The following is a 126,860-nucleotide window of genomic DNA, read 5'->3' on the forward strand; positions in this document are numbered from 1 at the left end:
CGGAACAAGATATCAAGGTCAAAATTTACGTAAAATGGTATCACTTTTTAATACTTTTCGATACGAAAAACTATAATATTGCATTACTTGTCGTCGAAAGAGCGCTACCAACTTTATTTCAAATAGAAGGGGGTCTTGTGATAACTCGGTTGATAGGCATTTCAATTACCTATCTGTTCAACATTTTTCTGTTATTTTCAATCGAATTGGCCGTTACCAAGTAACTAGCAGTTATATATTCGTTTCAAGATATAAATCATATCAATAAATCTAGTTTAAAAAATTAAAAAACACGCTTTTGAAGAACATCAAACTAAAAAGTTTTTTAAAAAAGCATAAAACAATAACGAACGACAAATACTAGTATTATTGTGAAAAAAGCGACGGGCGTTTGATATACAAAAAATATGGCACAAAGCGCACACGCTTTTTTTCCAATAATACTAGTATTTTTGGTTCGTTATTGTTTAAAGCTTATTCAAAAAAAATATATTAGTTCGATGTTCTTTGAAAGCGTGTTTTTTAGTTTTTTAAACTATTTTTATTTCATCTAATCTTTGGGATCAATCAATCAATCAATATTGTTTAGAAAAATAACCATTGATATTTTCCGATACCGGAGAGGGAGTCTGAAAATCAGCTACCAAGCCCGAGGCAGCAGGCGGGCAGAGGAGGGTTACAAATAAGGCAGCAGGCACGCGTGTTAATAAAAAAAATACTTTTTTCAAATGAAGAAATACATGTGAAGTGAGTACGAATTATATCAAGGAGGTTACGTACAGCGCCATCTGCCCGCGAATAGACCAAGCAATAATGTCGATAATTCTGTCAAATACATATCCCGTCCTTGAGAGTAACAAACAAACAAACAAGCAAACATCCATCCATACATACAGATGAAGCTAATAAAAGCGTGTTAAAATTAATTAAAAAGTACTAAAAATGATACCTTTTTATCCGACCTTGACATCTTGTTCCGAGTAGGAGAAGGTTGAGAGGAGGGGCCAATTTACGTCCACATTCTATAAGAACACTAATTCGTGGAGAAAATAAATCTTGGTTACTTGAAGTAAATGAATCAAGATATGGGTTAGAAGAAAAGTGTTTGAAATCAAGCTTCTCCACGACGTTTTGATATATCCACAATCGCTTCGAGTGATGACCTATTCCTGATGCTCCGGGAATACGTAGAGGTCAATTTGGCACTTACCTTTTTCATGTTATTTTCAGGTTCACGCAATGCAGTCCGTTTTTAAACGGGTCTATTAAGCTTGCCCTCTTTATTTGTTCCTTTGGGTCAAATTTATTTATTTATTTGATTGGCTAAGCCAATCCACAAAAACATATTCAACAAAGTGTGAGGAACTGCAAAGTATTTGTTTGAAGGTAGTTGACAATGTTTCGTGGTGCATTTCATTAGTTCGGACTTCCATTGTCTACTATGATATAAATTGATTTGAAATACCTGAAAGAATCTGTAAAAAAATTACAAAAGATTTGCTGAAAAATACCAATTATATTAGGCAGAAAAAGTGAAATTACAATGAAATAAAAAACAACCAAAAAAAAAATTGAACTATTAACACAAGATCAAAATTTAAAAAAATTGTTAAGTAACAAGAAATGAAAATTAAAAATTAAGATATTCCAAACCAAGTTACTTTACTAATGAAGTGATTTTTAGTTTTCATTTCTTGTTAATATTTTTTTTTAATTTTCATCTCGTGTTAAGTTAATAGTTTGATTTTTTGGTTGATGTTTATTTTTTATTCCATTGTAATTTCATTTTTTCTACTTGATATAATTGTTATTTTTCAGCGAATCTTTTTTAATTTTTTACAGATTCTATCAGGTATTTTAAATCAATTTATATCATATTAGACAATGGATTTCCAAACTAATGAAATGCACTACAAAGTATTTTTGAATGTTCATGTCTGATGTCTACATTACAATTTACAATTTTACAAAACATTTAGCGAAATGTGAAATACAAAATATTAATGAATCCTTATGTCTAGTGACTATATTACTAAAAGATGAAACAATTCTGGTACTTACAAGGAAAAAGATGTAACAAATCTGGTACTTATAAAGAAAATGGTAAGGTAAAAGAAAAACTTCGAAAACGTTATAGCCCAACGGTCGGTAACAGGCGGACCGCGGTCCGTTTGCGGACCGCGAAAGGTCGAACCTCGGACCGACAAATATTGTAATGTGTTATATACCAAGTATAAATTAATACGTAGATAAGGTATATCATACCTTTATCAATTGAAGTAATATTTTTAAGCCACATAGAATTCAACTTAGTATGTACTTATTTTATTTCAAGTTGCCTAGTCAATCTGTTTTACCTATACCACTGGTATGGTTTTATTAGTTTCCAATCCATCTTGTTTGTGTTTGTGTTTGTGCGCGCTTGCGACTGTTTTGTTTTGTTGAAACAAGCGCGAGCGAGTATTGAAATCGGGGGTGCGGGCGTGTGAGCGGGAGAAAGCAGACTCATTCATTTGTTTTGTGATTTTTTTGCGTTTTCATGATATTTTCTCGTACCTATGCTAATATGGATCCTAAATAGCGTAAAGTGGACAGTGAAAAGTATCCGGACCCCACCTAAAACTACTTGCCGACCCCTACTATAGCCTTTTCAATTGATTTTTAAAGACCTGAAGTAATACATTAAACAGATCTATGTTATTATGATAATGATTTCCCAGATTTAGAATACTAGGAATCGGAGTGTTCAACGCATAATTGGTATGGAAAAAATGTATATGAAAAATGTCGGGATTTCTCGTATCTTTTTGTTTGATATGAAAAGTTATTAGTTGAAGTAGTTCTGGGCAGTTTATCTGTCTGTCTGTTTAAAATCTGTTTCAAAGCTGTTTTCCGTTAACCAGCTGTCGCACCCCTACGAACGACAACCCTCAGAAGTCGAAACTTGTGCGAGCTAAGGATTAACGAGGTCTTATCTTTCAACGTGTGATTCATAACACGGCCGTTTATCTAACTATTCATTAATTTGAACAGAAAACTCTTTGTTCATAGAAATTCTCCTATCTTCCAAAGATTTTATATTTAACTTGGTGAATAGTTGACTGTACTCATGTTCATTTCGTTGAATACCAAAGTGAACAGCACAATTCCTCAAGAATTTCTTTTGAACATTCTCAATCAAATCGATATTTACATTTTAGTTTGGGTCCCATATAACCGAACAATATTCAAGAATGGATCTTACGAAAGCACAATATAAAATATGTTTTGTTTTAATTGAAAAATCAGTAGAAATTCTCAACACAAAACCTGGCATTTCGAGACTTTTTGCCACAATTTCTGATACTTGAAGATTAAAATTAATTTCGCTATCAAATTCAACTCCCAGATCGCGAATAAATGTTCCTCTTTCAAGAGCTATATTATTCAATTTATATTCAAAGAATATTGAATTTCTAATTTCACCGCACATAATGAGTTGACACTTATCGATGTTTACCTCTAATAAATTATTTCTATACCACATAGAAAAGGCTTCGAGATCTTTTTGAACTAATTCAGCCTCTTCCCAGCAAGTAATTACTCGATAAAGTTTGAGATCATCCTCAAACAAAAGAAATTCTGAATATTTGAAAACAAACTCTATATCCGATACAAACAAGTTGAACATCAGTGGGCCCATATGGGATCCCTGCGGTACTCGTGATGGAACCTGAATGGGAGTAGACGTTGTATCTCCGAATTTTACAGACAGAGTTCTACCAGTTAAGAAGCTATTGATTACTTGCAAAACGTATTCTAAAAACATTTTATTGTGTGATTTTCACTAGCCAGTTTTACAAAAACGCAACACGTGTTTCGCCATACTATGGCTTCCTCGGGCTTGTCTTAAGACACGCTGTTTTTGTAAAACTATCTAGTGAAAATCACACAATAAAGTGTTTTTAGAATACGTTAGTTATGGATTTTCGTCAAGTATCGGCCGATTCCATCATACACTTGGAAAACATTCCCGCCTATACCAAGATATAACTAGGCCGTGGTTGACTCTATCAAAGGTTTTGGAAAAGTCAGTATAGACAGAGTCAACCTATATCCTCCTTTAGAGATTTTCAGTAAGGTAGTTTGTTTAAAGGGCAAGGTTTGTACAAGTGGATTTACCTTCTGAGAAGCCGTGTTGTTGGGAATTGAGTAAAGACCTGCAGTCCCAGGAAAGTTTCTTTGTAAACATAGAATCAAACATCTAAGCCATCTCTGACTGATTGCAAACTGCTTTATAATTCCTAATATTTTTCTGATCTCCTAGTTTATGTATTGGTTTCAGGAAGCTATGTTTCCAATTATCTGAAAAGGTGCCTAGAGAAAAAATTTGATTGAAGATGTTTCGTAATGAGATTGCTGAAGTGTAGACAAATTGACAATCTCAGAATTTAGTAATTGAAGTTTGGCTCCCTTTGGTACATACATTCAGTTTGGAGTTTTGAAACTCCAGAAACCACCAAAAGTTGGCAAATGAGACTTTGTCTCATATATATTCATTATTCATTCATCCATTCACCATTCACGAATATATAGAGCTGAAAATTTCGAAAATGCGCACACTACATTTGATAACCAATCTCTTGTGCAAGAGTATTTTCCCAATGAATTTGGAAAAGCCTAAGTAATTCCTTTTTCAGACAGAAAAACTAAAGCATTTCTCAAGTAGTTGGTTCAAACCCATTTTGGAGATCTCCGAGTTTGATTTTAAACAACCCTGACCCACGTACCCACGACACAATGCAGGGAAGGTGAATTTGAGATAATGTCTTGGGTTTGACCTTGAACGACCTCGATTCACGCCCTCTTTTTTTTTTTGGACAAGATGAAATTGATCCGAATGAAGTTGAGCAGGTCACGCGGTTTTCTTGAAGTTTTGACGATTCGACCTTAAACGACCTTCAGTGTGTGGACGATGAGGCTTTTGAAGTGCGTTTCTTGTTTGACTTTGAGTGACTTTCTGCAATATCACATGCCTTTTCTGAAGTGAATTCGAGAACGCATATGCAATCTATTTTCCTCTATGTTCCAATATCGTAAACAAGATTCTTGTTCATTTTCACTGTCACTGGATTCGTAAGTTTTCGTGAATACTTGAGTTTCTTCGTGAAACGAATATGGTATCCCTCTGAAAAATCATGGTAGAATCGGATTGATTAAATGATCAAATGGAAAACACTGTTCACAGAGCCTAAAAAATCTGGTGAAATAAGGGATGAAGCTGAACGAATTCCTAAACTACCCCTACTCACAGGCAATGTTGCTTGATTCCAAATATTGTTACATAAATGATTGTGATCAATTCTAATGTATCCCGTATCGGTTGTTTGAATTTCCAATTCACCATACGATGTTGGAGCACATCTTAGTATATCACTTGATAAAGCTACTGTGTTAGCAAAACATGTTGTGAAATATATTTTTCGAATAAAGTTTGCGGAGAACAAATCGTAAGGTGTAGTTTATGAAATTACTATGGAATTTCATCAATTAACGGCCGAATCAATCAAAAAACTTTTAGTATATAAGAACTTACATAAGTTTTGGATTCGCCAGACAATTCTTCAATAAAGAAAAATGCAACTTGACCTGGACATAGGTCATTCAGATAAGATTTTCAATTCAGGTGGATATAGTTTCTTGGTTAAAAGGTGCTCTTGAAACATTTTGGAAATAGGTTCATTCCAAAATAAAATCCTATTGAATTTTTCGAAAATAACTTCTTTTGGATCAAAAACAATATTCCCCGATGGAATTGTAGTAGCCTCGAAAATGTTCTGCTCATGTCTTCCAATGATTCTTCGTGCTTACGTCTTTTAGCGTGTGGTCCATTGGCAATCTTTCTTTTCATGTTTCATTCAACTCGATGTTCAGCTTCTGATTTCAAAATGTGCTCCGGCAATTTTTATTGTGTTATTTTCAAATTGGGAAATTCCTTAGAAAAGTCGATTGAAAATTTTTTCATATAAGTTCATGTAGGCAGAAATATTGGAAAAAACTATATACAGTAATTTTGCCATGCTCCCTTGGAACTCAAATAATTGAAATTTGAGTGGCAGTAGTATTTACGTAATTCCCAGGGCTGCGGATATACTTTCCTGATTTTTGGCTTTTTTTCTCGGATCTTGCAACCAGTGTTACCAATAAGGCGCGAAATGTGCGAATTATCATTATTTTTGTGCATTAGGTACTTGCACTTTTAAGTTTTTGCGAATTTTGCACCCCGTCATTTTGCTTGAAGTGTGTCAGACCCTGTGTAATCATTTACCACACTATGAATGCTATTTACAAGCTTTATTTACATACTTATTTGTAATGATATATAGGAACAATCTTGTATTTTACAGTTTTTTCATTTTCATGCACAACGTGTCTAGTTTCACCAAACAAAGCCAACATCTCTGTTCTTCCGTCAGTGTCAACTGTCATTTCATAATACATGTTTTGCCTTAGTTGCTGAGGCCATTGAATCGAAAAGAAGAAGAAGTACATATTTTAGCGACACCACTAACAACCGGAAAGTACTATGATAGATTAGATAGATAGATAGATGTTTTCGAGCAGTATTTCCGCTTACTGGCTTTGACGGTTTTTTTTGCACATTTCACACCCTGCTATTTCGTTTCAGCAGATCAGTTTCACCTCAGGAGTATCTCAGGCCCATTATTACTATTAGATAATTTGTTTATTTATATAATTTTTTCGTAAAATTTTAAATTCAGAAGTCTCTTTTGGGGTTATGGTATGTGTCCATATTCTACCAATTTATATTTGGCGCTTTCCGGTCAGATTTTGCGCATTTTGGCATAAACCTCGCACAAAACAACCTTATATGTGGGAACACTGATCGGATGACAGATGATTAACACTGAACTCTTAAATGTTCTAAACTGACAAATGAAAGAAATATAAAAATAGTGTAAGTAGTGATCAGTGTGACCCTGAATTTGCACTGAATAAATTTGACCGTTTTGTGGAGAATCGGTTTTGGATGTCGGATCTTTCCAAGAAAAAAATTACTTGTTGAACAAATTTTTTATGATTGATTTTGGTTGATTTTGGTTGATTATAAATAAAAGAATTGCCCCTATGAGTATTATGTGGCACGAAGCTAGGAGGCAGGAAAGGAAGATTCGTGGAATGCTCGTTGATTATAGGAGAAGAGCTGAAAGGCGACGAGATTTCTATGAAAGAATTGTAGGTTATTATGTAGTTTTTTGTTATTGGGGCAATGGAAAAATCAGAAAAACAAAATGGACATAGTGAAAGAGGTTGTGAAGATTGCTAATACTTATGTTTTAGAAAGCAGATCCCACACAGTTCCTGCAGGTACATGGAAGGAGATGTAAAATTCATCTTGATCCCAGTGTTGCTGCAGCTGCGGACAGTGCTGTGATGATGCCTTGGCAGGGTCAATCAGATATCCTTATCGATCGATTTGATGTTAGGGCTCACTTGGATTATATTTCTCCTGTCGGAAAGCAAGATGAAGAAGAACTTACCCAAGAAGATAGACAAATCAATTACGAAAGATACAGAATTATTGCTCAGAATTCATTCCTGGGTTTGACTGAGGAAAAGTTTCTCAAACAGTTACATCTTGAGGAGCAGTATGGGTATACTGAGATGAAAACAAGGAAAGAATCAAGAACAGGCGGAGCTGCCATTGGATTTAATTACGAAGACGGGACAGGTAAAATGAGGAATGGATTAATTTAGTCTAGTTGAAGGAGTATCATTTTCAAATAAATTCTATCAGTTGAATTGCTGTAAAAGTTGACTAGTGTTTTTGTTATATAATGAATATTTCATTCAAATTTGGTATATTTTCAGGAAAACTTCAAATTTCACTTATTCCTCCTGTACACATAAAAGTTATTATAGGTTGTTCGAAAATTTCAGACTAAATTGTTATAAAAGACAGTGTGCAGCCGTTTAATGGATTTCCTTAATAATTGTTTAATAATTAATAACATTCATCATGAATATATCTAGGATAAAGGAGAAACCACCATTTTTTAATTTGCCAAAAAAAATCTAAATACATTTGAGAATAGCCAAATATTTTTTGGCATTTTCTTAGATTTATCTAAAGTGTGTGACTATATCAATCGTAGATATCTACTTAAAAACTTCTAGAATTGCATTTGCATCATACCTAACACATCATACCTAACAAATTGACAACCAAAAGTAAGAATTATAATTGATGGAAAAACAGGTAAATTGGTTAATGCTTTTGCAGCCAAGATTTTCAGTGTTACGATCTTCGTTAGGGTTTGAACACCATTGTGGTTTGGAACTGTATCCTAACGTAGCGATGATAAGTCCAGTCAGCCCAGTGATAGCCAACTTCTTCATGGAGAAATTGAGAAGAAGGCAATCAACGCTTTTGATTTCAAACCAACCATTTGGCTACGATACGTGGATGACACCTTCGTTATCTGGAGACATGGGAGGGACAGACTGAACCTATTTCTAGATCACATAAATGCTCAACACCCTAGCATCAAGTTCACCATGGAGACGGAACAGAAACAACAAATAGCTTTTCTAGATGTACTCGTCGAAAGGCGTGGCACAAGACTGACACATAAAGTGTGCCAAAAACCGACACACACCGACAGATATCTGCATGCACGTTCGAACCATGACCCAAGGGAGGAAAGTGAAATGGTTGCACATGTGTTTCTACCGTACATCCCTAAGGTTACAGATAGAATCGGAAAAATTCTAAGGAAGCATTAACATAAAACCAGTGTTCAAGCCCACCAGGACAATACAGCAAAGCCTAAGATATGCAAAAGACAAAAGAGATCCACTATCAGCTGCGGGGGTATACCGTATACCATGCACCTGCGGAAAAGTTTATATCGGTACCACCAAAAGATCCATGGGTACAAGGCTGACTGAACATTGGAGAAACTGTAAGATTAGGTCAAATAGAAAAATCGGCAGTAGCGGAACAGGCGTTTAGTGAAGGAGATCATTAAATACTGTTTCAAGATGTGAAACTACTTGCACCCGATCAAGGATATCACAGTCGGCTTGTACGGGAAGTCTTAGAAATCCATAAACATACAGAAAACTACAATAGAAAAGAGGAGGCGATAACGCTTAACCGGATTTGGAATCCCATACTAAAAGATGCTAAGGTGGCAGCAGTGCATCGCAATATAACAGGTAATAACACTTCGGGCAAAGATGCTAAAGTGGCAGCAGTGCAACGCAATGTAACAGGTAATAACACTTCGGCCAAAAACAACGCACCAACTAGAAAGGTGGGCTACCTGTGTCAACAGCTTATGAACTAGAAATCACTAGTCATCGGTGAACCATCAGGATGAATAGACCTCTGAAGAAGCCAGCCACTCGTGCTGGCGAAACGTTAGGATACAGTTCCAAACCACGACGGCCTTCATACCCGAACGAAGATCGTAACACTGTTGGAAAAACAGTTGAATCAGATGAAAAAAAAAATTGGTGTTCACTAAGGTAATATACTGGTTCTAATCTATTAGATTTAGCTCAATTAGCAAGTTATTTCTCAAGTGAAGTAAATAACTGGTTCACAAAAAGTAATCTCAAACTTACTCAGCAAATAAATGAAAATAAAAAAACACTAAAATTTCTGTACCTAAGTGTTTGTAGATGAACATATGCAGTAAAACAGATTGAAAACTTAGCAAAAATGAAATAGTATATATTATAGTTCAAGAATAGCAAGTAAATAGCTGAATGAGAAGTCAATAAAATAAAAATTAAATACTTTGAGAATTGAGAATCATCACTAAGATTTGTGATAGTTCTATACTCCAAACAGTAAAATGATTCACTAGAAATGAAAGCAATGTTGTCAAAGAGTAAAACGGTAAAAACTGACCCCAAATATCACAACTGGGGGTACACAATCTATTATTGCCCATGATCGAAAAAGACTTGTTTAAATTGAAACAGGGCATTTTTTTATGAAGATGTAGACAAAAAGACTTGTTTACCCCCTAAATGGTTTTTCTTATATATTTACCTTTCAAAATTGTATCACAGACATTTTGCAACAGATTCGAAATTTTCAAAAACCAAAAGATGACAATGTAATCGTCACTCGAATTTTGGAGAAAACTTACTATTTCACTTCCAACTTATTATCTAACTGATGGTGAAGTGACTTATATTTCTGGCCACTAACATCATGCATGGCAAACCACGGTTACTTCCCAAGAGGTATTTGATTTGGCTGCAGTTGGTTGACTTCTTTCACCTTCAATGCTTGCCATGAGAACTGTGAAGTTATCCTAGTTCCAAATTATTGACATTACGAAAACCTCGATCTAGGATGAATACATCACCATCTTTCCATCTTGTTCCAAATCCGATTTTAGGATTTGAGCATCATTGAGATTAGCAATGGTAATGAAGTAATTTTCTGTGATGCCATCCTTTGGACTGCGGTAAGGGCTGTCCCAGATCAAGGATTTGGAGGAACCTACCCTTCTTGATTCAATTTTTTATTTATATTATTTCAAATGTTGTTCTGATAGGGGGAAATTCTGGCTACGTTTGGGCATTCTGCTGAACGAGGATTGCCTGTGATACACCAAGATACCTAGAATAAAAAAATAACAAAAATTCACAGAAATAACTGATTGATTGGTTCAATTTTCTCAATCAACTGCTCATTTTGGATTTTGAAGCATTCAAGGGATGAAAAATGATGTTCTCAATTTTTTTCACCGTTTTTCACCGCGGTGTATTGAACAAAAAATCTGAAAAATCTATAAAAATAGTCGATAAGAAATATGTTTTCTGAATTTTCTCAAGATTGTTTTCATCTTGAATTTTTCGATATTCCAGCGAAGAAAATTGATGAAAACACTAAAAAATTTAGTTTTCTTTTTCTTATGAAGATGCCTCTACTTTGAAAAATCTGAAAAAACTCACAGTAATGAATGATAAAAAAGTTTATTTTTTCAATTTTTTTTTTCGCCAAGTGTTCATATCCGATTTTGACTTGATTGAAAAATGTCTGAGATATGATTTTTTCCAAAAATAAGGTGAAAATATAGGGAAAAAAAAGTATTTCAGCCCCATGACTTCCTGGACGTCTAGAAATTTACACAGAGGCGTCTTTGTGTGATATTGTTGTTACCGTGTTACACAGCTATACACTTCATATGGCTATCAAAAAGACAAGGAACGCCAGCTTTTTTCCTTTGAAATGTGACTTCCACAATTAATTCTATGTTTGTAGCTTATGTGGTAGTACATGTAATTTACTGGAACCGATATGTTCTGACAAATGGCTTAGAAAAATATACAGGGTTCATTTAAAATTCTTGACCTGAGTTCACTTTTCGTTAAACAGAAAAAGATGTTCAAGTTGTTTTATTGGTGAAGATTGCCAGATTCAGCGAACTATATCTTTATTTCAAATAAAAAATTGTGTAATGTATAATTTTTCATCACCTGTACAAGTTGAAATATCAATAAAAGGTTGAAATATTAATATGGTGAAAGAGGAATATATTTGGAATGTATATTAAAATATGTTTCAGGAACCACTGTCCCTGCAAACCCTGATGAAGAAGAATCTGACGAAAACAATTCTGATAGTGACCTTGATGTGGATCTTGCAATTAATGTTTCAAAAATGGAGCCTGCACAAGCTCATGAAATGAATAAGCATGGTCGCAACTACGGGATGAGTTCTAATGATTTTTATTCTTTCTTAACTAATGATTTAGAGGAGGCAGAAGCTGTGCGATTAGCTAGGGAAGAAGAACAGGAGAAGGCTTTATTTTCTGGAAGAAAATCTAGGAGAGAAAGACGGTATAATTTATTGCATAATATACAAATTCATTTCATTTCAATTTTTGATAGGAATATTGTTTGCTGAACAATTGCATTTGAACAATATTTTCGATTGTTAATGATGATTTTCTTTTATATATTTCATATTTGTAGGTATCACAGGGAAAAAAGACTTGCAAATAGGGTTATCAGTCCTCCAAGTTATGCTGCTAAAGCTTCCCCAACTCTACCTAACTTTCGTGACAGCAAATCAAAATCACATTCCAGATCTCCATCCCCTGAGAATTCTGGAAAAATCACATACATCACTTCTTTTGGAGGTATTATTTTTCTCTCAGATATGCATTTGGTACAATGTGATCTTCATTGGAATGTTATTTTATTATCTTGCAAATCGATTAAATGAACATATTCAAGTTTCCAATTCTATAAGATATACTGAGACACGAAATTATTGATATAAATGTTATGACAAACATCAATTGAAATATTTCAGATGACGAAGATGTTCCTTCGAGTAGTAAAGAAACATATGCAGACAAAGTTAAGTACGGTAAGCCAAAAACCAAAATCCAGATGAATGAGAGATCATCTCACTTAGAAAACAAGAATAAATCCAGAAGCAGAGAACGATCATATGGTTCAAAAAGGAAGAGATCTAGATCAGTTAGTAGAAGTAAATCAAAATCTTTGAACAGTAGATCCACTACTAGAAAAAGTAGAAGTAGGTCAAAATCTAGAAGGAGTTCAAGCAAAAGAAGGAGTAGAAGCAGGTCCAGAGCTCGTAGGAGTTTGTCAAGGTCTAAGAGAAGCAGAAGCTGGTCTAGAAATAGGAAAAGTAGAAGTAGATCTAGGACCAGAAGAAGCAGAAGTAGATCAAAAATTAGGCGAAACAGAAGTAGAACTAGGTCGAATAGAAGCCGAAGCAAATCAAGTTCAAGAAGTAGATCCAGAAAAAGCAGAAGTAGATCTAGAGACAGGTGAATCTGCATTTCAATGAAAAATTTGAATTGCACTTAATACATTTCGGAATTTTTGATGGAATTAATTAAAAAGTGATGCTCATTTGAAGTATCCACTTACTGTACCTGAATATAATCTTGGAAACAACAGAGTAAGAGAAATCGATGTAGATAATGATTTGATTTTGTTTTCTTATTATTTCATCCTACAAATTCATAAATATATGAGTTTTTCTTCTAAAAGAAAATTGAAAATTTGCACAAAGTATTCATCCAAAGGCCTGCTTTTATTCGTTGTCTGGACTGTTTCAGACAGTCAGAAAACATTCACCCAACTGAATACAGAAAATGATGTTGCTAAAATATTTTCAGTAATGATAATAATATAATTTATTCATCAATCAAAGATTATACAAGACATCATGCATACACACATGAATAAAACTTTTCAGATTTTTCAAAGAAATGGTAATCTTCAAATAAATTGTTAAGATAGTGCATAGTCGCGAAACAAAACAAAAAAAATCATACATATATTAGTCAGTTTCATGATACTAAGGTATCAAGAAATATAAAATTCTTCAACATTATAAAATACTTCTTCAAGAAGAAAATTCCCCAATTTATTATTGAATCAAATGTTTAGATTCACATCTATTATATCTCTAACAATGTCCTCTCTCTTATAAAACAAAATGTAGGGTGTCTCCAGAGGCTCCAATAAATTCAATGCATCGCCAGATGCATTGAAGATCAAGATCCTCAACAAATGCGCCTCTGGAATCAATGAAGTCGCCCCAGAGCGCCAATTAATTTCCATTGTTGTTTTTATTTTATTTTTATTGTTGTTTCATTAATAAAAACTAACTACAATATATATATATATATATATATATATATATATATATATATATATATATATATATATATATATATATATATATATATATACATATATATATATATATATATGATGTGATGTTTTCCCGGGTGTTCATCCGTTGTGTACTATGACTCACTAAACATCCCAAGGATTTGGAAAACAATAATTAAAAACAACCACCAAAGACAACCACAAATTGATAATGAACCATCGCAGGTAGGAGAACCGCCAGAAGCCATTAACAACCCTCAGGTAGAAAAACAGGTAGGAGAACTACCAAAAGCCATCAACAACCCTCAGGTAGAAAAACAGGTAACAAATCCATACAACTTACGCAAGCGAAACCATATAAAAACACCACAAGAAGAACCTGACATCAGTTACACCTCTCGAAGCGAAGCAGTAACTCGTCTTGATAATGCCATCTGAGATGATGGCGAAACGTCGACTATTGAATAGTACACAACGGATGAACACCCGGAAAAACAACACATCATATTCTACCATCCGTGAAAACCTACATTGTAATATATATATATATATATATATATATATATATATATATATATATATATATATATATATATATATATGTTTATGTCTCTTATTTTATTGAAACAGATAACACCCTATAGTTTTTCAAAGAACAACTGGCATGATGCTGTTGCAATTATTAATGAAGATGTTGACAGTTTTTCGAGTTTTTAAATCTCGCACAACTTAAAACTGAACTCTGAAAAAAATCCCAGCTGTTACTGATACGAGGGTTGCCTTTTATGTTTCGGGATTTGTCAACCCTAGTGTTGCAATCTGGCAACTGACAGCTCTATCGTAAAGTTGGACATTTTTGAGCTTATACATACTCAGAAGGTTTTGACATACGCGCGCTATTTGTGTTTTTTACAGTAACTTAAAAGATTTATCTCTGCCCAAAAATGGAATTAAATCATGAACATTTTCATGCGATTATTTTTTACAACTTTCGACGTAGATTAACTCAGCAACAGTGCATGAATGAACTTAATTTTTGGCGATGAAGGACCAGTGTTTATCGATGGTATGGTGAATTCAATCATGGTCGTAGTTCACTCCAAGACGAATTTCGTGAAGGTCGTCCAAAATAAGTTGTTCCGAAAACCATTGATGCCGTGCGCAAACTGATATTGAAAGATCGTCATGTGACCTATCGTGAGATTGAGACAACCTTAGGCATTAGTGGGACCAGCATACACTCAATATTGCATAAACATTTGACTGCAAATTTGTTCGCTTTGGATCCCACAAAATTTGTGGGTGTTTCAAGATGAACCAAAAATCCAACAAAAGTTGTTAGCGCACGAAGCACTTCCACGCAAATGGTCGCCTGTTTTTTCGGAAAAACTGGAACCACTACCACTAGAACAACGCAGAACAGTCAATTCTGAGTGGTACACAACCATTATTTTGTCAGTTGTCTTCCAAGACATAAGGAAAACCAACCGTCAAAGATGGATCACTCTTCACCACGACAATGCAAGCTCTCATACATCGACTCAAACAACTGCATTTTTGAGCACCCAAACATCGATTTGATGAGTCATCCGCCGTATAGTCCTGACTTGGCACCGAATGACTTCTTTTATTCCCGCACGTAAAAAACAAACTGAAAGGTCAACGTTTTTTGACACCTGAAGAAGCATCCTGCATTCAGAATATATGTTTTGGAGATACCTCAGAGTGGCAAAAGTGCTTCGACAATTGATTCAAACGCATGCAAAAGTGTATAGATCTTCATGGGGAATATTTTGAAAAACAATAAAGTGATTTTTGATTATTAATATTTGTTTTTGTTGTCTAATCCCGAAATATAAAAGGCAACCCTCGTAGATACTAAATGTAAAAGGGCTGAATTAATAAACAAAATTGATGTCTGAATTGGATGTGATAAAATTCATGTAATTAACGAATGTAAAAATCTTGGTCTGTGGTTAGACTCGGACCTTAGATTTAATAAACATGTTAGTACTCTATGTCAAGGCTCCAACTACTTTTTACGACATCTGTACCAGAACTGATATTTTGACTCCCCAACTAAAACTGTGAAGCTCTCATTCTATCCAGAGTCTTTCACTGTGACATCATTAATGGACCTGCATTGATTCTTTCTGATTCTATCCTCTTAGCAACTTCATCCGTGGACACACTGTATTTTTTTTATATGATTAATATAATTCAATTATTATTTGTGAATATAGTTTTTGATTACTAGCAATACACTTGAAATTAATTTTTTCTCATCCATTTAGTATAATTTCCGTACTCCACTGCAAGAGACAGATTAAGGCAAAAATGTCAGTCATTTCTGAAAATTTAATGCCTACTATTTTGGAATTATATTATAGAGTTGAAATTTAGAAAATTAATTTATCGAAGTTAATACCTTATTTCTAATTTATTAGGACTGGAAGATCTCTACCAAGAAACATAGGAAAGTCTTTTAGGAGACGTCACTCAACATCTTCCTCTTCTTCAGCTTCAAGTAGAAGTCGATCAAGGTCACATTCTGAACAACAAAACAAAGATACTGTCCTGCCGATACCAAAAGAATCTCCTGAAAAAGATTTGCCAAACGTATCAGAATCAGTGAAAGTTATACCGAGATATTACGGTAGAAAGAAGAGTGATCAAAGTTCTTCAGAAATCAGTGATTCGGATGATAAAAGTGACGTTGAGATGAAACCGGCCTCTAATCCGTAAGTATGACTTTGGAGGTTATTAAAAACTGAAAAATTCTCTCAAGAATTTATTCAGTACATACTTTCACTTAAACTTATCCAGTAGATATTTTTACTTGAAACTTATCAATTTCAAATGAAGGACAAAACCTTTCAAGAAAGGAAAACATTTGATAATATAATCAATAAACAAACATTGTTAAAATATGAAGATAGAAAAATAATTTTCATCATTATATAAATGATAATCTATTGGAACAGATCACACTTTCAATCCCTTATGAAGAAATGTTTGTGGATGTAGTATTCTTGAAATAAGTAACAGCTTTGTAAAGAAATGCTAACTGACTAGGCAAATGTTGTTTTGTAACATTCGATAAATTATTATATATTTTCACCTCAGAACTTGCAATTAAAAATGCTGGCTTCGACGTTTTTCTTTAATTTTTTTAATGACTAATCGCGTGCTGTTGCACAGCCATGGTGGATTCAAATTACAGGGCGATCCAACCTTCAGTTGTAAATTATGCGGCGGCGTGCCTGGAAAATCCAATTCAATGAGTTCAAAAACTCTGTACCCTGTTGGATAAATCACAGCTTCGATGGCATCGCAGACTGTATCTATGCTCGATAGATAAACAATAATAGTGGCCAAAAACTGTGTAGGGAGTGAGAGAAGACTTATTGTGTGAGGGAGACAAAAGACTGACTTCGTTCTCATTCCTACTCCGTTCTGTTTATTGAGTGAGAAGTGACACCGGTAGGCACCTGGCGGGAGTTACTAATCTAAGATCAGCATTAAAAACGATTGAATTTCTAAAATGACTATTGAAAATAGGGGTTACTGATGGAAGAGTAAAAATTGAGATCAGTTTGTATTTTTTAATGCCACATCATAAAATAATAAAGACAAAACATTAAAAAAATTTTTTTAATGTTTTATAGTGAAACACTCTTATAACTTAGGGGTATGAAAAATAGATTGAAACCTATTCTCAGACCTACCGAATATACATATAAAATTTCATGAAAATCGGTCAGGCTGTTTCCAAGGACTATGGCAACTAACACTGTGACAGGAGAATTCACCTTTTTTGTTTACTTTTGAATGCTCATAACACACTTTATCTACAATATTGTATTGAATCTGTTGTTGAGTCGACCTTCATCAATATAAGGTCTCTTTCAGCCAATTTGGCTATGGTTATATTGACTATATTTATTTGCTTGCATTTTAATATTTGCAGATCCGCACCTAAATGCCAAAGATCGTAACTTAAATAGTTTCCAAAATATTATGATCATTTTTTTCATGAATTTCCCAAAAGAATTTTTGTTCATGAAAGTTGTACCATTTTCTAAGTGCAATAATCAAATTGCATATTTTTTCATCGTTTACCAGTAAGGTTAAAAACTATAAATTCTATCCAGGAGTTGAAGTACCCTTATTTTTTCATATATCGAAAATTTTCACTGACTTTTTTTGTAGATACAAGCTATACTCATATTTGCAACTGGTGCTATCTACACTAGGAACAATGTTTTTTTTTTGTAGATAGGTACTCCATTACTCAAAATTGTGGAACTTTTTGAAATGAGTACCATTATCTTAAATTATGTGAAATTAAATCGTTAACGTATGACCTCTATTTATTGTTTATAAACAACTGTACAGAACTGTAAAATCAAAGCTGTCATAATGTTAGGTTATCACCACTATCCAGGATGAATTCATGTTTAGAATTTACTTTTTCCATCCTCGTTGATCATCTATAATACCGGGAGAAATTCTTGAAGCGTTATTCATTTCTGTGAATTGATCTAGAGAAATTCTTTCTGCCAGGACTGTTATCACAACAATAAGTTACCAGCACACAAGTCATATCAGCTCATATGATTCTTGGCTTACTTATTTATAAATTTTGTACATTTTATTTATTGTACCATATCATTTTCGTTGGGCCATGCCCAAATCATTGCTAATTGATATAGCATTTGGTGTGCTGCTGTTGAAAACGATTCAATTGATCCTTATTTATTTTGGGACAATATGAATTGACAAATGAAATATTTTTACATTTTATGTTTGTCATTTGAGTTAGAATAATATTATATCAATTCAATTTTTCAAGTAACGAAAAAGATCTTCTCAGGTTTCAGCTGGATGAAGTCTCATGTCATGGCACCCAGAAGTTTTAAAACGATATGTTTATGAAAATGAATTGAGAGATCCCTAGCAAACCAAATCGCCAGATCTTACTTCTTCAGATTTTTTGAAAACATTGAAACTAGAGTTTATCGAAATATATTATGAGCATTTCTAATTCACATGACTCATACATACTGTTACTTCATTTCAAAGTTTTGTTTCCTTCACAAAAACCAATGGTTTTTCTTGGGTGTCAACAGCATTGATTGCTTGGTCATTAGTCCTATGTTCTGGGTAGGCAATGTTATTAACTCCTCGAGCCACTCAGAGATCATCATGGCTCTTTGCAGTCTGTCGGCCATGTGACATAGCAGAATCATCCCAACTTCAACAAAAAAATTTCTTGTCTAGGTTGGGATTGAACTCACAGCCTTTGGAAGGTGAGTCGAATGCATTACTACGGCGCCAATTCACCGCTCAAACCAACAATTATTCAATAAATGTAACAAATTCTTAAACTTTGAATAAACAGGCGTAGAAAAAATATTTTACAGTTACTATCAGTATTAGAGATAGTATCTTCTGCAAAAAAATGTTTCTCAATGGAGATGACTCCAGTTTTAAATTGATGTTTCAGAAAATAAGGGTACTTTATTTTTGGATGAAATATACATTTTTGGTCGTTCCTTATTTATTTTTATGAAGAATACATTCTTAGAAACAAATTATGAGAAAGTTTTCCATATGGTAAATTCTATTCTATCCACATTCTAAATTAAATATCGATTTCTTAAAAACAATTATTTCTACCAAAATGATTATCAGTCTTATGATTATCAGTCTTTTCTTTAGAAAATTTTAAAATGAACAATAAATATAATAACTCATTCCGCAATTTCAACTGTAGGTTAGGCTCTATAGCACCTGATACTCAAAGGAAGCGGAAATACTTTTTTTCAACTTTGAGGGTTGCTTCTCGTAGCGGAATACCATCTTAATAGGAAAACGCTTTAAATATGATCATTTTTATAAACCCAACGTGGGAAAATATTATAAGTACTATATGATGAAATTGGCCGATACTTGATGAAAATCCATAACTGTAAAGACACGCCCAAAGAAGCCATTGTATGGCGAAACACATGTTGTGTTTTTGTAAAACTGTTGAGAGAAAATCTCATAGTAAAGTGTTGTTTGAATACATCATGAGCAGTAGGCAATTGTTTGTATAACAATATTTTTGATGCAGACACGGACTTCTTCAAAAAACACTTCATTGTGAGATTTTTACTCAACAGTTTTACAAAAATGCTATACGAAAGCTTCTTCAGACTTGTCTATACTCTATACTTTCAGTATAGACACGCTTTAAGAAACTATTGTATAGCGAAATACATGTTGTATTTTTGTAAAACTGTTTAGTGGAAATCTCACAATGATATGTTTCTTGAATACGTTATAGATTTTCATCAAGTATCGACCAATTCCATCACATATGCTAAACTTCATTCATAAAATACATCTGCTGTTTTTTTCTAGGGTTAGCAGTGAATCAAAGAGTGGGCATGGTAATAGTTCAGGCTCCGCAATCAAAGTCAGTAAGAACCAAATAAAATTGTTTTCCATATTATTTTTTTAGTTAATCCTAATTTGTTTTGAATGGTATTTGAGGTAAAGGGTTGTATTTTTCGAAGTATGAATATCAAATTGTTGTTTGAGTCGAAAACATTTTAAATTCATGATTTTCAGAAAAATTCACGTTTGACAGTCATAGAACGCCTTAAAAGGAAACGACAAGCTTTATTGAATAAACAGTGTAAGTTTCATGCATCATTTTTCAAGAAATCGCTCCTCAATTTTGTGATATTTGACAATTGCTACTTTTTTTAGTCAAGGCAGATAAAATTGCTGAACAGCTCAAAACAGAGAGAGAAAAACAGGAACAACAAACAAGAGAGGATGAATTGCGTGAAATGGCAATAAAGTTACGTCGAAGGTAAGAATGATATTATTTATAATGTGAAACATAATATATATATATATATATATATATATATATATATATATATATATATATAGTTATATCAAAGCATTTCATTGATAAATAATCTGAATTCAGATGTTATAAAGATAATTCTTCAAACTTCCTCAGGAGGGTGGAGCACTTGAACGTGATATTGAAATTTACTTTTATACTTTGATGAGATATGATATCACCTGCAATCATTGTATATATTATCGTAATACTGTTAAGCTTTCATTGGTCATCAATAAAACCCTATCCCAATCAGTAACCAGATACCAAGATTCCATTGTGAAAATCACAGGTTCGGATTTCTCTTTTCTGAAAATATTTCAAATCTATGAAAAACATAAAATTAAAATATGATTGAAAAATAAGAAAGATTAAAAAATTGGAATGATTAATAATAATAACCTAATCAAAATATTTGTATGAGTTACTTGAAACAAAAAAATAAAAAGAATTTGAATTGTGTATTTAAGTTAAAAAAATTGTATAGTGCGGAATTGGAGGTGTTCAATGCTGACCAGTGAAATGGTATTGAAAACTTTTTCTTAATCACAATGAAAACTTTCCAGTATATGAACAATGTCCATCAACAATTAGTACTTGACACGCTGAGGTAACATTCAGGAAATGATAAATTAAATATTTCGCTCTGCTGCAAATTACCCGGGAATTATTAAAGCCATTTTTGTCTTACTACAGAGTTTTGAATTGTCTCTTAACGAAGACAATGTTACTATCAAAAAGCTGACGCTACAAGATATTCAAAATATTGTGTAAGTAATTGAAGAAAAGTGTGGTGTTCCTTATACATTCACTGATCTTCGTAATTGCTTTAGGATTAGAAAAAATAACAGAAAACCAAAAGACTCGTTCAGTTCTGGTTATTTAATCAAAACTGTATTACTGTGACTGTATTTACGGTCCTGCAATCACACAAATCAATTCAGTTCGACTGCAGACGATTCAAAATTCGTGTCGTCGCTTTTCTTATGGCATAAGAAAATATGATGACATTAGCTCAAAAATTGAAGAATCGGAATGACTAAGATTAGAATTAAAACAGAAAATCATTTACTGAAAATCACTTGTGTAATATTGAAATTCAAAAAAACATAATATTCAGCTGACAAACTTCAAAACATTTTGAGCATATAATAATGTCAATACTCGCAAAAAGCATTCGCTTCTCATGGTTGTCAATATCAATTACTACTCTTTATTTATATAATGCATTCTGCTGATGGGATCATTATTTGTATTTGTTTCTAATACCCTGATTTATTTTCAAACTATTGAATTTGCGATATTGCGTAAGTGATACTATTGTTAGGATCGTGTTGTAGTTAAGTTGAAAAATAGCTTTGCTGACACTCCACTCCTTCTTTGGAAAATAGTCGATTCATTATCAATATTATAAAATTATTTTTTTATTGTTGTTTTTATTTTATTTTTATCGTTGTATTAATAAAATGTTCAATTTTTATAAAATATAAAATATAAAACGCTAATTTATGAAGATAATTTATAAAATATGTTTTAGAGTACGTGTCACCAGCCTGGTCTCCTCATCATAAAGAACATATAAATAATATTGAAACTGTGCAAAATAGATTACTCAGAGTCTGAGTAATCAATCCAACGGGTCTCGCACATTGCTGTAAGGTTTTTCCATTGTGTTTCGGGGAAGTTTTTTCAACATTCTCTTTCAAGCACTTGTTTCGTTTTGCCGAGGACTTGATGAAATTTCCAACGGATTTTATAATTCCAAAAGTATTTCGAATAGGCTGAACTTGGCAAGAATGAGCCAGAGCTAAATTCAATGAATGTGAGCTGTAATGGACGTATAGGGCTTCTGGATGTGACTCACTCCATTTAGTGAGTGGCTTAGTAACTAAGGATTTCAATTGCTGATGAGAGCCTTTTCCTGCACAATATCTGGCAAATAATACACAGTATTTGCATAAAGCACCTTGTTGCCCTGTACTCGTGTAAACCAACCACGAGAAGCGTTCAATCCATTGAATTTGAAATTTTAGCTTTCTTTTATCGTCACTTACGGGAAACTTGAATGTCTTTTCTGGCATCTAAGGATATTTCAACAATCTGTACTTCAAATCTTCATCAATTTTTATGTTTGATCCCATATAGTATCCCACATCTAAAAAATGATGAGAAACATTATCCACAGTCCTAGAAACGGCACCAGAAGTACTAGAACTACTTGTAGCAATATCGCTGTCGAAATCACTTGAACACTGATTTTCAGTAAAACCTTCACTGGCTTCACTATCAGCATCAAGTTTTGACCCAAGCACCTGAAGCATACATGATGACAGGCTTGAACATCATGTTGTATAGTAAAATCTTACTATTAAGATTGAGTTTTGAATTTCTATTGACCAGCGGATAGAGTTTAGCTATCCTCATCTGCACATTGTTCTTGATTTAATCAGTGTGATTTGTCCAGGTGAGTCGGCGGTCTACCCAAAAACCTAGGTACTTGATTCGGGTTTGCCATTCGATCTCCCTGCCTGAAATCGTGATCATTGTATCTGGAGAAACTTAACGTCTCCCCAAGTCTATCGCCTGAGTTTTTTCTGGATTCACTCGAATCTTCCAGTCAAGGTACCAGCGTTCGAGATCGTCCAATGCGCGTTGCATGTAGACGACCCCCCAACGCCCGACCCATGGAAGAAGCGAGGAGAGCCGTATCATCGGCGTAAAGGAAAACCTTCACGTGATCTAACCTCGGAAGGTCGCTCATGTAAAGGCTGTACAGTAGTGGAGACAGCACCGCTCCCTGAGGCACTCCAGAGCTGAGGCACTCGCCAGAGCTCGCCATCCCCAGGTTCGAGCGATTTCAAACACTCGCTCCACCTCTCGTTTCTATAGTCAGTGATGGCCTGTTTAACTTGGTTGGCCATCCTGCTGGCCGCAGCCTTGTCTCCAGGGTAGAGAGTCCGCTGATAAACTCGTCTGAGTCGATTTCTCTCCCGGATAAGGTTCTTTATCCAGGGAGGAAACTCATTGTAGCTCCGCAGAGGACACTCTGTCCTGGTTGTGGCTGCGCGGAAAGCGTTGTTCACAGACAATTCGAAATCTGCCACTGCCGCGTCGAGACCGTTGCGAGTTTGAAGCGCCTCACGGTCTGTACGTGTCTCCACTAGGTGAGCTTGAAGGCTTCCCAATCCGTGCATCAGGATGACTGGATTATGATCTGAGTCAAGTTCCGACAAAGTGTACACTTCGCAGGACATGGAAACGTTCCTGAGCCGTGCGATATCAAGCACGTCAGGCCTTAAATCCCCACGGTAGAACGTGGGCTCATCTGGACCCATCACTCGATACTCATGCCTGTCAGCATGCGCATGGAGCGCTCGGCCGTTCGCTTTGGCGAGTCTGCTCCACAGATTGTGCTTGGCGTTGAAGTCACCAGCAGCAATTGTCGGGTTATTTGTCGTGTAACTGATCCGAGTCAATGCCGAATTGTACGTGAGGAAGATTACGTTTGACAAAAATGCCAACTCCTCCTCCAACACGTCCAACGCGTTCTCTGTGGTAAAAACGGTAGTTTGGAATACCAAAAGGTTCATTTTGCAGGTGGGTGCACCAGTGCAACATCGATGTTTTGTTAAATTAGAAAATTCTCAAAATCTAATTTCTTGTTTGAAATACTGTTGGTATTCCAAAATACAACTTTAAGAGATCTAGGCAATTTTGGTTGTCTAGCCATTAACAGGTTCCAGTTAGCACGTTGGTGTTCACCGTAAACATCTTTTCGAGTACGGTGAACTGAATGAAGAGTTTCTTAATCTGCTCCAGAGCGGAACAGATGTCACTAACCTTCGACGGACGGGTTCACTTGAACCAAAACCAGGGGGAGCGGTCGATTTCCTCGCATCATCCTGGTGACGGATGATGGTTGGAAACCTTTTTCAACCAAGGCGTCCTCGATGTCAGCGGTCTCCAAATGTTCCGGGACTCCTCGGAAGACGGCTCTGATTTGCCTGTCTTCAGGTAAGGTATACGTGTGGTGGGGAATGTTTTCCCTCACCAATAGTTTGGACATACTCCTGTAGTCCTCGGCCATGTTTACTGCCTTGGTAAAGTTCACCCTATGGAAGGCAGCCAGCTTTGTGAATTGAACCCACTTGTCCTTCTGGCGAACGACAATTGGGGGAACGCGTGTTTTTCTGGTGCTTTGGGGCACCTCAGGACGCGGAAGGAGAGGGAAGCTAGTTCCCTGATCGTTGGGGTTTTCAACCTGATTCAAATTTTGGGATGGCTGTTTTGGGCCACCCTGTATGGTCGAAATCGATTTTTCAGACCTATTGTCGTCAACCAACATTTCATGGTCACCTTCGACGAAAGACTCTGTTGTTGAGAGTTCTGACTCTGAAGTGTTGTTCTTGGCTTCGTCCCGGAGCTTTGACATCTTTTTAGCCACTTTTTTGGGCTTGTTGCCGGTATTTTTGTTTACTGGAGCGACTGGTTTGGATGGAAGAGGAGGAAACTCTTCTGGAAGGCGATGCTTTTTGTTGGCCGGTTCTTGAGGCTTGATCGTATTGTCGTCGTTGTTGGTCTCAGACTGAGCAGAGAGGGTGGTGCCGACGGGAGTATCTCTGGAGGATACATTCCATGACTGACGCTCGAGAAGCTCCTTGGCCCCTGGTAGAGGGCTCCCGAACTGCCACCACGGAGCTGCCCCTTAGCAGTTTTGATGGACTCAGGCCCTGGCGATCAAGCAATAAGCCCATGAAGGTAATTACTTCACCACCCCTGTCTCTGGCCATCAGGCTGTCAAGCAGTTCCTCCATACTGCTGTCTAAAAACTCACACCCTTTGATATCCCAAGGGTAGGCGATGAACAGTTCCAGAAAGTGATAGTTTGAACACACTCACCAGAAGTCTGGAGGGTCCTTGCGCACTACAACCAACGCACTCACTAATAGGAGATATGTAACTACTGGTGAATGGCTGATCATCCACCAGAAATAGTCGTATTTGTGGAAAAAACTTCGAAATTATCGCAGCGAAAAATATTATGTATGTCAGTTTGACAGCTAACGTCAGAATTAGACAGAACTGCGCCTGCGTGCTCGACAGGGCTCTTATATATTCCGCAGAAACGGCATAAGCAGTGTTACCAATGTAAGATGTCAAAATTACTTACGTTGAGCTACCGTAATACTCACATTTTCGCGCCCTTATTTAGTATTCCTCACAAAATCCTCACATCCTCAATCTCCCTTGATCCCCCCCTGGCTACGGCCTTGACTCAGACTGTTGCCTTTAAATCTGATCTCACAGTTGGAGAATATGATTTTTCGGATATTCTTGATATTGGGAATCTTAGCACCCTTTCTTTTCATAGAACCAAAAAAATATTACTTCATTCAAAATTATATTAGCTGACATTAATTGTAATGATCTGTTACATGAAGGCTCATTCTTGACTTGACTTGACATGAAAATGGATAAGTGGGTTAAACAATAAGTGAAATGTCAAATATATGCAAAAAATAAAAAATGAAATCAACAATTGAAATAATATGATAAAAAAGGACATGACATTTCGATTTTTCCAATGTATTTCTCATTTTCAACAATATCCGAATATTTTGGTGTGGTTATTTTTAGTATTTTTGATATTACATTCCTTTCAACTTTATTTTTTCTTTCAAACATTTTAAATCTGCTAAGACGTTTTAGACAACAAAAGTCTGTACTGGTGACCGACATTCGTCAAGAAACATGGTCAAAATATTGATATTCTATTTACTGAAAACACTTTCCCTTCATCAGAACAAAAATTACGGTCTCTCGACGCGAGTTTCTCTAACCAAGTTAGAGTCCTCAGGAAATCAATGTGACTGTCATAATGATCTTTTGAGGACGCTAACTTGGTTAGTGAAACGCGCGTCGAAAGACCGTAATTTTGTTCTGGTGTTGGGAAAATGTTTTAGATAGATGATTAAAGTTATTTTTCCTAAAACCATACCAACCCAGAGTTAGTTTAATGCCTTCATTCAGGTTATCCTTGAATACATTCAAAAAGGGTTTGGTTTTTTTTTCATAGCCTTCAATAAATAAAATAGTCAATATAAACTCTTACAATACAATAATGTTTAATTTTTATTAAAATGAGAAACAAAAGAGGGCTCCGGTTAATTTCGAGATTTCTAATATTTATTGGCTACTAATCATTAACAATTATTGATATCGATTCTGGTCTGTATTTTTCATTAATATAACCAGCAATATTGCTAATATCCCCATTTCAATCAAATTTTCATAAGCGTCTGTAAAAAGAACTACTAAGATTCATGATTGAAGCTTTAAGGTTTCAATATGATGCTTTTGAAATTAATTTTGATTTTCACTAAACGGTCGACAAAACTGCAACACGTGTTTTACTAACAGTAGCTTCCTCAAACAAGATTTAATTAAATACTTTCAAACTGAAACAAATTTCTAAAAACATTACTATGATCTTTGGTCTGATAAGGAAATCAATTCTAATCTAGATTTAACTACCTGAAAAGAGCAGATACAATCATTCCCTAACTAGTTAAGCAGGTAAATACAAGTAGAACATTTTAAGGGGGAGCTATTCAACTCAACTTGATCATTCATTAGATATCGCGAATTCTTGTGCTTATTGTTTACACTCCCTACTTTCCAGGTAGGTACCTACTTCTGGGAAGTATGAACTAGCAAATCGAGTTGAATAGCTCCGTTACTTGATATGTTTCTGCCAGACAATCAAAAGTTTTCGCCTTAGAATAACCTTCTGAAAAATATGGAAACCAATAAGTACAAAAATTCCCGATATTTAATGAATGATCAAGTTGAATGTTTCTACTTATTAATCAAGCATTATCGCCCTAGACTAATTAATATGTTATATTCATTAACTTATTTACCTGACTTTACGGACTTTTACTAGTTGAGAAAGATTTCTGTCTCTCTTTTTAGGTAGGTGAATCTTAGATTAGAATTTTCTGATCAGACCTTAGATCATAGTAATTAATGTTTTTAGAATATAAAATGTTTCAATCTAAAAGTAGTTGATCAAATTTTGCTTGAGGAAACTATCTTATAGTGAGTATCGTGTGGAGGTTTCACCTTCTATAGTGAAAATCAGAATAAATTTCATTAAGTTTTGATATGGATTTCCAGTTCCATTCAATCAATGCTTTTGGAAATTATCTCTACCCTAAACTGTCTGACGAATTTAACCAAGACTTTCAATTTTCAAGGCAAAGGGAAATAAGGCATGCTAATGATAGCAGAAGTTCTAGTTCAGATTCTGATTCAAGCAACAAAAGCAAAAATTCTGAAAAAGAAAAAACAAAGTCTCGTAGTACAAGCCAAGACAAAGACGATTCAAGAAAACACAATTCATTTCGAGACAACAGAGACAAGAAAGAGTACCCAGATGGAAAAGACAGTAGAAGTAACAAAGATCGCAGGGATAGTAAAGAACAGAGGAGCAGAGAATATAGAGATTCAGAAAAAGATAATTTCAGAAATCGACGAAATTCCAGGGAAACTAGGAGAGATAGAAAAGATTGTCATTCATCTTCTCCAAGAAGAGGCTATAGAGAAAATTGGCGAAGCGAGAGAGAGAAGGAAAGTGATAGAGGTAGTAGGCTAGTTGACTATTAAAAATGGAATTGTATCAGATGTTGATGTATTTAATGTAATACTTTTACAGCATTAAAAAATTATTTATATCGACTTTCTTTCAAAAAATAATCTAAAAATTAATTTTCCACAACAAAAGTACAAGCAATTTCCTACTAACATCAGTGTTCAAGTTTATGTATATATATTTCAATAGTTTTCCTGCACTAAAAATTAAATCACTTTGCATTTACAATATTGACAAATTCAGGTTTTAGAGAAGCACCACCAACTAAGAAACCGTCAATATCCGACTGTGTTCCAAGTTCTTTACAATTTGCTCCAGTGACTGAGCCACCATATTGAATTCTGATGCTTTGTGCAACTTCAGGACTGATATTTTGGCTGATATATTCTCTAAGAGATTTGTGTACATCTTGAGCTTGTTGTGGAGTGGCAGTTTTTCCTGTTCCAATAGCCCACACTGGTTCATATGCAATCACAACATTAGACCTTAAACAAACAAAAAAATATGAAATGAAACATGTAAACAGAAAAAAGAAATTTGATTTTTCAATTGGTTTCTTGAGTTTTATAATCTCACACAAAGTCAAACATAATTGATAAAGAGAGAATGTTGCATTTGCTTTTTCCAGTAACTTGATTGTGTACCAAATCATATTGAAATTCAATTCGACAACCAAAAAATGAATTAATACAACTAGCAGAATTGTTATGCCTTGAAGTTATATTAATCTACACATGATAATGTGTATGTTCAAGTTACAAGTTACAATAATATACATTTTGATATCAAATTTTCAAAAATGAAAGCAGTACAGTGACAATTCAAAATCATTTCTCCATTTTATGTGACTTGCGGAGAGGGTCATTCCATGTCAAATCAAGGCACCTATTAACATTTCTATCTCAGATTTTGATTAAAGTGTTTTGAATATTTAGGTTGGGAAAAAATTAAAAGTTTTAATTAATTTTTAGAAGTTCTTACTAAGAACCCATTGCTTTCTCATTTTGAAACTTTGCACACTAATGTCCATATAGTAGACTACTAACTTCTATGAATTTTCATAGTTCCTTTTTAAACTCCTCCCCCCTGTGTTGATTATTATATAAAAATCTGTTTGAAAAATTTGAGTAAACTGTTGATTTGACATGAAATGACCTGGTTGTTTCATTGAAGTTTGAGGGCCTTGCAATGGTTTTGCGGTCAAATTCATTCGACGGCTTTCGAATGTACCCATCATACTATAGGATCAGCTTAGCAACTATTCCTTCTTGGATGGTGTCAAGGACTATCAGTAGCAGTTTTCAGCTGCATTAATTCCCAAGGAGTATAAATAAGACATTAATATGAAATGATGAATATCAGAAACATCTTTTCTCAAGCAAATACATTAGACTATTCATTGCTGACCTTTAGTTTGTCCTGGACATGAAAAAGCCTATGTCTGTTCTTGTGTCATATTGGTAAATTTCACTGTTAATTTCTTAAATTGACTAGGTTGAATTTCTTTGTTATTTTAAATATAAAAATCACACAAAATAAAGTTTCTTTGAGATTGAAAGCTACTGCTATATTCTCTGTTCATTTTAACTATACTTTCTATGTTTTCACCTGATTCTGTCACAATTAATTGCAAATAAAAAATTTATTGAAATTATTAGAACTTTTTATTATTGAAAAATAAATTTTAATAATCTCACCAATCTTTAATTTTATCAGCTATGGCTTTTATTTGTCTAAAAACAACTTCTTCAGTTTTACCAGCCTCACGTTCCTCTAGAGTTTCGCCAATACACGCAATCACCTTTAGTCCACTTTCTAGAGCAAAGGCTACCTTTTCTGCAATCAACTCATCTGTTTCTTTGAAAAGTTGTCTTCGCTCAGAATGTCCCAGAATAACCCAATTAACTTTGATGTCTTTCAGCATAGCTGGAGAAATTTCACCTATGGAAGAATTTTTCATTCAAAAATACGAAAAATACAATAACATTTATTCTTTAGATCATAATGTACAACATGAGAAAATATAATACACCAACAACCAAACAAGTATTTTGTTCAAATAAAAATTCGAACATAATGGAGTTCAGCTTATCTGTTGATTACAAATTAAATATATGAATTGTGTAAAAAAAAACTGTTTTTCTGTTAATCAGCAATTCAAGGATATAATTAAATATTGAACAAAATAAGAGATTTATATGGTGAAACAAAAGGAAAATTGTTCAGATTAAATCAGATATTAAAAAAAATCATATAATCCTTCACCTAAACTTGATTCATTACAAAATACATTTTTGAATTATATTTTTTATTTAATATTTTATTCATTACTTATTATCAATTTTTGTCTAAAATTGAATTTGAAATCTATTATTCAATATATCAGTTAGTATTAAACAAAATACATAAACTGAAATATATAAGACTTATATAGTAGAATATAGTGTGTAAAACGAAGCAGTAGTAAATGATGAAGAAATTGATAGAGAGAAGAATAATGAACAACTCAATGGGGAATGTCCTCAATTTGGGTTATTAAAACAAATGCAAGTTTGAACAAAATAAAGTTGAGTTTAATTCATGAGTTTTTCTATTTCACTTCCAAAAGTATTCAAATGTTGGGTTTTAATTTTTTAAGGGATTTCTTTTCTTCTAATTCACATATTGGCAACAGCGCCTATATCATGTTGAAATAATTTATACCTACCTAGATATTCTACTTTAAAAAAGGAAAATTATCTTTATAAATCAACAATTAAGGCAAAATATAAATTATAGTTCAGTACCACCTCCACAAGCCACAAAAAAAACAGTTCAGTACTACCTCCACAAGCCACATAAACAACAGTTATTTTGTTATTTATTTATATAGAGGAAGATAGGTTAGGTGCACAAAATGTCATATGTCACAGAATGTCTCGGAACATAAGTAACCAGAACAGCACGCCTCTGAAATATGTCATCTTTGTTTGTCTCACACAGGTAACAGATTCATTGTCCTTTATTAGCTATATTTCATTCCTCTTTTTTAAGTATTTAAATATCTTTTTAAGAAAAAGGTTGTAATGATAAGTTTAAAATGCATTGTTTTAGAGCTCTTTTATGAAAACTACTTGATTTTCGTCAGGAGGAACATTTTCCATTGGAATAATATTGTGCCCGTAGATATTGAGATAAGGAGGGTTTGAAGAGTTGGAGGGTGTTACTTTAATTTCATTAGGAAGCTTGTTATAGTCCAAGAGTCCTGTGAAATATAGAATTCATTGTTCTTGCAAGGTTAGTTTGTGGGACAACCAAGCCATCTCTTCCTCTTGTATCATATTTGTGTATCTGATGGTTATATGTAATGAACTCATTGAAGTAATGTGGTGCTTTTGCATTGAGTATTTTAAATATGAATATCATAGAAAAATATTGTAAACTATTTTTTATTGTTGTCCAATTAAGAATATTAATCATTGATAATATAGGAGTATATTTAATAATAACAAGCGCATTCCCCTGTTTTGTAATTTTTGTAGAGTAGAGACAGAATTACCGTCTAGTAATGATATCAGTAATCAAAGTGTGGTAGGATTATTGTTTTATAAACAGTCAAATTAGACTGGAATGTTAGTTGTCTGCTAATTCTAGTAAAGAAAAACATTTTTTTAGAAATTTTATTACACATATACTGAAAGTGGTTTTTTAAGTTCGAAGTGTTATCAACGATGAAGCCCAGGTATTTGAATTCTTCCACAATTTCAATAGTTTTGCTGAAGATCTCAATATTAATGGAGTTGATATCAACTAAGTTATATTTATATTGCGTTGTCAATATCATAGCTTTCGTTTTAGTGGTATTCAGTTTGAGTTTGTTTATGTTCAAAAACTTTGCCACATTTTCAAGAGTCAAATTAATTTTGCGTACCGCATTATGAATATCAGAGTCGCTTGCTGCAATGAGAGTATCATCTGCAAAGAGGTTGATAAATTCACATTCACTAATAAAATGTATGTCATTCAAATAAAGTATGAATAAAACAGGGCCAAGTACACTCCCCTGGGGGACCCCGGTATCAATTGCTTTTTGGTTTGATAGGACGTTGTTTATTTTAGTACATTGAAATCTGTTGAGTAAATAACTTCTGAACCATAGCAACATCATATCGGTTATTCCATAATTCTCTAATTTTGATGGCAAAATAGATATATCTATAGTTTCTCACGCACTTTTTGAAATGCAAAAATACAATAAATTTTTCGATAAAATATATGCAATAACTATTATTCAATAAAGTATTTTACTTAATGAAATTGCACGGATCAGGATTTCAGAATAAAAAAAATCCACATTTTGAATTATTTACTGGTAATGTATTAATACTCAAAACAAGAGATTTCTTAATTTTCTGCACGTATATTTGACTTATAAATAAACGTTATTTTATTGTGGATTCACTGCCTGATCGCCAAATAGAAATGAGATAACAAACACTGTTGCAAGTATATTATACTGAAATATTATTCCTGATTTTGAATAGAATACCTATAAGTAGTGATACTTTTTTTGAATGTTTCCTCAATAATAGTTGTTCATTTATATATGATTCTAGGAATTTAATTGAAATAATATGATTTATTAAATTATTATTATTAATTATAGTAGTGTTACAACTATTTGACAAACTTGAAATATTAATATAGGGAGATTCTAGTCACATTTCAGTCTTCTTCAGTTTGCACAGCATTTAATTATTGTTGAGTTCAATGAGACAGCAACTATTTTCTTTGTTCATCTTACTACTTCTGCAGTGATTCAATGATTAACTGTAGCCCATGAAATGGTTTTCTTCATATATCAAAGATATTCAAATTTAAAATGTGTGTTCACATATAAGGATGGAATTTTGGAAAATATTACTATCTCACCTAATATATTTAGTACGATTAGTATGACAATAAAGGATTACCGTCTGCATGTTGTTAAAGAAAGAACCAAACCCATAAAATATGATGAGAAAATGTCTATTTTTGATGTTTGAAAGTATATTCAAGTGAAAAGGATTATATTCAGATCTGCAGAATAGACCTTTGAAATGTCATATCTCTTAAAGTTAGTCTCAGCAAACAAAAATACTTCCAAGGGAAAAATTTTACTTTTACATGATCCCAAATTTCATAAATGGCCATAAGTAGCTTCATTTCTCAAAAAAATTATTGTGTCAAATAATCATTTACCTGTAAAGGCACCCTTGTCAGCCTTGTAGCAATTCTGGGCAGCAACTTGGACATTCGCAGGAGCATTAGATTTTACATAATCTAGGTAAATAGCTGGTACTCCAACAATTACTTCAGTTTCAGGATTGAGAGGACCGGCCTCAAGGAACTTTAAAATATCTGAGATTTGCGCTTTGTTTCCATTCATTTTCCAATTTCCTCCAACAACAAATTTACGGCCCATTTTGCACTAAAATTATATAATTATTCAAAGAGGTTGTAAATTGAGTGGAATGAATGCAACTTTTACAGACAGTTCCCGTTTTAACACATTATTAGCTAGGAGAAAAAAATTAGCACTAAGCCTGTTTTTAAACGACGAGGAGATTGTATAGATCAACATTACCCTACAAATCATTTTTTTGTCAATCATTTTGACTTTTTGGACAGGAACTTTTTAACAATTAATAGAATTTTAAAAAAAGCCTACTTCAACTGAAACTTGGTAAGTATGTTTACTATATAGTTACATCTTTAATTCAGTAATTCAATGTTAAACAGACCTGTTTCAATTGTCGTCAACACCTCAATTTGCTCAGTTTTCCAAAGGTATTTGATCAATTAATTCTTCTTATGCCGAATAACCTTCAAAAACGGAAAGGTCAAACTATAACCTCACTCTCACTTCTCACTATTCTGAATTATGTTCCAAAAATAACTACTTCCTAGCCGGTGCTAACCAAAATTTTTGACAGTGGTTTTTCCGGGTTTTCCTGCAGATGAAAAAGCAAATGCGCCACTGGAATCAATGAAGTCGCCCTGGAGCGTCAATTAATTTTTGTTGTTTCATAATTTCATATGTATTTTAGAAGTGTTATCGTTAATCAACAATGTTATTTCTGGATAAACGTTTGAGTCAATTGCTAAATGATTGCAAAGTACACAGTGATCATACATTTTCCAATCGATATTATAATTTTCAAACTGAATATTGAAGTTGGCCGTTCCTCTCCGAGAGTTACTTTTTAAGATCTGATAAATCGTCGGGGCACCGTATAGAAGTAAACAATTCTACTTCTATACGGTGGTCGGGGAAAGGTGAAAATCATAGAGGGCACAGTATAGTTGTTACAAAGGGGTTCTAACATTGGAGAATTTCATGAGCCGACAATAAAAATATCTTGATCATTTTTTACTCCAGTCTGTTAGAAAAATGAGTGAGTGATTCTGAGTTGGGTACTGTTTTGTGTTCTCTAAGAATACCTAGATGCATATTTTTACATAAAAAAGGTGCTCAATTCCTACTATATTTTTTAAATGTATTGATTAAAGGATTTGAAAAATGATACTTCAGCTGAATTCAGTGAATAGAAGACAATGTATTCTTCAATTACAAAAAATCTTGGTCAAAAAGAAAGTGTTTTCTCTCAAAGTGGCCGAGGTACTATCTGCTTAAATGCTCCAAATCCATACTGTCTGACTTTTCGTCATCAGCCAATTGTCACTTTCACCACAACAAAATCATTGGTTGGTATTTTGACGTTTGACGACAGTATTCAGTAACTGTATGGAAAACTGTGGTCTGTGGTCAAAAAACTGTATTCCATATCTGACCGGTTTTTCATTAGAACCACAATAGCAGCGATTTTAGAAACACCAAACCAGGGTTCCTATATACCTATATACGAACCCTGACATCAAACCATATTTTTAATTACTTTTGAAACGTACGCTCAGTTCACCGATGGATCCGACGGATTCAACTATTTTCTTTGCCAAACGTTAGCGAGTTTCTATTGGTTGGAGCAATCATCAAACCTCATCTGTCTATTGAAATACAACTCACAGGCAGTACTTTTGAATGATTGTACCCGATTTCAACTTGAAATGAAAGAGAGGAAAGCTCTTAATTATGTGTCTCGCGAAGTTGTAACTTAACTCCCGTTGTTTGAAAGAGGAAAATTTCAATCTCACATTTTGTAATGTAATTTGGAAATTATGATTTTAAAATTAGAATTTGAATGTTTTCCTCCTTTGTTACTAACTAACTGACCTGACCTTATTTAAAATTCACCTCATTCCTAGTTCCGAGTTGAACGTCGGAGAAACATAAATAAGCTGTGTTGAAAACCGGAAATATAAATAAAATAATTAAGACATATATTGATTTCAATATGGGAGTGATCAAAATAGTACTTATCTATTTATCTTTTGATTTTCATGGAATTATTTTCCAGCAGCTTGACTGCATTAACCTTTCTCGATTTTATATATAAATATCTCGTCAAGAAGATAAGTCAAGAAGGTTGTGAGCTGAGCATGTGCATTTGTTCACTGTCCATGAAAAAGTACCTTTAATCTTTATTCCATACTGTGGTTTCGTCAAGAAAACTGTGCCGGAATATTATCCATTTTAGTTTGAAAGGAGAATTTTGAATTTTTTTCTTCTCATTGTTTTATCAGTTATCTGAAAGTATTCTTTGTGTCAACATCCCAGTACATAATCATGGTATGAATAACATGAAACTTCAAATTTATTTCTCATATTAATTATAAATGAATTTACAGGCGAAAGTACATGAATTCAAAGTAACTATGACTTGCGAAGGTTGTTCTGGCGCTGTTGAAAGAGTATTGGGGAAACTTAAAGGTCAGTATGTTTATCTGTTGTTACCAAAATGATAATGAATTAAAAGGCTAAAGAATCAAAAGTCAAGAGATATATATCTCAAAGATCAATATGTATCTCTTTTGTTCAAATTCGTTGGAACTTTTGACTACCATCTCAGAAAGAGTCAGCTTCTTGAGCGTGAAGAGCCTCACTCTGAAATGCTTCAAATGTTTTCTGTCATTTAAAAGCATATTTTTCAAACTGGAGGAACAACTATCAGAAAGATATATGATTACTCTGGACGCTCTAATATTCTTACTTTTTTGAATGATCTCCTAGTTACATTACAAAAGGAAAACTAAAAATATTATCTGATGATAGGAAAGCTATTAGTTGTGAGGCAACTATTGAAGAACTTCAGAATAACATGAAAACTATTGATGAAATGAGAAACTGGCACCAAAAAAGAAAATTCAACAAAAACAAAACCATATACCCATGTAAATTTTTATATGAAAAAAGAGATTCCTGAACCTCTTTGCAATATTTAATTCAGTCTCAATTGAAAGGTAGCCCAGTCATCTGAGCAATATATATTGGCAAACATACTCCAGTGAGGAAAGAGAGAAGTTGCAGAGCAGTTATTTAACTTTAATTTAAGCGTAAGTTAAACCCTGTGAGACATAGTTCCCTTGACTTCTGTATTCGGATACAGTATCCGACTAGGTAACTGCTTCATGAAATACGCTGAATTATCTGCTGTCCCACCTCACCAGCTCGTCCCACTGTTTCGAGAACCCTATCTTTCATACCTGTTTTTTTCCACTATACGGACAAATCTCCGTCGAGAAACTGGTCATTTTTGCTGGGTCTTTATGAATTCCTGGGTGATTTTTTCTCCATATAGAAAACAAATATATCCCCCAGTAGGTGAAGCCTCGAGCCCAAAGCAGGGCTGTCATGATCCCTGCATGAAGTCGAAACTGTGGGGAGATGCTTTACCATTACTTCAGACTGTGTATCTCTTTCTACAGCTATCATGTAAGGTGACTCCCTCCGTTCAATCTTCTCAAAAACTGTTCATTGTCGTAAAGTCAGTGTTTCTCCCTCACTTTCATTAGCGTCTGTATACCGCGTTTTTTCACTGTCACTATCCCTGTGCCTTCCTCAAGGGCTTTGCAGCAGGTGAAACAAACATCCCTCGGCAGAAGTCCTACATTTCATACAAAACCATTCACTGTGTGTTATTTACAGTTAAATCCGGAAAGGGTTATTTCAAGGAGCAAAATGGACTGCGGAGGATCAAGGGGAAAGGTGTTAGGAAGAGGGGAAGAAAGGGCATATATGTATTATTGAGGAGCTCATATAAGAGGTGGGGGACCAGCCTCACACTATGGAAGGCATTCATTCAATTGCCTTGAGGTAAAAACCGGTTTACCCCAAAAGGTATAAGATGATACCTATCTATCCACAAGACGAGGCCCACGTAATTATTTCACAAGTTGTAAAACTAAGTACAGTGTGTCTCACTTTTTGTTTCTTCCATAAATATTGGAATAGAACTATGTAAATTAAGGAAACATTTTGTCAACCAAAACAAAAGTACCTTGCAAAAACAAAATAACCTTTATATGATGTCTGAAATCATTTGAAGAGATTAAATTACATCAATTTCAATAAATTGAAATCAATTGGTAGCCTGATATTACCATGGAAAAAAGTTGCTCATTGATTTTCACTATCAACTTAACAATATTGTTGAAATATGTAGTTGTATTAACTTCCAGATCAGTTAACATTGCTTTCGTTGTTTCTAGTACCATTGTTGTTTCTTGTATCTTTGTTATTCCTGTTGTTTCTGCTGTGCTTTTGTTCCTATTGTTTTCTTCCTCTTGTGTTTCCACAATTTATACACGTTCTAACTTTGATCTCATCAATGAACAATATAAAATTCTTATTGTATCATCATATCACTATATGATTATCCAATCCATATTCTGGCAATTACCATTACCACCAATATTGTTACTCCTGTCAACTTTAAGATTTTATATAACTAGTTTTCAAATAAGTAGATTCATTTTTAATAGGATTGTATTTAAATATTTCTATTATTTAAGGTAGTCTGTGGTGATTTTGGAGAAATTTCACAATCTTCAATTATTGATATTTTACAACCTTAAAAGGAGCTTTTTGCTGTTTGTTTGAAAGTGGAGAGGGCAGCATTCCACAATAATCGAAACAGCCATTTAAAAAGATACTTGTATTATTTTAGGTAATCTGTGGTGATCTGAGTGATGTTTCACAATATTGAATTGTTAGAATTGTACATTATGTATCCAGAGAAATCAGCCGGAAAATGTTTTATTCGATTTCTTTTAGGAGAAGCACCCAAGAAATATTTTAAGCAATTGCGCAAATAAAGGGTTGTATACATTTTCCTCACTCAAAAATCCTGAAGGGTTATATTAATTTTTACCTTCATCATCTTTATAATTTCAGCCACCAAATGTCCACTAAGTGATTGACATTTGGACATAGGCCTTCCGGAAATAATGCATCCATCGCTGTGCTTTCTGTGTTGAACCTATTTACGAATACCCTCTGAACTTGCAGCTCGGGGAATAGACCCCGGTTTCCCCCCCTCCTAATTCGAGTCTGATTTAGGAATAGAAAACGTTATTTTCTGTGAATGTTCAAGTAGTTTGTGCACCAATATTGATATTGTTGCACGGTCTCCAGAAAGCAAGCACGATTCTGCATTATCAATTTTTGTTCAGTAAGGACTAAATTTGAACGTGGAGAATCACGAGGATATTTTTAAGAGATAATGGCTATTCCTCTTTGCCCTATCTGATGAAAGTAACCCCTACTGACCCAGAAAACAGATACAACCGTTTTCAACTATTTCTTGTTGTGAGAATATAAATATTAGTTATGTTACAGTGTCCCGTTTTTTATTTAGAATTCAATTCAGAACATATTTCTAACGTTGGTGTTATCAATTCAAATGAAAATTGTTTTCAAAAAGTTAATACATACATGCAATAAAAAATTGATCATTTACGCCACTTAAAAATGAAAATCGTATATGTTGATTATTTGATTAATTTTGAGTTATTTATTTATTTTCTTGATCTTATTACCGTTGAATTGTTGTTGTTGTTGAAAATAAAGAGTTTTCATGTAAATTTCACATTGTCAACGAAAAGTGAATATTTTTTGGCACGAAAGTTTGATACAAAATAACACATGTGGAATGTAATACGAGTGTTATTGAGGAAATAGCAGGTTTAGGAGTTATATTTTCATTCATTTGTAAAAAAACACGATTTTCGACTACTTTTCCACTAGTTTTCAGGCTCTTCCAAAACTATTTCGGATGGGAATACTGAATTACAATTTGAAAACATCCGTCATTTATATTGACTCCTAATATATTTTTTTTTGTTGATAATTGACACTATTTCTCCCCGTGATTTTCGACTATTTTTCCACTAGTTTTCAGGCTCTTTCAAAACTATTTCGGATGGGAATACTGAGTTACTATTTGAAAACATCTGTCATTTATATTGACTCCTAATAATTTTATTTTGTTGATAATTATTGACACTATTTCTTCCCGTATTTAGTTTGTGTCCCATGTGTTTCATCTATATCCACTCGATTGTTATTTAAACATTGTAAATGGTATTAGAATTTTTATTTAACCATGAAAACTTATATTAATTGCTGTTTTGCTTTCATTCCATTAATTGAATGCAATCAAGCTCCATTCCTGCATGAATCTCCATCATCGTTTAGGTTGTGAACAATGTTTAATGCTAATTGAGGAGCTGCTGCACCTTACAGATTTTTACATTCTGGAAGAGCGGAAACTGCACCAGTACCCATTAGATATTTTCTTCTATGAATTCAAATTGAAGAATCATTATCTGAAAAAAGTATTTCTATGAAAGACATAATTTTTTGTAGAGGAGTTAATATTTCTTGATTTTTTTTTATCTCTAACCCTCTAGAAACTGATGAATAAATATTCCACTCAAATGTAATAAAGGGTTAACAGAAAAGTTCATCCCTAAAAGTTACTGTGTAATATAAACCTCTGAAGGGTCCAATTACAGTACATTCGGTATTGTCTAATAGTGAAAGAATTTCAAGAATGCAAACCTGCCGGTACATCAAGCAAGTGTGCCAGTTGCCTGAGACGACATCCACAAAGTCACTCAAATATTCTATTTGCTATGCTCCTTGAGGACGCCGCTAACGAGCCATTAAAATACTGACTTCCGACAACAACTTCAGAAGAGGCGGCCGACGCCGTTTATCATATTGCGTTAAAGAAAGTATTAATAGGACTGGGGGTATTGATATAAATTTTCCAATAATATATTCTGTGAGATGCGAAGATAATTGAAATATCGTAAAAACTAATTTTGTTTAAATATTTTATTTTGAAAAAAAAATCTAATTTGTCAGTAACTTGAGTTTATAAAATAAATATGTATTATCTTGTGACATTTTAAAGACCATCCATTTCCTATCCAACGTATTTAAATCAAAACAATATAATTTGTAGTTATAATTCGTCTTTTGATGTAAATCAATTTGACATTATTATTATTGACACTAATAATATCAAATTGATCATAGGTTTGATAATGAAGATGGATAAAGTCTTTAAAACGTCACCAGATAAGTTTACAAAAAGAATAGGTTTCCGGGGTTAGAAATTTGAGCATCTGAATTTCGGCTTGAAACGCGCTCAAAGTTGTTAGGCGTTTCGGCTTCGACTTTGAAGCCATTTTCAAGAAGTAGAAAAGTGGCTGTACTGATAACTGTTCGAGAACTCAGTTCAGGTTAATATTCCTGTCCACAATCGAATTAACGTAGTCCGCGAAATTTGAACATTCACCCTATTTTTTGAACAGACCTCGTACACTTGTTACCTGTATTCTTCTAGTTTTCTAGACTTTTCGTTCTCGGTCTCGGAATTCTCGGTCAACATCCTGTTTGTTTGTTGTTATAGATTATCGAATGAGACATCTTGACATTTGTCAAACAAAAATACGCATATTTTCAAAAGAGGCGTATTTGAAAGAAATTTTACAGGTTTTGAAAATGGGAAAGGACTTTCTTCCAAAATGCCGTTTTGAAAAAGTTGAGTAAGTATTATAAATTTCATTTTTTCGATCAATGGGTTTATACGCGGAATTTATAAATACAAGTTACTAATTGGACTCTTCGAAGGGTATATTACTGTTGTAAATCATGCTCGAAAGAAAATAACGCCGACTGCCACTGGTAACTATAAACCAAACGTGACCTAGCTAAGGGCGCGCGAAGGTACGATGGTTCCCCGCCACTTTAGAAGCAGCAAGAATAATGCTACCGATTTCGTCGGAATTTCGATTACGATAGAATCAGAGACGAATTGCAGGCATCTTTGAACATTAGTATAGCTAATGAGATTATTTCTTTCAGAACATCCGCTAGAAATCTGGGTTTGATAATTGACAATAAACTCAAATTCACGGAGCACGTTACGTCGAAGTTGAAAATTGGCTATGCTAATTTGAAAATGATCCACTACCAGAGTAAATTTCTAAATCAAAGCACAAAGAAAGAACTATGTGATTCAATTGTTCTCTCACACATGAACTTCTGTGATAGCATATATGGGCCGTGTTTAGATAATAGAGATTCCGGGCGCATTCAGAAATTACAAAATTCTTGTGTAAGGTTGATATTTGGTATAAGGCGAAGACAGAGAATGTCGCATAAAATGAAGGAAATAAGTTGGATGAATATGTATAATCGAAGACTACTTCATACAACCTGTTTCTTCTATAAAATCTTAAAATACGAAAAACCTCCTTATTTACACAAAAAAATCATCTTTAGAAGCCATGTTCATAACGTAAATATTCGTAGAAGAGGAATTATAACTATACCCTCCCATAAGAAAGAGATATTCAAACGTTCCTTCACATACTGCACGGCAAATCGTCTGAATAAATTTCGGATCACTGACTTCACAAAATCGATGGCGTCATTCAAAAGAATGGTAAAAGAGAAGCTATCTCAACATTGAGATATTTAGTACTCACCTGACAGTTTTCATATAATCTCAATCTTAGTCTCAGTATATGCATTTTCCCTCTGGGCCTCAACAGCACCTGATCTCGTATCAGAAAGCTGACAATAGGCCAATTAATATGTATATCACAAAATATATGTATTATTATACTGGTCATGTAATTGTGAATTCAGATTAATAAACGTCTTATTATTATTATTATTATTACTATTATATTTAAAGGCTAGCCACGAGGATATCGGGAGTAAGGCGATAGACATTCAAATAATAGTTTTTTTTGAAGTGTTTGTTGTATTTAAAGTGAAATAAAGTTAAGTTTGATTATTCAGTGTAGTCAATTATTGGTCAACCCACGGGTAAAACTTAACATTAGGTGTCGAAAGTGGAATAATTGACAGAAAATTTTCTGTTTTATGGTGAAAACGAAGAGTGTCGATTACGACGAGATGGAAGAGCTTACGAAAATATTCGAGGCTTTGCAAGCGGGTCTGGCGGAAGAACGAAAACGCCAAAATGAAGAAGATGAACGACGAAGGGAGGAAGAAATGAAGATCGTGAATTACTACTAAGTATTCAAGAAAAACAGTTAAATATTCAGGAATAATTTGGAAAAGTATTTCAGGAAACAAAGGAGGGATTGGATAAAATAGTCGATGAGAAGCTCGAGGTGGTTGAAAGGAAATTTGAGGAGAAGTTTGAAGTAGTCGACAAAAAGTTTGAAGAGGTTTTCCGAGAACTTCGGAAAGAATTACTGGAACCGAAGAGGATTGCTTTGGAAAAATGCAAATCGGAAACGTCACCTCTCCCTTCTAGCAGTAGTTTTATTAAAACTTCAACTTTCTATGGCGAATCTTCATGGTCAATTTATCGCAGACAATTTGAGGCCGCTGCGGAAAATAATGAATGGAAAAATGAGAAGAAAGCAACAGCTCTTATACTGGCGCTACGAGGAAAGGCCTCAGAAATTCTGCAAAATATTCCAGTGAATAGGCAGAAGGATTATGAAGCAGTCGTATCAGCTTTGGAGGTCAGATATGGTAGTCTACCAAGTCTACCAAGCTCAACTGAAGGCGAGAACTCAAGATCCATCAAAAAGTTTGCAAAAGTTTGGGGCTGAAGTCGAAAGGTTGGTAAGACTCGCCTAGCCAGAAGCACCTGATAACTTCGCCCACTGGATTAGCGTCCATAGTTTCATCGACGGGGTTCGTGACACGGAGCTACAGCAGTCATAAAAAATTTAATGAAGCCATCATTTATGCCCTAGAATTTTAAGCTGCTAAAAATGCTTCGCGACAACAACAAAAACTTCTATTGAGTGCCATCAATGAAAAGGAAGATGAAGGAAAAGATCGACTCATAGTAGGACTTGTTGAAGAACTCTTGAGACATATTTGATGAATGGAACTGTACCCAAGGCAAGAGGAAGGACCTAAATGTTATAACTGCGACAGAGAGAAGGACATTTAAGGCGTGACTGTCGATCACGTCCAACATCCGACGAAAGAAGAGATAGGCGTTCGAGATCACCCGAATTGGAGCGACAGAGTTTGGAAAAACCAAATTCAGCCTACTTTAAGAGAAGTACATTGGCTGCTGCATCCCAAGCCTCTAGGTATTCGATTTCCATGATTGGACGCAACAGTAACAGCTTAGTTGTCGACGGATTTCTGAATAATCATCAGTACTTTTATCAATAATCTGAGTAATCTTCACTACTGGAGCAACGAGGTCTGTAATGAGAGCAGACATTTTCAACAGAAGCAGTTTGAATAAATTATCAGTAGTACCTATTCTGGAAACAGCCACTGGAGATAGATTGACAGTCTATGGAGAAGCTGAGGTGAGACTGAGGCTTGGAAATTGCGAAATAGAAACTAAGGTATTAGTGGCCAACATTGTCGGCGAATTTATTCTGAGAATGGACATCATTTCCCCCTACGGATTTGTGGTGGACATACGAAACAAACTGTTGAAGGTTGGAAATGAGGAAAAGTAACATTAGGAATAAACTTTTCTGGGTGAACTTTTCAGTTGTACCTTTATTATGCTTGAGCAGATTATGTGTTGACATCATTCATTAATTTTTCAAATTATGGAAGACTATCTAAACTTGTTCCTTTGTGCAAAATATCAACTTTTGCACTATAAAAATCCTTTAGATGAGTGAAGCGCATCAAGATAATTCATAATATCCAATATGCAGCGACTATAATCTCATTTTTTATTGTAATTTTTTATGTTTTCAGGTCAGGGAGTCGAGAAAATTGATATTAACTTGGAGAATCAGACTGTGAAAGTTGAAACTTCTCTACCAGCTGAAGTTATACTAGACGTTATCAAGAAAACTGGAAAAGAAACTGTATATGTATCAAGTTCTTGAATATCATATTATATTTTTTATACATATATAAATATACACTGCAGCTCATTTTGTTATAAAATTTATAGTTTGTGTAAAACATCAATTTCATTTTAATATATCGTTTATAATTTGTTCTTGGTCTTCCATTGATTTTAAAATCTTCATATATTTATGTAGCACTTCCTTTCGATTCCTCAATCTGCTCTGAATTAATTCGGCAAAATGGTCAATTTCACTATTCAATGAATCAGCTGTTCTGTTAAAACTAGTGTTTCCGCCATTCTCCTACAAGCAATAAGATTAACATGAGTGATATAAGGAACATCATAAAGGAATAATCTTGAAATGTTAACTTCACGTTGGGTCAACATCATTTGTAATAATAAAAAACAATCGATATATTTTTTCACTCGCTGAATTCCTAGAGATTTGACATATGATAATAACTTTACTCAACAATGATTCCAATACTTTTTCCTACTGAATGAAGGTGATTAAAAATATTACTTGTATATTTAATACTTATATTTTTCAATATACCTACCTACACTTCTTTCATAGACAAAACTCTGATACATTTATAACATGTCACAAAATATAATTCATTAGTTTTCAAAAATTTACCTGGTTGTTGGATGTATCATCGCCTACTTGAACATCTATAACTTGACTTAAAGGAACATCTTCAATGTGTCTTCTCGTGTATTTTGAAAATAATCTTTCATTTGATGACCAATATTTTGATGCCCCTTAAAGATATATATATATATATATATATATATATATATATATATATATATATATATATATATATATATATATATATATAAACTTTTATACATTTCAAGTATTTTATAAACCTAAAATCACAATTGAACAAGTATGAAACAAAATTTTTGGATATCTAAATAAAACCTAAAATCAATTAAAACCTTTATCATGTATACTTTTTTGAAATATTTGTTTTGTGGGCATTCTTCATTTTCAACTTACCGGCTTCTTGTCTACCATCAGTCTGAAAAAAAGTGCCGTATAAAAATCATATTTTACATTTATTAAATCTTTACCTGGGATTCATACTCTGGAAGGATTAGATCCTTTTCTGTATTTTTAACAACTACTTTTCTAGTAGATGATTGGGGAAATTCTCCAATATACTCTTGTGCTGCTACTGTGAATGGTAGACAAATAGGAGCAATTTTATCCCAGTAGAAATCTTTTTCTAACTTTGGGTGTTCTTGATGAATTCGGTCTACCAGTAAATAACAAACCTAAGAAAATATCAACATAATTTTCAACTTATATTTTTCAGTAATTTTTTTTGGCATGAAATAAAAAAGAATGTAGTCATTGTACTCTGATGAGGAATATCAAGATGATTAAAATTAAAAAGGGATTAATTAATATACCAGTTTGAATCTCACCATGTCTTCAGGTGCAGGTTAATTGGATAGTCGATTATAGTCATTGTTGACACTTTTATTACTTTCATAATATGTACCTTACTATTAGCAAACCTTCATGTTTGTTGCAGAAATATTGTCAAATATAGAAAATAATCATGAAATAATTCAAATTAATTTAAGTAAATACATGAATTGAAAGATGTTTCAACCTCAACTTCAATATTTTAACACAAAAAACACCCAATATTCAGAATTCCATCGTTTAATATTCCAAGTTCATAGACATCGAAATTGATCCGATCACAGGATATAGAATATAAAACAATCTCCAAATACGCAAACTTTGCACAGATTGCATGCTGAGCATTTTACCTTAGTACAGTAACCGGATCAAAATTGCAATGTCAGTATATAAATCTTCATAAATATTGAGGGAGGTCAAGATCAGACAGTATTCAGATTTTCATTTGAGTATCTATTGATCATCAGCAATGCAGCACATCTTCTCTTCAATCCTGCTGGGTGGCAGTATAATGTTAGTTTTTGGTGTTTTAATGTATTTTTTTTATTAAGTTTGTTTTTTCCGTTTCTTCACAATAAATATTTAAATAAGTTTAGAAATGAGTTCTTTCATTATTTGGATGAATGAATGAATGGGTGAAACAGCGAATAAAATCCTCTCTTTAATAGCCAAGCGAGGACTGAGTTGCGACAATATTTATCAAACTGACAAAAATTGGTAACTGGTTTGAATATCGGAGGTCACAGAACTGGTAATCCTAATAGAAAAGGTAGCTTCCCATTTCTGTATGCAGTATATCTTTAAGTTTCAAAACTTCAATCTTATCTAATAATCTATTATGTCTCACTCAGCTTTTTATTACTTTTCTTGGCAAGTCACTGAATTTACATTACACTACTACTATTGAAAGTAAATATTAAATATCCACCATTTCAAATAGAAAGTGTTTATCCTAAGAATCACTTGAAAATTGGAACTATTCTATATACTTAGTAACAACAGGATCTTGTTAGACCGTAATACTAATAATAATAATAGTCTTTATTACCAGACAGTTAAAAACCTTTTACAGGGTCAACTAAGTATGTTTAAAAAGTATAATAGGTGCTTATAACTACAAAGTTACAATTTTAGAAAACGAACAAAAATATATCTAATAAAATAAAAAAACTACGAGAAAATTAAAAATTCTCCATGAAAAACAGATACAGTTTCAACAATATATTCTAGGGAATCAAAATTGATATCACACAAATTTGAAATTATTGCAAATGCTAAAAATAGGAAACTTGAGGTACCTACGAAGTTGGTAATTCACAATAAATTGTATATATCCATATTTAACCATTATAAATAATCATGAATCGAAAAAGAACTTCTTTTGGTGTTATAAATGATGGTCACATAGATAATTTACCTGCACATTCCTATCAATCATCCACATAACTTCAAAGTCATCGTCATCTTCACCAAATGGATTTATGAGTGTCTCGGCAACTTTCAACCAACCCATGTAAAAAAAGAACTCTAAAATTGGGACAATAGGCAAACTGAAAATGAATACACCTTCACCTTCCATAGATAGGAATTGGTTTCCGATAACCGTAAGCATAAAATAACTATACACAGTTAGTGTCACCACCTGAAAGTGTTGGTAATGTTTAATGATCAAATCTTGTGCCGAACTGTAACACGTTTTAGTTACTGATAAACTTTTAGAAGATATGATACCTGGGTATAGACTAGTGGAACACTTATCCAGTCATAATCTAGTAAAGAACTCAATTTGCTTCTGAAAATATTGATTTCGTTCAATATATTATTAACAGCAACATCATGTTTGATTATCCCCTCATGTCTGGCTCTGGTAGTTACGTTCGCTGCCCAAGCTAAAGGTAACCTATAATTGTGATGTAAGTATCTAATATTGATCAGGCACTGCATATAATTTACTGAATAGAGCAAAGCTTCTGCAAAGCTTCCTGAACATAATTTATGTAACAGTAACACAATGGTTTAATTTTTATAATCAAGAAAAAATTGGTAGAGTACTACTACCCAACTCAGTCGGATAACGGTACTGAAAATTGAAAAAATAGTAATAGGAAAAGCTTGAAATGTACCCTTCTGATTTGGTTAAAATTTTGCAAAACCATTTCCATTCAATATACTACTTCAATTGAAAAACGAGAACTTAAGCTTTGTAATTTACAAGGAGATTGCATGGGATAAATAATATCAACAGGTTTTATTTGAAAATTATTTTTCATTCAACATTCAATGAAACTATTTTTGGATTTCCGAACTGAAAGAGAGACAGATACAGACCTATCTTCAAGCCACATTTCAAAAAGAGACCCAGCAAGAGGCTCAGAAGTAGGTATGATGATCCTCTTAGGAAGACACTACCTATTTGTATAGACAGAAAACTCAAACCTCACTAATCAAAGATAAAGTTTTGTTCCAAAGATATTGTTTTTCCTAAAAATGATCTGTTACAAAATTCGATCTCCTGCCAAATGAAAGATCACTTTCAGTCTCTCTCTGCTATTTCACTGCAAATAGGCTACCAGAAGATGTTGGAACATAAATGATTCAATTCTAGACATCGTTATTTGATGTTATAGAACTCATCAGTACTAAGCAAGAATCACGAATTCAAAATTATTCCTTTCATTTTATTCAATAATAGGAGGCAAACTTTGAACAGTTATTGAAATATTTTGTACTCACCAGTATTTTGTGTAGTTGGGATACTCGTTATCAATGTTTTGAATTATTCTCTGTTCATTTTCTGACATAAGACCAGTTTCTACATAATGCCTCAACGTCGGAAAACGTTTCTTAGCTTTCGGTGATATCAAGCTTAATGTCATGGTAAATGCCACACAGATGTATCTTACAATTGTTCTTCTGAATATCCTGGATCTTTCGTCCTACAATTCATATTGCAGTACAAAAACAAGTTCACATTTCTAAAAATTGGGAGAATTAATTTTATATTCGACACTATAAGAGTTCTTATTGAATTCATACTCACCCTACCCTTGATATTGGCTCCTACCAAGATTGCTATATTATCTGGACATGGAATAGATGTGTACTGGGTCCACCATCTCTTGTACACGATACTAACATAAAATCCTAAGAAGAAACTAAGAGGTATCAAACTCCCATTTTTTGCGCAATATTCCACAATTGCTCTAAAATGTCTAAAAAAGATGAGTTTCTTACTAAATGAATATTATGTGTGGCACCCTTATCGATTTAAAAGTTTTATCCAATACCAAAAAATGTATCTCCCAACACTTATTCAGAGACTTATTACGTTAATTTTGCTTTTCTTAGTCGCCCTATTAATTTTGCTGTCAATAGAATCACCTCCAAAGTCGATTCACGTACCTCTAGCATTATGTTTGGAATTGTTCTAAAAAATCATGACACAAACATATGTTTCTCATGTAATAATTAGGTACATAACATTTTTGAATTAGCTCGAAGTTTCTCAGTTTTCTCAATCTCTCTTAATATCTATAATATGAGCATTGGGCATAAAAGTGTTTGTACTGAAAAACTTATGTATCTCTACTTAGATCTTTTTTTTCTGATTGATTCGGCCGGTACTTGATGAAGATCCATAGTAATTTCAAAAACTACACCTCACGATTTGATCTTCACAAACTTTATTTTGAAAAATATATCACATGTTTCGCTAGCACAGTAGCTTTTTCAAGTGATTTATACTTCAAGTTGTTCTTACATTAATATTTATATACCACAGGTAACCACAATTGAAACTACCTCAAAAAAATTACCTAAACCTCTACCTAAGGTACCTGTTCAATTATGATTACCTGAAGCATATTACCTCACATCTACATCGATAATAATTCTTTCTTGTTTTTAAGAAAACAAGTTCAATAATGGTGATCTATTCAAATCCAGTTGGTTATTCATTAGAATGTTTGAATTTTTAAGATTAATAATTTCCATTGCTTCCAAATGATTCAGTTTCGAACCTTTATTTTCTATGTGCAAAATTTCGAACTCTTCATCAAAGATATGATTTTTTTCTAGAAGATGATTTGAATATGTTGAATTTGTTTTCCTATTACATAGCTCGTATGATGTGCCTGGATTCGATTCCTGAAAGTCCTGCCCGTTTGACCAATATATACCTTAGGGCACGTTCCACACTTTAATTTATATACTCATGATTTCTCGAATTTGGATGTTTTGTCTTTATTATTTTTAACTAACTTTCCCAACGTATTACTTGTTCTATATGCAATTTTAATATCTCGTTTCCTCAAAAATGAAGCCACTTTTTCCGTTGATTATCCAAAATACGTTAAAGCTCAATAATTTTGATTATCTACTTATCAATAGAAAAAACGTTTCGAATCGCTTTGCGTAGACTTTCTTGGCAAGTATTTTGTTTATTAATTCGGCTTTAAACCCATTATAAACCGCAATTTGTTTGATGATATTAAGTTGTTTATTGAAATTATCTATTGAAAGAGGAACATTGACTAATCTGTGAATCATGTTATTATAAGCTGCTACTTTGTGTTGATAAGGATGGGAAGAATCGTGATGTATAGTAATATCCGTATAGAACGGTTTGTGATAAATTGAAAAATCATGTTTGTTGTTCATTCTACTAATTATTAGGTCCAAGAAATTGGACCAAGACATGTTTTCATGAATTTTGTTAATATCCCTATGAAAATTATCTAATTGCCTCTTTGTACCTGTATAACATACCAAAACGTCATCCACATATCTATGCCAATACAAGAGATTCTTAATCAAAGGATGTTTAAAGATCGACTTCTCTAGATTATCCATGAAAATTTCTGCAAGTAAGGGGCTTAATGGATTTCCCATCATCAAACCTTTTGAGGAGGAATAAATATTGTTGTTATTGAAAATAATTTTGTTTGAGATATAACGACAGAAGGTCCTCTATTTTCACTCTATTTTTATCTAATAATTCTATTACTACAGTAATAGCCTCATCAGAAGGTATGCTGGGAAATAGATTCTGCACATCAAAAGATAGTAGTTTTGCGTCGTCTGGTAGAGGTATGTTCTCTATTTTATTGATTAAGTCATATGTAGAATTGATTTTGAAGTTACAATGGTTCAAGATGATATTGATTAGCCTTTCTGATAATTTCACTGATGGTGCAGTGACAAAGGAAACCACTGGTCTAATTGGATAACTCTGTGCAGTTTTATGAGTGAATATAATTTGGGCATTTAGGGGTTCATCAATGGTAATTTGAACTTTTCCCTTTCAGTAAAAAGTATATTTGAATTTTTCAAAAAATCTTTCACTGGTCTTTGGAAAGAATTAGTTGGATCACGTTTCAGCATTTCAAAATTTCATAACTTCAAGAAATCAAGGGTTTTGTTGACATAGTCGATTCGGTCAATAGCAACCACAGTGTTGCCTTTATCTGCTCTAGTCAATATATCATCGTTTTAGTTAATTTTACTACGTATTGATTTCACAAGTTTCAATTCATTCGTAAAACTACCTTCTTTCAAAAATTGTGATTTTATGATATGTGACGCCTGGTGTTTGTTATTAATTCTATTCAATGCTCCTCCTAATGCCATTTCTGTTTCGATCTGACTGACTCGGGATGCGAAGCTTCGAAGATGTGTGTTCCTGTGAGAACTGTTTTGTCAGCATCTGAAACAGGGTGGTGGTACTGCTGACAGGGTGGTGGTACTGCTGGATCAGCGGAATCGCCCTAGGGGGTGAACTAATTTCCTATATTTTCATCGCAATTTATAGGCAATGTTAATTTCATATGAGCAGATAATTAGTATTTTGTTACGGTCCTGATATTCGTTTCAGTGGAAGTGATACGTCTCTTAATACCTATACTATATTTTCATTGAAATAAGTAAAGCTCCAAGTAAAAATGTGTTAATTTCATAACATCCTGTGAGAATGTTCCATGTAGAAACTCCAGGAGTTAAAAACTTGAGCAATCGGTGTTTAAGAAAAATGAGCTAGTATATAGACCTCATAATGCAAATTGAATTTTCTCTCATTTAAAGAAAATAAAAATTTCGTGAGAGTTGTATATTCCAGAAATTAACAATATCTTTCATTTTGTCAACTTTCCTAATAATATACTACAATTCGCTAGTTCTGTAATGAGTGGGGCTCAAAAGTTCAAACTTTTCTTGTACTTCTGTGACGTGGGAAAACCTCACTGTAAAAGTGGGTTAGCAAATCAACACATTTTACAGTATAAACAGGAATATTGGGAGAATTATTAAATGGACATTGGCGATGAAAAATTTATAGAATAAATAAAAATCCCGTATTTAAAATTTTGAAGTTGAGGGTGGCTCAAGTCTCGCACCATCCTGTTTAGGTCAATATATAATTTGCAAAATATCAGGTAGAGTAAACCATATAACAATGAAAATTGTAGTATTATCATATCGTGATGATATTATCTCCTTTTACCGAGAAAGAATCATGACTCTAGAAAAAAAACTGTTTTACAATAATGGAATTCTTTTCATATGATGGAAGCTATATCTAAATTCGATTATTGGTTTTTACACTGGGTCACGTCTTTATTACAGTAATTTACATCAATGGCATTACCTAACACTTTTTTTTGTATTTTATGTGAGTTGCTATATATGTTATTGGATGTATAGAAAAAATTACAAAAAACTCTACTTCCGTTATTTTCTGTTATGAGTTGGCTTAATTTAATACTGAAAATAGGGTTTTGTGTTAATTGTAGGTTTAGGCCACGCGAACTACTACTTTTTAAAAAACTGTTTGAAAAAATAGGCTCGAAAGAGTGACAGAACTCCGCGCTCTTGTGAAGATGGGATTCTTATATAGCGTCAGCATTTTATGAAGTGCTGAACAAGCAAAAGGCAGGATTTCATAAACATAACTCGCTGTAATCGCTGCTATATAGACCGCTCCATATATAGGCACCTTTTTTGTACTATCAAGTATATAATTTTTATTATCCAAACACCAGAAATTTCATTGCGTCAGGAATTTTCCTGAAGTCCCCTTTTACAATTGAAGTCCTTTTCTATAGATAAAATTGTTTTGATATATGTAAACCTTTTCACATCTATACCTAATAGAAAATTAAAAAGAGGAATCAAGAATTTCTTTTCAAATTCGTCTTCACAATTGCTTACAGTATAAAAACAATAACAACATTGTTTATTGCACAAACAATTTGCTCTGAATCATCTAACATTTTCGCATTATTTAATACACATATTGAAATGAATATACAGAGCGGACGTACATATAGGTTTCACGTACGTTAACCCTCCGTTAGTGTACCCAAATAAATTATCCCGGTTAGTGTACTAGAGTATGGCATACCTACCCCAAATAAAAGTCATCTCAAAATTACTGAGGTAACGAAGTTTGGTGATTTTGATAACCACATATGTGTTTCTGCATATTTATCAGTGAAATGAAGCAAAAACAGCAGTTGAATATTTCTCTTTGAAATTCAAAAATCACCAATTGAAAAATATATTTTTATTATATCCTCGAAAAACACAGTTCAACTTTATTTATCATAAAATATGGAGGTCATGATATGGCATGTACAACTACAACAAATATTCTAAAAAACTGTTCCACAAACAAAACGTTGCAAAACTGGGAGTGATAACCAAATAAAAGAGTTACGGGCTCTGGAAATTGACACAATTTCATCATTGCGTGCTCCATACAAATTGGACTATGCCATCGCATACATCCATAAAAAGTCTTCCTGTCTTTGCTTCTTGGACAAACAGAACATCTACTGCTTGAGAGTCGTCGCTTCGGTACAGGTTCATGACGCTCCACCTCTTGGTTTTCCCATAGTGGTCGGCGTAGACAGGGATTTTGTCTTCGTTGATTCCGAAATTCACATATCAGTTGCAGACCGAGTTCTTTCAAAAAATGTCGTCTTTTCAAATTGTATTTCTGCGTATTTGCTTTGAATATAACTTGAGCATTTACTCCAGCGGAATTCATGAACGAAAATAATAGTGTCAAAGGCCAACGGCGGCTGTTTCTCGACACACTGTAATTAGCAGATAACTCATCCAATCTGTCTACACCGCCCTTGGTGGAATTATAAAAGCTGATAATTTCAGGTAGTTTTTGTCACTAGAATTGTCAATTATAGCATCGTCATGATGTAATGTAGAGAAAAGGGTGACATTCTTCGACTTTTTCGGCACATATGACACAGCTGTGATATTTTCTTTGAATGCAAACACAGAACTGCGAGGTTTTCTGTTCCTTATATTCAGAAAAATGGATTGTATTTGTCTCTTGTTTTTTCTGACAGTTCCCACCGATGTTAACTTATGCCTCTCGAGCAGATTCATCATAAGAGGGTAGCTGCTAAACCAGTTATCAAAAGTAATGTTTCGATTAGTTCCAGATACTGGTTCAATTAAATGCTCGACTGTCTTCCGGATATTCCGTCTCAGAAACTATTTTCCGATTCGTCCCTTGCGTGTTCTATTTCTTCTCCAGCAGCATGTTCTTCGCCTATTTGTGCGACTCCGACTTCTACTAGCACACCTTCATCTTCACCTTCAAAATTACTATCAATAAATAACTCATCATCTTCAGAACTGGCGCCAAACTCTTCCCATAAACGTTTGAGTCATTTTTGTTCTTCTTCGTAAGACATTTCACAATTTTAGTGAAACTCCTGATATATGCATGAAAATAATCAACAATATTTTGCAGAATATTATTTCAAAGGAGAAATTGACTTTCAAACTTGATGACATAAATAGTTACATTAAAAGTGTTCCGGGGTATGTCATACCCTTACTGACTTCTAAGATGTGTCACTTACAACTGAGACGTTGGAAAGAGATGAGAGTGTGTAGTATCTGGAAGAATATGTTTCAACTACAGCTACTAAGCACTAGAAGTCGGTATTTCAATTCGTTTTGATTTGAGAGCTGTGACTTGCAGTTCAGAATAACACTAACGAAGGGTTAAAAGGTATCATTCCTTAGTCATTTTTAATAAGAAAGAAGATAGTGTTGCATCCATGGAGTTAAAAAACAATGCATAAGTAAGACTATAAGCGCAGTAGAATCTATAGGCGTGTGTGAAGCCTGACGTGCACGGTATCGGCGCCGAAGGCAGATCCGTACTTACATTGAGTTTATGTTTATGTAAATAAAAACATATTGAGACAATACCAGCTTTATTTAATTTTTATCAATACATATCTGAAGTTTATGGTAAAAATAGGTTTTATATTCGATATTTCAAATATTTAATATTTATACAAAAACTGTTCAGCCTATACCATGAAAATTTGAAAATCCGCCACTAAATAACTTAGGTACGTATAAGATCAAAGGACTGTTCGAAATAGGACTTTTGTCCCTGTTCATAGAACAGCAGTGGGTAAAATTTAGTCCGCATACATATAAAACATAAAAATACTGTAGATTTTAGTTTTAATAATCTCCTTCAAATCTTTTAATGATCTTCAAAGAAGACTCAACCTCTGACGGAAGCAAGAAACTCTTTGGAAGGTTCGAAATAGATGAAAATTTCAATCTAGCAGTCTATTATTATAATATTCATTGTTCACTGTGGTTCTGGCGTTGAATTTGGTATTATTACGCCTTGGTCAAAGACAAAACGGACTAGTTTAAGTTTGACGATAGTCGTGTCACGAAGTGTTCTGGCGATGTATTGAATCTATTGGAGCCTCTGGAGAAACCCTACATTTTGTTTTATGAGAGAGAGGACATTGGCAGATCAAGATCTTCAGACGATGTGGTGCTGCAGGTTATTCCGAGTTTTCCTGCAGCTGAAAAAGCAAATGCGCCACTGGAATCAATGAAGTCGCCCAAAAATATCTATTTTAAAATGTTTCAAATGGGGGGGAAGTTTATTGTAAACGTTACATATCTGATACGTAAATGGCCGCTTGAAAAATTCGTGAGTGTATATCGGAGGATTAATAACCCTTTGTACCGTACATTCAAGTTGTGTAGGTACGTCAGTCCGAAATGTAATTTTATTATATAGATAAGTCGGAATTTTATTGCAGATAACCTTATGATAGATACACGGAGAGTGTAGCGACCTTCGGTTTTCCATGTTGAGCCAACAAGTTTCTGACAGCTATGATGAGATTCTGTTCCTTCTACGTACTCCATGAATAGAATAAGGCGAAGGCAGGAGTTTTGAATCTTTTGCAGCCTTTTCTTGTTCCTAATTGTGAGACTTGGTCCATAGAGTACATCTGCATAGTTCAAAGATGAAAGAACGAGAGTAATTCTTGTGTTTTTACGGAGGAATTTTCGATTTCCGTAAATCAGCTTGAGTGAGAGGTAAGCTTTCTGAATTAATTTATTCACATGGGAATCAAATCGGAGATCATTGTCTACAGTCACCCCAAATGTTTTTGCTTCCTTCACAATTTCCAACCCATTAGAGCCTATACTAATATAGAGTTGTTGTTTTACAATATCTCTGTGATTTTTTGGACCAAATATCAGTATTTCCGGCTCAGATGTATTACTCATTAAGCACATATTTTCAGCAAAGGATCAGAATGTGTCGAGATCATGAATGATCCGCCTATTAGCGTCATCTACCCTGTGTGGTTCAAAAGAATAATAGATTTGGGTGTCATCGGCTCAGAGATGTACACTGAAATACTGAAGACATTTCACTAATTGACTAATGTTTATCGTAAATAGGAGAGGGCCAAAAATTAATCCCCGAGGAACGCCCGCCTTGAAATTCAAAGATGTGGAATGTACATACTCCATCAAAAACAACTTCCTGGCGTCTGCCCACATATAGTATGAAAAACGTTCTTTTCGATAGAAAAATTGATGATATGCCTTAAATAAAGAAGAATGAAAAGACAATACAATGCGATCATTTTTATACTGAGACCATCACATCCAACGAATTTTTAAATAAAGATAGTTCTTTATATGCAAATATCTTCCACAGATATAAGCCGGTAGTTGCAATCGAGTAAGGTATAAGCATATGGTTTTTATATTCATCCAGTAAAATATTTGATGGTGTGGTTATTGAAATAGATTTCTTAAAAATTATTGATGCGGTTAGCATCGTTCAAGTGAGTCGGCAGATCAAGTTTATTTGAAATAATTATATCATTATTTGTCAGAATCGACCAACATTGTTTAGGGTTGCAATGATCAAGTTTGGTTGAAAAATAGGATTTTTTCTCTCTCATGATAGCTTGTGTTGTGAAATTACCTAGCTGTTTATAATATACTCGGTGCTCATCAGTTGGAGAGATTTTTTTAATTTAAGTGAAGCCTTATCTCTAACGTTATCCACCGTTATCAGAAAGCTTAGTCTACGATAAGACAGAACACACATTTAGATATCTGAAAAGGTCCTTTATATTCTTACCTTTTGTAGAAACGATTCATCAAAAATACATAAGATATATTCAAGACATAATATATCGTCATGAAGAAGAGTAAATCTATCCATACTAATTTGTATACGCTTCCTTTCCACCTGTAAAGTGTGTTTAATATAATTTAATGTTATATTGGTTCTACATTGAAATATCAGTCAAAGTTAGCAAAATGATATAGAATGAGAAAGTTGTTCAATTGAATGCTGTTATCGTGGTCAGATAATATGGGCAAGTATATGTAGGAAGCGAAAGAGGGTTTACAAAAGCCATTTTTTCCAAAGGTTATCGACTGAATATGTTCTATACTTAGAAAAAAATATAAATACGGTTTTCCAACCGACAAGGGAACAATAAAAATTGCCAAGATGGTCATAGAGGAATCCTTTGTCTAGTCAGGATGTATACAATTTACGAGTACCTTGCCTTCGTGGAAGTGTGCACACTGAAAACATGAAAGCATCTGTAAAAGCAATAGCCTATAATAGCTGGGTAGTAGGTCACCGTATATTGAAAGCGAGGATACCCAAGTTTTGGCAGCTATAGTCTGACAATTTTCAATTGAAGGTAACTCATATACAAATTGAACTGAGAGGGCAGAAATGTTAAATGTTAGAAGTAAATTCTTACCGGGGTCATTTTTATTGTCTATGCATCGCCATTGTAAATAATTGAAAAGAAAGATGATTCTATAAAATTTGCCCCCCGTAACAAAATAGCTTCTGCATATCGATAGGATGTACGAGCGAATAGGTGAACTAGTCATTCGGTTTCTTCATTATCAAGCGTCCTTATCTGCATAGGCGTAGTGTGTTCTGTTTCTTGTAAAGGTGACTTTTTTGTATTTATTAAATATATTTTATTATATTTATTAAATAGACTGTTATATTTATCAACTTTAAAATATAAGATAGAGTTGGCCGATACTTGTTTTTCGAAATACATTATCATAGATTTTCATCACATTCACACTTTATTGTGAGATAATTAGTTGACCTAGTCATTAAACTCAGGTATAAATGTTCGTTAAACTCAGGTATAACTGTCATTAATTAGTTCCTAGAATATTATTTCTAGGTAGATAGTAATATTTCAAAAAGTATATATAAATCACAATGTATGTAGAATTCAGTTTTTTAGTGAACACGCTTGAAAAAGCTACTGTGCAGCGAAACACTTGTTGCGGATTTGTTAATCTGTTCTAGTGAAAATCTCACAATAAAGTGTTTTTCAAAATACATCAACTTAAAAATAGTTTTTGAGGTAACTAAACAACTGACAAATAGCTGATTGAATTTTGATTGAATTTTATCATTTTTATAGTATTAAGATGGATGCCGTAGAAGGTCCAAGTAATGTACAAAGAAAGCGGAAGTTTATGTCGTTAGAAGAAAAACAGATTGTCTGTAGAGTGTACGAAAATTTAAAAAATACACTCCGTTCAGTGGAAGCTGTAGCCCAGTGTTCATTTTTAACAGGAATATCCGTATCGACAATTGAACGCATTGTACGTGAAAAAAAGGTGACTGGGATTGTGCAAGCTCCAAAAGTACATTGTCGTGGTAGAAAAAAAAATGAATTGGACGAGTGCCAGAAAAATTGTGTACGCTATAGGTACCATTCATTGTTTATTTTTCAAGACTAAAGCATCAACCCTCGAATCCATTAGGACAAAGGTAATGGATAATGATCTCATTCCAAAAATGAGCAAAGAGAAGTTCCAAAAGTATATTGTCGAAGTAGAAAAAAAATTTAATGGGACGAGTACCAGAAAAATTTTGTACGCTATAGGTACCATTCATTCTTTCTTTTTTGAGAATAAAGCGCCAACCCTTGAATCCATTAGGACAAAGGTAATGGATAATGATCTCATTCCAAAAATGAGCAAAGAGAAGTTAAGGAAAATAATAAAAGAAGATTAAAATTTATATATGCCAAACGATCCCGTAAATCTGTCTTAATAGAAAGAGAAGATATAGTATCATGGCGACGGAGATATTTTCGCTCTATTAGAGAAATGCGTTCTGCTCACAAAAAGATTTATCTGGACGAAACGTGGGTGAATGCTGGTCACACAGTATCTAAGATCTGGCAAGATACTACTGTAACCAGTTATCGTCAAGCATTTGTGGACGGTTTATCAACAGGGTTACGCGGACCAACGGGTGAAGGGCAATGACTAATTGTCGCCCATATAATAATAATAGTAATAAAACGTCTTTATTCACCTGAAGTAAGAACATACAGATCACACAAAAAAAGAAAAAATGGTGAATAGGTGAGTGTCAGCAAAGCTGTTTTTCAACTCAACCTTCGAGAAAAAAATGAAATTTGAAATTAATAAAAGAAAATTACAGTACATACAGACAATTTCAAGAAAAGATTATTTTTCAGTCACCAAATCTTTTGTGTGAACGCATGAGCCACGGTCAGCATGAGGAAAGTGAACTACTCAAATAAATGCTCTTTGAGTTTTTTTTTTTAAGTTTTTCGACGTGTAGGATCTGAATTCACTAGGCAGGAGAATCATTTAGTTGATCAAACCCAGTGAACAGAGATCTCACATTCAAGTGAGCAAAACTAAAATATTTAGACATTGTACTTTGATTCAGCAGAGAACAAAATAATAATAATGCAATGAAATCAATCTAATTCACAAGTGAGAAAATAAAATAAATGAATCGACACAAGTGTACAAAAAAAGGCGGAAAAGCACTATCAACCGCTTATTTATCTTGTTTAGTGGAATTAGTCCGGGTGAAATGGACTCTAAGTCTGAGATTTCGTTTGACAGATGTCTCCTCGGGGAAAGAACGATCTTTTATTATATTTGCTCCTTCGTCTAATCCTCTGAGTGCTTTTCGCTACGCAAAACCTCGGGTTTCGTTTCCAAGTCTGTTAAAGAATATGTGTTTTTATTGATGACCAGTAGATTATTCCGTACAGTCGCTTTTATTCCGTTTTCTTTGGCGGTATTGAGATGTTTCCTCAGTGACCTATGGACAAGCTGTTTTTGTTCTTCAGTTTGAGTATTTCGAAGTATCTCCACTTTTTTCCAAAAGGACAGCAATTCAATTTTCAATATCTTCCTATTATCTTTGTTTGTGAAAACGAATAAGTTATTCAAGTCATACAGTTCAATTTGTATTTCTAGCAGGCTACTTTAGTAGAGTAAGTGCTTCTAGTTTATCTTCGAGTTGGATGCCAAACACCACTAGGTTATTTCGACGAATTCTGCGATCCAGTGATTGTATCTCTTTTTTCTGATGAGCGTTTTCCTCTTCTAGAAACGATATTTTTTGGTTAACGCATGCTACATCCTTTTTCAATTCAGCTAGTGTTTCCTGTGTTTTGTCAAATTTCCTATCGAAACCTTTAAGGAAATTGAAGATATCAGCCAAAGAGGGATCCTTAGACTCATCAGGTATAACGTTAGTTATAATGTTTACAGCAAGCTCCCGTGCTAATGATGATTTTGGGCCGCGTTCTTATCGCCAGGCTACCTTTTTGTTCAGGACCATTCGATGTTTGTCTAGTTTGGAATGGTTTTGGATGATGTTAAGTTATCTCAGAAATAACTAATTTGTCCAATAACTAAGTGAAATTACGTGCTCACCTTTGGTGTATTGGTAGATTTACAGATGAGCAACGGGACACTTCAATAACGAGAATTTTGCATGGATATAAACCAAAGAAAAAGGTATATAAGCCGGAGCACGAACAGACTGCCAATCACTTCTACTGTACTGTACTATTGTATATAGGTAGCGAGAGTGACTACGTTAGGAAACTTATCAAGATGAGTACATTGAAAAAGTTTTGCCGCCAAACTTTTTATTTTTACAACAATCAGTAGGTACATGTATGCGTTTGATTTCCCATCAAACACTTTGAAGGTAAATAGCATATTTGGAGGAATTGCTGAGAATTGATCAATAATAGTTTTTTACATACCAGAATTTTGAAATAGATTCTTATTACGGCACAAAATTCCAACAGGACAAGTCTACAGTTAACCGAAGACACTAAACATACATCTAATTACAAACCTTTTCAAAAGTTTGAGGAAACATCCTAGTCCGGAGGTACTGCTACTGACCTCTGCAGTATAAGAAACTGTCATAATAGTAAAATATCGACGGGATGTACACTGCAGTAAAGTAATTTGTCAGATATTTATAAATATCCTCATACGAGTATAACAGAAGTTAGGATAATACCAGTCTTAATCTTATCAATTTAAACCAAGTGAACTGATAATAATGATTCGCTACATTTAAGAATCTTGAATCGATGTAGTACATACAAAAATATATCGATATGTCACAGAAATAAAACCATCAACAAATAAATAGGTTATTTTAACAAATACATGAACTTGAATACTGAGATAGAAGGTAAAAACGTCAGATAACCACACAATTATTCATTTATGTATAGATAAACTTTTATTTTCTACTTTCCTACCATTTCTCACACGTTTCCGGAAAATATTTGCTCAAGTGAGCGAGAATCTTTCAAATATAACTAGTAAACTACTAGTACTACTAATACTTCTACTACTATTATTGTCAAATCAGTTAGCATGACTGGTTCGTTCTACTCGTTCTACTGAAGGTTGATTCGAGTCCAACGGAACGATTTTGAATTTTCACTGCGTTACAGCCCGACCCATGATAGGAAGGAATCACACGTTTGAAGGTAAGATCTCGTCAATCCTTAGTTCTCAAAAGTTTCCACTTCTGAGTATTGTTGTTCATGAAGGAGTTACAGCTAGTTAACGGAAAAACAGATTTCAACAGATTGGGGCATGGAGGAAGACATACATCTACAAATCTTTAAATTATAGTCATTTTTCAATATTATACAACTGTTAATTTGATTTCAACAAAGATATTGTTAGGTTGGTGAAGTCGCAATCTGCTTATTTCCCAGGTCTAATCAAAGATCTTCACTAGGTCCTCAATCGGATAGCGACGGTGTCGAAAGGGAGAACAGAGGAACAGAAATGTTTTAGAAGACTTTTGAATCATCCTACTGATTGAGACAGTCAGTCAATAGCTTCGCGGTTTATTCTGGTAGGGAGACTTTTACAATGAAAATGGTTTTGACGTTTTCCATATATATTTTGTGATCTTACGATGTTACAAAAGGGATGATGTAGAATCTAATTACAATAAATTGCTTTCATATAGTACTCTTTTGGACACTCAAAATAGGTCTATGTAGTATCTCAGTTAGAACATAGTATTTATATGAGTTTGAAATTCGTTTTCCCTAAACCAGCTGCCTCCCTAGAAAACGACAAACCTGAAGGACATAAACGTGTCTAAACTAAGGATTGACGATCCCTACAACAGGACAGTCAATATTCGCAGAACGAAGGATTGACATCTCAGAAAACCTGTTGACATACTCACCTAAGGTGAGCTGTACAAGTCAACAAGGAAAGCAAGCACCTGAGTCAAACCCCAGTCAACTGCGCTACTAATAACCCATAATCAATATCACATTCGGTAGCTTTGGTTCCTTTGCTTCCGATTTTTTCAGAGATATTGGTGAAAAACTAATTACATTACCAGGCGATTCAAAAGCAAGATCATTTTCAATATAACCAATTAGCATTGCAATTAGTCTAATAGAACAGATTTCTCATTAGAATGGGGATAAAAGCAAATCAGACTATAACACCTGCGAGTTTCTTCCTCAAAATTGGCTTTATTCATCAACGTTACTTCATCACAATCATTCCAGCGCCGCTCTAACATTTCAATACCACTTTTGTAGAACGATGGGTCGGTCGGTTCGACGTGGGCGCTTTGTTTACTCACTCAATCGACCGCCGTGTTGGTCGGTGGTTCAAGCCGCAGGCTAAACTATAGATTTTGACTTGCTATCGTCCAACCCGTGTTAGGAATCATACATTAAAAGGTAAGGCATCGTTTGAAATAAGCTCGACTTCTGAGGGTTGTCGTTCGTAGGGGTGCGACAGCTGGTTACCGGAAAAACTTATTTCAAACATTTTTTTTGTTTTGCCTCAAAATAGGCCTCAGTTTCAGCAATGACCTCTTCATTCGAGCGAAATTTTTTACCGGTGCGCATTTTTTTGAGATCTGCGAACAGCAAGTAGTTGCTGGGAGCCAAATCTGGCGAATATGGTATATGTGGGAGCAATTCGAAGCCCATTTCATACAGTTTTGCCATCGTTTTTATTGATTTGTGACACTGATGAAGCAGTACTTTCTTTTTTTTCATATGGGGCCTTTTTTCTGCAATTTCAGCTTTCAAACGGTCCAATAAGGCTATATATTCACTGTTGATGGGATTTTCCTTCTCAAGATAGTCGATGAATATTACCCCACGCACATCCCAAAATACCGAAAGCACAACCGATTGTTGTGCTTTCGGACACTTTGGACAAGGTTCACCAGTTGCTCTTCACTCAGATGACGATCGTTTTGATTACGGAGTGAAGTGATGGATCAATGTTTCATCCATTGTCACATATCGACGCAAAAATTCCGGTTTGTTATGTTCAAACATGGACAAACACTGCTCAGAATCATCAATTCGTCGTTGTTTTTGGTCGATTGTGAGCACGCGCGGCACCCACATTGTATATAGAGCGTTCTCATAGTGAAATGCTCAGGCAGTATAGAGCCAGTACGTTCTTTTGATATCTTTATAATGTCAGCTAACTCACGCAACTTCACTTTTCGATCATTTAAAACGATTTTGTGGATTTTTTAATGTTTTTGGTGCTACCTCATTTGGACGACGTCCACTACGTTCTGCATTATCGATGTCTCTACGACCACGTTTGAAATCAGCAAACCAACATTTAATTGTTGTTTCTGATGGAGCGGAGTCCTTATAACACTTTTCAAACCATCGCTTCGCTAAAACGGCATTTCTCCTATCAAGAAGTAGTGTAAAATCAATACACAAAATTGTTTTTTCAATTGTATTGAAAATAACAAAAGTAGTGTCATTCTTAACACAACAACTCACAAACTTACGAGTAGAATATCATGAAATTTCAACAGATTTCTTTTGAAGTTCGGTACTAATTGATGAAGCGGACTTTTCAGCCCATCTAGTATTTCTGAAAAATTTGTGGAAGTAGACAGAAGAATTAAACTAGGCACCAACAGTTTCAACAACATACCAAGACAACCCATAGCCGAATCTCCGCCTTACGTCTACTACCGGGCCTACCCGCCTACTGTGATCTCCTCGACAATGTACCACCACCACCCGCCTGTGAAGGTAGGATATAGTCAATCATACCTTATTATCATTGTCCAGTTGATCGTTATCTATTACAATGGTCTTTCTCCGATGTCACCTCCTAGCCTTCATGTGTTTGTGCAACAGACAGTGCACGAACCGGAGAGGGGCAGGAAGAGGGGATTCGAAATGAAGCTGGACTGAGTTCTCCGGTTGTACCCACACACTTTCCAAAAGAGGTCGAGTGCTTTTACTTATCCCCTCTTCGTGGTCGTGTTCCGCTTGATTAGAGGTTTCCATATGTTGCGTATCTACGCTAGCTTGGCTAAATGCCTTTTTGTACAACATATATGCGGCTTCTTTGAATTTTCTCCTAAACCAGTGTTCCTCCTTGTGGATGATTTCATCTTGAGCCCACTTGATGTTATGTTGATGAATCCAAACATGCTCTGCTATTGGAGTTGAAGGTCATTTTTGATGATGCCTAGTTCCTTTTCGAGACCTTCCTTTTGAACTTCGTTATACCGACTGCGACAGTTTTCATCGACGTTAGTCGGTATAACACAAAGAACAAGTAAACAGTGACGATAGACGTCATTACAAAAAGTTTTATATAAACACTCATCAATTATCGGGCTTCCATCTAGGAAGGCGTATTACAGTCCATTCAGGTCACACGTGTCCCATAACTCGCCTGAATTTCTAGGAACACTTGAGCCTGGCGACCCAACGAGTGGCTGCGACAGTAAAACGCACATATCCGCTCATTGCACTGAACTCCAAGCTAAGTGCTGACAAGTTGCTTATTCACAAACAAGTGATAAGACCAGCTTTGTTGTACGCCTCTACGGAGACTTGAGACCATGCAGAATAAGGTGCTCCGTATAGTGACAGAATAGTGCACGAATAGTGACAGATACATTTAGTTAGTTGATCTGTTAGATCTAGCTGAATTTGAGACGGTCACTGAACATATCAGGAGGCTGTCTCAGAAATTTTTCGAGTTCTTTCTGCCAAAAAGCCCGCTGACGAGGGACGTCACGGCGCTTAGAAGTTATCATAATCATCTCCGTAAACACGGGCTGATCTATGATTCATTGGATATCTTCCATGAACGGCGCGAAAGCTATCGCGCTTAGTTCACAGAAAAATTGGATAAGATAATGCACGCCTCTTACCTGGCTTTTTCATTAACTTTTTCCAAGAGGTTCCGAACAATTCTGACATTAGTTTGCATAAATTAAAATGAGATAGGAATATGGAATTCCCAACGGAAGGAGAACTATCGTCAGTAGCAAGCGAGACGTCGTATACGGAGGCTGAAGTGAATACCTATCCGCCCTCACGGACTCCCGCATGTGGAAGAGTTGAATTTGGTATATATTATAAATAGATTTCACCAGTGTTGTCATATCAACGATTTGATTCAATCCCATCCATAGAAATTTTGATTAAGTTGAAAGGGGTATATTTTTGAAAAACATTTATTTTTGGTAAAAGTTTTGGCTTTTTACTTCTACATCATACAAACACCTAACTTGCAGACACAAACTGGAAGAAAAAGCCCTCTTGAAACAACTAATTTATCAGTGTTAGGAATCACACGTTAAAAGGTAAGACCTCGTTAATCCTTAGCTCGCACAAGTTTCAACTTCTGAGGGTTATCGTTCGTAGGGGTGCGACAGCTGGTTAACGGAAAAACAGATTTTAAACAGATTTTTAAACAGATTAATTTGAAATCAATTACTTTTTTCTTTCTTTGAAAGATCCCTCATTTTTTTTGCACAAAGATGGAGAAGTCGAAAGCCAAAACCTTTCTTTCCCAAACATATGTTTGTCTTATGAGGCAGACATAAAAAGTTTTGTTTTTCAAATAATTCACTTTATTTAAATCAATGTACAACTATCTGGTACAAACCATAAATGAGTTTAAAGAGAGTTGTACCGCTATTAATTGTGTTCCTTGTATAAATCACAAAAAAAGTTGAACATTTTTAGTAAAAAATATGCGTCTATGGTTATGCAGCTGCTGATGATGTTTATAGTATCTTGTGTGATTTAATGTTTACAATTTGTCCTAACGTAATATCTGAATAGTGATAATACATCAGTGATAAGCCTCAGTTCGCTGGTTGGATGTTCGAATATATGAGGATATTAATAATTTGAAAAAGGGTTTTGGACATACTCAAGGTAGATAATATCACCTTGAAACCCAAATCTTTTAGTGCAGCCCATACTGGAATAACAAAGCCTTTGACCATCTTTTCAATATACTTAGTGTATTCCTTTGTGATTATTCAGTCCTCAGGAGACTTGAGTGATTTACAAAAAACGGTGGAGAACTTTCAAAGAAAAGAAAAAACAATCAAGTTCAAACTGAACTCTTCTACAAAGATATGTAGATCATGCATAGAAGTTACTTTCAGATACAAATTGGAACAAAAATCCCTCCTGAAATAACTACTATCATGTGAACATTGAATTAATGAGTTACGATATAAAATTTCACTTACATTCATTCTCAAGAGCGGACTTTGAAGTTTCGGAATAAGGCATGAAGAATATTGCCCCTCATCAGCACCAATGTGGATAACATTACAAGATAAAATAGTGAATTCATTCATAACATAACGACTTAATGTCACGAATGAGTTATATACACATACCATAGATGACAGTACATACTGACATTCATTGGCTTATTTGATTCAATCCCGTCCATAGATATCTTGTTTAATTCGAAAGGGGTATGTTTTTAGGAAATATTAGTTTTCAGGAAAAATATATGAGAAATATATATACCTTTCAATTCAAGAAATTCACCTTTTTCCATTCAGTTTGTACTCCAAACATTCGATATGGAACTCAATTACATATCATTCTCAGAAAAGCTAGACTTCGTAAAATATGAAAGAGTATGTATATAAAATTTCAGTTACATAAAATATGTATTTTGTCTTCAAAAGTTCAAAGAGGTATTGGTACAAATTTTGAAGATAAGTGTTGTTGACCTGAAACTTCTAGAAGGGTATATTAAGGATGACAGATTTCATGTAACTTTACACTTCATATCAATTATTTTTCATATATTACCTTGTGTAGCCTGCCTGTGAATGATACCCATTTCAATATCATAACGAATGTTTTGAGTACAAACTGAATTGGAAAGATTTTCTGAAATTCTATGTTCATGTTAAAATAGTTGTTTCGAGAGGGTTTTTTCCTTTCAGTTTGTAACTGTGAGAAACTTCTGTGCATGATCCATACATGTTTTTAAAGAGTATATTTTGAAGTTGGTTGCTTTTTTGAAATTTTCATACTTTTTCTGCATGGAGTTGGGGAAGTAGAAAAAAATACCTATTCGCATTTGTATTTGACATTATTATATTATTTAAAACTATTCAAATTTATTTTTTCACTCACGAAGTGAATATCAATTATGTTTACTACTCATATCACAATCAGACATCACATTAGTAATCACCAGAATAGCTCAGCGGTAAGGCGTGTCAGTTCTGGCTGACGCCTCGTGCTTACTATTTTTCGTATGTGGTCGATTGGCTTCTTATCCTACTTGGTACATAATATACTATTATATCAATATTACTGGAGTTTTTTCCCAAAACCAAATCATTATTTTCAACACCTCGACAAGTGTTTTGATCACCTTCAAGAGGAAGATTAAACAATGCATCACAAGTACTATTGTATCAATTAAATAGATGAGTGAAGATCGTTTCTAATTCGGATCTTCCACTACTAGGTAGTAGAAAGAATTTTTGATCCGATAATAATGATATATAGCATCAACGGGAGTAATTTTTGGCACTTGGGATCAGATATGGTTGCCAGAGGTATGGGTGTTTTCACAAGAGAAGTGGGACACACTGTAAAAAAATCAACCCATATAAATACAGGGTGTTTGTTAAACATTCGGCAAGAGTGTATTCCTTGGATTATTCTAAAGATATTTTGTCCTTTGATGATTTTTTATAGGGTGCTTTGTTTCGAATATACGGAGCAAAAAGAATTTTGACAATAACAATTTATTACCAAAAATTACATATGTTTTTTAATCTACATGGATGCAAGAATCCAATCTTCTCCTCATCGACTCCCGAACTCTTTCAAAAACACCAGGATCGTTTTTCATTGCCTTAAACCCAGGAATTATCCGATTTCTCAAATCTTCCACTGGAGTAGTATAAACTAATGGCTTGTTAGATTTATTTTCACTTGGTAGATCCAGTGTAGCATGCTATACTTTTATTTCGGCTACGTTAATAATGTTAAAATTACCAAAATTGTTGTAGAAATTATTTTTCATCCCGTATCTTCGAAACAAGGCGCTCTATCAAAAATCATCAAAGGACAAAATGTCCTTAGAATAGTCCAAGGAATAGTTCCTTAATATTTGGCCGCATGTTTAATAAACACCCTGTATAATAGATGTTACAGAGAAAGCAATAAAATTGTTATTCCTTTTTAAAATTCGTTTAATCAAATCGTTTTTTTTAATATATTTTCAACACTTGTTTGAAAAATGCTCAATCATCAAAATAACATATGAATAGTTGTGTCAATAAAATTTTCAATTTCAAATGAAATATACAAAATGTTTATAATAAATTATGAAGCCATTCTAGAACACCCCAATTTGTACAGCCCTGGTACTTGTGTACTTCGGTACAGTCCATCCTGTTTATTAACACATACGAAAATATTACACTCAATATAATGAAGGGGCCATTCAAGGTAGTTTCCACTGTATTATTTGCTACATAAAAATTCTGAAATCCGTAGCAGACAAGAACCAAAGCTGAATACCTTGAAAACAAAAAAAATTCAACCAAAACTTGATTTATCAACCCCTGAGAGAGTACTGGGAGCCACGTAAGCTGCATTCACATTCATTTTGTAGGGGTGATGTCCCCTTTTCCAGAAGAACGCCTTTTTCCATTTCATTCATTTCTAAATTATTCAAAGATGTGCTGGCTGCAGAATTCCTTTGGCGACAAATATAGGGGGTGTTGCTTGGAGACGGAGTATCTCGGCCCTGTTGGCATAAAAAAAATTGTTATATTCAACGAGTAGTTTAGTATATAATTCAAAGATGTATAAGTCTTGTCACCTTCCGACATAATTTTCTATGCACATTAGAGTTCAGGACAGCCCAAAACTGTTTGAGAAAATGGTAATTCGGCTCAACAGATGTTACAAAAGATAAAAAGACTTCCATTTTGTGAGCTATCCTTGCTTTTCATAATTGCTATCCATTTGCTCGATTTTCTGAATCAATTCTTGTTTCTCTGAATAGTGAACTGAGTTTTGGTCCGCCTATTGGAACAATTATATCAAGATAAAATAAAAAATCAATAAAGCTCTGAATCACTTGGAAAACTTGTCATTGCTAGATTGATTGGTTCACGATATTCTTAATCTTTGTTTAATGTAACTTACATATATGATTGAATTGACCAATACTTAATAAAAATCTATTCGTTCAACAACACTTTATATTTTCGTACCAAAGTTCTTCAAACTGGTTCAATACTCAGTGTTTGATACTCAACAACACGTGTTGTGGCTTGAATTTATGTTGTAAAAATTTCGCAATAAACATATTCATTGTATTGTATTATTTTTATTATCCCAAGAAACATTGGATGTTTATGAATAAGGATCAACTTAATTAACTGAAGATACAAATTTAACAAAATAATGATATATTGAAGTAATGAGAAGATAAGCAGTGAACATTCAAGTTTGTGAATAACACCGGTCTACAACATTTTTGCGCACGGGTTACACATACGTTACTTTCATTGCTTATATATCTAGAAACAAGAATAAGAACAAAAAAGAGTTCTGAATTTGCTTTAATGTGTAAAAAATGGAAAATTCAAATCAAGTAAAATACATAAAAATTGCACACATAGATGATTTATTAAAACAGACCAAACATATATTTATGATTCATTCTTACAATAGAAGTTTTAAAATAAGAGTTCAAATGTTCAAAAATGAACAGTTTTACTTTTCCTGTCATGTTGAGTAGAAGTATCTCTCATTAACCTCCAAATATAGTCCCCCATCATGCTTTCAGTATACTGGCCTTGGTAACGTTTCTCAAATTGCATTATATCTTGATGGAAGCGTTCCCCTTGTTCTTCTGTATAAGCTCCCATATTATCTTTAAATTTATCCAAATGTGAATTTAACATGTGTATCTTTAGAGACATTCTACATCCGATGACGGATGTAGAATGTGATCAGCTCGTCATAATTTTCAGCTCTATGGTTTCCAAGAAAACCATGAACTACTGCCTTAAAACTGTTCCAGGCTCTTTTCTCCTCATTGCTAAGTAATTGCGGGAAAATATCACAATCCATAATTTTTTTTATTTGAGGGCCTACAAAGATTCCAGCTTTAATTTTCGCCTCTGAAAGTTTCGGGAAAAAATTCTTTAAATATTTGAAAGCTTCAGACTCATGATTCAGAGCCTTTACAAATTGCTTAATAAGTCCCAATTTGACATGCAATGGCGGCATTAATATAGTTTTAGGATCGACAATTGCTTCCCATTTAATATTGCATTTTCCCACTTCGTACTAAGTACAAGCCAATGTTTTTGGCGGTAGTGAGCGGCATAATTTCTACTATCCCACAGGCAAAGATAACAGGAGTATTTAGTATATCCACCTTGCATTCCAGTAAAAAAACACATCATCTTGAAGTCTCCAATAACTTCCCACTTATATTCCGTATATTTAATTGCAGTTATAATATAATAGCATTTTAATACTGTCATAATTTTCTTTGAGATGTACGGAGTGTGCCAGTGGAATAGATGGAAATTTGTTCCCATTGTGTAGTAGATTAGCTTATAGGCTTTTTGTTGAACTGTTAATAAAAAGGCGTCATTCAGTTGTATGACATGGAATACCAATTTCTGTAAATAAACCTTTCACGTCATGACAAAAACAGAGTCCATCTTCCTTACTGAAGAAACAAGAAAATTGTGCATGACGTTTTCTTTGATGGGATATTCGAACTTCAGAATGAAGTAAATTGCATTGTTTTAACCGCGATGCTAATAACTCTGCTTTACTTTTTGGTAGATTTAGGTCTCTTATTAAATCATTGAGATCTTCAGAGTTGATGAAGTGTGGTATGTTTGGTTCAGATTCAAAAAAAAAATCGGAATGTTTGGATATAGATGAACACTGTGATTGATGGCTGTCTTGCGAGAGTAGTTGATTTTCTAACACAGGCGGATCAGGTACAGGATTTTTTTCTGTATGTGGTATTGGAGCGGATGTCGATGGTAGATCAGGATAATATGTTTTCTTTGAATTTTTACCTTTGAGTGGATTTAGAATACAAAAGTAACATGGACAAAACTTTGGTGTCGGATAGATCAGGAGTATATAAGCTGACTTGTGGCTCTTGTCCAAAACTGTATATTGGCCAAACAGGAAGAACATTTTTCCAACGAATTAAAGAACATAGGAGTAGTTTTGTAAATAGAAAGACCAATTCCACATTTGCAAACCATCTTTTAGCAGAAGGACATGAGTTCAATCATGAGTACGAGGTGTTACATTTAGAAGAGAAGAGTTTGAAACTTAATCATCTTGAATGTTCAGAAATCAATAGATTCAGGAATTCGGGTAATTTTCTGAATGATCAATTAGAACTCAATAACTCTCCGTTACTGAATATATTTTTTCAAATGTGAAAATGGAACATAAGTGCAGGTAATTTAATTCGTTAGAAACTCAGGTAAAATATCAGCTACTTAAAATTAAGGTACTTCGTTTACAGGTACTTTGATTTCAGGTACTCCATAAACTATATATATATTTAGTATTGAATGTGTAGAATTAGTTGAAAGACACGCCAGATGAAGCCATTGTATGGCGAAACACGTGTTGCGTTTTTGTAAAACAATTTAGTGAAAATCTCACAATGAAGTGTTTTTGGAATACGTTACAAAAGTAACAGTCGGTGTGATGATCACTAGGTTCCCTCCAAATTCTCGGCACTGCAAACTTCATTGCTCTTTTTTCACCTCTATACCAACCTACAGTAAAACGTAACATATATTGTAGGTTGTAACCTAATTAATGTAATTAATGCAATAAAAAAAGAGTAAATGAACTCACCTTCCGGAATGTATCTGCAAGAGTTACATGATACATGTGGAGCCCATTTTTTGAATTGATTTTTTACACTTAGATAGAAGTAAGCTTGATATGCCTCGCAAATCTTTAAATTTGTACTTGAATCAAACTTTTTCTCTCTTACTTCAATAAATTTGCCGCAAATACAACAAAAGGAGTCAGCGTCTCGTTTACAACTTCTAGAAGCCATTTTCTTCAGCTTGATACAATGAAAAAAAAAATGAAACACGTTGTTCCGCTGTAATATGCAAACACATACTGTTGTCCGCAACGAGCGACGCAAGAAATACTGCCTCCCGCCCTCTTACCTCTCTTTCGAACAGCGATAGGGGCCAAGACCGACATTGAACTGGGCGCGAAAATCAAAAATGATGAAATTGCTGTTACTTCTTAAAAAGCAAATATTTTCGATTTGTAATATATATATATATATATATATATATATATATATATATATATATATATATATATATATATATCTTCACACCTATTGGTGTGACACTCAAGTCAACTTGCCAAGTTTTTATATCAGTGTTGGTGGTTTGACCAATCAACCGACAACTGCGGTAGCAGAAATTTGGGAAGCTAACCTGAAATGCCATAAGTGGTTCCACTTATGTTTCGCTTGCGTTTACGCAGCTATTTTTATCAAGTACTTTCTTGGTTTTTCTCATTTTGTCTTCAATCGAGGACCGCCTGCCTGGTACTGACGATGCCCAATAGGCTGAAACAGCTGTCTACCGGTGGCTCTTAAATTGAAATCAATATGGGAATGATCAAAGAGTACTTATCTATTCATTTTTTGATTTTCATGGAATTATTTTCCAGCAGCTTGACTGCATTGACCTTTCTAGATTTCATATATATATATATATATATATATATATATATATATATATATATATATATATATATATATATATATATATATATATAAATTTGCTTATATAATCAGAATATAATAAGTAAAACCCATGCGCAAGAATTTTTTTTTTGTTGACCGGTGTAATTGAATAAGAAAAAAAAGTAGAATAATCAATATGGGCAAATGTGAAATTATCCATATTCAATATTTACATGATTCTGGCTATATGAAAATCATATATACCTGTATTTTTCATTAAATTTATTAAATACTTTTCCAATTGATTTTTTGATATGAAAGCAGTTATAAATTTCTGTAATTTCAACAGAAAATTGATTTCTGTCCATAATTAGATTCAAAATTACTAACTGATAATAATTTTGTTAGTCTAGTACTAGTGTTATGACTATGAATATTATTGCCTTCTATGAAATTTATGTTTGAAATTTTTGATTTATTAGTTATGAATGAAGGAAATAACAAATTATTTATTTGTATAGTGTTCTCAAATCTACTAAATTTTTTTGTTTATACAAATTTACTGTTGGTTTTGAGTACGATGATTTATAAATACATTTGATAGTTTTATTTTGTAAATATTTCAAAGGTTTTATTGTGGATTTATTGACTGATTCTTAAATGGAAATAGACAATGCAGTTGTGAGTATATAAGACTGAAATAAATATTTTTTCAAAAATTAAAGAGAAATATAATTCCTGATTTTGAATAGAATACCAATATATTACCTAGGAATATAATCCTAGGAGTTCGTTAGAATTGGTATAACTTATTGAATTGTTATCAATAATTATAAAATTGGTATACCTGTTCGATAATATTTTAGAAATATTCATATACAAAGATTTTTTTAAATTTAGATTTAATTTATGTCTGTTTTTATATCACAATGAATTTTGTTGGGTTATCCGAAGAGTATATAATTGTTGTATCATCAGCAAAAAATAATTTAACTGATCCCTTCAGAGGTGAATTTGTTAATGAGTTATTGTATATTTAAAAAAGGAGTGGACCAAGAATAGATCCTTCACAAATTATATGAAGAATATCTGCCTGGAAAATGCTTTATATAGTATTTACGAATTCTTATCATTTGACTTCAACACTAACTAATATTTTGAAGTTACAATCTACGTAGACAGTGATATTTATACTAAAATTGTTCAAATCTCATTTGCTTATTTGTTTATGTTTTATTTAGTGTTTTTATTGTATATGGTATTTGACAAAACTTTATGATACTTTTGTATTTTTTATGGTGAATAAAAGATCCTTGCGGTTCATCAAAATTTTTTTTTTGTGAAATTTTTTTGATTTTGTGTGCAAATATATTGTTGTTGATCACTCATATGATTTACAAACTAATGCCAAAATTATTTAGTTCCGAGATCAATATATCATGATCGAAGACGAACCACAATCGTTTTTGTCTTGGTCACAAATATAAAATATTTTTAAGAATTCCTTCTGGCTGTTGTAAATGAATTATTAGGATATTTGGGAGAATTACACTTTATATATTCTTGTGAATTACTGTGTACATTTTCCCAATTTGTTAAAGATTTGGAATCTTTATTCTCTTTAATGTAATCAATTTGACTGGCACTTTAATGATTTTCTTTGTCATTTAAAAAATTTTTTTTTTTCGAGATTTCTTCATCGACTGAGATATTGACCACAACTCATGGTTACTAGTAGAGTTAACAGTATATTAAGGGACCCAGTGTAATAGCCTGAACAAAGTAATGGAAAATGAAAGTAACTGAACTAATTATTTTATTCATAAATACATAACATTTTTCCATTCATTTACACTAATTTAACAAAGTGTTAAATTATCTTTTTTTGCCGATAATATTACTCATGGATTTATTACAAATACTTACAATTTATAGAAAAAATCATCATCAGAGTGTAGTTGTAAATCCAATTTCTTAGAAATCAACTATAATAACTAAATAATACCAAATAAATCAAATTTGACATGAAATCTATAAACTGAAATGTTCTTTTATTTCAACCCCATTGTTGATAAGAGAGTCTTATGCAAATATTTCACAAAAATTAACCAAAATATTGATACGATTTTCAAGTTTAATCTGTCTTTTCTGATCTTTTTCCTTCTAGGAAAATAATATACTATTCAAACATGAAAGAAGAAATGGCAACAAATGATAAATCTTCCAACCAAGAAAAAACTGAAAGTAAACATTTCATTTCACAAGATGTGAGAAACGGTTTTTAAAATTATCTAAAAAAACTAACGATTTCCGAAATATTTTCAATGGACACAAAAAATATTTTTCAAGAAGGCAACAGAATTTTTTAAGCAGGCCTGGAAATATATTTCTCTTACCTGTTTGGAAGGCCCACAGCAAGTATTTTTAACACAGTTGTCATTTGTGTTGTTTGTTTTAGGGCAATCCAACACACAATCCTCTGTCGTTTCAACAGGTGCTCTAGAAGTAGTTGGGATATCTGTATAGTCTATGAACTCTGGTTGAATTGTAGTTGAATGGATTCCTTCATTGTGGAAAAATTCTTTCACTTTCTCAGCAATTTTCATATATTCAGAGAGATTGCGGCACCTTCAAAATGATGATCATATTTAGAATACAAATGAATATTATATCTCAAATATAACAAAAATGAATTGAAATAACTGAAAAATCAAGGGAATTGAAGCAGCGCTCATTTTATTGACAAAACTTTTGTAAAATTGCTTTTCAATGTGAAAAATGTGGGATCGGATTGGAGAAAGTATATTTTTCATTTAAAGAAACTGGTTAAAGAAAACGAAATTTCAATGGACTGCAAAATTTTCAATCAACAAGGTGAATTTTTGTAACATAATAATAATTTTCTGTTATTAAATATAGACAATAATGTTAATATAATGAATAAATATAATTCGCTGGGTAAAATTAAACGAGTCCACTTGAAATGCCCATTTTATTTCAATTTGCATACATACAAATCTCGCGAAAACTAAAGTCTTATCGTATGTTAACGTTATAAATGTTTCAAAAACTGATTCATCTTCAGAATAAAAAGACAGAAACTTTTGAAAAGTCCAGGGACTCATTTACATCCGAATAAAACTTTTCACAAAGTTGAATGGAAAACTGGAGTCACCATCACTGAAACCAATATAAAATGTATTCAGGGGATACTACAGTAGAACTCCAATTATCCAGATCAATTGACACCAGTGGCAGTGCCACGGGGGGGGAGGGGCAGTATGTCCCCCCGCCCTTTGCTAAATGTTGTTCTTAGCGCCCTTTCGATTTTAAATATTTCACAAATATATTTTTAGGTACATAACATGGAAAACCAATAAATGTGGCAACATTCGCTTTTAATACCTTGACCTCGATCAGTTGTGAATCCCATATCCCTTGATGTCTGATGCGAATGTGATCATTGGTTTGTTATTGTTACTTTGACGAATAAACAGCTTGTCGATTTTATTGATTATGGAAAAAAAAATAAAATTGTCCAGAGCGGATTATCGACAGTTATGCGAAAAGAAGAAGTTAAAATATGCAGCTACATTACATTCTCAAACAAAATAATTTTTTTTAAACTTTCAATTCGTAAGTTCTTAATTTCCAGTTGAAGATCCAAAATCGTATTCATTATGGAAACTTATACATTTACAGAGAAACAAAAGAACAATTAATTCAAACTCAAAGTTGTGTAGAGGAATTGGTTCCAAATAAACCTGACACTACGGAGAGTACGGTCAGTACGGAGTCAACATTTCTTGATATTCCATCCACATCAACCGATATAGTAAGAACAAAATCCGATTTTTCATTAGGTTTTGCTGATTTAACATTTACGGAAGTAGATTATAATTCGGATTTGGATAGTGATAGTACTCAAGAACAAAACGATTCTGATAAGATGTCTGCTGAAAATGAAGGTGGAAAAAATATTTTGTTTTTACACGGATCATTTCATAATTGATATTTCAATTTTGTAGGTATTCACCTTTCTATCGATGAAGATGCTTATCCCGTCGACCAATTTTTATTAAAAAATACTATTTTGATCCCTGAAATAGTGCGTCAACTAATTCTAAAAGGACCTTGCCAACCTGGGTTATTAGATGACTTCCAAGATTTTCCAGTTTCTAATTACAGAAAATTTTACGTTTCTTGGTACAAACATGAAAAATGACTTTTGGACAGCGCAGCATACGTGAATTGTTAGTTTACTCTCCAAGAGGTAATTAAAATGTTTTGTTTTGTATGCTGGCTTTTTGAGAGTGTGCATTGTTTATTATTGAAATATTTCTTTTATTATAGTTTTGTGATATTATTTTTTTTCATAATGGGAAATACAGTATTACTTCAAATACCTGTGCCTTTTTACTGAATCTTGACGCCTAGTTATGGTGTGCTCCCGCACTTACTTTTTAGAATCCCCACTGATTGACACCCCTAATCTGTATAGTTAAATGTCCTGATAACAGTATTATTCAAATTAGAAAACACAAACAACCCAAATATGATAAACAAGTGATAAATATGATAAACAGGTATACTGAAGCATGTGTAGACATCCAATGTAATATCAAGGGGTTCAAGGTGAAAGTCAACCAGGAGAGACTGTTTAATATTAACATGAGATATTATGTTTAGACATATCCATATCATTTATAGTACACAATCTTGAATTATCCCGATATCATAAATTTTTATTATGGTTAGAAACAACTGAAGTGTTCTCAAGTAGAAGCAACTTTATTTTCAATAGTATAACAAAATCAGTTCTTTGACAAAACGTCCTGCTCTCCATTGAAACAATTCCTTCATTAGTTAGTCAGATTACAAACAGCATCCAAATTTAGAGAAATTTAATGTTTTGCAACTCAATAAATTACTGTTACAAAGAAATTCAACTGAATATTTTTCTCAACAAAACAATACATATCAAAAATCAATGATGTAGTAGTAATCTTTATTATAGGATACATCCTAATCTTACAAGACATAATAACTAATTAACAATTTAAATTTCCACAGTGCCAAAAATATTAATAAAATTCAAATCTGTATATAGATAATAACAATAATGAAGATAAACTAAATAAAAAGATAATAATAAAAAGTATACAATTTATAAGACCCAATGTTGAAAACCAATATTGATATAGTAGGTAACTATATATATGTATATTATATGTATATGTATTATATGTATATGTATATATATGTATATTATATTATAATATACATATTTTCCAACTAACTAACGCTCTAGGTATTCCAATAATTTACTTTTAAACCTTCTTACAGTATTTTCCTCTTTAATGGCATTTGGTAAATTGTTAAATTCCCGTAGTCCCTTGTAGAATAAATTTTTCGTTCCGCCACCAGTGTCAGTTCTATATATATGAAAATTATTATAAGATCTTGTCTCATGTTCATGTATTTGATTATTAAAAACCAAAAATTCATTAAAATATGTTGGTTGGAGACTTTTGGTTATTTTAAATATAAAAACCATTGTTAAAAAGAATAATGGATTTGAAATCGACAGCCATTGTAGTATATTTAACATGTGATCAATGGAAGTATAACGACTGCATCTTAATATAATTCTCATGCCCCTATTTTGGAGTTTTTGGAATTGGGAAAGCCTATTTTGGTTTATTAAATGCATTAAAGTTGGACAGTACTCAAAATGAGGTTTAATTATACAATTATATGTTAATATTCTGGAGTAAATAGTCAAATTATTTGCTATCCTAGAAAAAAAATATAATTTTTTTGAAATTTTTTTTATAACATATTCAGCATGACTGTTCAAACTCAAAGTGTTATCTACAATAACTCCCAGATACTTTATTTCAGACACATATTCCAAGGTAGTGTTACCAATTTCAATTTTTATTTCATTATAATCAATAGAGTTCAGTTCATATTTAGTTGTTATCACCATAGCTTTTGCTTTATCTGCATTTAATTTAAATTTATTCATATGTAAATATTTTTCGATGTTCTATTCGAAGTATAAACTAATGTATCGTCTGCAAACAGATTAAGTTCATGTAGCCCAGGAACATAATAAATATCATTTAGGTATATAATAAATAAAAGTGGACCAAGTACACTTCCCTGGGGAACACCAATGTTGATATCTATCTCATCAGATATTTTTGAACCAATTTTTGTTTTCTGTTTTCTTTCACTAAGATAACTAAGAAACCATGCCAGCACAGAGCCTGTTAACCCATAATAATTTAATTTTTTTATCAAAATGTTTCTGTCAATTGTTTCAAATGTACGCTTGAAGTCAAGAAAGACAGCTACAGTGTATTTATTTTCATCACACGCATTTTTCCATCTAGAGAAAGTATACTGAATAGCTGATTCACAGGAATGATTTTTTCTGAATCCTGACTGTTTACCTAAGAATAATTCATTATCATCCAAGTATGCAACTAATTGTTCGTAAACTGCTAGTTCAAGGACTTTCTCCAAAGTTGGTAGAGTATTAATTGGGAGAAAATCGCTTGCTTCAATTGTATTATGAAAACTATTTAAAGTACTTTTCTAAGTGGACTATGAACTGAAAGAAGAAAGCTGTGAAAATTCAATTTTGTAATCCAAATTACTACATGCTTATTTTTATCTGAAATCTACTTGTAATTCTTGAGGAGGAAATGAATACCGATTGATGACAGAAATTCACTCATATGAAGTGTTTCTAACATTGTATAACACCAAGAACAAAAATATACATTTGAAAAGGATGACTTACCTAATGTGGGCAGAAGCAATTATTCTGTCTCCTGCCAACTGCCAAACATGAAATTCATGAACAGCAAGCACTCCATCAACTTTAGCCAACAGTCTGTTTTGGATAGCGTCAACTTTTATGTGAGTTGGCACAGTTTGCAATAAAATTAAAGCAGAATCTCTGAGTAGAGGCCAGACTGAGTTAAGAATGAGTAATACCAACAGAATACTCAGAGCTGGATCGATGTAGTATTTGTATTCCCAGTCAGTTAGCCAAAAAACCTGAACAGAAAAAAATATCATTTATTCATAGGTTTTGCAAGTTCATCATCTGTCATAAGTACCATAAGTCATAACTAAATCAATTTGGTTTCTTGTGCTTCCCTTGAGTAAAAGTTACATATATATTCATCAGTTACTTTCGCAAGTTCACAATTTAATACCTCAAAACTTGGCAAACCCCAAAACAATAAACACAACTCATGTTTCACATTCCTTTATTCCAATCAGTTGTTTATTGTTTGAGTAGCATCATCAACGGTAGAAATTCTTCCATATGGTGGTCGACATAGCTAATAATGCTAATGCTTTTTCAAATTGGAAATTTTTAGTTTTTGAAAATGTTCTAAGACCCATTCCATTTTTAAAAATCGAGAAATGCTCATAATAATATGTATTCAAATTAACAACCAAATTATTTCATTTTGTTTGTTCGAGTATTTCATCTATTTTCTGAAATATCATAAGATATAAGCAAATACCACTTACCAGAGCTGATATTATTACAATAACAGATCCTAAAGCATCTGACATAACATGGAGAAATACCCCACGCATATTCATCTGACCTGCAGAATGAGTATGTTCCATCTCTTTTGCTGTCGCGGGTTGAAGTGTTGGAATAGGGTAGGTTTCATCATTTTCATTATCGTCAGTAATAGCTAGTTGAGTCAACCTATTCCGACTGTGAGAGAGGCGACCATGGGAGTGTCCATGCGAACTTCCATGTTCTGAAAAAATGCAACAAATTTGAATAATGTAATAAATTTACAGCGTTGCAATCACCTAAATCACAACCAATTTTTTAATAAATATAAACATACATTCAAACTGATAAAGGGTTATGCTTATGTTTTTTCAATGGTACATCAAGATCATAAGATCTTGCTAAGAAAAATTCACATATACGGCTGCAAAGAAATGACCCTCAAATGGTTTGAATCTTACTTTTCAGAAAGGAATCAAATGGCAAGAACAACAGAACTTTCAGAAAAAAGGGGGGACATTTTGTGTGGTGTTCCACAAGGATCAGTCTTGGGACCCATCTTATTCTTATTATATGTCAATGACATTGCAAATTTGAGCATTTCTGGAAATTTCACTCATTTCGCTGATGACACGACAATATTGTGGAACAACAACAACTAATGCTAATGACCTCAGCAGTCGATGCCAGAATGATGATGGAAAAAAAAAAAAACTCAAATGATTTACACAAGACAATATCTACTGATATGAAAAAATCAAGGAGTGGTGTGATGCTAATTTGCTATCCTTCAATATCACTAAAACAAACATTTTATCATTCAGATGTCTTGATGACCTGTCATTTGGTGATAACTTAGTGATCAAGAACGAGACTCAATCTAAATTTCTAGGTATTCACATTGACAATAATTTCAAATTTATTGAACATATCAAACAACTTGAAAGTAAAATTTGTTCTGGATGTTATGCAGTGAGAGTAACTTCAATAAATTTGGGAATCAAAACTGCCACAACGGTGTATTACGCCCTCGTTGAATCCCACCTACATTATGGAATAACGTTTTGGGGAGTATGCAAATCATCAGCACTTCTCTCTGTATTAGTACTGCAGAAACGGGCTATCAGGTATATGTAAGATTTAACCTCGCGATTCATGCAGACACAAATTCGTTGAGCAAAAGATTTTAACAGTGATTGCTTCATTCATTTTGGAATCAGTTTACCTCGTTTACAAAAATATATCCTTATTTGAGGCTTCATGCCATTCTTATAGCATCCATTCCACCTCGTTGACATTGCCAATTCCTTTAACAAATTTGGTCAGGAATTCTATTTATTACAATGAGGTCAAGATGTTTAATCACTTGCCCTCAGATATAAGACAGGCAAATTTGACCAACAAAAAGTTTAGATTAAGAGTAAAAACATTTTTGGCAGATATACCCTATTATAATTTGCAAGAGTTCTATAATGATAAATTTACGTGACAAAATGTGCATATTTGAATTTAGATTATATAAGATTTTTGTTCGTTCGGTGCAAAGGGTGTGTTTATTTATGTAATATATAAGTGATGATAATATTTTTAATATCTGTACACAACCATGTTGATACAAAATTTCGACGTTGAACTATAGTGTATGTTCTAACTTTACTTTTTTGTAGGTGTTTTTATACTAACATTTTATATTTCTATATTTATTTTTCACAAGCTTTGTCCACAAGATTTATTCTTAAGGACAATAAAGTATTATTATTATTATAACAGTGAACAACGAGCTGATTTACCAAACTGAAGAAAGAACTTGTATGGAAAGAGTAACGTAATTTCCAGTGACCCAGGGACCATTTGAAAAAACAGAAAAGCAGGCAATGTTTAAAAACTTGAGTATATGTGGAAACCAAAATGATTTGGACTCATGTGAAGATATGAAAATTAAACCAAATTCCAGTTAAAACTTAAACTCAATGACCCTAAACATCAAGTTAAAGACAGAAGCAATGAATAAAAAAAGAAAGGGCAATGAATGAGCATAGATATCATTGAGTTCACTTACTATAGTAGTCAGGTGCTTTTTATCACAATGACAATAAAAAAAGAAGACAAAAAGTTTATCAAAAGAAAACAAGCTCTATGTATAATAATCTGATGAATAACAAAATTACATTTACATTCGTTGTAGATTTCAATTTAGATATCTTGGGGAAAACGTTCTAGAGAGTGACAAAAAAATCTTATATCTCTGGGTTCTTCTTTATAACTCAACTGAGAACTTTTTCTAAGTATTCAGAAATACAACTCAAAACAGCAGTTTCTCAATAAAACTTACAATTTCACATATTTCACTGGCTTATTTCACTTGCTAAAGCTGTTGAAACCTATCCTAAACTGCTGTATCTAAGACATATCTGATATATTTTTGAAACACCAGTGTCAAAGAGAACAAAGCTTCTAGGATCTTCATCTTTTTGTTGTTGATAACTTTAGGTCGTAAACCTAGCTCAAATGACTCATCTTTTCCTTCAGCACGCCTTCAACTCAACAGCGTACACACAGGCGAACACATTCATTGCAATGATTTTTTCTCTTCGCTGTCTCTGATAAATATCTCAACTGTTGATAACAATTTTTCAATGAACCACTCACCCAAATATTTTTTCAATAAAAATATAAAATGAGCATTGCATGATTGATCCATGATTTAGAACAAAAACCAATATTATTAGTTATAACAAATAAGTTTCAATGATGGATGAAAAAATTATATCAAAGTAGATTTGTGTGCTCTTTCTATGATACATTAATGAAGAAGAGTTTGTTACTGAACTGCAAAAATGGTTTAATGAAGATCAAGAGAAGTTTCACTGTTATAAAGCATGGCCCTTTTGTAAAATATGTATTTTCAATGAATTGGATTTCTTTCATTAGGTAAAATTCGAGAAGTCCATTGAACACCAAATTTCATTAATGAGTTTTCGATTTCAGGGCCAACTTTAATAAATTATCAATGTCAAAAATCGAAAAAAATTATTAGCAATTCTGTTTTGAAAAGATCTGACCAAACCGCTGTATTCATGTAATTCTGAAATGGTGTATGTCAAAATTATGTCGAAACCCATTTTAATATCGAAATTACGTACAATATTCAATCATTTACCTCTGTTTTTCTGTACTGGTAAGTCCTAGGAAACTAAAATTTTGTATAAAGGTGCTTCTTATGTCTTAGATCTGTTCTAAGAAAGGATTTTCAAATATTCCAACTGGGGCGTCCTCCGTGGGGGTAAGAGACACGTTTACATATGAAAATTACCTTTTCATCACTGTTTCTCCGTACCGCTATTTTCGGAGACTGAAATTTTGATGTAGGTTCGTTTTATGTTGTAGATGTGCAATAAGAGAAGATTTTTGAATATGCCAACTAGGGAGGCAGCTGCGATCATGAAATATAGTTACCTTTTCATCACCGTTTCTCCGTACTGTAATATTTTCGGAGGCTGAAATTTCGTATGTAGGTTCTTATTATGTTGTAGATGTGCAATAAGAAAGGAGTTTTGAATATTCCAACTGAGGAGCCAGCCGTGGGGAGAAAAGGCGCGTCCATAAAACAAAATTATCACTGTTTCTCCATACCCTTACATTTCCGGTGGGTGAATTCATATTTACTATCAGCATTGCACCCGTGCGAGTGATGAACAGATTTTGATAAAATGTAAAAAACTGAATTGGTGAGATAATTAAATGGCATATTCTTCAAAATTCATCCCCTTTTTCAATGAACACCGCATTTTGATGCAATTTTGACACAAACCATAGCAATATAAGAACATATACTATCACAGTCTTAGTCACGATTGTTGAGAACAAAACTGGGCCGTTAATTCGTGGACAAATGGAACCTGAAGTACCAATTGTTTTGCCAGCTACTGCGGCAAACATCATCAGTGGTTTGTGCATTGACGACAAAAGTTATGTCGAAGTCAACGCACATAGCAGTAATGATGTCTGCCACAGTAGCAGAGGAAACTGCTACATTCGATCAGCCAGAGAGAGAGAGAGAGAGAGAGAGAGAGAAAGAGAAAAGTGTTTTTATTCATTTCATTAAAATTATCATGTATTTCCACAGAATAAACAAGTCATCAATCACACATATTAAAAAATAGCTTTGTCTGTCTCTGCAGCATTTACTGTAAACAGGCAACTAGATGGAAGAACCTTCGTTTATCTTTGATTTTTGTCTTTCGAGTTTTCTGTATGTATTCTTGAATGCAATGGTTTGTTTGGCTCTGGTATCACATGACTAATAAGCTGATTTCTATTTACAAATGGTTTCAACAGTTTGTAAATGAAATTTTTATAATATCAATAATTCAGGTTGATTCTTCAATGAACAAGTAAATATATATCCATTAGTTATTTGAAAGTGTTCAACTCACCATGAAATAATAACAGTCCTATAAGGTTGACTAGAAGTCCTACTCCTCCTACAATAACGAGCAATTGAGGATCGTGGATGGTTTCCACCTCGATGAATCTCTTACATGCTTCTACGGTAATTGAAAAGCATAGGGCCACGAGGAATACAGCATTCACTAGGGCACCTAATACTTCGGCCCTAGCCCAACCAAATGTATTTTTCGCCCATTTCTTTGGTGACATCTATAAATATATGTCATTGAATTTGCATGTTCAATATCAAAAAATATGATATACAATATATTTTTAAACTATTCTAGTCGTATACTAATCAAGTTTAGTTTTAATTTTTAAGATATGTGCTCTTTTTTATATCCGAATATTAGGTGAAGAAATTGTAAAATGCATCAACAATCTTTGTAGAAAATTTATTGGTGATAGTTTAAGTGAAATATCGTTTTCAGTTCCGTAGTAGGTGATTCCTATCTGAATAAGTATTTTTTTATTATTTAGTTGAAATGTTCCATTACTTTAGATTATCTGTGATCAGTCAAAAAAAAGTTTAATTTTAACTTTTGGTGGGACACTGTGAATAAAAGTGTTTTCAATTTAAAGAAGTCTTGGTTCTGTAATACCAGAACACTGCTAACACTCAGTCGTTTCATATCCAATATATTAACAAATAAAAAAGTGAGGAATTTCGTTTTCTCGAAATCAGTTCCAACATTCAAGTGAAAACTGGTCTTTAACAAAATTTATTTTTGTATCTCTGTCAAATTGACAAGGTTGTATTCATTCTTTGGTTAAATAGGTCTAAAAATTCCGTAAATATACGAAACTATTGACAGTTTATGTATGTTCTTTTGAGAAGAATTTGATTTTAAGTTATACCTACTCCTGGTCTGTCAAAAAAATACTACAGTACCTCACAGGTACCTCAGTACTACAGTACTACAGGTACCTCAGATCCTATGTGATCACAACAACAAACTCTATCTGGGTAGTTTGCTGCTGTTGCTGCTTATGAATAATAATAATAATAATATTAATAATAATACATAGAATTATACTCACGATGCAAAATATAAAATAAATAAAGAAGTAAATGAATAACCGTGGTACGTTGATAACTATTTATAATGTGAGTGTTAAAAGTAAGGTTTCATTTTGTGAGTGTAAAAGTTTCACTCACAAACAAAACTTACTTTTAACACAAATATCAAACAAAGTATTTTGTACAACTGTTCGGTTCTCATAATAAAATAGATAAATATTTCTATAAAAACACATTTTGACATCTGACATTTGACATAAGTTTCTGAACCTCCCGGAACCAAAGGAATATATAGGTCAGTGTTCCAAAAGGTCTTCTGCCTTTTTTGCTAGCAGATTCGGGAGCAAATATAACGGATATTAAGAATCACAGAAGATGGAAGTTTACAAGAGTAGCCGAGGGTTACATCGATCAATCTATTTCTTATAAAAAGGCAATTGCTGAAAGAATAATCACAACAGCTACCTCCAGCGTTACAGCATCGCCCTCTTCACTTCAAGAATTAAATGTTAATTCCCATGAAATTGTCAACTCCTATAGTTCAAATATCATACAAGGCCCTTCAACATTGCAAGGTATTAATTAATATCAGCAGTTGTACTAATTGTACAGAATTTAATTGTATCTATATCTATTGTTCATGATACAACTTCCTTGGAAATTGAATAATTATGTTTTGTTTATTGCTATTTGGTCGAAAAAAAAATCGTGTTAAAAATACTTTTAACATTAGTGTTGAAAATGACAGTTGTACTGTTTGAAGAACCCTATTATTACCATATTATTCACTAATTTGTATAAAAATATCAGCGATACACGTTTTCTGCAGGGTTCTAAACTATAAAGGTCTGAACGTCTATATAATTCATCATTACTAATACCTCTTCCAGAATAAGTTCCTTCTATTTTGAAAATCGAAAGTTTGAAAAATTTTATCTGTACTCTTTCAATACTCTGCTTATGAGTCTCATAAATTGTACTCCAATCAATACTTGCATATTCAAGTTTTGAAAGTACATAGATATAATATTTAAGTATAATAGCTTCAATACAATGAAACCATGAGAACTTTTTGTAATATATGATTACCAAATGTCAACTTTTGGTCAAAAATTAGCCCTAGGTCTTTGATATCATTGCATCTCTGTAGGTCAGAATGTTGAATAACATAGGGTATAACTCATAGTTTTACGCTCCCATACATTAAGTTTCAATGCATTATTGCTCCATCAAGTAACAATATGTTTCAACTCCAACTGATACTGAAGATTTACACAATTACTTATATGATGAGTTACGAAAAAATCATCTACAAAACATAGTCGTTTACATTTCAGACTTTCACATAAATCATCAATGAACAGTGAAAATAAAAGAGTTTCTAGGTTGAAACCCCAAGGAACACCAGAAGTAACTAGATATGTTCTAGACTCGTAACCATTGTCAAAAACAAAATGCTCTCTACCTGAGGATAGACTTCATGAGTTGACTGGCAGTATTTGGAAATCAAAATCCATTAACTAATTCAGCAAAGTACCATGATCAATTTTACCGAACGCCTTCGAGAAGTCTGTGTATCAGTATATATTACAACAACTGGACTTTTATTATGTAATGCTTCAAACATGAATTGCATAATAGTTACTATAATAGATTTGGCACAGTAGAGCGATTAGTAACAAAGCCATACTGATGTTAAATCAGACCTTTAACAGAGGTATATATTCGATTATATAAAATAATGTCAAAGACTTTGAAAACATAAACAAAATTGATGTTTCTATAGTTTTCAATAGTGACATCTTATCTGGAGCTGACCTTTTTTTTTATTTATTTAGAAAAAACCGCATCAGCCGTAGAGCTTTTAGCGGCAAACATATAAAATGTATTTAAATTATGCAGTTGTTTACATTACAGTTTAAATAAAATGTTACATTCTTTAAGAAATTCAATAATATTGCTCGTATTGGTATTTTGGAAAATTTCACCTAGGTCGGAGAGGATTTTATTGTTCAGTCTCTCAATTGTGAGGAGCAGCGCTCCACCAGAACATGCTTAATAGTGACAGGCACTTCACACGCGAAACATTCTGGTGGCGGTTCTTTCCTCAGTAGATGTTCATGCGTAAGGCGAGTGTGGCCCAGTCGTAATCTGGTAATTATGACTTGATGGAACCGGTTTGTTGTTCCAAGGATATAATGTAGATTTGATTTCCTTAAGTTTGGAGGGTTTTTAAGACCAGTGGTGATTCCATATTTCAACAATTTTGCCATGGAACAAAGGACTTGAGATCTGTTGGCAATGCTTTCATACTGAGAGCACATGCTCGATTTTCTAGGGCTTCCTGTCAAGTTTATCGGCTATATCATTTCCAGTAATCCCAGTATGTGAGGGAACCCATATGAGGGTAACTGTCCTGGTATCTAGTTATTTCACCTCCTCTTTAATCATATTTACCAGTAAGTGATGGGTATATATTTTCGACAAGGAAACAAGGGAGTTGAGAGAGTCTGACTTCATTTTGTTTTTCAGCTTTTTCATAGCCAATATAATCTCACTTTCGTGAATAGGATAAAACTGAATATGTATAATTTTGTTAATATGATATGTTTAAACGAATAACATTTTGGAGTATACTCCACTGAAAAAAATCACTTGAAAATGAGTTAAATTAAATCATGTCATCGATGACAGTACGTAATGATATTCATCCGCTTATTTGATTCAATCCCAGCCATAGGAATCATGTTTGAATTGAAAAGGGCATATTTTTCAGAGAGATGCATTTTTGGGTAAGAAAGGTTTTGACTTTCTACTTATCCATCTGTATACATCGGATGTCCGCCATTGAGGATGACAGTGTTCCATGTATAGTCTATACGAGGTCAATCCGAACAACTAAAAACGAATGTACGGGGTCTGATAAATTTATTAGTTGATACCCATATAAAACCTCCCACATAAATAATGATTATACCTCGTAATTATACCACGCCACCCATGCCATACATAGAAACTGCCGACTTTCGGTAACTATTTAGTTTTTTTTGTCATTCGAACTGACTTCCTAATACTATAAATGAAATTTCACCTCTTTCATATACTATAATGTGCAATCCTGTGAATGATATCCGATTCAATTCCATAATGGAATATGAAATGAATAGGAAAAAGTGTTTTTTGTATAATTCAATGTTCATATAAAAGTAGTTATTTCAGAATATCTTTGCTGCAGAGTTGTTTGAACTATAATTTAAAAATGGTTGATTTCTTTGATATTTAAAATTATTTCTATTGCAATATTTTACAAAAGCAGTTTACAAAACCTCTTGACGGATACCACTTTGCATTCATTAAATAACTTAGTGAACTTGCATGAAAGTGAAATTTATGTTGTTACTGAACCAAATGTACATGTGATAATTAGATACACAGTTTTGTGGAAGTCACGAACATTAGAAAATTCAAAATTAAAAGCTGAAATTTGAAAAAAACTGCATCTACTTACTTTAACGGATAAAAAGGCTACAACTAATGCTGCTACATCACTCAGCATGTGAAAGCTGTCTGCCACTAGAGCCATAGAATTTGTGATGTAGCCTACGACTATTTCCACGAAGAAGAACAGCGCAGTCAACCATAACATCGACAGCAAACGACATTTTTTGCCAGTAAATTTTCCCATATCAACTGTAACAGAAAATTTTATTATAATACTATACAAAATGTTACACAAAAATGATGGGAACAGAAGGTCGAATAATTGTTGGGACCTATTTCAATGTTTTATCAAAAAACTCAATGCAGTTGTAATGTAAAGTGTTGTTTTATCTCGGTGAGGTCGAGGAAAACATTTAGTTGTGTATATTTAATAGCCCAAACTGTTTCATACTGTTCAGAAGAATTTATTGTTTCCAAAAAACATACTATTCTTGAAAAATATGGAAGTTTGGAAGACAAAAATTGCTATTTTAATTTAAATCACACCAGAAAGCACGCTAGTGTCAAGGCGTTTACTCACGACGTCACGTCTATGTTTCTGAACATTAAACATTAGGAGATATTCTCATTCGACTACGAGGGTTGTCTTTTATGTTTCGAGATTTGGCAACCCTAGTGTTGCAATCTGGCAACTTACAACTCTATCGTAAAGTTGGACATTTTTGAGCATATACGTACTCAGAACATTTTGACATACGCGCGCTATTTGTGTTGTTTACAGTAACTTAAAAGATTCATCTCGGCTCAAAAATGGAATTAAATCGTGAACATTTTCGTACGATTATTTTTTACAACTTTCGACGTGGATTAACTCAGCAACAGTGCATGGTTGAACTTAATTCAATTTTTGGCGATGAAGCTCCATCAGGGACCAGTGTTTATCGGTGGTATGGTGAATTCAATCGTGGTCGTAGTTCACTCCAAGACGAAGGTCGTCCAAAACCAGTTGTTGTTCCGAAAAGCATTGATGCTGTACGCGAACTGATATTGCAAGATCGTCATGTGACCTATCGTGAGATTGAGACAACCTTAGGCATTAGTGGGACCAGCGTACCTTCAATATTGCATAAACATTTGACTGTCAAAAAAAATTGTTCGCGTTGGATCCCACACAATTTGTCAATCACTCAAAAAAAAGGCTCGTGTCGATTGGTCGAAGGAAACACGTCTATGACATCGTGACGTGATGAATAGTGGATTTACGTGTATGAGCCCGAAAGTAAACAGCAGTCGACTGTATGGGTGTTTCAAGATGAGCCAAATCCAACAAAAGTTGTTCGCGCACGAAGCACTTCCAAGCAAATGGTCGCCTGTTTTTTCGAAAAAACTGGACATGTCGCAACCGTACCACTAGAACAACGCAGAACAGTCAATTCTGAGTTGTTGTCTTTCAAGAAATCAGGAAAACCAACCGCCGAAGACGGATCACTCTTCACCACGACAATGCGAGCTCTCACACATCGGCTCAACAACTGCATTTTTGAGCGTCCAAAACATCGATTTGATGAGTCATCCGCCATATAGTCCTGACTTGGCACCAAATGACTTCTTTTTATTCCCGCACGTAAAAAACAAACTGAGAGGTCAACGTTTTTCGACACCTGAAGAAGCGGTCCATATTTCTTTGAGAACGATGTTGGCCAGGCCATCACTGTCAACGACGAGCACTATAGGTCGATGATTATCAACTTTTTTTTTGGATTGAATTGAATGATCTGGCAACAACGACATATGTTATCAACAGGACGGCGCTACGTGCCACACTAGACCAAGGATGAAGCCTTGAAAAATGGTAAAAAATAATAGTAGGATGAAACCCATTAGAAAATGAGGGGAATATGATAAAAATGAAAAGAAAAATAAATTACGGGCAATCTGAGTTCGGGAAGTGGGAGAAGGTGAGTTTTTAAGAGTAAAAAATGGTTTATCTCGATTTCCGGCAAAACTAAAAGTCCTATGGAAAAAAGTTAAATAGCAAAGTTGTAAGCTATAAAAAGATCTACAACTTTTGTATTCACAATTTTTTTACATAACTTCAAAATTTATGTAGAAAATTCAAAAACCCAAGTTTTTGGTTTTTAGTTTTCTTTTTCAAAAAAAATTCTCTACGAAATTTGATGAAAACTTACCTTTTTATGTCCCAAATACACTGTAATTCATTTGATTTAAAATATTTATTTTTTCATCTTATTTTGACTTAATATCAAAAAAGCACCCTAATTTTCAAACGAAAATTCTCGCGTCAAAATATCATCTTTTTTCAAAAACTCGGTGTGCTGTTTGTACGATGATATCTCTACTTTCCGATGGTGTAAAAAAAAATACATTACTATAGTAAATTTTCTCAGAAAATGAAATCATTTTTTTTAAAATCATTGTGTACAATTTTGAGCTATTTATTTTACACTTTAATTACTCAAAAAACGTAAGATTCCATGTAACATTGATAAACGAAAAATTGCAAATCGAAATATACTAACTAACAAACAAATAAGTTAATAGAGTTAATATTTATCAAGACATCTACAATATTTTGAGAAGGTTGTAGAATCTTAAATAATATTTGTAGATACCTATTTGCATTTCTGCATTGTTTTTCCGGTTGCGATACAACATCTGGATTTGCATGAAAAAGAAATAAAAGTATCGTAAATTCATTATTAGATGCCAAGAATTTGTAAATTTTTTTGTAGCGAATAAGCCATAAATCACAGCGGTCCTCAAAGCCAACATAACCTATGCCATCGGTCAAATTCAGCCTGATTTATGCGCCAGAGTCATAGAAAATTAAACGTTTCGGATGCGCTCCACCTAGAGAAGCCGTGACGGACATTTGAACGATGATATATTCCACACATAATGGCATCAATAGGTCTCTCGAACGAATAAAAATTTTCGACAATACCTCACACTTACTTTGTTTTATTTTAATTTGAAGATACGGAGTGCTTGATGAAATACCCTACAGAATTGATCTCAAGGAATCACAAAATATTTGATAAAAACAAAAGATAAAGTGTTTGTTGTATTGTTATCGAAATACAAAACAAAACAAAATTCACGTAAACATTAATTTCCTTAATAAATTCGTTGATATTTCCTTGTGACAAAATCTAACCCAATTTGAATCACATTGGTTTGAAATTTCATCCAATTTTCCATTATACGTTTTTTTATTATGCCATTCAATACCTTGAAAAAGAATAAAATTGATTTAGATAATTTCCCAATGGCAAACAAAAAAACTTCAAGCTTTATCAGGGTATGGTAACGAATTGCATTTATTTAAATCAAGGAGAATTTGGACAGCGATTAACTAATTTCAGTCTTTATACACATAGCCCATTGAAATATTTGACATAATTCAGTTACACCTCGGAAATGTTTTTCATTAGCTAAATATTTAATTTGCAACATTGTAATCAATGTATCTATGTTAATATTTAATTATATTCCTATCCGTTCTGTTCTATATCCCCAACAATTGACGCGTATAACGTTATCACTTGCGGCATGACGGGTTCTTCAAATATTAAAACTCCTTTCGACTGATTTTAATAAACAAGAGAAATCCGATTCGAGAAACATAAATGTCAAGGCAGAATTCTCTTTTCTATAATCAAAAGATGTGTGCTATTTTTGAATGAAACAACCTACCACCATTACATTAAACAAAGATTGACTGAAAGAAAAAAGAGAACGTATGGAAAAAGCACCAGCTTCCATGAGCAGATCACGGCGAAATAATACATTTTCTTGAATGTTTCAGTGTGAATATGAATTGCAAAAAAATTTCTCATTAAATAACCCATGAACTCTGATAAATACGCATAATTTCATTTCAATAGCTCTTTCAAGATGAATGTTTTTGGATAATGGTTTAAATAATGGGTTTTCATAAATCGATGGTCTGATACATATAATGACACAAATCTTGAAAAAGATATGTTTTCTCTGAAATGCCGATAGTTTGTTTAAAGATAATTGACCCTTTTGCGAGAGGATCGGCAGTTAAGTTATGAATTTCTTATCAATGAATATTTGTACTGGCTTAATGGGCCTTAATGGAAGCAAAAGCCATTAACATAGAGAAAGAGAGAGATGAATATTTGTATTCGGTAAATTACTGATCTTCACCAATGAATATTTATAAATTTCCCCAGGAAGCCGTAAATCAGATAAATTATACTAACTCACATGTTTGCCACACATCAAAACTGTAAAACTCTTCTAAAACGTGAGTTTCACTAATCAATTAATATCTTGAACTGTTAAGCACATTCAAATAATTTGGACAATTACAATACAATATTAGAAATATACTTTCTATGTCCAAAATGAAATAGCCCCGATATGATAACACAAGAACAAGAAAAGATGAACTTTTCATGGAAAATGTTCACTTGGATCTTTTATCATTATAGCTGAGGCAACTGAGCCTTCAGGAAACCACATTGGTAAACAATGAACAAATTAGAAATGAATGATATGATGAAAATGTGATACAGAGTGGTGCTTTTTTAATCCTAAATTATTTAAAGAATATCATTACAAATGGAAATATAGGTAATCAGTCCTACCTGGGTTTCCTCACTTATTATTCAGACCATTTGTCATTTTCATCATAAAGCAAGTTTATCGTTAAAACAGTTGAAACCATGAGTAACAATTTCAAGACACTCTAAAAGTTTAATTTTTGTACATTATTCTTCTGAATGCAATATTTCATGTCATGATTGAACTTGTGTCCCTCTGCAAAAAAAATTACAATATTGAATGGACTTTTCATTCAAAAAACTTCCTCTAGGTGTTCTTTTTATGAAATGTTGCACAAGAACCACAACTTACCTTTTAACGTGTGATTCCTAACACGGTTGCAGAATCATCCCAGCTTCAACCAGATAAATTCTCTCAAAAAAAAATATCTGGTCGAGGCAGGAATCGAACCCATGGTCTTTCGATCGTGAGTCGAGCGCACTACCACCGCGGCCAATATATATATATATATATATATATATATATATATATATATATATATATATATATATATATATATATATTCCAAATCCCTATCTGATACTAAAGGTTTGTATATATTGTTTACAAAAAAGCAATGTAGACAGTTTTTTTAGTCAACAATGCCAGGAAACAAAAAATACAATGCAGCCTAACCGCGTCTCATTCAATACAATGAAAATATCGGTATCCGAGAAATATCAATTGAATTGTGGATCTTATGGCCACTATCTTTTGGAGAGACAAATCCAATGTAGGTAAATCACTACTTTCGCACAGGCACCGATTTTAGAGCGCCTTAGAATTTTCCTGTAGTTCTTGTGATTCGTCTTTAAAAAACTCACACCCAAATCCGGAGTCCCTCAGGACGTCCTAGCACCTTTCCTATTCTTAATCTATGTTCACAACGCCCCCTTCCCTCAAAAAATTCTACAACACAATCCTCTACTCCTCGGCCCCTAACACCTGCATCTTATAAACACAATCCCAAACAATGATAAACCACTTCGAGCACTGGTGCAACAAATGGCGCATCAAAATAAACCCCTCCAAAACACAAACCATCCTATTCAGACACCCTAATACCACTACCCGCCCCAAACTAAGTACTAACAACTTGCACCTCAGACTGTTGGGAGAGAACCTCTAACTTCAAGACTCGTGTCCTTGGGGATTACTTTCACGAGTAACCTCAACTGGGAGACCGACCTTAGAGAAACTCTGGACTGAGTCCGGAAAAGGGCAAATCTCCTAAAAGCACTGAGAGGCAAGCTCGGGAGATGCGACAGTAAGACTCTTTTACACACGCACAAAATGTTCATAAGACCGATCCTTGATTTTAAAGCCACGATCTACTGCACGCTCTCCCAGAGACGAACCCACCGCATACTTACAACCGAGAGACGAATCCTACGAAACATCCATAACCTCCCATTCCGATACTCCTCCCAAGATTTAAATAACCGAATAAATATTACCCCAATCAACATGAGATTTCAGGAACTACAAGGCCGATACGCTGCTTAAGCTATGAGAAGCAACAACACCGCTGCCATCAGCACCCTCGCCACCACCACTCCAGAAGGATACCAAAGAAGAAGTTCTCGGCCCCCCAGCTAGACTCCTGGGAGCAGTGGAAGACCCGACGGAGCAAATCCAGGACATCCTACAGGAGTACCCACTAGCGATCAGATAGAGGACAGCACACAGCCTGGAACACCCTGAAGTCTCAGCCATACTTTCCCGACCACCGCTCTGGACGCGGACACTCCAACCAAAAATATAGATTACTAACTTCTATAATTTTATTTTAAATTAATTTGTAAAGTAACCCAACCCTGAAAAGGCATAAGCCTATAACAGGGTCCCCCTTATATCATTATATCACTATGTTTTATATACCAAAAATTAATAAACATTTCTCTCTCTCTCCTTAAAAAATACTTCTATCATGTCTATTCAGAATTGCATTGAGAAGAGAAAGTTCTGTAACAATGTAGAATAAGGGAAAACCAATAGGTTAAAAAATTCAGAACGACTCCTCTAGCGACCAAATATATTTGAAAACGCTCCTCTATGAATTAAACACGTTTTCCAATCTTGATGCTGGGAATAGTCGCAAGATTTAATTGCAGGTGCGGAACCGGATCGTTGTGTAGGTTTTGGTTATCTGAATGAAGCAATGATAGGCTATTGAAATACGTAGTAGTGAGATGTTTATCAAAAAGAGTCTTGTGATGCACTATTTGGAACCTTTGGTGTAGTAATGAATATTACTGGAGTTTTATCCAAAAACCAAACCGTTATTTTCAACAACTTGACGCGTGTTTTGATCACCAAGATCACTTGGTGATCGAAATGCGTACTAATACATTTTTGTTGTTATTTCATAATTTCATAATTTGTATTATTATTAATATTATTATTATTACAGGACAAAATGTTACATACTAAATTAAAATTATAACACATTCAATACAGTAGATTGGTGAGAGTGTTGTGATGAAAACTACCTAGAACCTTCCGAATTATTTTTTTGGTTTTTAGAACATTATCAATATTATTACCTTTTTTTCAATCCCTATGCCACCCTAATGCCACACGGCTCTCGGCGCGTTTAAACCGTTTACCTTAACTTGGGTGATGTATCGCTAACGACTTATAATTTTTAGCCACCCTAACGGCACACAGTCCACGACATGATACAAAATTATGACTTGGGTGGAAGATCCATGCTTGTATCCCGATTCTGAGTTGACAAAGTTCTTTATATAGATTATATTGGATTTGCATTTTTTTCATAGTCTACTATTATAGTATATGAATATTACTGGAGTTTTTTCCCAACACCAAATCTTTATTTTTAACACCTCGACACGTGTTTCGATCACCAAGTGATCATCTTCTATTGTAGATGACATAATAAGAAAGAAGAAGTTTAGGTTAAGAATGAACGAAATCTCGACTTTCAGAAAGGACAAAAACCAAGATAAATACATCTCAGTTCCATACCACCAATATACGAGGAACTTTGGAAAGATTTTCAAGGAACTAGGTATGAAGGTGGTTTTTAAAACAAATCATACACTACAGAGCCTTTGGGAAGTCCAAAAGACAAAGTCGAGAATTCGGAAAAGTCTGGAATTTACGAAATTGAATGTAAGGACTGCGATGCAAAATATTATGGACAGACAAAAAGATCTATTAAAGTAAGATATAAGGAACACATAGCACACTTAAAATATGGAAGACCTGAAAAATCAGCAGTCGCCCATCATATTTTGCAACAAAACCATTCCATAGACTTCAGTTCATTAGTTAGGCAAGTTAACAACAGGCAACTAGATGCCTACGAGAGTGTAGAAATAAGTAAACACAATAATATTATGAATAACGATGACGGATCTATACCAAAGAGCATACTATATAGCTTGTTGAAATAAAATAAAATAATGTTGTTGGGTTTACTGATTACTACATAAGGACACATTGCAAAAATAAATTTGGATAGGCAATATTGTGAAATTAATTTTTATATAGCTGAAAATTGTTTTATATAAACATATCAGTTTTAATCTTCCTCTTTGAAGATGACGCTTGGTGATCGAAACACGTGTCGAGGTGTTGAAAATAACGATTTGTTGGGAAAAAATTCCAATAATATTCATTACTACACCAAAGGTTCCAAACAGTGCATCATAAGTACTATTATAGTACTAGTCAAGCCCTGTCATTTGATACCCATATTGAGGTAGTCGTGAAAAAATATGTAATCCGCCATTTTGTAGCTGCGGCATAATCCGCCATTTTATAGCTGCGGCATCTTGATTTTGCATCTTTTTCAAAGTGTACTACCAACTATTCTACTAGTCAAGTCCAGTCATTTGATACCCATATTGAGGTAGTCGTGAAAAAATATGTAATTCGCCATTTTGTAGCTGCGGCATCTTGAATTTGCATCTTTTTCAAAGTGTACTACCAACTATTCTACTAGTCAAGTCCAGTCATTTAATACCCATATTGAGGTAGTTGTGAAAAAATATGTAATCCGCCATTTTGTAGCTGCGGCCAGCTTGGATTTACAATGATTGAGAATTTATCAAAATTGTATTGTCATCAAAACTCAATGTGTGTGCCAAATATTAGATCAATATGTCAACAAGAAGGGGGTCAAACTTCAATTACCAAATTTGACTCAAACAAACAGGTCAAGCTAAATAAAACCGTTTACTAGTTATAATACCCAAAATAGGGACCAAATCAAGATTAAGTATAGTTTCAGGTGATCGGAAGTCAAATGACAAATAACTGTGGTTATCCGGGTTGGGTAGCCTTGGTTCATTAGAGAGGTTGGCTTCGAACGTTTCGCCTATGGCTGCGATGGGCATCTTCAGCGGAAGTTGGCAGCAATACAACCTCCTAGTTGGTAAACTCGTTATGACACCCTATTAATCAATAAAATACGTTTATCGGTGGGTTTTGTTACAGAGATTTGTTTTTGGGTGGTCTTGTTTGTAGGACCCCTATAATATTCGTATGCCTCATCAGAGGCGGTATGGAACCCTATGCTGTGTAAAGGATATTTATAGAGCAGGGCTAGTAGGAAGGAGTCGGGTGGTGTCAGGTTTGATTGGGCATAGGCGTAGAGCTAATAGATACCATGTTTTGTCGACCCTTCTTCTTTTGTATTGAAGTTGTTTCAATGTTTATGAATCTCTGTGGCTTTAGTGGAATGTGTGAAGCAGGTCAGTTCTTCACGCAGGCACACAGTTTTTGAGTTAGTCCAAAAATCGTACTCACTTGATTTTTCACAAGAAACTTTCCTATCCTGTCAGAAATTTTGTGAATATGAGTTTATTCAACTGAGTCAAGGATGGATCCCTGGGTGCGCGCCTTCTTGTTGAACGTTGACCCAAATGCCCCATTTATATATAACCAAAGTTCACATCCGAGATTAAATATCTCGAACTGATTCTAATATGTAGTGCTTAAATAAGAGTTCCATCAAGAGCTTATATTTTCTCCGTATGAAATTTTGGAACTAGGAGATATAGCACGGCGAGTGTGTGTGTTTGGGAGGATTGGCATTAGAGTTATCTTTTGCCAGAGTGTTGGAGATATATTCGAGAATGTTTATTCCTTTTATCAAGACATCTAAAAGAAATTTAAAACATTGCAGTAAAATTGTTAAAAAAATAGGTAAAAAATGTACGTACTAACTTGAGGTTATAGTAAAAAGTCAAACGTTGTAATGAAAACGCTGGAGTACTGTATACCCTTTCTTTTGAAACACCCCATTAAAAAAGTCAAGTGGCGTAAGATCGGATGATCTCGGTGGCCAATCCCACGGCTCTAAACGCCTAAACCAACGATCGTCGAAGAGTTCGTCAAGTTTCCTGGAAACTTCCTGGGTGGAATGAGCTGGCGCTCCTCCGTCCAGTTGAAACCACGAATTTCTATATTCCTCTAAAGGCAAATTTTCAAGAAAATCGGTTACAGTCGTCCTTAATATTTGGAGATATCTCTCTGCATTCAGTGTGTCTTCATAAATTAAAAAGCTAATTTTAATGTTCTTCAGAACACAAAAAACATTTAAGTGAAATTTTTCTTGAAAACCCAGTTCTTTTGTAACATGATCAGCCCAAAAATGTTCATTCCTTCTATTGAAAATACCACCCCTCGTAAATTTTGATTCGTCGCTCCAAATTATTTTTGACAAAAATTCCCGATCTTCCTGTGTATGAATCAAAAGGGATTCACAAAAATGCATTCTACGTTCGAAGTCTTCTGCTTTTAGAGCTTGAACTTTGGTAAATTTATACGGATGCATTCAGCGATTTTTCAAAATTCGTTGTACTGAAGCATGTGATACACCTAAATCTTTTTCTGCACTGCGAATGGAAGCTTCTGGATATGCATAAAAATATGCCAAAACGTTAACAGTATTGTCCTCATTTGGAGTAACAGGTTTTGGTAATGCATGGAGCCATAGTTTAGGAAATTATTTTGTAATCTTACAAACTTCCTCTCGTTCATTGGTGTTAATTCAGGATACATTTGGTTGAATTTTCTACAAGTTCTGGCAATGATTTGATCACACTGTCCGTGTATAATAAATAATTTCATAAGAACTTCGTTTGAATAATCAATATTTGTATTCATTTTTAGCGATTTTTTGAAACACCGTCGATAACCATTTATCAATTACTTATAAAAGTCACCAAACTGTCATAAGCTTGATATTTCCACGGCTACCTAGAAATCAAATTCTTTAAAAATTATTTTTTGTACAACTGTTATTAAAACTGTGAAGTTACTGACGATGACGAAGTAGTATTCAGTCCAACTGTGGAAAGTCTTTCATGACTAACCAATAATCCTCCTTAAAATAACGTGAGTTGGCGTATGTAGTTGTAACATATGCCTTGTCATCCAAAGATCGTGTGTTCAAATCCCATGGACCCTATATTTTTTATCAGCAGTAACGTTATACAAAAAAATGTGTATGATACATTTGTTAAAAGTGATTTTATTTTGCTCGTGAGTTTGCTCCACTAGCTGAAGCTCGTTTTGCAATAATCCCCACTCACAAAATAAAATGCTACTTTCAACACTTCTAGGTAAAACGTGAATAACTATTTTTCCACAAAAACGGCTTTATTAAGAAAACTTGACGATTTAGGTATAGGGACATGTATATCATCTTGAAGCATTTTTCACCATCTTTCAATTTATCGAGTAATATACAGGGGGTTTCATTTGAAAAAATGAACTTTCGACTACTTTTATGCACAATGGAAATAATAGTAATTTTAGCACGCACTGTATGATATGGAGTCGATTTCTTGGTGTTATTTGAATATTTCGAGTTTGTTCAAACTATCATCAAAATATCAACTTTTCATGAATTGAGATACTGATGTACTTAATTTCAATTAAGGCTATGTTTTGGACCATATTTAGCACAATTTATTTTTTATCTCGAAAACAGATAGAGATAGGTATAGAAAACAGATAGAGATAGGTATAGGACATTATTAACAAAAAAGTATTAAAATACTAGAGCGATTCCAAAAATGTATTAATATACGGGGTGTTCCATTTAAAAAAATATAATTGCCAGGACTTTTTGATAGAAGTGGCAACGCCGCAATGCTGAAAATAGTTTAGATCAATAGAACAGGTAAGGAAATGTGAGAGGTGAAACCCTATATATATATATATATATATATATATATATATATATATATATATATATATATATATATATATGTTGACTCCGTGCATATGTGTTGTTTCCTGCTTTCGGCAAACAAGTGTTGCCCACCTTTACACTTGGCTGCACCGCGCTGATGAGGCCAATAGCCAGAAACACGTGTCCGCGGTTTGCCCCTTTTTGAAGTGTTATGTCCACTAATTGTTTCATTTTTGATTTGTATATCATACACACTCGATAAAATCTTTGTCTGTATTTATATCCTGGACCCGGATGTCACGCAGGTAGCTATAGCTGTCTACGTGGTCATGTTAGATGTAGCCTGGGAATTCTAGGTCTTCTAACTGGAACCACAAATGTGCGGTTGGCTCCTGTTGTTGACTCCGTGCATATGTGTTGTTTCCTGCTTTCGGCAAACAAGTGTTGCCCACCTTTACACTTGGCTGCACCGCGCTGATGAGGCCAATAGCCAGAAACACGTGTCAGCGGTTTGCCCCCTTTTTGGAGTGTTATGTCCACTAATTGTTTCATTTTTGATTTGTACATCATACACACTCGATAAAATCTTTGTCTGTATTTATATCCTGGACCCGGATGTCACGCAGGTAGCTATAGCTGTCTACGTGGTCATGTTAGATGTAGCCTGGGAATTCTAGGTCTTCTAACTGGAACCACAAATGTGCGGTTGGCTCCTGTTGTTGACTCCGTGCATATGTGTTGTTTCCTGCTTTCGGCAAACAAGTGTTGCCCACCTTTACACTTGGCTGCACCGCGCTGATGAGGCCAATAGCCAGAAACACGTGTCCGCGGTTTGCCCCCTTTTTGGAGTGTTATGTCCACTAATTATTTCATTTTTGATTTGTACATCATACACACTCGATAAAATCTTTGTCTATATATATATATATATATATATATATATATATATATATATATATATATATATATATATATAGCACGGTACAAATCAAGATTTCAACAAGCTATCAAAATACTAGGTTGTTTCAAAATTTTTGTCCTTTTTCATGAGTCTACTTTAAATATTGATATATCAGTGAATATTCATTCAATTTATTCGAAATAAGCGACATTTGTATCAGTATACTTTTGGAAACGTAACACAAGTCGATTAATGCCATCAGCATAAAAAGTCAACACCTTTCAAAGCAATATAATGTCTAAACTTGAAACAAATTGACGGGAGTGTCACATTACGCAGAGTTTTTGAAATTATTCAATTATTGACAAAATAACTGGTCACAGTCAAAGCAGAAACCTTATCCTTCAAATTGATGTTCGAATTCAATAATTTCTTGTTGAAATTAATTTTTATTGCAAATTTTATTGCAAATATAGGTAAATTAGAAAGAATCATGGCGGGCAGTATAAATAAACTAATAATTATAAATTGATGAATGTAGCCGTTAACTACTTGGTAGGTAACTAACGTTACTGCATTTTCATCGTTACGGACATTTTCAAACAAATACAATACAAGTTTATAGTTGTTGTTTGAAAATATCTGTATACTACGAAACTGCATTAACGTTAGTTACAAATACAAGTATTATCAAAATATACGAAGTTTTATTTCTCAATAATTTTCAAAACTAATAACTATTGAAAATTATATATTCTCTCGACTTTGATGGGTATAAATGTGTCAGGAATCACACGTTAAAAAGGTAAGACCTCGTTAATCCGTAGCCGCACAAGTTTCTACTTCTGAGGGTTGTCGTTCGTAAGGGTGCGACAGCTGGTTAACGGAAAAACAGATTTTAAACAGATAGGTTTATAATTGCACCTGAATTTTCTATCCAAAAATTTTAAAACATTAGCCTCTTACTAGAAACGAACACTCTAATTGAAAAAATGTATTGAACACTTTTCATTTACCATGTCCATATCTATATGATGCAACAATCAAATTTTCTGATTGATTATTTTAGGAAATCAATTTTGGAATATTCACAAACATCAAATGTTCTTACATATGTGTACCTCATAACATATAATCTATTTTGAAATTTTACCATATAGCTAACGACAGGTTTATCAAAATTTTAATGTATATGACTGTGCTATGTATATTGGTTGTACTTACTGAATAATTACAAAGAAAAGAAATCCCAAATGAAAATATTGGCTTAGAATTTATGATTGAAGTTATCAGTAACAATACTGATAACATATTTATATTCAGTCTTATCAGCAGGGATCAGCGAAAGAAAGTAAGTAGACAATTATTGTAAACACTAGCTTTATATCTTTTTTCAATTCAATCTCTGATTGGGCCCTATCTACCAATTAATGAAAATTATAAGCATTTCGCTCAATAATTACTTCGACTAGACTTCTAATCTATTCCTGTCTGTTTACCTTAAATAAGACAATCTATTTTACAGGTTCAAATGAAAATAAATCACATGAACAATTTTTTGCTTAGTAAAACATTTTGTAAAGTGAAGGGATCATTTTTTTCAAACTTCCCTCGAAGATGCTTGAAATTTCCCCTACGTTTTCATTCGAATTATTTTTTGCAGAGGTATATGAAAGCAACGATAATCGGTGGGTCTATTATTTGAAGGAGTAACCGATTCTTTCGTTTACTTAGTCCCAAAAAAGCAACACATCTTACTACATACTTACACCTAGGGTTTCAACGATTTTTTATTAAAAAAAAACAATGGATTTAAATCGTCTGACTTTTTTAAATGTAATCGTGATTTGAATCAAATCATATATAAATGTTAATCATAACGAAATTTAAAAAAGATCGTTTATTAAAAAATAAGAGTAAGTGAAAAAAAATCAATCCTCATCAGTCCAACACAAATATTCATACATAAAACTTTTGAAAACACAGTTTACGAAAGTAGTTGTTCTAAGCTGAATAGGAACCTCCCCCCACCACTTTTATACCTGTAACGACTATGATCTATGCCACACGACATGACCAAGGTGACCTTGAAATAGTGTTTTGGGTTTGACCCTGAATGGCTTTGAGGTAGCTTCTATACTCATATTGTCGACAAAGTGACTGACCTCGAATGAACTTGAGCCATACCACGCGGCTATATCGAAGTTTGAAGGACTTGACCTTGAACGATCTTCAACTGTGTGGACGAAAAAGCTCACATGCTATTGCTGCAATCTCTTTTCCTCCTCGCCCTTTGAAAGAACGTTTCATGCGTAAAAATAAAATGCATCGTCGGCAAATGCAGTTCTGTGAGCCGGATTATCATGCAGGTCCTTTAGCAAAACGACCCAAAGCGGATGCTGCTCCACCAAATGCAGCTCAGGAATTGTGCTACTATTGTAAGAGAATAGTGCCTGCGAATAGGATGAATTCACACCTCAAAACATTGGAGCACAGAACAAATTCTGTACAGAATTTTGAGATGGTATAAAAATCATCAGTAGCGTTAGCTACAGGGTAGAAAGTAAAAATCCGCATTCAGATTATCAATCATTTTTCAATGAAGTGAGACAGAAAGTTGTGACTCTGATTGATCAAACGGTGCAAGTTCATAACACCTTGAAAGTGAACATGTATTTGTTTGAGAGATACATACTTCAAACACAAGAAATATTAGAAGTGAAGTCTTTCGACAGCCAAAATCAAACTGTTGGTCAATCTAACGACCTTGATGAGGCAGAACATTTGTCAACACTTTGTCAGTAAAAGCTGTGGAATTTCAGGAAGGTAATTCAGGTAAATTATCTATATAAATCCAAAAGTTTCAGCCATAAAACAAATAATTTTTCACAGGTTGGACTCTGGAAAAACTTCCAGTAAGTAAGACTCATTAATACAGTATTGTATGATTTTCACTATAAAAGGTTTTACAAAAACCGCGACACATGTTTCGCTATACAATAGCTTTCTCGTGCGTAAAATAATAAGTTACTTCTAAATTACAACTATTCTATACTCTAACATGTTACCTACTTGTATGTAGTATGTATACTTGACTTTTCTTACCTGGAAATAAACAGATTCAGTAATGGCGAATTATTCAGTTCCGTTTGATCGTACATAAGATATTGAGAGATTTTGAATTTACTTCCAAACTGTCCAACAGGTAAAGTTTCAAACCTCTCTGCTGGAAATAAAGGTGCTTCAATTCATAGTTGAACTCATGTCCTTGTGTGATTAAATGAGTGGCATATGCGGAATTTATTTTTCCATTGTAAAAATTAATATTAGAAAAAAAAAATCAAATTCTTCCAGTTATCAATGTAATTCTATATTTTGGTTATTATTGTTTACAATGAGTATCATACTAATCATTTGTCATATCCTCTTCGACAATCGTTTATCAAGAAAAACTAATTGTCCCTCATCACTTTTTAAAATGGGTGATTTTGGTAACTACTTGATATAAAGTTAGCACAAAACTCTGTTGAAACCCTTGATAAAACTCAATGTTGGAAAATTTTGTTATCAATGGTTGTTGAGTAAATGTTGCATCTCACTCGATATCAAAAAACCAGACAAAACATATTTTCCCGGAAATTATTGCATTTTGCAATATCTTTGCAAATGGATGATATTGATATAGAATGTTCGTAAGATGTCTCCCAACACACCCTGTGAATTTAAAGCTGGCAATAGTTTTCTGAAAGGACACGTGTCCGGTATTTTTCAAAAAGCACTTGACTAGTTTTTATTATTGGAGGGTAAATTAAACACTCTCATCCCATTCGCTGAAACTGATAAAGAGTATTGAAGGATTATTTTTCAACGTGCTATATAAATTTCCATTTTTTTTAATAAAATATTGTTTTTTCATCGACGCCATTGGTAATTTGGCAGCTGGAATCGAAGTGGTTGCTAAAAAGTGGCTACCAAACTCACACTGGTTAAAATGGTAGCAGTCTCACACCTGTAATTTCTGCTAGGTTTGTAGAGAAGAAGTGATGAAACTAACAATAAGCCTTCAGTACCTTTCAAAAACGCATCTTTTTTCAAACTTCATTAAAATATTCAGTTATCAACTCTGGGTCCAGATACTTTGAAAACTTTTTTGTTATTTGACAATGACTTTTATGTTTCCTTTTATTTCTTTCAGATTCATAGTCTCAAACATTTTTATTTTTATTCAATACCCAAAGAAAATATAATCCAAAACAAAAACCACTCATACTCAATCCAAGTTATTTTCCATTATCCATCTTAAACTTTTTTTTAAATTAACACCATAGGGGCCATAGCTCAAATTCTAAGCTTCCACTAGTTAAGGTCTGAATGGAATTCAGAATAGCATATTCATATCCTATATGGATATTTTATATGACAGGGGTTTGAACGACATACTTCTGCATGAGTTCAGAGGGTCCTGGTCGTATGAACAAACTTCAAACATGAAATGACTATATGCTAAAATGACTATATACTGTAGAAATTTGAATATCAATCCTTGTTCTGTTAGCATCAGAAAATACGTCACATTTATCTTCATGAGATCCAATAAAACAGACTCTTACATTTCTATACAAAAAACAAATTTTCAGTTAATTTATTTATCATCAATATTTGCAGTCTTGTATTATTTTCTACCTACATTTAACACGTTTCTGATAAGCTTTGAAAACTGAACAATGATTAGTTGAGATTTTGGTGTACAAATTTCTCAAAAGTAAATCATATTACTATTGAAAAAGATATTGCCCAAAACAGAAACATCAATGAGACTATCTGAAATTAGGACAAAAACTAGAGAGAATTCTATTGTTTATTGTATTATTGTCTGTAAGACTCTTGGTGAAACTGTTGAAAACCTGTTTTTCCATTAACCAGCTATCGCTCCTACTATGAACAACAACCCTCAGCAGTCGAAACTTGTGCCAGCTAACGTGCGATTCTCAGCATTAGAGTGATAGTCTACACTATATATTTAATGGGTTAATAAAATGGATTACTCAGGTATCATCCCCACATTTGTGAGTCTACATCTGTGAGAGCTAAGGATCAAACTTAGTGGTTAAAGTCTTAAACCGCAAAGAGTTGAGATTGAACAGTCATACTGAGAACATGCTCAGCAGAAAAAAACCAGTCTACAGACCGGTCGATAACTGAACATGTAACTGGAGCTGAAACTTACTGTGCGGGAGAAACGATATGAGCGGATCAATATTTCCAGATAGCCAGGTTGCTGAAGCACTGCGGAACCCAAAAAGAGTCATCAAGACTAGTCTGGGAATGTCATGCGGAACTGAGGAAACTATGATTAACCCTGACAATTTGTGTTCTTTCCGTTAGATAGCTCTTGAGCTATCTCAGAAAAATGTGACATGTATTCAGCAAGGAGGCGTATCCTGTGCAAACTAGCACATGGCACAAGATTGTTGGAATGGGTGTCATAAAAAAGATCAGGGACAAATGAAGCCCTTGAGGTTGCAGTGTTTTTCAGAGACTTGGGAGAAACAAACAAATCAGTTGGCTCCCAAGTAGTAGAAAAAGAAGAGCTAAAAATTAACGAGATTTTCTCTTTTAACGTGCAATTCGTTGAATAGTATAATGAAAAATAAACCTCCGAAGTTTAATGATGGAAATTTTGGAGTACAGTTTAATGCAGTTGAACTGGGAGATTCAGAAATGTTTGTTAAAAAATAGGGGTTGATTTTTCTGAAAGAATCTCATTCTCTGAAGTGTATGGTGACAGTTAAAAACTTACTTTCATTATATAATAAGGGGTTTAAGCAACATTTGCAATACTAGAGTTTGCTACTCCTGCAAGTCTTAGGATGGATTCATACAACCAGTCTCAAGTCGCAAAAGAAATCGTTAAGCAGTTAATCATTATTTTTCAGTTGTAACATTCATGCAAGAGCATAGATACATAAGTACTTACCCATAATATCTTTGTGCAGTAGCCGCAAGTTTTTATTAGTAACAAAGGAAAAACATACATTTTCAAGACTTAATTTGTGACATACGTCTCGACACTGGTGCATGAGTCCACCCTTTATTTGTATCATAAAACATATGAACGATTCTTGTTTACACAAAAACGTAAAAATTAATACTCACCCTTTCTTTCAGTCAGTAATATTTTCCATACTCCATTAGTTTCAAAATGTCAATTAATATCACTACTTATATTCCAATCATTATTCTCTCTCACATTTGAATTCACTGAACAATGGTTATGTGCTCTTAAAATAGATTATGTCCCAAATGTCTCCACAATGAATTGAAAAAATATAATAACCTATTTTTAGCAACAAAGATGCTTCGAAGGGCACAACTATGAGTTGGTGAAGAATTCAAAACACTAACAAAGACATGAACTTTTTCACACCATCAATCAACAGGATCGTTATATCGTATTATAGTTAAATGATGTGAACAATACATACAACGACAAATAACAATGTCAATAACTGAAAACAGAAATGAACAACACTGAATCACAGTATCCAAATGACATCATTTCATGGACTGGCCAATGAATGAAGAGAAAACATAGACTCAACAAGAGATTCACATCTTGACGTGTGATTGATACATAACGTCAAATATAGCCTCAGAGTAATAATAAGACATAGAGTTGCCATGTGTATACCAATACAATACATATGTTTTGAAACGGGTATCGTACTATCCTTTTCTGTACAACTTCTGTGCGAGGGGGGTTGGCGGGTAATGAGGGGTTATGGAGAGTTTGTTTACATTTGAAGTAAGTTGGACCATAAAACAGTGGCAGTCCAGGAGTTCAGTTGAGTTTTTGTCTCAGTTCCAGTTCCAGCTCCACTCGAGTCCGAACCCCGATAAATAAAGGCAAACCGGTAGACAAAAAACAGGTAGGTACCCAGGATTCGAACCCAGGACGGCAATTAATGTTGAAGTAGAGGGAATATCTCAAGTAAACTCTTGAATGAATGTATTAATTTTAGACAACTCAACTCGTACTTTTATTATGTCAAAATTAATCTCTTAACTACCTATAAACATATACAATGTGAACGAAAACAAATTAACAAATTATGAAAATGGTGGTTTTTCAACACTCTCTCTCATCGAATAATTTGTTCAATTCCATTGTTTGTCGTAAAATATTCAATCTTGGCTTGAACAGCGGTTTGGTAAGTGCATCTGCTATTTGGTGTTCTGATGCTATTTTTTGAATTGAAATAGCACCATTTAAGACCAGTTCCCTTACAAAGAAATGTCTTATATGAATATGTTTGGTACGTCTGTGATATTCCGGATTTTGGGCCAAGCGTATTGCAGCTTCGTTATCGACCATCAATATTGGATTACATTCCATATCCAAAAATTCTTCATATAGCTGTTTCAACCAAACCAATTCACGAGAAGCTTCACTTGCAGCTACTATCTCAGCTTCCGTTGAGGAAATAGCTACTGAAGTTTGTCGTTGACTGAGCCAAGATATCGCACCGCCAGCATACATACAAATAACACCTGTTGTTGAACGTCCCGTTGTTTCATCTCCGCCATGGTCAGCATCACCGTAATCTGTTGTTCCTTTGAGGTATCGAAGTATTCGTTTAACTTGGATACAATTATGATGGCTGGGATCTTCTAACGACCTGGAAACAACACTGATTGCATAAGCAATGTCTGGTCTTGTACCTGTCATTAGATACATAAGAGCCCCAACCGCCTCTCTGTATGGAAAAGTTGTATTCAAATCCATTTCGGATTCGTTTTCTGATTGAATACAATCTTTAACAATCGGTGTTGAAACGGGTTTACAATCTTGCATGCCAAAGCGTTCTAATACTTTTCTTGTATAAGCTGCTTGATTTAATTGAATGGAACCATCTTTTCTAGTTTTGATTTCTAATCCTAGGAAATAGGAAGCAGGTTTCACTGTCATTTTGAAATCATTCTGCAAGCTTTGCAAGAAATTATTCTTCAATGTATCATTAGTTGTTGCAATCAACCCATCATCAACGTATATGACCAAGATTATCATATCATTTCCATGTTTCTTTATGTATAAACATGGATCTGCATTACTTTGCTGGAAATCAAGTTTCTTCACAACATCATGGAATCGCTTATTCCAACATCTTGGTACTTGCTTGAGTCCATATAAACTTTTCTGAAGTCGACATACTCGATTAGTACCATCCTCATATCCTTCAGGTTGCTTCACATAAACTTCTTCATCAAGCTCGCCATAGAGAAATGCAGAAGTAATATCAAACTGGGTGAGAGTCATTTTTCTACTAGCAGCAATACTCAGAACAGCTCTTATCGTACTACCTTTTGCTACAGGGCTGAAGGTTTCATCGTAGTTTTCACCCTTCCTTTTTGAATAACCTTTGATAACCAATCTGGCCTTGAATTTATCTACAGAACCGTCTACATTTAGCTTCCTTTTGTAAACCCATTTACATGGAATTGCTTTCCTACTAGGTGGCAGTTCTTCCAAAATCCAAGTTCGATTTTCATTTAGGGATTCAATTTCATTTTCCATTGCTCGAATCCAATGATCTTTTTCAGGGCAGGAGATGGACTCTTCGTAAGTGAGTGGCTCTTGAGATTCGGTTATTTCACTAGCAACAATCATGCCATAATCATCGAAACGGAGTGGCTTTCTGATTTCATGTCTATCTCTCAGCTGCTTTTTTATTACAATGTCCTCATCTTCTAGAAATGGATCTTCTATCTCTTCAGTTTGAGAGCCGGAGATATCCGGTGTATTTTTAGCATCTGTGTCAACTGGTATGTCTTCTTCTGACGTCTCATTTTTACCAGTAGAAGGTACTCTTGCCATAACAGAATTTAATGGTTTATCTTCGTGAAAAATTACATCACGAGATCGTATTAGCCTCATACTTTCTTCACACCAGATACGATATCCATCATCATTCTCATATCCAATGAGTACTCCTTTTATAGCCTTTCTATCCATTTTCTTTCGACATCTTTTTGGTATGTGCGCATAGCAATAACTGCCTATTACTCTGAGATACCTCAAATTGGACTTCTTTTTAAATAATATTTCGAAGGGAGATTTGTCTTTAATACCAGATGTACCGGATCTGTTTAAAATATAAACAGCTGTATTGATCATTTCAGCCCACAAGCTTTGACTTATTCGTCCTTCTCTATCATGCATCAAAGCTCGGGCAGTTTCAACTACTGTTCGATTATCGCGCTCTGCGCAACCATTCTGCCGAGGAGTGTCGGGCATGATGATTCTTTGTCGTATTCCATAGTTATTGAGAACTTTGGTTATTTCTCTATTTGAGAATTCTCCACCTCCATCTGACAAGAATTCTTGAACGTTGTAGCCTATAGCTTTAATCTCTGCGAGTAAAATCTTCAGCTTTTCTACAACTTCAGATTTTTCTTTGATGAAGAAAACATAATGGAACCTACTGAAATCATCTTTGAACTGGACATAATACCGGTAACCTGACTCGGATGGACAAAAAGGTCCACATACATCAGCATGTATTCGTTGTGCAGGAACATCAGCTCTGTCTCTGGTACCAAATTTCTTTATATGAGCTTTTCCATAAACGCATCCTCCACAAAATTAACTCTCCAAATTGACATGTATACCAAGTTCACGTTCGAGTAGCGATTTCACATGTTTTTTATTTTGGTGTCCAAGTCTCTCATGATACAGCTGTAATACGTTTTCATTGCTAACTGCATTCACATTAACAGCAATTTCGGGTTTGACGAATTTCAAATTCAGTTTGTACAATCCTCCACATCTGTTTCTTGTTCCAACTAAAATAGTTTCTCCGGAGAGTTTTATTTGACATTTTCAACACTTGAAATAAATAAGTTATCCGTGTTTTTATCTTGCACGGATAAAACAGAGAAAATATTTTTGTTTATTTCTGGAACATACCATACGTTTGTCATAGTGAAAATCTGTATTCTTCCGTTCACACAAGCTTTCACTGTCAGAGTACCTTGACCTAGAGCTGGGATTGAATCTCCATTAGCCATTGTGACCCTGTGATTTTCATCAAATGGTGTGTATTCTTGAAACATATCACTTTGGTGATATGATTCGTAGCACCATTATCAACATACCAAATGTCTTTATCACACGTAGAATACAACACGGAGTTTGTTTCTGCTACGAGAGTCACATTGGTATCACTAGTTTTATGTTTTTCATTTCCTGGTTCTGGAGGTTTTCCATTTCCTGGTTTTGGAGGTTTTCCATCTGCTTTCCATTTGAAACAGTGTTTTATTTTATGCCCTTTTCGTTTACAATATTTGCTGATTTGCAAGATTACAGAATCTTGCAAATCAGCAACAATTCTGGTAGATCGTTTTACAGGTATTACAATTTACTACTTTATCCTTGACGATTTCATTTTGCAGAATATTCCAAAGATTTTTGAGTTTAGAAATATGAGATGGAATGTCATCTTCTGCGTGTCGTGTGTAGCTGAAGAATTGCATGCATGTGTTATATGTTTTGTCCTTAACATAACCATCATACAGCCTGTGCAATTCTTGCCACACTTCACGAGCAGTAGTGTACCTCATCACTTTTGCAAGAGTTTCTTGAGTCATATTTACTGTAAAAACTAGTAAAGCATTATTGTCTGCTTGATTGAAGTCTTTCAACTCCTTGTCATACTTTGTTCTCTGAGTTTGGGTTGCATTTTCTGGTAAAGGTTCGGGTAAAGTTAATTTTCCTTCAACTACCTCAGTACCGCCTTGAATACTTCGTAACAGTAAGCTGCTTTTGTATTTCCATGATGACCAGTTTGACTTGCCCTCAAGTAATCCTATTTGTATTTTAGTTGCATCCATTTTGCTTTTGGTAGAGCTTGGATTCAACTGAATAAAAATGATAGCTTCAGAACACTAGTCAATGTCAAAAATTTTCAGCAAGAAAATTTCAGCAGTTTCTTATAATTTGCAAATATTTCTTATACTCCGGAACCTCAGGCTAACCAACCGCGCTCTGCTACCATGTTGAAGTAGAGGGAATATCTCAAGTAAACTCTTGAATGAATGTATTAATTTTAGACAACTCAACTCGTACTTTTATTATGTCAAAATTAATCTCTTAACTACCTATAAACATATACAATGTGAACGAAAACAAATTAACAAATTATGAAAATGGTGGTTTTTCAACAATAAAAGCCTGCTGTACTGGCTACAGTTGATTTAGTCAATACCATAGAGACCCCTGGTATATGACCTTCTTCACTGACGCTGCCGGAGCACGTGGAGCACACCACGTCGAAAGCTGGCGCCCGAGGCAACCTGTAACCTGAACTCGGCGTCAAAGTGACCCGTAACGCGTAAAAAGCGTTACAACCTCAGAGTGTTTTTTATATGTGTGCCATAGGTCATATTCATTCTGTGATCAACAGATTAAAAAGCTTTCTTGTCAATGTTTAGTTTGTATACAAAATAGTTATTCTTGTGCAACCAGTGTTAAATCTGTTATTGCTCTCTTAACAACTAACTTACGTCACAAAAAGAATATGATTTCCGTTTTGGTTTCTCTTTCTTCGCACGAGGCTCTCGCGTTGCATATAGACCATATTCAATAAGAAATAACGGTTGTAATTTTTAAATCTTTTTTTGGTTGGGATATGTCAAATAATGGAATAATATAAACCTAGTTTCAAAAACTTTATTTATAAAAATAAGATCATTAAAATGATCATTGAAAACATCAAAAATATCCCCTTTCATAATGTCGGTCCCTAGATACTAATTTTGAATGAAATCATGATTTCTAATCGAAAATTCTTTATATCGGCACTCACAAACCGTACCGCTTATTTATCAAATCTGAGAATAAATCACAAATTTCTTCATCTGATTTTATGAAGCAAAGTTCATTACTTTCGAAATTAACATGTATCATTGTTATGTATTTAAATAGAATACATTTTCACCTGAAATGTTTTATTTTATGAATATATAATATCCCTCCGATTATCAACTAAACAAACCGCCACTGTTTTATGGTCCAACTTACTTCCCGTAAACAAACAAAGTTATGCTGCCTTCAATATAAGGATGGAAAAGGCCACTCTATTGTCTTTTGTTGCTCTGAGGATATAGCGTTACGATGTTTTACGTGTTGCATATTTCCATCGTAAAAATTTCAGGATTTGATTTTTCACACGGTGCAGTGAGGCACTGATCAAGACGTTGTGTATTCCACAGGTAGAATGAATGTAAAAATGACATCACGGCCAGTCCATATTATTATGTATATGCAGCAAATCGTTACTATACAGGTGAAAGCACTCGAATGACCTATAAATAGTCAGATCTCGGAGGAATAAGTCCAGATGATGCGTTTCAAGCGGCCACCTCCAGGGAAGAGTGCCTGCTGAAGAGCTACAATGAGTTTTCCCCTCGTATTGAAGCCTTGATACGAGAGAGAAATCACTTGAGAAGGCTCTATCAACGAACCCTTTTCCCAGGGGACAAAATTGCGGCAAACAGGATGGCCAACCAAGTCAAGCAGGCCATCATTGATCATCGAAACGAAAGGTGGGAAGAGCTTTTGGAATCCTTCGAACCTGGGGATGACGAGCTCTGGCGAGTCACCCACAGGCTCAAGGGGAAGAAGACTGCTCTCTTACCCATTCACGGAGAGCGCGGAGTGTGCTACTCCCCCGCCGACAAAGCGTTAGCCTTTGCTAACACGATGGAACGTCAGTTTCAGCTTAACGTTGACGACGATGACGACATCGACGTATATGAAGCAAAGTTCATTACTTTTAAAATTAACATTTATCATTGTTATGAATTAGTAGTAAATGTAACAAACGTTCCATTTTTGAATTCTTCACCAACTCATAGTTGTGTCCTTCGAAGCATCTTTGTTGCTAAAATTAGGTGATTATATTTTTTCAATTCATTGTGGATACATTTGGGACATAATCTATTTTGAGAGCACATAACCATTGTTCAGTGAATTCAAATGTGAGAGAGAATAATGATTGGAATATTTTTGTAGTGATATTAATTGACATTTTGAAACTAATAGAGTATGGAAAATATTACTGACTGAAAGAAAGGTGAGTATTAATTTTTACGTTTTTGTGTATACAAGAATCGTTCATATGTTTTATGATACAAATAAAGGGTGGACTCATGTGCTACTCCCCCGCCGACAAAGCGTTAGCCTTTGCTAACACGATGGAACGTCAGTTTCAGCTTAACGCTGACGACGATGACGACATCGACTGCGATATGCTGTTGGAAGACCGGGTTCCCCGAATCCTCAGAGAAGATGACGATGATGACATCCGTCCAGCTTCTGTGGAAGAACTGAAGGGATACATCAGGGCCGCAAAGGCCAAGAAAGCTCCGGTGGTCGATTCAATAACCAATAGATTGTTGAAGAGGCTCCCGGAAAATTGCGTCGAGAACTTACTGTTCATTATAAACAGTTCGTTGGTCCTCAGCGAAGAAGTTGAGGACTGAAATGTTCTGCCTGATGAACAATTCGGCTTCAGGAGAGAACACTTCACTGAGTTACAGGCTCTAAGGCTGATCGAAAACACCATCCATGAGCTAAATACAAAGTACACATTGTACTATTAGACATCTCAAAGGCCTTCGACCGTGTATGGTACGGAGGCCTTCTGCGCAAATTAGACGCGTCCGACCTGCCTCGGGGCCTAATCCGGTGGATTGGGTCTTTCCTGAAAGACAGAATATTTCAAGTTAGAGTAGAGGGCTCTCTGTCTGACAACAGAGAGATCCTCGCTAGAGTGCCACGGGGGGCTGTGCTCTCTCCGACGCTGTATTCTCTTTACATCAGTGATCTCCCAAGGTCCGAGCGAGTGAAGGTATCCCTGTACGCCGATGACACGGTTCTTCTCTCGTCTTCCATGAGCCGGGAGCTCGGCGTCGTCTACATGCACCGTAGACCTAATAGACCGTAGGCTCACTTGAAACACGCACATCATGTGCATTAAATCAAAGATCAAGGGTCGGATAGCTAGTTTGTACCCTCTGATCAACAAAAGATCCAAATTAAGTTTAAAAAACAAAATTACCATCTACAATACGATGTTCAAACTTGTCATCTTGTATGCTTCAGGTGTTTGGGGACGAGCGGCTCCGTCCAACATCTCCATCTTGGAGAGATTACAAAACAAGTTAATTAGGATGATTGTGAATGCTCCTTGGTTCATGCGGAATGAAGGCATCCGCAGAGATTTACAGCTGCCTTCCATTCGGCAGTCCATTCAGTCGAGGAATCGGCGAGTTTTTGAAGGTGCGGAAACTCACAAAAATCCGTTAGTTAGGGAAGCTATAGACTATGCTGTAGACGACCCCTCCCAATATAGAAGGCCCCGACACTCTGTCGAATGAGGCCCTCGTGTTCCTCGTTAACGGACGAATAGTTTTTCCATCCATCCCACCCCAGCCAGGTAGAAGTACACCGTGAAGGGCGGTACTGATGTCTGAGGACTTCATACCGCCAACATCCCCGCAGTCATGAACCCATTTGTCCTTCTTCGACAAAAATCAGCTAAAAGGGTAAGGGAGCTGGGCTCCAACCTGATTGAACTGAAGACGTTGGTCAGAATAAGTCCAGTTATCACCCGAAGACGATTGTGGATACTAACAATCGAAACGTCGTGACATAACTTGTTTTGGAATCTTTTAATTTTTTATTTTCATTTTTTGTTAATAATATTTTCGATTTTTTAATTTTCAGCTTGTATTAATATTTCAGTTTTTAATTTTTTGGTTGTTGCTTGTATGTTATTTCTTTGTAATTTCAGTTTTTTGTTCAATAAAATTGTTATTTTTTCGGTTAATATTTTTAATTTTTTACATATTCTTTCAGGGATTTCAAATCAAATTATATAATATTAGACAATGGAAGTCCGAACTGATGAAATATACCACGAAGCATTGTTAACCATCTTCAAACAAACGTGATATCTGTCATCTCTCTCTCTCTTTCCGTGTCTCTCCTTATGACCAATAAACTCTCCTGATTAGAAAGTCAAACCTTATTGATTGACTCCCAGATGCAAATCCAAAGTCTAAAGGAACGAATAAAAATACGTGGTATATTTTTATAAATTATATTATAAATTTCATATTGTTAATTCAATAAATGGCCCAAGTTTCAGCATGTACTAGTCTTCACTTTATTATAATTATTACAGAATTCTAATTATATAGGTTCTCTGACCCGGATCCATTCAAAGCATCATAATATACAGTATCAAAATCTTACATTCAAACACAGATTACAGAATTATATTTTATAAATATAATTTAATGGTTCCGGCTTCCCACGGTGTTTTTTCGTAATTGGTAGTTGGAGACACTGTCAAATTACTAAATAAATACAAATAATCAAATGTCGTTCGAAAACGAATCTAGCTATTGAACGCCTTTGGTTTTGTTTTTTGAGAAATATTATCTTTTGAATATGTAGTCTAGGATTGTTTCTGGTATTTATATAATTTTCTGAATTATCATTTCATCAGTTAATAGACTCAACAAATTGTTACTCCTCGTGGTTCATGTCATAGTTTCTATATTAATCTATATGATCCATATACACCTGATTATTTGAAAGTGGAATATAAAAAAGTGAATATCAAAAAGCCTTCAAAACTTTCATGGAAATATAAGTTACTGGACGTAAAGTTGTACCTCACCAAATGTCTGATTAATTTATTGTTCAATTAAAATGATACTGAAGACTTGTGTAGAATCATTGGGCTACTTAATAAAGTATGGCTGCTTGCTACATTGTACATTTGAATATGTTGGAAACTTGGTCGTGGTAAGATATTCCTATGTAAATTTAGAAATTTTCTTGGTCCATATGAACAATCGCTAATTAACTTTTTGCAGTGCTCTGGTCCTTCCATGGAGCCCACAATACATTCTGAGGATATTCTGGTCACTGAGCATATTTCACCACTAAAACAAACTATCAGAAAGGGTGACATAGTTATAGCTAAATGTCCCACCAACCCCAAACAATATATCTGCAAGAGAGTTACAGGGCTTCCTGGGGATAAAATAAGAATCGGATTTGCATCATTCAAGACAGTTCCTGGTGGTCATGTGTGGTTGGAAGGAGATAATATAAGTAATTCCTCTGATAGTAGGGTTTATGGACCAGTGCCTCAAGGTCTGATATTAAGTCGAGCAATTTGTAAAGTGTGGCCCCCAAAAGAATTTTCAGTATTGATTTAATCCTTGATTGTGAGTTTTTCATATTGTATATATCTCATTAATCTAGAGAGTTGGGAAGAAATTAATAGTTTTAGGATATTTGTGATTTTATTGAAGTTTCATATCAAAACTATGAAATTTGTTGTTTATCTTCTGATTCAATAAAACTTTTATAACATACACTCAGTTTTCAATAAAAATGTAGAATGTAACTGCAGAATATAGAGTCCTACATCAGATATATATTACTAGGATTGAGAAAGTACAAAACAAATTTCTGAGGTTAAGTGTATAAGCTTGAACAGCAGAGGATTGACTATGAGCACTATAATCTGTTTAAATCTGTTTTTCCGTTAACCAGTTGTCGCACCCCTACCAACGACAACCTTCAGAAGTCGAAACTTGTGCGAGCTAAGGATTAACGAGGTCTCACCTTTTAACGTGTGATTCCTAATATTTTGCTGCTTCTGAATTTATCTATTTTGCATCACTACCGAGTCGAAATTGAATTTAAACTTCTTCATAAAATAAAAAACAGTGGTATGAATTATCCAGGTGTAACACAATTTTGATATGAATGTGAATTCGAGGAGGACCAGAGTATCGATATTATGTAAGATTCATTGTCTTAGGACTAGCCATGGTAAACGAATTCATAGTTCAGTAGTTTCTATGACGTTAATATTTTGAAAGACTTATTTCCAGCTGGATGAATTATTCGTGACGTAAACATAAAACGTTGGACTGGGTTATAGCCAATATATAGAAGTTATTGTTTACAAAGTTACCTAATGAAAAACCCCCTCCAGTTAGGGTCAGGAGGAACGATTCACAAAGGAGAAAAAATTGAATACGCCTAATTTTGAGGAAATTTCATAAGTTATGCAATCCATTTATTCAAATTAAATTGGATGACAGTACCTGAAAATATTTCAACATACTTGTTGAGTATCAATGTACGTGGACTGTATTTCCTGTGACATGAATTCGAACATTGTCCTTTTGCATGATTCTGGTAGAGAGCAAATATTTTCAGAATATATTGAACTTGAATGACCGCCAATTAAAAGTAGTTTGCGGGTGCCTTGTGAATTCACTTGAACAAACCAGATTTAACCTTCCTTCCTACCCCAACCTTCCTTTCCTTTCCTGGCAAGACACGACTCTTACTTCCCCATTGGTTCTTGCTGGGCAGTAAAATTTACTTTTAGATCTGTTTTTATAAGAATAATTAAGTAGGTACTCGTGCTTATAAAATATGTGTAGCAATTTTTAACAAAACTTAGATGGAAAAGTATTATTTATTGACTAAGAAGAGTTCATTTATATACGTATATATATATATATATATATATATATATATATATATATATATATATATATATATATATATATATATATATATATATATATATATACAGGCTGATTCACGGTGGATGGCACATTAGACGTTTCTGGTGAATCAGACAATGGATCACTTTGAAAATTTAATGGAGGGCATATTCGGACATTCTCTAGCCAACTAAAATATTTTCGACAATGCGGTGTTGCCGCTTCTATTAGAAAGCAGTAGCAACTTTGATTTTTCAAATGGAACACTCTGTATATAATATTATTTTTGGAATATCAAAATTTGGTTTGGAGTTAGGTGATACTTGGACACTTCCCACACGTCAGCCTAATCTCCGTTACTTCAATACAGGGTGGTAAAAAAATACAGTTTTTTCGTTTGCTTGAAAAAGTTGCTGAAATTTGATTATTTTAAATGGAACACCCTTTATATTATTGAAAATTCGGAAAGCTGCTGAAATTTGCTTTCTTTCTATGTATATCATACCTGTACCTAACTAGTCAAGTTTCGGACTTATGAACATTTATTTGTGAAAATATCCCTTCAGAATGGTATTTCCATTCGGTATTTGGTAAGCAGGACATGATTACTATTTGACAGTAGCGTTGTGACATTCTCCTAATAATATCGACATTTTCGTCACTTCAGAAGTTGCAAATACCTTCAAAACGATGGAACAAAACTATTCAAACGAAGTTCTTATGAATTTGTTTATTATTTTTGGACAGTGTGACAAAATTATCAGCAGAACATGTAGAAAGTTCAATGAAATGTATCCGAATCTACCGCCAATGAACCTCAAGAGAATTATACGAATTCAGAACAATTTCAATGCATTTGGATCAACTTTAAAAGCACCAAGAAACTTGCCTCGACCCGTAACTTTCGAAGACAACCAGATTAATGTCTTAGCATATTTTCACGCATTTCCCGAGTCATCGATAAGAAGTGCTGAAGAAGATTTGGGTATAAAATATTCATCGGTTCAAAGAATCTTGCGAAGACATAAAATGCATGATTATAAATTCACCAAAATTCAAGCAATGAAGCCTCAAGATCCTCAACAGAGAGTAGAATTTTGTGAAATGTTGTTGACACGCATTCAAGAAGATCCACTTTTTTTAAATAAAATTATTTGGATTGATGAATCGAAATTTTCGAGAGAAGGGATTTTCAATAGAAAAAATCGTCATTATTGGTCCAGTGAAAATCCTCACGTCACAAAAGAAGCCGGATTTCAAGAAAAATTTAGTTTTAATGTCTTCTGCATGTTGATGGACAACAAATTGAGGTACGTGATATACGAGGAGTCATTAACATCCAGAAGCTACCTGAATATTTTGGAGAATACTGTAGACAGTTTCGTGGATAATCTGCCACTCGAAGATTATCGAAACTGTTGGTACCAACTAGACGGAGCTCCTGCACATTGCACAAGAGAAGTGAGCGCAGAACTGGATAGACTATTTGACCATCGGTGGATGAGGCGCTTGGGACCATGGAATTGGCCAGCGAGATCACCCGATCTTAATTCATTAGATTTTTATTTGTGGGGAATGTTTAAAGAAAAAGTTTACAAAATACCCGTGCGTTCGAGAGATGAATTGTTAGAAAGGATTGCCCAAACATTTGAAGATTTGGATCCCAATGAAATCAGATCTGCCACCGCGAAAGCAGTCAACACCCGCATTTTAAAGTGCTTGGAAGTGAACGGCCAGCGATTCGAACATATTTTGAAATATTCCACATGATTGTTTTACTTTTTTATAATTATTCATATCAATATTTCCAATTTCAAGTTTCTTGGTGCTTTTTTAAAGTTTATCCAAACATATTGAAATTGTTCTGAATTCGTATAAATTTCTTGAGGTTCATTGGCGGTAGATTCGGATACATTTCATTGAACTTTCTACATGTTCTGCTGATAATTTTGTCACACTGTCCAAAAATAATAAACAAATTCATAAGAACTTCGTTTAAATAGTTTTGTTCCATCGTTTTGAAGGTATTTGCAACTTCTGAAGTGACGAAAATGTCGATATTATTAGGAGAATGTCACAACGCTACTGTCAAATAGTAATCATGGCCTGCTTACCAAATACCGAATGGAAATACCATTCTGAAGGGACATTTTCACAAATAAATGTTCATAAGTCCGAAACTTGACTAGTTAGGTATAGGTATGATATACATAGAAAGAAAGCAAATTTCAGCAGCTTTCCGAATTTTCAATAATATACAGGGTGTTCCATTTAAAATAATCAAATTTCAGCAACTTTTTCAAGCAAACGAAAAAACTGTATTTTTTTACCACCCTGTATTGAAGTAACGGAGATTAGGCTGACGTGTGGGAAGTGTCCAAGTATCACCTAACTCCAAACCAAATTTCGATATCATAGTACTTCTTAACTAAAAGATATCGGCATTTTTAGAAGTCATGATTTTCGAAGAAAAAAATTGAAATTAATTTTTATTTCGAAAACGGTAACAGATAGGTATAGGGAAATATCAAGAAAAGTTGTCGGGCAATTGTTGGAGATTCCAAAAATAATATTATATACAGAGTGTTCCATTTGAAAAATCAAAGTTGCTACTGCTTTCTAATAGAAGCGGCAACACCGCATTGTCGAAAATATTTTAGTTGGCTAGAGAATGTCCGAATATGCCCTCCATTAAATTTTCAAAGTGATCCGTTGTCTGGTTCACCAGAAACGTCTAATGTGCCATCCACCGTGAATCAGCCTGTATATATATATATACATATATATCTATATATATGTGTGCATAATTTTCGGGAATACACAATTTTTGTTTGCATTTATGCAAATATTACGTATTTTGCTTTAAATAGGTGCGGTACCATTAAAAATTTTCGCGACTCCCGCGGGCTTTTCTGTGTGTATATAGTCTTTATGACTTTAGCCTCCTCTGTTCTCCAATGCACGAGCCGTCACTGCCGCCCACTGTTAACAACCTTTCCTTATCGATAAATAAAGATCGTTTGCGAAAGGATTTACAGAGTGTTCGACCACTTGAGAGAGAGAAGAGATTTCGAAAGCGAATTGTTGATGTTGACCATGATTGATCAGTGTGAAGAGAGCTGCATTGCGCTCTTTATAAGTTAGTTAAGAAGTTTTGCGGGCAGATGGAGACATGGTGCAATTATTGATGAATCGTTGGACATAGTAAACCAAATTCAGAATTTTAGAGGATTTTTTTTGAGCATATTCCATACGGAAGGATTTGCCTGAAGGACCAAACATTTTTTTTATTTTTCACACCAGCAATCATGAGTCATATAAGTATTGGAATAGTCGGAAAGCCAAGACGACAAAGGTTTCAATAACCAAATAGGGCCCGCTCACCATAAAGAATTGTGGAGAAGTTCAAATGGAAAAACACCTCTTGAAGCGCAATGTGCTGGATTATTTATAAATGGTACGTATCGGTATCGCCAAACTTCTGAAGGTGAGATTTTCTGAATTTTGCTCACGCAATTACAAACGTCTTTCATTAGTGTGGCGAAGAACGAGTCCATGTAAGAATGGTAGATAAATCTGACCAGGCAAATATGCTTTCAACGTTTATTATACTGCCATATACGGGGTGTAATTTCCGCAATAAATCGACAATAGATAACGACAGAAAAACCTTTCTCACTGTTATATTCTTGGTATAAATCATACAGCCATGTATTTAAATGAACTACTTTAATATAATAAAACAAGATACATCATTTTGGTACTACATACGATTCTAGTCTGTCTTAAACCTAGGTCTGTTCGTTGTTCGTCAACCTGGGTATGTTCGTTGACATAGTTCTCATAACATCCCTCTTTTTACAAAACTAACTTACTGCTAAAGCTAATTGGAATTCAATTTCTGAGACTTGATTATTTTTCTGCCTTTTTTAAATATTTCATTTTTCATTAAAAATTTCATCTCAGAATCTGAATCACTTGTAGAGGTGCTACTAGATTCGTTGCTTGTGTTTTCATTGTTTTTGTCATTATGAACACTTTCACTCTCTATCTCTTCACATTCACTTGGTTCTATTATTATTTCTATATTAGTAGCGTTCACCTCTCCAAGTATTTTATCTAGAGCATTTTCTACAGTATCTGCTATCTCTTGATTAACATTTTTGGTTACAATATTCATGTTTTCCCCCTCCTAATTCATTATCTAATACATTTTCTACCTATTCCTATCTCTTGATCAACATTTTTGTTTACAATATTCAAGTCTTCCTCATTTTCTATCTCTATATAATACTTAATATTTTCCTTACTTTCTAATCCTTCAGGTAACATAACATTAGAACTGGCAGGGGGGGTAGTTAATTAGAGAATTGTTTTTGTTTAACTTAATGAACCTTCTATTACGGACTAGGATTGAACCATTTTCCATTTTAACTCTATATGTTCTTTTCCTAATTTTTTCCAGCACTGTACCAGGTAACCAATCACTGTTAGTTTTTATTTGTATATATACATTAGTGTTATTTTTCAATGGACTAAGTATTTTAACACCTTTGTTATTATATTGTTGAGTCATTTTCTCTGCTTTATTTTTCAAGACTTTATTATATCTATTTACGTCTATGACTCTAGCCTTTAATTCGTTGGTTTTGCAAGGAATTACACACCTCAACTTTCGTGACATTAAAATCACTGCTGGAGAATGATTATTATCGATTTGCATATTTCTATACAAGAGTAACGTAAATATATCTTTTTTGTCTTCTAATACTTTATCGAAAATGTTTTTTGCCGTTTGAATGTTACGCTCTGCCATACCGATCAACTGAGCATATGTCGGTGAAGACATGACATAATTAAATTTTGAAACGCTTCGTCTTGTTCATTTTCCCATCTGCAAACTACATCTTTTTTCAGAAGAACTCTCAGTGGCTCTGTGGCTACTGAAATTTTTTTAATAAACTTACATATGTTAGCATTCCAAGTGCTCTTTGTAAGTCTAATTTATTTTCAGGTCTCGGCATATTTTCTATTGCTTTATTTTTTTCTTTCTGGGGAGAAATGCCCTCCCCTGAAATTATATGTCCTAAATAGAAAATTTGTGTTTGACCAAACTTACACTTATTTAAATTAAATTCAACATTATTTTCTTTTGCAATTTCAAAGATCTGCTTCAGTCTTTCATCGTGTTCTCTTTTATCTTTTCCCCACACTATAATATCATCAATATAAGTATCGGCACCGTGGATGTTGAATATTTCCTTGAATTTGTTTTGGAACACCTCTGGAGCTGAATATACTCCGTAAGGTAGCCGTAGAAATTTATAACGCCCAAACGGTGTTCCAAAAGTGCATAATTCAGCACTTTCTTTATCTAATGGAATTTGGTAGAAACTTTGGGTGGCATCCAGTGTACTGAATATTTTTGCATTTCTTAATTTATGGGTGATTTGTTCTAAGGTAGGAATAGAACAATATTCCCTGTTGATTACTTTGTTTAGGTCTTGAGGACCAAACAAATTCTCAACTTATTATCAGGTTTCCTAACAATTACCAGAGCATTCACCCATTTTGAGCTACCATTAACTTTTTCTATTATATTTTGTTCGGCAAGTCCATCTAGCGTTACTTTTAAGGTACTCAAAAGAGGTAAAGCTACTCTCCTGGTAGGATGAACAACTGGTTTTGCATTCTTATTGATATATTTGTGATAGGTACTTTTAATACATCCTATACCTGAAAAAACTTCCTTGTATTCATTTATTAAATCTGAATATGTATTTTTATCAGTATTTATTGACTCTACCTTTTTAATTAAGTTCAATTGTATGCAGGAATCAAGTGCCAGGATTGCTTTCATATCTGACTTTACCACATAAAACTCAAGTTCATTTATTTTATTATTTTTCAGACATGGAAGTAAACATTTCCCAACAACTTTTAAATTTCTTTCCGTATATGACTGTAGTTTCACCTGTGTATTTTTTATTTTATCTTTAGCAATCCCTAATGACTCAAACCTCTTAATAGGTAATACATTTGCCATAGCACCCGTATCTAATTTAAATTTAATAGTTTTCTCATTAATTTGTAATTCAGTCTCCCACAGATTGGTTACCATTGCTGTATTTATCTCGGAAATAGAGCCTATAAATAGAAAATCGTTCTTATTACTCAAGTTTGTTTTTATTTCATGCATTTCGTTTGTATCTTTTTTTACTACTGCACTTACTTGCTTATAATTTTTTTTCTTTCTACAAACTGTTTCGAAATGATTTATTGTCTTACAGAAATTGCACTTTTTGCCATATGCTGGGCAATTATTAAATGGGTGTGATCTTCCACATTTGTTACAGTTTTTTATTGACTTCGATCTTTCCACTAACCTTATTTACCGCTAACACTTCTTCATTCTGCAATGTTGCTCCATTCATAAC

The 126,860-nt window shown here is 33.9% G+C and overlaps 6 protein-coding genes across 15 annotated transcripts; 3 read left to right on the forward strand and 3 right to left on the reverse strand.

Annotated features, from left to right (window-relative positions):
* The first annotated feature begins 6,933 nt into the window (after window positions 1-6,933).
* On the forward strand, window positions 6,934-28,329 carry LOC111505444 (uncharacterized). The gene is made up of 10 exons (XM_023160247.2): window positions 6,934-7,236; window positions 7,342-7,732; window positions 11,595-11,868; window positions 12,004-12,170; window positions 12,347-12,830; window positions 16,134-16,427; window positions 20,098-20,152; window positions 20,308-20,374; window positions 20,449-20,554; window positions 27,853-28,329. Exons 1-10 carry the CDS (start codon window positions 7,129-7,131, stop codon window positions 28,259-28,261), a joined length of 2,355 nt encoding a protein of 784 aa, XP_023016015.2. The 5' UTR covers window positions 6,934-7,128; the 3' UTR covers window positions 28,262-28,329.
* Window positions 28,270-34,167, reverse strand: Tpi (Triose phosphate isomerase). 2 transcript variants are annotated; one of them, XM_023160250.2, is made up of 4 exons: window positions 34,010-34,167; window positions 33,468-33,696; window positions 29,945-30,188; window positions 28,270-28,732 (listed from the first exon to the last, which is right to left on the reverse strand). In XM_023160250.2, exons 2-4 carry the CDS (start codon window positions 33,688-33,690, stop codon window positions 28,459-28,461), a joined length of 741 nt encoding a protein of 246 aa, XP_023016018.2. In that variant the 5' UTR covers window positions 33,691-33,696; window positions 34,010-34,167; the 3' UTR covers window positions 28,270-28,458. The 2 variants fall into 2 exon arrangements, with proteins under 2 accessions (XP_023016018.2, XP_023016019.2); XM_023160251.2 differs by lacking the exon at window positions 34,010-34,167 and adding an exon at window positions 33,937-33,959.
* Window positions 34,168-35,771: 1,604 nt separating this feature from the next.
* On the forward strand, window positions 35,772-44,653 carry Atox1 (Antioxidant 1 copper chaperone). The gene is made up of 3 exons (XM_023160246.2): window positions 35,772-35,955; window positions 36,015-36,096; window positions 44,404-44,653. Exons 1-3 carry the CDS (start codon window positions 35,953-35,955, stop codon window positions 44,535-44,537), a joined length of 219 nt encoding a protein of 72 aa, XP_023016014.1. The 5' UTR covers window positions 35,772-35,952; the 3' UTR covers window positions 44,538-44,653.
* LOC111505441 (bestrophin-2) lies at window positions 39,230-61,623 on the reverse strand. Of its 4 annotated transcripts, none has more exons than XM_074182275.1 (10): window positions 61,462-61,623; window positions 57,403-57,513; window positions 48,988-49,159; window positions 48,681-48,883; window positions 47,679-47,847; window positions 47,365-47,589; window positions 45,587-45,790; window positions 45,513-45,534; window positions 45,144-45,268; window positions 39,230-39,992 (listed from the first exon to the last, which is right to left on the reverse strand). In XM_074182275.1, the coding sequence occupies exons 1-10, from the start codon at window positions 61,533-61,535 to the stop codon at window positions 39,951-39,953; spliced, it is 1,347 nt and encodes a 448-aa protein (XP_074038376.1). In that variant the 5' UTR covers window positions 61,536-61,623; the 3' UTR covers window positions 39,230-39,950. The 4 variants fall into 4 exon arrangements, with proteins under 4 accessions (XP_074038376.1, XP_074038372.1, XP_074038375.1 ...); XM_074182271.1 differs by lacking the exon at window positions 39,230-39,992 and adding an exon at window positions 44,526-44,804 and having other exon boundaries at window positions 61,462-61,620; XM_074182274.1 differs by lacking the exons at window positions 39,230-39,992; window positions 61,462-61,623 and adding exons at window positions 44,526-44,804; window positions 58,043-58,163.
* A 7,504-nt stretch (window positions 61,624-69,127) lies between these two features.
* ZnT63C (solute carrier family 30 member 1) lies at window positions 69,128-109,385 on the reverse strand. Of its 5 annotated transcripts, none has more exons than XM_074182709.1 (8): window positions 108,973-109,385; window positions 105,922-106,039; window positions 90,213-90,394; window positions 85,671-85,893; window positions 81,237-81,478; window positions 80,491-80,750; window positions 76,073-76,304; window positions 69,128-69,701 (listed from the first exon to the last, which is right to left on the reverse strand). In XM_074182709.1, exons 3-8 carry the CDS (start codon window positions 90,387-90,389, stop codon window positions 69,510-69,512), a joined length of 1,326 nt encoding a protein of 441 aa, XP_074038810.1. In that variant the 5' UTR covers window positions 90,390-90,394; window positions 105,922-106,039; window positions 108,973-109,385; the 3' UTR covers window positions 69,128-69,509. The 5 variants fall into 5 exon arrangements, with proteins under 5 accessions (XP_074038810.1, XP_074038809.1, XP_074038808.1 ...); XM_074182708.1 differs by having other exon boundaries at window positions 105,922-106,042; XM_074182707.1 differs by lacking the exon at window positions 105,922-106,039.
* An 8,840-nt stretch (window positions 109,386-118,225) lies between these two features.
* Window positions 118,226-119,271, forward strand: LOC111505438 (mitochondrial inner membrane protease subunit 1). Of its 2 annotated transcripts, none has more exons than XM_023160240.2 (2): window positions 118,226-118,708; window positions 118,765-119,271. In XM_023160240.2, exons 1-2 carry the CDS (start codon window positions 118,598-118,600, stop codon window positions 119,110-119,112), a joined length of 459 nt encoding a protein of 152 aa, XP_023016008.1. In that variant the 5' UTR covers window positions 118,226-118,597; the 3' UTR covers window positions 119,113-119,271. The 2 variants fall into 2 exon arrangements, with proteins under 2 accessions (XP_023016008.1, XP_023016009.1); XM_023160241.2 differs by having other exon boundaries at window positions 118,230-118,693.
* The last annotated feature ends 7,589 nt before the right edge of the window (window positions 119,272-126,860 follow it).

Source organism: Leptinotarsa decemlineata, unplaced genomic scaffold (assembly GCF_025532065.1).
Source record: "Leptinotarsa decemlineata unplaced genomic scaffold, Ldec_3_MD MMD2_tig00026328_RagTag_RagTag, whole genome shotgun sequence".
NCBI lineage: Eukaryota > Metazoa > Arthropoda > Insecta > Coleoptera > Chrysomelidae > Leptinotarsa > Leptinotarsa decemlineata.

Excerpts from the sequence above, each read along its gene's own strand:
- LOC111505444 (XM_023160247.2), top strand. The coding sequence starts at position 7,129 with ATGAGTATTATGTGGCACGAAGCTAGGAGGCAGGAAAGGAAGATTCGT. Across the intron at positions 7,237-7,341 it reads GAGATTTCTATGAAAGAATT|AAAGCAGATCCCACACAGTT; the intron begins GTAGGTTATTAT and ends CTTATGTTTTAG. Across the intron at positions 7,733-11,594 it reads TAATTACGAAGACGGGACAG|GAACCACTGTCCCTGCAAAC; the intron begins GTAAAATGAGGA and ends AATATGTTTCAG.
- Tpi (XM_023160250.2), bottom strand. The coding sequence starts at position 33,690 with ATGGGCCGTAAATTTGTTGTTGGAGGAAATTGGAAAATGAATGGAAAC. Across the intron at positions 30,189-33,467 it reads TGACAAGGGTGCCTTTACAG|GTGAAATTTCTCCAGCTATG; the intron begins GTAAATGATTAT and ends ATTCTTCCATAG. Across the intron at positions 28,733-29,944 it reads GCTGATAAAATTAAAGATTG|GTCTAATGTTGTGATTGCAT; the intron begins GTGAGATTATTA and ends TGTTTGTTTAAG.
- Atox1 (XM_023160246.2), top strand. Across the intron at positions 36,097-44,403 it reads AGTATTGGGGAAACTTAAAG|GTCAGGGAGTCGAGAAAATT; the intron begins GTCAGTATGTTT and ends TTATGTTTTCAG.
- LOC111505441 (XM_074182271.1), bottom strand. The coding sequence starts at position 61,535 with ATGACAGTTTCTTATACTGCAGAGGTCAGTAGCAGTACCTCCGGACTA. Across the intron at positions 45,535-45,586 it reads TTCCAGAGTATGAATCCCAG|ACTGATGGTAGACAAGAAGC; the intron begins GTAAAGATTTAA and ends ACTTTTTTTCAG. Across the intron at positions 44,805-45,143 it reads ATGATACATCCAACAACCAG|GAGAATGGCGGAAACACTAG; the intron begins GTAAATTTTTGA and ends TATTGCTTGTAG.
- ZnT63C (XM_074182707.1), bottom strand. The coding sequence starts at position 90,389 with ATGGGAAAATTTACTGGCAAAAAATGTCGTTTGCTGTCGATGTTATGG. Across the intron at positions 85,894-90,212 it reads TAGCCTTTTTATCCGTTAAA|ATGTCACCAAAGAAATGGGC; the intron begins GTAAGTAGATGC and ends ATATATTTATAG. Across the intron at positions 80,751-81,236 it reads TTGTAATAATATCAGCTCTG|GTTTTTTGGCTAACTGACTG; the intron begins GTAAGTGGTATT and ends TTTTCTGTTCAG.
- LOC111505438 (XM_023160240.2), top strand. The coding sequence starts at position 118,598 with ATGATACTGAAGACTTGTGTAGAATCATTGGGCTACTTAATAAAGTAT. Across the intron at positions 118,709-118,764 it reads TCGTGGTAAGATATTCCTAT|TGCTCTGGTCCTTCCATGGA; the intron begins GTAAATTTAGAA and ends AACTTTTTGCAG.